At 40.4% G+C, this 135410-nt stretch overlaps 3 protein-coding genes and 1 long non-coding RNA gene across 14 annotated transcripts; 3 read left to right on the forward strand and 1 right to left on the reverse strand.

Moving 5' to 3' along the window:
* Window positions 1-6371: 6371 nt before the first annotated feature.
* On the forward strand, window positions 6372-11795 carry LOC148098384 (uncharacterized). The gene is made up of 3 exons (XR_015720685.1): window positions 6372-6724; window positions 8928-9115; window positions 11250-11795. It is a non-coding gene; the product is annotated as an uncharacterized LOC148098384 (long non-coding RNA).
* On the reverse strand, window positions 11607-62367 carry epb41l2 (erythrocyte membrane protein band 4.1-like 2). Of its 10 annotated transcripts, XM_087851973.1 has the most exons (26): window positions 62165-62363; window positions 44191-44429; window positions 43833-44018; window positions 42035-42286; window positions 39416-39520; window positions 39215-39257; window positions 35920-35995; window positions 34669-34765; window positions 34365-34489; window positions 33427-33514; window positions 31488-31640; window positions 31282-31379; window positions 30735-30907; window positions 29818-29903; window positions 25932-25982; window positions 25732-25767; window positions 24930-24989; window positions 22095-22259; window positions 20770-20985; window positions 19397-19465; window positions 18329-18997; window positions 17125-17253; window positions 16766-16864; window positions 16535-16615; window positions 15198-15309; window positions 11607-14907 (listed from the first exon to the last, which is right to left on the reverse strand). In XM_087851973.1, exons 2-25 carry the CDS (start codon window positions 44413-44415, stop codon window positions 15208-15210), a joined length of 3384 nt encoding a protein of 1127 aa, XP_087708099.1. In that variant the 5' UTR covers window positions 44416-44429; window positions 62165-62363; the 3' UTR covers window positions 11607-14907; window positions 15198-15207. The 10 variants fall into 10 exon arrangements, with proteins under 10 accessions (XP_087708099.1, XP_087708089.1, XP_087708091.1 ...); XM_087851963.1 differs by lacking the exon at window positions 24930-24989; XM_087851965.1 differs by lacking the exons at window positions 24930-24989; window positions 62165-62363 and adding an exon at window positions 61538-61986.
* Window positions 62368-73107: 10740 nt separating this feature from the next.
* On the forward strand, window positions 73108-101086 carry itpkb (inositol-trisphosphate 3-kinase B). Its single transcript, XM_006793077.2, has 12 exons — window positions 73108-73558; window positions 77445-77617; window positions 77964-78114; window positions 78466-78750; window positions 79791-80714; window positions 93329-93428; window positions 94703-94740; window positions 94887-95062; window positions 95769-95973; window positions 97836-97937; window positions 98505-98576; window positions 99138-101086. The coding sequence occupies exons 2-12, from the start codon at window positions 77577-77579 to the stop codon at window positions 99339-99341; spliced, it is 2298 nt and encodes a 765-aa protein (XP_006793140.1). The 5' UTR covers window positions 73108-73558; window positions 77445-77576; the 3' UTR covers window positions 99342-101086.
* A 2129-nt stretch (window positions 101087-103215) lies between these two features.
* On the forward strand, window positions 103216-123683 carry coq8aa (coenzyme Q8A, genome duplicate a). Of its 2 annotated transcripts, none has more exons than XM_087851975.1 (17): window positions 103216-103608; window positions 106532-106631; window positions 108648-108727; window positions 108813-109060; window positions 109143-109335; window positions 109452-109518; window positions 113389-113463; window positions 115140-115268; window positions 117428-117513; window positions 117672-117812; window positions 118062-118143; window positions 118349-118442; window positions 120129-120270; window positions 120441-120548; window positions 120662-120727; window positions 121625-121711; window positions 121901-123683. In XM_087851975.1, exons 2-17 carry the CDS (start codon window positions 106538-106540, stop codon window positions 122195-122197), a joined length of 1989 nt encoding a protein of 662 aa, XP_087708101.1. In that variant the 5' UTR covers window positions 103216-103608; window positions 106532-106537; the 3' UTR covers window positions 122198-123683. The 2 variants fall into 2 exon arrangements, with proteins under 2 accessions (XP_087708101.1, XP_087708100.1); XM_087851974.1 differs by lacking the exon at window positions 103216-103608 and adding an exon at window positions 106288-106413.
* Window positions 123684-135410: the final 11727 nt, after the last annotated feature.

Below are 135410 nucleotides of genomic sequence, written 5' to 3' on the forward strand. Positions count from 1 at the left end.
ACTCAGAAGTCAGAGGCTCAGTAATCTGTTCCTGAAATTTAAATATTGTGGTAATATGACAGTCGCCAAGTTAAATCCTGTGCCGGAGGGGTTCACATAAAGAGAGCGCCGTAACACCTTGATGCAGAAGCCTAAATCCATCTCAAGCCCATGAGGCTTTTCCTGGCAGCCGTACTACTGTTGATATTTGAAATCAGTGAGGTTGGTGTTATTTCCTCCCTTCTTTGTGTGCGTCAATACACATCGATATATTAGTGAATACACACTGCAGCGGAGTGATCCGAGGTAAATGTCACACATCTTACATAATGCCCGAAGCTTTGAATCTCATTAACAAAGCCCCAGTAACTATGGCGATGAGCATCATCGGAGACCCCCGATGTAACTTATGCTAAAAAGGCCAAGAGGTTGCCATGACAACTAGAACAAAAACAAGGGTGAGAAAGTTGGAGCTGGTTTATTGAAGCCGTGATACGTACACAAACACACACACGGACACTCAAAGGCCTTTATGCTCAAATGGGCACTAATGTCAATAGTGTACAGAAAAAAACATGTTTAAGATGTTAGTCTTTTCCTTCCAGTTCCTTTTTATCATCATCATCACTCTCTGCTCCAGGCTCATCCCTCAGCATGTGAACACCCTCGCTCTCTCACACACACACACACAGTGGGTCTGTAATGACAACCAGACTGGAGCTTGTTAGCACAAATTCACATGAATGTTAAACAGCACGAATATCACTACCAACGTGAGATCATATAAATACAGGATTATCTAAATATGACATGTTATGTCCTGTCATCTCAGTCAATTTATAACAACAACATTATGGCTCATGAAGGTTTTCACTACACTTAAATGCAGATCAACTTTAGACTGTATATAAAAGATGAACACTGTGAAGCCAATCATTAGTTTGCTCTCTTTCCCGCTTTGTCATTTACTTTTTTTCCAAGGCGGCTCCTTCGTGGTTTCCCTGCCACTCAGTCAGTCGCTCACCTGTCGGCATTCAGCTAGTCAACTCACCTGCAACTCATCAGTAGCTCTGGAAGCAGAGTATTTAAGAGTGAAGCACAGACTCAGTTATCAAAAAATCCTTGCATCAGCCAGGTAACATCCTTGCCCGCAGTCTGTTCCGTCCGTCCGTCCTAACCTGTTTCTCATTCCCTAAGCTGAAGATAAACCCATAAAAACTTTTCAGTGCTCAGCATGTGGGTCCATCCTTCTATCCTTTTATGACAGATATGGCATACTAAACCTCCCCATATGGGCAGATCAACTGGGCCACCTACAAAAGCTGTTCAGCCATGGAAACCCATGCCACAAAGCTCCCGGCTCACAGTTTTGGTGTTGATGTTAATGCCAGAAGAGGTTTGTAACTCTGCAGAGAGTTGATGACTTTCATGCAGTCTAAGACCTCGCTCGGTAACTTTAAGTGGTCTGAGATGAGATAAAGAAGGGAGAGAACTGTGTCCTTTCATACTAAACGGTAAACTGTGACGCTGCTACGCTGGTCATTTTAAACCACTTCAAGGTCACTTTAAATCATTCAACTGTAAATTGTAAATTTAGATTGTTATTGATCCTTTTACCTTTAATTTAAAGTGTATATTTATTTCTTACTCTTCTTATATTTATTGTTGTCTTTTGCACTGAATGGAACTGGAGCCTCCTCGTCTCTTTATATACTCTACTTTATGAAGCAGAGATGACAATAAAGTTTACTTTGATTTTAATAATGGAATGTAATCAAGCAAGCCATTATCTGCTAGAAACAGATTGTGCAGTATGTGCACATACTCCAGACAGAGTTGAATTTTACTCTAATGAAAATACATTATATTTAGTGATGTAAACTAATTGGTGGGGGGAATGAATGTAGAAAATCGATGGCATTAAATTACTGTAATGGATTTATAGACAGAAGAGGTCATTTAAAGTAATCATTACAATGTTGGGCATTAAATATTTACCACCTTTCTCTTTATTTTAATGCATTTATTTAACTGAGTGAATACTTGAGTGGAAGATTGATGAATAATGACCAGCAACTTACCATTAGTGATTATTATAGTCAGGCCCAGTAGATCTGCCCATATAGTCAGTGTCCTTGGGCAAGAGGACACAACGCTTTGTGTCCTTGGTTGTGTCCTTGGGCAAGAGACTTCACCCATTGCCTACTGGTAGTGGTCAGAGGGCCCGGTGGCGCCAGTGTCCGGCAGCCTCGCCTCTGTCAGTGCGCCCCAGGGTGACTGTGGTGCTACAATGTAGCTTGCCATCACCAGTGTGTGAATGTGTGGATGACAGGTTGTGTAAAGCACTTTGGGGTCCTTAGGGACTAGAAAAGCGCTATACAAATACAGGCCATTTACCATTCTTGGTCATGGACGAGGGAGGTTGTCAGGAAGCAGAGAATGAAAGGTAGGGAATGAAAAACACCCATTCTGTTTTCTCTTGCGTCTGGACCTCCTGTGACCTAAATTTGAATCCTCATTTTGATAAAAGCATGAAAAGATATGCTTTTAAGCAAAGACGATGATATGCATGTGCAAGCAACCAAAGAAAGAACAGAAAAGCTACTGGCCTTTCAGCGTGACCAGCTCTAGCCTTCATTAATAAGACACTGACATGAAAACGAGAGAAACTATATATCCCCCCCTGATGTCTGCTTTTAGATTTCAAAGGGCAAGCACTGATTTCCTTGCTTTCCCACACTAAATGCAACTACATTGATCATTTGGCTGATCTCCTGGAACTGCAACAGAAAAGAGACACTGATGATAAGGTACAATGATTAATCATACTTTTTTTAAAATTTCCAAACATCATTGCCAAAAGCAGCAATAATATCTGTTTTTGTGCTCAATTCAGCCTCAAGGTTTATTTCTTACTTTTGTTTTAATGCCAAGGGGAAAAAACTGTGGGAGTTATTGTTCTCCTGGCATTGATTATGATAATATGCTGTATACGCCTGACATCTTTATTCAGTTTGTCATGCATCTCTATGTTTTGTTACAGCAACAAAATCTCTGACTCATGTCTCCTCTCTTTACCTCCTGATGGGCGTTTGTTTTGTTTTGGATTTTTTAATCTATAAAACAATACTGGATTAACTTACAGTTTTTCTCAGTAACTTTCTCTGTATCAGCTTGAACAGTTACCAGCAACGCTCCTCCAAATGGTGGTTTTTAATGTGCCCGGGGTGTTGACAGATTTTTTTATTATGCACCTTGGACATAAAACACTGCAAAAAGATCAGAGGTTTTTTGTTTTGGATATATGCATATTGCATGTCATGTTGTATGCTCTGCATTTTAAGTTGTTTGCATTTTTATTATGTTTGGGGTTTGTGTTTCTGCTGCCTTGGCTAGGTCTCCCTTGAGAAGGTGACCTCTGTGGGACCTAAATCAAGGTAAACCAATGGCCATGTAGTAAGCTGCGCGTCCACAAAAAGATCTTTCCACACAAGCATGTTACATAACACTCAGAAAAACTTAGGAAAAGATATTGCAGATTTCAAATTGTAATGTTTTACACCTCACGGTGAACTCAAACGATGTTTATGTGTGTTGTTCTTTTTGCTGTTTCCCTCCACTTGGCCTTAGCACAATGTGGCAGACGGGGAGAGATGACTTGGATTCATCTCACTGTACAATCAATGAAATACAGGATCCGTTCCCACAGTGCTGACGACACAAACATGATCTTCCGCCCACACAAACAGATGCACACATCCAACTCCACTCATCAAAGTGGATGCTGCCTCATACCTACAGCAGCAATCAGACAAAGAGGTGAGGCAGGATTTCTCTTTTTTTCTGTGAATGTTGGTAACAAAAACACACTTTGCTGAAGGCTGACTTCAAAGTAGGCAGAAATAAAATCGCCAATCAGTGCTGTCCCAAAATCCCGACCCATTGCAGAAGCCACATTTCTGGCAGCTCCCAGCCAGTTTCTGCTGATTACATTCGTTTAATCGAGTTTGGTCTTGTTTCTTGCTTGTGCGCGTTTTCTTTCATTTCAGAATTTTATCTACGCTCACTTTGTCAGCAGCAGCACACAAGAGAAAATAAGAGACAATGAGAAAGAAACAAGACTGACTGAAGGGCTGGTTAGTTTGGCAGGAACAGTGGTGTTGAAAAAAAAAACCAACCCTTCTTTTTCTTCTTTTCTGTTGCTTGTCTCAGTCCAGAGGAAATGGCAAAATGGCCCAAAATTCCTCCTGCGTGTCGAGGGAGGAAATGTTTAGCCAGGGTTATGGCTGCTTTCAGGAGATTTTTCAACAGATTATAAAACATAGTTTCAATTCCTCTTCTCACAAGAGCCACGTTAATGTTTTATCAGCCATATCTAAATAATGAATGTAACTTTTGCGTTCTTTTTATTTGTTTCTCCATTTGATTTTTTTCATTTGCCTAATTTAATTAAACATGCATGTATACATCCATTTATGATACATGCATCAAACTACTAGAAAAAAACAGAACGCTATACAAACATCAAAGACGCCACAGCCTCCGCCCTTCTTTCACAAGCCAGCTCCAAAAAGAAATAAATCTTTACACTGATTAGTCAGAGGGTGGAAAACAAACTTAACAAGTTATATTGATGTTGATGGCAGGATCACACAGTTAACCAGAGTTCTTACTGGTTGTAGCCAGATTGTGTCTGTGATTTCACCCAAAAGCCTGAAAGCAATGTTCTGTTTAAATGTTGAATGGGGACACTGGAAGCAGAATGTCAAACTACAAAAAGGACAAAGATACTTAAACTTTGTCGCATACAAGCAAGGATACATCACTCAGCATAACATTATGACCACCTGCCTAATATTGTGTTGGTGCCCAAACAGCAACAAACAGTGATGCACTGTGTATTTTCTTGCCTTTCTATCAGATCCAGCATTACCTTCTTAGGCGATTTGAGTTACAGTAGCTCACCTGTTGGATTGGACCACAGGGGCCAACTTCGCTCCATGACCCTGTCACTGGTTCACCACTCTTCCTTTCTTCAACCACTATGGATACCAACTACCTAGACCATGAACACCCTACAAGAGCTCCCTCCATTCCACCACATCCCAAAGGTGCTCTATTGGATTGAGATCATGTTCAAGAAACTTAAAAGAAACCCGAGCTAAGTAACACGGAGAATCTTAAATTATCCAATTTTGTTGAGACTGGATGAGTTATAGCCTCAGTTTCCTGTTCTTTGCTGAGAAGTTGAGTGTAGCCAGTGTGGTCGTCTGCTGCAAGGTTTAATGTTTTGTACTATCACACATGCTCTTCTGCAGACCTTGGTTGTAATGAGTGGTTATTTGAGTTACTGTTCCCTTCCTATCAGCACCAACCATGTGGCAGAACCGTGTCAGACTAAACAAAATCGCCTTTCTTCCCCCAATTTGTTGCTCAGTTTGAACTTCAGTGTTTTTTTGACCATGTCTACATGCCTAAATACATTGGGTTGCTGCCATGTCACTGGCTGATTATATATTTGTGTGATCGAGCACCTGAATAGGTGTACCCAATAAAGTTTGTGGTGAGTGTGGTGTGACCTGTGAGCCAAGAAAAAAAACAAACTTGTGCCTGTGACTGATTACGGAGATATATTGTATATGTCTAAGTAGCTAGATAAAATAAAAGATGAAACATCGTCACGAAATTTAAAGAAGTCCAGCTAGTTTCTTTCCAAGATCCTTAGACTACCATGACCTGGATGACCGAGAACCTACACAGATTGCATATGCATGCCATGTATCTCTGCATTTTAATGCAAACTGTCTGATTCAGTACTGCATTCTTTGTGATTTAGTGGCATGGTCAGCAGGCCAAAGTCTCTGAGCAACCATCAGAGACAGACTCCATGAGGGTGGCCTGAGGACCCAACATCCTCTAGTGGGCCCCGTGCTCACTGCCCAGCACTCTAGAGCCTGTTTGAGACGCTCCACCACCACAATCTTTATAAGGATAAGCTAAAGAGAATGGGTGGATGGATATGTTGTAGTGATATAGTCCAGATTACGGTTATCAGTTGTGTTTGAAACTAATCAGTGATGCCATCAACCAAAACGACATCAGTGTTTGTTGGTGCAGAGAGTGTTTGAAAGCAGAGAAAGTCAAAAGAGTTGAGAGAACAGCTGAAAAACTGCACGTGTTGTGAGTTTTTTTTATGACGCAGTAAGCACAAAGGTCCAAGGTTCAATGATCAAAACACTGCAGAAAGCCACAGTGCAGACAAACAAGCACAGAAGTATAACATGTAAATTATTTCCCAGATTCAAACGGTTTAAGGACACCAGAGCATATAGTAACATGCACCAATCCTCTTACTAAACACACACACACACACACACGGTCCAGTAAAACTAATCTTACTAATCACACGGTTCGACTGTTGAAACAGAACAAAGTTCACATTGTCAACAGCAGTGCTGTTTCTCCCAATCAAAGTGAGTCGGGAACAGAGGAACACAGGAAGCAAACACACTAAAAAGAAGAAACAAAGAACTGGACTTCTTTTAGCTCATTTTCTCACTGTGGAAATAAAAACACGAGATTTATTTTTCCTGCATAATCTCAGCGGCGTCGGTAGCAACTGACTGATTTCTTTAAAAGACAGCTTAACGTCAGGAAGGACAAACCTCATTAATCTCTGGAGAACATCTGTTGGTCATTTCCACCTAAAGGCCTTCAAAACTGCATTTCTGGGGGCCTAAAAACCGTAAGTAGATTTGGTTGTAGTGTTAATGATAACTGTGAGTGTGATTCATGTTTTGTATAGGTGATCCTGCTTTATCTGTACTGACTGTACACGTTCATATGGACAAAATGACCACATGGTTTCATGGCCAAAGTGTGAAACAGTCACAAAAATGTGCAAGCTATTTGTCCGTGGACGTGAACTGTATGAACTGTACTTTAAGTGGAAGTACATTTCGTGCTTGCATCTTGCATGTTTTCAATACTCCTCTGAGGGGACATGTAACCCAGGCAACCAAGAAAATGGAGCTTTTGGGAAAAAAAAAAAAGTGGTGAAACTGCCGTGAACTTTTGTATTTTAGTCTAAACCATGACCGAGATCAAACAGTCTTGTTCCTAATACAAAACTTTTGGGAACATGCCACTCAGAGCGCATCTGGAAAGTACTCACAGCACCTCACATGACCACATGTTGTCATGTTACAGCCTTCTTCCAAAACAGATTTATTTTTTTATTTCAGCCCATAATGAGAAAGTGGGAAAAAATAGCTTTAAACTGCAATTTCGTTAAAAATCAAACACAACTTTATAACGTGTACATGAGCTGTCGCAGCCTTCCCTCGATACTTTGTTTTTAAAAAAGTAACAACTCTGCAGTGTGAATATTTTCCAAATGCACTGTGTGTACATGGACACAAGTGAATCCATAAAAGCACGTGTTCATGTGAATGAGGGAAAACACGTGCGAAGGAACTCGAACAATAGATTACATGTTACAATTATCATTTCATAACCTGCACTGAGACCGACAAGGCCGCTTGAAAGGGATGAAAACTATGATTCAAGTCTCAGCAAGGTTTCATTCTTATTCAGCTGAACCTGCAGGGAATTATTATTTTAAATAAATATCATTCTAAACTTTGTATCAAAACCAGTGTTTGAAACACAAAATATATAAATGTCATGACTGCAAAGGATTATCCATAATTTAGACTATAGAGGCTTTAACACCAAGCATGGAAGCAACATTGCTACAAGTCTGGAGTTTTGCATTGTCACAGTTTACACTTCTAATCATATAGAAATACACATTTAAGCAATCACCCATCTGTGTAGTGTCCAGATGCCCATTCCTGGATGAGTACAGCCTGCAGCTGTGCAATGGTCATTGATTGTGGCTGCCTCTGATGAGCACACAGCATGTCCTAGGCAAGTTCAAAAGAAAACATATCAGGATTAAATGCTGATCAAAGACGTTTCCCGATATGTCTCTTTTTGTTGTGTTGTAGTTTTTAACCATACGGTGCAATGACAATACAGTTTATTCTGAATCTGAAGGGACAGCTACTCTGGTTGTGTATGTTCTAAGATCATTGGTTTGAGAATGTATGCAAGTTTATTTACTTTCAATAAAGAGATGATCAGTTCCACCCTTAACTAAAACCAATCAACCAGAAGCGAAAACTACACACAGAATGGTTGTACTGAGAAATCGATTTAAAAGAAACTTGGAAAACATGTTTCTTATTTGATGTCTGGTGTTTATTCCAACCTTTGATTGGCATACACACGCTTGGCTACTAAAAATAATCTGCTTTTATTAACCCTTTAAAGCCCGAACCATGAAATAATTGCCAGGCAATTGTAATTCTGAAAATAAAGTTCTATTTTCAATTCAATTTTATTTGAATTTTATTTTCTTTATATTGCAAGGTAGACCCTACAATAATAAAACAAAGAAACCCCCAACAATCACATGATCCCCTATGAGCACTTTGGCGACAGTGGGAAGGAAAAACTCCCAGGCTCAGGGAGAGGTGGCCAATTCACATATTTGAGTTTTAATTTATATCATATTTGTTGACGGGTTTTGTTTTGGCAAGATATTTATTACTAAATTTATTTATTTTTATTTTTTTCAGAGGGGGTAGTCTCAAAAACTCATGTATCAAATATGATACACTAGGTGTGGGGGGTTAAGTTGGTACTTGCTAGTGTGCGTTTCTTGTACAGTAAATGCTTCATACTAGAAACGCAGCTGCAGACCAAAGAGATTTTGGGCTTTAACTGAAAGAAAAGAAGTTGGCACTACTGTTACTTATTTGTTATTTAACCTAAAACTTAGCTGTTGTCGGTCCGACACATTAAAGTACTCACGTTGATGTGTTCTGTGATCATATCGCCACAGCAGACCTGATGTTCTCCCCGTTTCTGTTGCTTCGCAGGACTAACATGGCTGTGCTGACTTCCCCCTGGGCTGATCTGGCTCTGTTCCTGCAGGGAAGCATCACGATGTCAAACAGTGATGCAGGCAGCTTTTTACCAGTGTGGCTGTTTGGACTGATGCTCTTCCTGTCTGTCTCTCTGCTGCTGCTAGCACTGATCATCCTCCTCAGTTGGAAACTCAGACAGGGTGGGCATTTCTCATACTCACTCATAGAATTATTTGAACAGTATATTACAACTCACGTGACCCACAGGTAAATGACAAAGAACCCAAACTAAACTACACTCTGACAATTAGTTACACTGGCCTGGTTTTTGTGGATGCGTAGTGAGAGAGGACTGCCACAGGCTTTAGATTACTCAACACATGAAAAACCTGGAAACATGCCTTTTCCTTCATCTGTATGTGTGCGCAGGTGTTGCTTTTGCCGGCTAAATCTGACCCCTTTGTTCTTTGTGCGGCCGTAAAACATAGACATGTGCACACATTCTGTTACGATCATGGCTGTGCTTTCACCATCTGCTCTGGTCCAAAGTGGATATATTAATAAAAAGATTATTCATGTGTAGAAAAATCAATCATGGGGAACTCCAGCTGCTTTTTGAGAAAATTGGACTCTTTTGTGACCCGTTTTTAAAAGACAACCATGTGGGAATGACTGCTGGGCGTGATTGGGCATCAAAGCAAGAAAGTGTGCAATTTTTAGTGATTTTATATTGTCTGCTGTTTATTCGGATGCTAATTATAATCATTTACAGGTAATCAAACGCATACTGTTTGTCAGTGGTGCTCAAATTACACAAAGCTTCTATTTATGTTGGTGAGAAACAAATCTGGGTCTGTGTTCTAGATGGTAAATCACAACAGTAGAAAGAGTTTTACAGACATTTTACTATTTGATGAAAAATATTAGCTCATTTTGAATTTAATGGCAGTAATGTGTGTCAAAGTTGGGGAAAAGTAAAAGAAACAGTCAGAAGAACATTTAGCAACTAATTAGGTTAATTGCCATCACTGTGTTAAAAACAGACATGATTCGGGCACGGAAACTACTTCATGGGCTCAGGAACACTTCCTGTAATCACTGTCTGTGAATACTTTATCGTGCAAAGACGAAGCCATACGTGAACATGAACGCTGGACTGAGACAGAGTGGAAAACTGTTCTGCGGTCAATCAAAGTTTGAAATTATTTTTGGAAAACATGGACACTGCATAAAGAGGTGAATTGTTGAGTGCCAAATTGTTATACGCACTCAGTTCAAAAGCCTGCATCTGAAATGGTATGGGGGTGAATTAGTGCCAACGGAACTGGCAAGTCACACAAGGTACCGGCATTGCTAAAAGATAAAAACAAAAAAAGGAAAGTGGCAGTGAGCGTCAGTTTCCTTGGTGAAAATGCCTTGTTGATGTTACAGAAGACTGGTCAGACTTCTTCAAGCAATATAAACTCAAATAGCCACTGGTTACAACCAAGGTATGCAGAAGAGCATCTCTGAACACACAGCACATCAGACTGTATCTGCAGTCTGGGCAACCACACAGTGGCAGCACCGAGCACAGCAGGCAGTTCCTAAAACAAAAGAACTCGTAATAGAGGCGCAGAGAGCTCCACTCCCATCTCATTATCAATGGAGAACAAGTGGAATATGTCTCCACCTTCAGGTTTCTGGGCACCCACATCTCCACTGATCTCACCTGGACCCACAACACCAATGTTGTAGGGAAGGGCCAACAGTGGCTGCACTTCCTCTATGTCCTCAGGAAGAACCACCTGGACCACAAGCTGGGTCCAGGTGGGTGTTTGGTACTCAGTTGATAACTGAGGGGAAAAAGGCTGTGCACAGTGTAAATTAACACTGCCCAGAAAAATCATCTACTACCCTCTGCCACCCCTGGAGGCTATCCTTAAATCCTCCTGTCTCAGGACAACTAGGGTCATCACAGGTGACCATTTGCACCCCACCCACCACCCGTTTGCCCCACTGCCCTCTGGTCGGTGCCTCGGGTCAATCAGGTCCCACACCTCCAGACTCACTAACAGCTTCGTCCCCTGGGCCATTCTGTTAACCAACACCATCGCCCCACGCAGAACTGAAATGACAAGCCTGTGGCACCAAGATTTCAACTGATGAAAATAATGTCTAAATTAATTCAAAGTGGAATATATAAAACTTATATAATATATTGTATAAATAACAAAATTAAACTTCATTCTAGTTACAATAGTAAATGTTAAAAAGACTAAAATATTACACAGAGCTCATAATATTCCAGTTTTCTTCTGTTTTTAGTCTTCATCTCTAATCTTTCATCCACAGCTGACGCTGATCTGTTGAAGCTTGCGCAGGACAGAAGCTCCATCAGCGCCACCCACAGGCATGCGCACAGAGGACGGCACAGAAGAAATGCTGGATCTCATTTCTGCGACTGACAGTCATGAACGGACACATTTTTACACAAATGAAGGAACACGCTCTGTATATGATACTATGTGCTCTCTCCTGAGGGGCCATATCATGCTGGACATTGAAGACACCCACGTCGTCTGCCTCACCCGACTGACATGAATTAAAAAGCATAATTTACACACGGATTTAAGTTTTAGGTATTATGTCTAATAAATATGCTGCACACATTTTCAATCACACTTCCAAGGAAATGAATGAGGAAATGAAGCGAGTATAACAATCCTTTATTTAAACAGTGTTACACAGGGGGGGAGGAGTGGCTGTGTGGGGGGAGATACAAGACATTTAAGCTGCTAGACAGAAAAAAACCCTACTGGTGATCACTGGTTAGCTAACAGAGAGCAATGAGGCAGCTGGTAGGTTTTCCAAAATGAGTTTCTGTAAAGTTTCCTTTGTTTGTGTGAGTTTTATTTTATTAATAAAATATAAAAACTGTGCTGGTTTCCCGTTTCTCCAGAGTGTGAAACAAAGCCTGAGATTTAAGTGTTCAGAGGATCCTCCAATTATAACCTGCTATGACACCGTGTGGATTTAACGTTCTCTGATGTGGCTTCACAGGCGTAGAGGTTGGTAAAACTTTTCTTGGTGTAACCTAACGTAACGTGACACATTTGGGAAAATCCGATTCCGCAGCCTCAAAGCTCATGTGATTGGTTAAGAGAGCCCAGAAGAACCCGGAAAAGCGGTTAAAGCTTGGGGCTAAACGTACAAAAAGGAAAACAGTGGCAGAAATTTCCATTTGTAGTGGTTTTCAAAAAAAAACAACGACACTGCAACAATTTTACAAATATGCAAGATGGAGGGGGAACAAGAAATCCCACCTTTAAACAACTAGATCACAGAGAAAAGATGAGAAATTATGAAAAAGAAAAATCTACAAATGTGGTCACTGTGATATTACCAAAGGCTTTTTTTCTGTTTGTTTGTTTTTTGGAACATCAAAAGCTTCCAAAGCTGCCTAGTGTTGCACGGTTTACATTTTTATAAAGAAAAAAAAAATGCTTTTCTGCTGCTTTGTCTCTTTACAAGAGGGTTCGAGGTTAAAGCTTCCCCCTCGTGGAATGTCATTTAACTGCATAGTAGAGCTCAGACCTGCGTTTCCTGATTTTAAAAAAGCTTCAGCTCTCAGTTTGATGAGCACGCTTAACTACAAAAGTTTTAAAATGGGTCAAATTGGGCAGTGATTACTCATCAGGTTAAAAAGCTGATTAGCAGTTTTTTCTTCCTTTTTTATTTCTAAAAATGAAATAAAATATCCTTTTGTCTCCCGTTTAAAACACGTCCAGTCAAAGAGGGAGACGTAGATTAATCCAGACCAGTCTAAGGTGGAATGTTTATTATACTAAATCAGTGGCACTTCTTCACTTACAATCAGCTAAATTTCAGGAGAACATGACTTTGCCTTTTTTGCTGCTTATGCTAAAAATGCGCGTCAAAGTGAATGCACGAGACCAAGCGCCTAGCACATTTAATGCCCCCAATATTTACACAAAGCTACAATTTAGTTCACTTTCTTTTTTTTGTTTTTTGCAGAGTAAAAGGACAGAAAATGAATAAAACATAATGAGTTTCCATTTAGGGGGTGTCAAGAGCACTTCAAACCCTCTGATACACTTCCCTTTAAGCTGCATTTTGGCTGGTGCGTTGTAACTTTTGCTTTTTTTGTCTCAGTTTGAAGTGCGGTGACAGATTCAGAGCGTTGCGTTTTTTTGTGGCGAACAACGTGGAAATCGGCTGAATGAAATGTAACCAAAATAAAAACAAAAAAGACATGCAGAGAAACGTTTAGCTGCAGTGAAACAGTTACAAAGCAGCTCGACGCGCTGTACGAGCAGAGATAGTCCACACGCTCTCAAACCAATTGACGTGGTAGCGTCCTACCTAGACTCACTCGAGACTCCTGGAAGATTAAACTGCGTGAAGACATGCTGAATTTAATCCCATACTCTATCATATCAAGCAGGTATGAAAAGAAGCTGGCGATGAACTGAGCTAAACTACGGCAGCAAACGGGCTCCTTGGCAGAGTTAGCAGGCTGCATTAATTTGAGTCTGAGCTGCTTTCAAGTCGTCCTCATTTTGGTACCTGTGCTAGTTGGAGCGCAAAACTCATTCTGAATAATTTAAATAGCAGTATTAATTTTGCATTATGCATTAAGCCTTCAGAATATTAAAATACTTCACTGTGGGATGCAAGAAAACATGCATTATTATTCAAATTCTCTTTTATTCCCTGGTACTTATCAGGCAATCTCCCAATTATCCTTTACTTTACAGCTCCAGTTTCCCAATCCAAAGTCAGTTTATGTCTCCCTCGCTCCCCCTCAGGCCCAGCGGGAATGGTTAGTATCGTACAGTGGACGAGCCTGGGGAGTGAAAAGCTGCTCCCATTGATAACCTTCATTTTTACTGTGCAGAAGTTGTCATTTTCAGTTCAAATCCACCTTCAGTTTAGCTTAAAAAAAATTTAAAACTGTAAAATTGATGGAATTTATTCCACCTACATTTTCGAACTGCTGCTGAAGCTCGCCGACCCTATTTAAAATGTTCAAAACCCGTCTCTTCTTCCAGTTTAGCAAAAAAAAGTGAATTGAACTGAAAATGCACTCACTCGGCTGCTAGTCACACACAAGGAATGTGGATGAATAATAACTATACAGGGAAAAAAAAGAAATAACAGAACCAAAAGACCTGGATGGCTCTCCTGCAGATGTTGAAGTTACAGCTCCCGCTCTTCTCTAATGATCAAGAAGTAGAAGTGATAATGTGAGGTGCAACGTTTCTACCATTCACCTGTGAATATGTGGGAGTGAGTGTGTTATACTAATTTTAAAAAACAAAAGAGCAGACCAAGTTGTGACACCCTTCCTTCATGTTCCTTATAAACTATTATATTACTCTCCATTTACATCACCATGAAGCAAGAGGGGGAGCTGTAATTTAACAAGTTACCTTTCTATGCCAACGCACCGGAACCCAAGTACAGGTGCATAACCTCACTGTTATGATAAAAAGCTTTCTCTACTTGAGCATCTCAGCGTGCTGTTTTTGTAAGAAACTTTAGCTGAAGGTCATCAGTACTGGTACAAAATAATCAATGCAAGGATACAGTTTCATCCAGATTGGTTATCAGTGCATCCCTAGTTTCATCTTTGTGATAGAAGACAAACATGCTATCATCTGTTTATAAAACAGTTACAGAAAAAGCACAACTAAAAAAATAATAAAAAGCTACAATTGTTATGCTAACAAAGTGGTTCTTTTTGTTCCCTCAGAAACAATGAGAGATTTTTTTTTTCTTTTTCTTGGTTTTGCAGTGAGGGATTTAGATCGCACCACAGACAATAAGAAAGGAAGAGAGTGGCAACTTCGGTCCATTTGTCAAACCCTTCTCTCCCTGTTCTTTAAGCTACTCTTCTTCTCCTCCTCTCCCGTCAGTCAAGGCCGATCGTCGTGGGTGATGAAGGTCGTTCGACAGAGAAAAAACAGTCACGACGGGCCCTTCAGCTCTGGGGAAAAAGAGAGGGGGAGGGGGTGGGGGAGTAATCAGCCTGGGGCACTGCGATGATGAAACGACACTGGTTTCCTAATCAAAATGTTCTCCTTGTACTCCTTCCAAAATCGAATGCCTCTTTTCCCTTTTTCTCTTTTCAACTGTTGCAGCATGTGTGATGGCAGCTGGTTTCTTTAGCAGCTTCTCCACATGCACCGGTAAATAAACCTTTCCCCATCAAATATAAAAAGATTAATAATAATAATAATAATGATGATGATGATAAGCTACTATTTTTATCATTACCTGAGTTCAGTCAATCCTCCTCAGCCAGCTCAGTTTCTTTATGAACCACCACTCTGGTAACAGACATGTCAGGATGTTGCTCTTTGGCCTCCTTAATGGCCTGGGCCAGTGCCTGCAGTACCGATGGGCAACCACATGGTGGAAGCACCGAGCACAGCAGGCAGTGGAGGGGGAAGGGGGGGGAAATGGTGGAGTTAAATGAAAAATAAAAGAAGAAGCAAACAGAAAAAGACATATGTGCTGGATTTACAGTCAGTGTGCCATTTTACTTCTTCAGATCAAGTAAAATGCATTTAGAAGAAGAATTCACTCAAATAAAACCCATCTCAGTGATATCCAAATCTGTTGCTTTTGTGTAAATCCAGCGAATTAAACCAGACAGGCAACTTAAACAAAAAGACGAGCATGCAAAGAGATGAAAGAGACATTTACTGTCCCAAACATTTCAGGGCTACATGCAGTTTGACATGAATTCCCATGAAGTTATTCACACAGGTGAAAAGATCTCACATGGAGTTTTCCATATTATCTACTGGAGATGGCAACCTGCTAGCAACCACTCTCAACAAATGTTGCGCTGCCTAAGTACCTGTATCGCTACACCCCAATATGGACAATGAGACTTTTGGTATTGCTTTTTAAGTATCTGAATTTGGCAAACAGTGTACAAAAAATTGCCAACCTCAGGGCCATGCATAATTAAGAGATGGCTCAAATTAAGGCTGGCAGAATGGATCAATTACTTTTGCTGGGGTCTTTAGGAAGCTAGTTTAAAGTATTTAAAAAAGATCAATTTTCATACATCTGGACTGGACTAAGTGAGATGTGATCTCCTCTGTGCAGTGTGTATTTTACTGTTCTCTGATTGTCACTGAGGAAATGTGACAATCACAGAAAAACATAGTATGTGAAATTAGTCGCTGCATGAGGAAAAAAAAGCAGTATACATGAAAAGATGTGGTGAAGAAGTCACAGCAGCAGATTCCAACAATGAGTGGAATATGGGTGGATCTGATGGCGTGTGTCAAATAAGTGATTCAAAAATAAAACGTAGCATTAAGACTGCAAGTAACATGATTGACATGTCCCAGAAACCCATCTATTCCCTTAAATCTTCTAAATGAGAGAAAATTATTTCCTTATGAGTCAATCTGCAGAACAAGGATCTTAAATTTAAAGCTGCCAAGTTTGGACTTGGATGTGGTTTATTCATCTAAGATGACTCTTTTAGAGACTTTCACACCATCCACGTTTGGTGGGAAGAAAAGACCCCATTAGCCAAGTTGTTGGAACACGAGGCGAAGCAGAGGGGAAAGGCTGCGTCACTGAAAACTGACCTGGTCGTGGTCGATGTCACAGTCTCCAGTAATGACGATGCGTTTTTCAATCCTCGTCTCTGACAGACCGCCCTTTAGCGTCTGCAACAAAAGATCATCACGTTTCAAATTGGGCAGTTTGCAAATGGCTGCAGTACAGCATTTAAATTAAGATAGGGGTTATGTCACAAAGACACAGGCTGAACAGAAATGAACGTGTGTGTGTTTTGGGGTGTGTGTGTCTGTTCGTACCTTGGTAATATGTGTGGTTGTTGTAGTACACAAAGATTCAGAGGTGATTGTCTGAGCAGTCATCAACACTCCAGGCTCACCATCACCATTACCATCCAACTGAGAGAGACAAAAAGAGATCATTAGCTGATGTTTAAAATAAATAAATAAATAAATAAAACTCGTTTCCTGTAGGAGCAGAATGAAAAGATGGCGTCATGCACTGTAGCTAGAAAGGAAGCACTTTGGAACATGGAGTATGCTGACGTAGCAACGATCGGTCTAAATATTTCACACAAACAATATGAACCACGGATGGTGACACACATGGGGAAAAACTAAACAAGCTTCTCCGTTTTCTCTCTCTCTCGTGTTTGCACCTGCGCAGCCTCGTATGTGATGGTCTTGGTTTCCGTATGTACGATGGGCACTTCTTTAGTGGCTATCTCGGTTTTCTGGGCTGCAAACGTGTCTGATATAGTCACCATTTCTGTCTTTACCACAGGCGGCTGGGGAGGGAGCAGAGAGAGGAGTGAGGAGGAGGGGGAGGGAAGAGAGTTAATATATTAAACCTGAGGCAGACATGGGGGAAAAAGAAATTTTTATCTATGCAGTTGACAAATCTGTCTTCAAAATCATCTTCTATCATCATCATTTTGAGAATATTTTTGTGCAGGAAACACCAGAACATGTAGATGTAAACAGCACATGTGAGCCACTGCAGCAAAACTCATGCACAGAAGCAAGAGCTCCAAAAGCCATGCAGACAAAACCATGAGCAACACAAGTAAGACAACATCTGTAATGCAATGTAATAAAAAGAGCTACGGCAGAAGGACAACTATGGAGATATCTTTGGCGTTCACATGCAGCCTAACACTGTACCAACGTGCATAAAAAAAATGAGCCAATATGACAAGCGGGACTCAAAGAGCTACTATAATGTAAACAAGATGCAAAGATGAGTGGTTGGCAATGATGATTTCCACAACACTGTCACTGTGATGACCACAACATGCCAATTAAACAGAAAGAGGAGCATCACTGCCAAACACGTGGAGGGTACGCACATATCAAAATGCAGCATGCAAAGCAAAAAGAAAACAAAACAAAAACACACCTAACAGCATCATGCATTTCCCACTTAGGCCCCATTTACTTCACAACACTAACAAAAAAAAGTAGCAACACACCACACTGCGTGGGACATGATAATGGTATGAATGGTATCTGACAACAGCAGATATGAAAGAAAGTCAAATGTATGTTTATGTAAATTAAAATAAAGACTGAAAATATTCATGTAGGTGAATCAATATGAACACCAAAGCAATGGTGGTGAATTGTAACTTTAAAGCACTGCTCCTTGGTTTCGGCAGTTTTGAGCATACTAATATAAAGCTTTTATTTTCATAGGATGAAGACGAGTGTGAGGATGTACATGGGGCTTAAATATTCACACAAGCAGGAAGGAAACCGGCGCTCTCAAAAGCAGGGAAGGAAAAAAAGTGGGTGTTTCTATAGTTGGCAGGAGAGGGATCAAAGCCCGGGGAAGCTCCGCAGTCGGCCCAGTGAAGACTTTACCTCAGAGCAACAAATAACCTGTGGCAGCGGCTCTGCTTCAGTGAGCGAGGGCTCTCCATTCATTTTAGGCTCCTCCTCTTCTTCTGCACGAGCATCCATTACAGTCACACCCTCCTCAGGCAGGGTGAGGCCGTTAGGAGCTTCATCGGGCGTCACCATCGGATCATCTGTGCTCTCCTCAGTCTCACGCTCAACTTCTTTCTCTTCCTCGGCATTCGTTGTCTTCTCTGTCTCTGTGTCGTCCTCCTTCCTGGACTCCACTTCTTCCCGACGGGTTTCTTCTGCAGGCTTGATGACTTCAGCTGGAAGAGAAGAAGCATCAGAAGCCAACACCTGCAGCTCTGGCGTCTTATCTTCCTCTTGCTTCTCCTGCTCTTCTTCCTCTTCCTTCTCCTCAGGTATTTGTGTGTGAGAGATGGACACAGGGAGATATGGATGGTACTCTGCTTCTTCTTCACTCTCGCTCTCCGATGAAATGCTCTCTTCCTTCCTCGGCTTTGCTTCCTCAACTACCACCGCTTCCTCTTGAACTTTCACTTCCTGTTCCCTCATTTCCTGCTCCGCAGAAGGAGCAGCGGGGGTACTGGCTGCAACCGTGACAAGTCCAGGTTTGGGAGCTCTGGAAATCTCTTGGACGACAACAGTTTCCTCGATTTCAACCTCGGTTGTCTACACACAGACACACACACACACACACACACACACACAAGCACGCATGTACACCCGATTCACAGACACAAACACAATGAAGTGCGCAAACACACATGCGCACACACACACACCACAACAACAAACGCATGGAGACAAGAAAACAAAAGAATAAAATGATCATTGAACATAAATGGGAAAAAAATAAGCTAAGTTAAAAGATAATAAAGTAACACCAAAACAGAAGATGAAGAACTGTTGACAAAGAGACAAGAAAGGGAGGACAGATAATGAAGGGTGTAGCAGGAACAGAAAATTTAAGCTGCAAGTGGAAAATGAATGAAGGCATGAAGAAAGTAATGGATAAAAATTGTCATGAATGTAGGGTTGGAGGAATTAATAGAAGAAGGTCAGGACCACCTTTGCGGGTTCTTTGGTATCAGAGATCGTGTTATCAGCTGTTGCTGCTTCTGTTTGGGGCACACTGACCTGCGTGACAGAGAAGTTAGCATGACATTATTAATCACACACCATCAATGTTAGCAGTATTACGATGTCTGTTATCATAGCATGTGGGAATGGGCTGCCTTTGTTATTTGTGCCCAATCCCCCTCACTTTTATTGGCTCTTATTCTGTGCCTGGTGGACTGTTTTTTCATGCAACCCCCATAAAGCGTAAGGTTCCCTGAAGCAGGGAAAAGAGACGGGATAAAAGGACCAAAAAGAAAAGGTAAAACAAAAAGATAAAAGATGGATTAAAGAGAATACCACATCCATAAATAAAAAAAGGTTATCTTCACATACATAAAAAGGCAAAAGAAGCGTGGTATTGAAGTCAGCAGTGTCTTTGAGACAACCACGAAAATACATCATAATGGATTCAGTCCTCACTTGAAAACCTTTTTGTGTAGTTTTAAAAGCTCCTTTAAAAAAAAGCCACTAATCAAGCACATTATTTGGCTGCCATTTCAGCTTTTCTTTTTACATTACGAAAGCTGCTGCTTCAATACCTGCTGCTTTTAATATATTTATTTTTTAAGCACAGATCATAAAACGGAGCAGATTAGTACATTAGCATTAAATTCACACATATTTACAAACACCAGCAAAACAAAATAGGAAAAATAAATGTTAAAAAAACAAAGCCATGCACCCATTCATAGATGAGTTGGTTTAGATTAAATGCATTATGGTCATTGTGTGCCCGTTCTTTTGGGATGAATGGAGCCGTCACAAACTAATTATCGCTACCATTCATCCGGCATCTACAGCAGGCATTATGGGCATCTTAAACCCCTTTAGTTTGTAAACACATCTGGCAGGCATCCTTAGATACCTGAAGAATTACAAAGCGTCAGTTTACTCTCAAGTTAAACAGAAAGACGATTGGTTAAAGGTACAAGTGACCCTAAAATCAAAAATACATGTATTTCTTCTAGATTGTAGTTTATCTAGCCATATCACTGTGCAGAAGGAAGCATCTACCTTGCTTTGGTTGGTAGGTGTAGTTTGGTACAAAGAAAATGGCTCATAGAGTTCACATCCAGGTGAGTAAATGTGTCATTATTACAATTTTGGTGTGTTGAGCAGCTCAAGCCAAGTGCAGTTGATCTATTATATTCAAGAGGGCAGAAATCTTCACAGCCAAGACAAAGTAAACAGCACTACAGCCTAGAAAAAACATGTATATTTGATTGTGGTATTAACTTCCCCTTTAACCAACAATCCTGAGTAGTTTATGTTTTTGAATTAAAGTAAAGCGACTCCTAAATGCTTGGTAGTAGCAGAAGCACCTCAGTGGCAGAGAGGGCAGTAGATAGGGTTGCAAGAGGCCTTTGTGGTGCAGACAAACTGCAGACAGCAGCGGAAGAAGAAGAAGCAGCTGAACTTGTAGTTTTAACAGCATCTAGTGGTGGTTCAGGAAAAATGCAGGCAGCCTTAGCAGTTGAATCAAGTCCAATGTCAGTGTGTCTACTGAAAAGAACTGATGCTATCTCCTCTGCAAGACTCTATAGCAACACACAATAAAAAGGACAGAGAGAAGACACACAGAAGCATGAACAAATGAGACAGACGATAAGATCTTATATAGGAGAAAAGAAGAAGAGAAATCATCCTCAAAAGCATACAGATGTACAAAGAAATGCTTTATGATTACATAGTAGAGGTGTAACCGTTCTAGAAGTCACTTCTTATGATAGCCACAGGAGTAGCTAAGCTAGTAGCTGCTTCCTGTGTGTATATTAGCCAAACTTCACAGCAAAGGACTTTTTAAATAACTGTTATGGCATGTGTAACAGCAGTTTTGGCATTGCTGTTATAAGGATGTGTAAATATAGGATGGGAAACAGCTGTTAAGCAACACTCTTAGTAAAGTGTGTGAAACTGTGGATGCTAAGACCTATTCAAAGTGTATATTAGAAGATAAGATCTTAAATAGGATAACCTGAGAAAAGCCAAAAGAAGAGAAAGAAGTTACTACTCTTTCATGACGTCAGCTAATGGGGATCCAAAAGTGCAAAGTAGGCACAAATCTGTGGATTTCAAGAATTGTTACACCACTATTACAGAGTAAACTAGAAACAGACAGAAATCAGAAAATTGGTTTTGAGTAGAACTGAAATGAAGTAGAAACCCATGTGCTGTCAAAACTCCAACGTAACATCAGTCCTGCTGGGAGGGAATGAACAGTTATTCATGTTTGGTCAGTTTTCTTCAAAGGAACACCCAGAAATTATTGTTAAGTGATGGATGAGCTATAATGAACATGCTGTGGAAACACCACCACGGCACCAAGCAAAAGAGTGCAGATTAAAAATCTGCTGCCATAAAGTTGGCGCACTCCAAAAAGCCCATTCAAATATAAGCGATAAAAAGAAAGCAGTGGGTGTAGTGATACAGACTGTGCTCCAAAACAAAAAGAAGAAAACTTTGAATTAGAAAAAAAGGTCAAAACATTTTTTTTTTTTTACTACAGGGACTGCAATGTTGTGTTTCTACAGCAAAACACACAACTGAAATCCTCTGCATAACGCTCCATCGCCTGCACTATTGTTGTAGACTAAACTATCTGCAGTTCATGTGTCTTGCAGTGACAAAAACATCCAGACAGACGTACCACTTGTTGCTGTTGCAAACGTATCGTAGCAGGAGAGGAGGTGAGCCGTTTCTCCCACTGGTTGGGCTGAGGAGGAGAGGGAGGTGGAGCTTCCATAAAGGAGCGTTTTAGCTGGCTAATGCTAGCTTGGTGTTTCAGAACCTCTTCTTGGGTCTTATCATGGTCCTAATGGGAGGGGGGAGGAAAGGATAGGTATAAGGGGAAGGGGAGGTAGGAGGCAGGCAGAGAGTGAATGACATGAATGTGAGTGATGAAAGATCAGAAAGGTGGGAAACATGGGATGTAAGAGATGTGAGAAGTAAAGAGAAAAAGAGGAAGTAAAAGCAAGAGTAGAAAGAGAGTCAAAAAAAGGGAGAGCAAGATCAAGAGACAGAAAAATGATGGGAAAAGGAAGGAAGGAAAAGAAGGAGGGGATAGTGAAGGAGAAATGGGGACGGATAAAAGGAGAAAGGGACGGGGAGGGAAAAATTGTGGTCACAGGAACATTAGTCTGTCAATATGAAGGGAAACAAGATGGACGCCGTGCTTCACTGCAGCGTTGTTTAAAAAGCCTTGAAATCATATACATGACTTATCACTAGTGATGCATCCACATATCAGCCAATATCGGTGATTTTGATCATCTGACTGTATCAGACTATCAGCAAATTCTGTCACATCAAATCTGCGACAGGTTGAAATATAGTGTAAAAAAAGACCTATAAGACATTTAAACAGCTAAGTTGTCTTTTGATAATCACTGAATAACTAACAACCAAACTGATTTACTGGAGTTGTTTCACAATTGGTGCATGACGGCTGATTACTTATGAATGACAGCAAGCTGCAGTGAAACAAGGCCCACCATCTTGTAAGGACTTTTCCCTTAAAACAGACCAGGAATGGCATCTGCAGAGCATGGAGCTGGTAGTGCTAGTCTGCCTCTCTCTTACCCTTTATTCCTATCTGACTGCTTACTTATTATTAGTTTATTTGTTTAGTTTAGTATTAGTTTTCACTTTTCCATTTGACTTTAATGTCATTACTAATAGTCGTTTTGTTACACATCAGGTATCTTTTCCACCAGGTCTGCCTCCATCTGTTCCTCATCTCATTCACACAAGCATGGAGACATTTCATGAAATTGAGATAAATTAGACAAATTTTCTTAATGTACTGAGAAGGCTGCAGGATTTAATCCAACACAGAGACACTGGCACAACATACTGAGGAGAAAAATACTTGTTCAGTCTGCTCTAACCACGTTTAACGTTTCAGCTAACACTGATTAGTGTGTAGACTACTCTAGTGCAACGGATCACTATCAGCCCCATGCTTCACACACAGGTTTTGGTGTTTTAGTATGTTATCACACCACAGATCACTTGACTTTTTGGCAGCCAATCACCAGAAAACAGGAAGAAAGCTCCTCGTGTGTTAGGGAGGCTGGATTAGTCAGGTTAGACACAGCTGCCTGGCAATAATCAAACTTCTGACCAATCGAGAATCCAGAATACAACAAGATAAAATTTAAAAAAAAAAAAAACTGCAATCAACATGCACAGAGCATGCATTTAAGTCACCATCAGTCCCATTCACAGAGCAGCCATTGTGAACACTCAGTCAGGGAAATTTTCTGCAAGGGCCCATTTCTGCTGTACTGTTGTGCAGATACAAAACTGAGGTTTCTGACACAACTTCAACTAATTCCAAGGAGCAAGGAGAAGAATAAAGGTCTAAAGAGGCTGATGTTGCTGTTGTGCACATACGCAAATCTTTTCAGTGTTTAGTTGGGGATTATATCTGTCAGGAACACCCTTAATCTCATCTCTATCCCTCAGACAACATTGGCTACAAACATAACCATCACATAATACTTGGTTAGATTAATTCAAACTGTTGAGGACTACTGAGAATCAAATAACGGCTAAATGTTGTAAACAATCTCAGTAGTGCATTTAAAGCTCATTTTCTCATTGTGTTGTCCCAGTGACCAGACAAAAAATTAAATATTTGGCCATTACAACACTAACATTACATTACAACAGCTAAGTGAGTGAAATAAAACAAAAAAAAATATTATGTAATACAAATGTTAAAAATATGTATTTATTTAAAGTCTCCAAGTTTCCAACTCAAACATCATAAGGACCAAATTCTTGTATTAGACTGAGTTAACTACCAACACAAAGTGTTGTTTCTAATGCAATATAATTTTTAACATTCCGACTAATATTACAGAAATTTAAAAGACCAAATCTGAAACGAACAACGAGAAAATGAAAGGACAAAAACTGCACAAAACTACAACTATTGTATGAAATGTGTGATCAGTCTTGCGGTTTCTTGTAGCTTGTTTTAGCATCCACTGCTGACAGATAAAGAAAGCAAGCTCGTTTTTTGTAAAACAGAGACCCCACAAACTCAAGAGCTGTGGAAACTACATTATCGAGCTGAAAGATGCCAAATATCTGAGTTGAATTGGGAAAAATTAGGTGATGACTTGTGAGTTTTTCACATGTAGAAATTGATTGGATTCTTGTTTAGGTGACATTTGTGTTTTATCACAAAAACAGTGAAATTTCCAAGTTGAGCTGTTCAAAGGAGCTGCCATGTGAATGAGGACAACTAGCACTGAAATGTTTTCAACTTTCCAAGATCATAACTGTTGATGTTACAGAGTACAGAGTTGATTAACAAACATACACACACACAAACACATGCGGGCATGCACGCAGAGCCTGAGAGTGCGAGAGGGCAGCAGTCTTGTACAGTATAGTTGTAGATCTGATGGCGTCAGAATACACAGAAACATGTAGGTCTCATTTTCAGCCATCGGACAATACCAGTACCAACCTCCAACATTAAATTACTGTGCCTCACATAAATATTGTCCCCATGCACTCTCAACGAACTCTGGAAGGCAGACATACAGCACACAATGAAAAAAATAATAATTAATTCAAAAGAAATTAATAAATGTATGGTGAAAATTCAGTGCACAAATAAAATGAAACAAAACTAACAGAATGAAAACAACAACAAAAAAATTACATATAACCAAAAAAAAAAAAAAAAAAAGTGAGATGTTGACACCAAAAATGTCCCAAATGTCTCAGGTGAACGTTGGATGATGGGTACAAGCACAAATGTTTTCATTTTGGTATTCCTCATGAATGTGACCGTTGTTGATACTCGTACCCATAATAAACATGCAAAATCCAAAGCATTCAAAACACCAACAGATGTTCACACAAACCATCAAAACCACACTGCGCTTTCAGGAAAACTCAAAAAATAACGAAAAGAACCTCAGGTGCAAACCAGAAACCAGACTGAAACTGTAAGCCACAGCAGAGCATCTGAAAGTGAAAACAGTTGGGTGAAAGTGCCCAGGTCTATTTTTAAGAGTCAAACCCAATCTGGAATTCAAATGTAGAACGTATCATTTTAAATTAATGCAACATGAGTCAATAACTTTTTTTAAGGTTATAAAATTCCAGATTTGGTTCTTGTTTAAAAAAAGAAACCCCAAACTACCTCCATAGATTCAAGTCAGGGCAACTTCACCCTGGGAAAAGAATAAACCCAACCAGTAAACCAACCCACACGGGCCACAGGCCAATGCACAACCAAATAACCAATAAGATGAATGAACCTGAGGGGGGCCAAGTTCACTGGATCCAGGTGAGTGCTGGTGAGGTAAAGTCGAGGAGACAATAAGGACAGGTTTGCTCCATTGCAACATAAAACCAATGTTGTAAACACTTCACACTAGTTCTTAGCTGCATAATGTCAATTTATTCTGATCTCTTTAATATTTGCAAAGCATGCTGGGTAAAGACAGGCCTTACAGACCTGGGAGGGCATGGCCTCTGCATCGCCAGGGCTTACGTCCACCACCGTAACCTTCAGTGTCGTAGTCATGGTGATGATAGTCAGGACAAAATGAAGGAGGCAAGGGCACGGAGAAAGGAAAGAGTGAAATGGATGATGGGAAAAGCTATTTTCTTCCACAGCAACCTTTAGTGTTAGGGAGTACTGCTGGTCATGTGACCTTAGCACCAAACCCATTGGAACAGTAACAGGAAAGGATGCTGAGGTGGTCAAGAACTGGAGACAGAAGGTGCTACTAACTGCTTACAGTGTGTGTATACTTCTATCATATGACTGAAAGGCAGCCTTATATTTACAGCTTTACGTTTATACTTAGCTGCATAATGAGTTCAAAGTCCAAAATAGTGAAACTGTTAAAGGTTTACAAGATGGCTACTACAGAAACACTAGAAGAGTTTTGTCTAAAATGACTTGATCAGTGCAGAGAGGTAGAGGACAGAGTGCTGAACGTCAGGGATCAGGGCAGGTGTAACACTGTTTAGTCTTAATGTTTATTACGTATTATACACAAACGCAATAAGCTGCAGGTGCTATAGGCATCTGGAGGCAACTGTATGTACAAGTCTAACATGTGATCAACTATTACTTACTCAGCATCACCCTTTCTATGCAAAACTACGCAACTGAAAATAACTTTTCAAAATAATCGATACTGCCTTAAAAGTGCACTTATGTCATTTCTATAATTACGTCACCACATCTGATTAGAGGGACATTAAACAGTTTTATATTACACAGAGCAACCACAACAGAGCTCTACAATTAATAACCTCTAATCGCAGCTACTCTGACAATGATCTGAACATCACTAATCATTACCGTTGCCTTTTTTTAGTCTCTCTGCTTTCCTCTCAATTTCTGTACATTATTTTAAACTCTTAATAAAGTGACCTTCTCTCTATATTGGCAATGTACATATTTGTCTCTGTGCTATACATTTTTAATGTCTTCTCACTGTTCTAACTCTTAATTTAATCTTATTCTACTCTGTTTCTTCCAACAATACACTGGGGTTTGCAGGGTAAGGAATTAAGAGGTAGAAAAAAATATATATCAGCTAGAGGAAGTGCTGGTGGGGGAAATGAACAAAAGGAGGTGACAGACATTGTATGCATTCAAAAAGAGGTCAAACACAAAGTGAGGGAGTGGAATATGGGCCAGGAGGTGTATACATGTTGCTTTTATGCAGCTGGATCACACATCTCTTGCATCCAGGTGGCCTCTGTATTAGTGCGGTGCCTGATGCGAGGAGGCGTGTGTGTTGGTGTGAGAGGAGAAGCCTGCCTGTTGAAAACAGAGCTCAACTGATTCTCAGACTGATCATCGGGCCCGTCATCGAGAAACACTGGCAAAGCGGTTTTTCTTTGACTGGAGACAACTTTCTCCAAGTAGCACAGGGTCAGACCGAGGGGTGTGGCTAAAATCAGGGCTAAGACTACAGACTGGCTTGCTGTCAGCATCACTGCCAGGAGGAAGACGACTAACAGGCAAGGCAGAAACAGAGGGGAGGGATTCAGGAGGTAGCGATGTACAGATGCAATGAGGTTAGAGCAAGAGAAGGCAGGGAGAGAGCCGCAAGATGGAAAAGAAAAGGGGCGAGCAGGGAGAGAGGAGAGGGAAGCAATGGTGGAGAGTATTGATGGATGGAGAGAAGATATGTTGGGTAAACTCAATTGAGCTGGACGAGAACATAAAGCAGCAACTGTATTACTGATCTTTGGAGGAAGATGCTGGGTAAGAAATGCTACCAAATGAGTCCATCTAAATGTCAAAATGTTAAGGATTTGATCTAATTTGGACATAATCATATTGGAGACTCTATAATTCCAGGCAGTGATGGTGCAAATATTTAATTTTGGAACCCACTTAGACATCATCATGAACAAAGCAGGAGAAAAAAGGTGCAGTTTCTTCATTAATCTTGAAAATGCACCTGTGGCCAGACACATGTTTCCATTTCCTGAAACGGAGAGAAAGCCAAACACAAAAGAAACGTATTTAACCACACCCTTCAGAGAGAACCAGCTTCGCCAGTTTAGCAGTCCAGCTGTTGCTCTGGTTTGAGCCTGGCAGCTCTCCACAGATTTCAAAATCTCTGAGGAGCATGTTTGGGAGGATGATGGGTTTTGTGCGAACTGCTCAAGATCTGCTAACTGCTGATCAGTGAAGAGGGACAGGGTGTTTGAGGGGAGGGTCCACAGCGTGTGTGCCGAGTCCACGTCGTCGATACGATCTTCATCTTCGGAGATATCTGAAAGGACGTGGTCAAGCTCGGAGATGGAGTCGAGGGAGGGTGGGATGGATGAGAGTGAGGATGATGAGGAGAAGGAGAGGGGGAACATGAAGATTGACTGATGGAGAGGGAAGAATTAAAGGAAGACACAAGAGGAGAGGAAGAAAAAGCAGGAAATGAGGGAGGGCACAATATGACAAGAGAGCCAGAGAGTGGACAGATGGGTGAGATCAAACAACGGCGAATACACACACCCGCAAAGTGAAGGAGCAAGCCATGAAGAAATGAAAATTAAATGACAAATCAAAATAATCGAGTGCAAAAATTAAAATTATTCAGATTTCATAAAATGGCAGCAACAAGTGGCAACATGCGAGAGAGGTGTGAGAACGGCAAAATAAAGAAATAAAAATTTTAAAAAGGGAGTGTGTGAAAGAAAAAAAAGAGAGAGGGAAAGAGACAAAACATTAGTCAGTGAACAACACGCCACAATCGCTTACAAGTGAACATAGCAGGGTAGAGCATAGGTGCAGAAAACAGTAGGCACAGGTGCTGGCAGAAAAGGTATCAACAGGGTGTGTCACCACTGAAAGGGCTAAGACAGGTGCCAAGTCCAGAGTGCTGGGATGTGAGCGAGGGTAAGGAGGAGACGGGGGGGAGTGAGGAAAGGGAGCTGGAACAGGAGGCATGCACAGCAGCACACAGCAGTAATCTGTGTATACTCATATATTGTTCAGAGACGGCTCGGGTTAGTAGTGAGCACTATGAGCACCTCAGTAGAGGACAGCAGTTAGGCCAATAGAGCAAAATGCTGGACTACTTGAAAAGCTGCTCTGTTAAGACTTGTAGTTGATAAGAAAACTATTAAAAATATGAGATGAAAACATGAGGCTTTCTTCGTTTTGTTGGTTTATGTGCCTCTACCACTCCTGTATACATTCACACTTTGTGGAGGCAAATAAATAGCTGTCCTCTGGCCTTAGATAAGGTTGATATCGCAGTGCCTCAGTAGTCACTTATTCCTGATCACTAAATGGACAAAGAAAAATCTGTTTGAATTTGTAGCTGTAGATTCCGGTGAAAACCGTTGAAAAAGGCACAACTCTCGACTTTAATTGATCGAACCCACATATGAAATGAGTACCGGGGGACATGTAGAGTAGAAATAACAGACTTTGTTCACCTGCCACGGTTAAGAAGTCGTCGTCATCAGACACACATACAGAGTGGATGAGACTCGCCACAAATTATCAACAGTGATGCGTAAATGGTTATGTTTACACATGATTAACTTCTAGTGTCACAGTTTTGCAAACCCGGAAAAGAAAATACACATATTCATCGTTTCACAAAAACATAAAGCAAGCAAACATTCCTATCTTACAACAGTAACAAGAAACAGCAGAAACTGTCTCTGGATTTATAGCTCTCAGTACATACTGTATTTCTATTTGATATAACACAGACCGTTTCCATGGGACAACATAGACTCATTGGTATAAATTAAAAAAACAACCAAAAAAAATTAGAACTGAGCTACACACATTCTATTTTTATCACGTATTACTGTTCTTGTACCTGCAAATGCTACATCTGATTTATGAACATACACACCTTTGAGTCAGAGTGGAGCTCCAGGTGAGGCTCGCGTCCGTTCTCAGCTGATTCCCTGCCAGCCTCAGTTATGCTGATCATTGGTGCTACGCAATCAGAAACAAAAGAAACGGCAATCACAGTTATGCAAGTTTTCAATAAGTAAATAACTATAACAAGTAAATAATTGCTAAAAAAAAAAAAAAGCTTTATTAAAAAGCTTTATTTTTTTTAAAAAAATAAAACAAAATCAAAAACGTGTAGTAGAGTAAATGCACCAAAATAAACTCAAGTAAAAAACATCAAGTTGCGGTAGAATAATGTACCCAGCAGGGGGCGATATCAGCTAACAGTATAACCACATGTTATACAGGGGTGCACAGTTGCATGAATTGGAATCTGGGATCTGGGAATCTTGAACCCCTCCATAACAAAGCAGAGCTAAACAAATGTGTAGGCAAAGAAGGTAAAGCCAAAACCACATCACAGTTCTATAGACATAGAGAACATGCTGGTTTTATTACAGTTCTACATGAGATTACTACAGTTATTTTTAAATCTGATGTTAATGACGACTTTTGTGCTGACAAAATGTGAAGAATCTGCGTTTTCCTCTTCAGTCCGCTGTTCTGTTGTAAGTTTTCATACTTTTGGATCCACAGAACGTTTATTCTTTTCAGCTCTTTCTTTCTCCCTCTCTGTCTCTCACTGTGTGACAGGAAACATATGCTCCAGCTATTTCCTGTATCTGGTCAGGCATCGAGCATTTACCATCAGTACAAACACAGACACGCACACGACCCTGCGCAATGCCTAAATCCATGACCCTACTTCCATCTGCCCCTCATTCCTTCCATCTGTCCATTCATTCGACGTAGTTCAGAATGAAGCTGAAATATCAAATAAGCCTCACTTTCAGTTGCATTCATGTGCGTTACCTCCATCCAAACTGCGGCTGATGCGTTTTGATGATGTGCGTTCAAAGCTGGGCGCCGGTCGGTCTATGAGGGAACTGGCCATGCGGGTTTGGGCCTGAGTTCGCCCGCTGTAACGAAACTTTGAGCCCAGAGTCAAAAAGCGGGCCTTGGTAGGAGGCTCTGGTGCATTTAACCTAGTGACAAAAAGAGGAGAGAGACATGACTTTTAAAGCTTATTCAGATAAATTTATTTTCGAATGAAACACTGATCATCACATTTATAAGTCTATGGGTAAGGAAAGCAAAATGCTTCCAGGCAACTCCTCCTTGAACAGGATATGAAAGAAATACTCGGGCATCTCTACAAACACAAACATACAAATGTGCAAACACGCAAAGCAAACACGGGCATCAGGCTTATCTATATGGGTGTTTCTGCTGTGTCTAAAGCAACAAAGACGCACTTTGAGATACGCTTTCTTTACACACTTCCTGGGAAGATGCACAGCTTTTTTTCAAGCAAAATAACACAAGTGACTCCACAGGCAATATGGATGCATCAGTCTACCTGAAGAAACTGTGATTCTCCACACAGACTTTCCACAGCCTTTTGGCAGCTCGGTGATTCTCGAGTTTGAATCCCACTGTACTCTCAAACTGCTCCGTCTATCAAGCACAATATCAGTGAGAAAAGAAATGTTTTCTTAACAGTAAAAAGGGCACATTAATAAAATAAATAGCTTAGGTAAACCTAATTCGTGTGTGCATACATACCTCTCCTGGTCTGATTTTAATGTAGAAGTTGTTCCTCTTGTATGAAATCTTGAGTATTTTGGGCCAAGCAAAGCGATTTATCCGAAGCCTGTCTTTATAGACTAAAAGTCCGTTGGCACACACACCAAGCATGATGTCCACACCCTCGGAATCCTGTGAGGATACAAATGTGCATAACATATATTAATTTGATTAATTATTTGTTGTAAACACCATCTATTTATCCAAGCCAGATCATACTGTGCATGGATTGATTTTTAAAGTAGACTGTTTAAGGTCACCATTACCCCACACACAAACAGTGACACTCATTACAACTGTAACGCATTTGGCTGGCAAACTAACACACTGACAAAGCTTTTAAGGCTCCCAGACCATCTGCTAATGGTATTGATTACAGTAGTGAAGTAACACAGGAAAAATCTGTTGTACTAATGGAGAATGCAATATGCGGATAATGGACAGTTTTATCAGGACACATGCACACAAACATCACATGGCCTTGCCATGCTATTAGCTGCTCATCGATCTTTGACCTTGCGCTGCAGCTACATTCAAATATTTTGGCTGGTTACACTGACAGAGGGAATGTTAAAGCAAACTAGAAAAAGTTGCATTTCCTGCGAAAATGCAGTGTGAATGCCTTGTAGTGGAATCTGCTGAAAACAGCAGAAGTAAAACTGTGTGCTGAAAGGAGGTGAAGAAACTGAAAATCATGCTGAGAATAGTTGAAGAAGCAGAATTTTTTGCTGAAAAGAGGTGAAAAGCCATAAATTCTGCTGAAAAGGGGTGAAGAAGCTAAAATTTGTGCTGAAAAGAGGTGAAAAAATTGAACTGTCTGCTGAAAGGAAACATTGCCAGGAGCTGGGTGAACCCGGGCCTCCTGGTCTCAAGGCTGCTACTCATCTCACTGAGTCAAACTGGTTGCCAGGTAACTGAAAAGAGGCGAAAAAGCTGAAAATTGTGCTGAAAACAGGTGAAAAAGCTGAACTTTCTGCTGAAAAGAGGTGAACTTTCTGCAAAAAGGAGATGAAAAAACTGAAAATTCCGCTGAAAACAGGCCAAGAAGCTGAAAATTCTGTTAAAAAGAATAATTCGTAATGAAAAAAAAAAAGTTGAACAAGGTGGAATTGAATCAAATGCATCTCTCTTTAGTGTCCATCTTTTACTTTTCACAGCTAAAGTAATGAATTCCCTGAAATACTATTACTCAGTGTGTGTTACATTTGAGCTTTTAAAATGTTTTGACATCCAGTATTTGAAACAGTTCCTTTGTGGGCCCTGGGGATTCTGAGACTTGTGCAACAAATTAATGACACAGGACAGAAATAGATCAACTCCCTGAATTCCCACATCTTTGGTATGCCATAAAAAAATAAATAAAAAAAGGAAAAAAGATTTTTCGCATTTTAAAGGCTCTCTCTGCTTTTCTATCTTTCCCTTGGTTCTCTGTGTTGCAAAAAGTGGAGCATGCCCCTTTCAAGTATTTGTCCCCATCTCACTCTGGCCTTATTTCTGTTCTCCATTTATTTCCCCTTCTCAATCTCTCATCCTTCCTTTCTATCTATAAGACTCTCATTTTTCTGCCTATACTGCATAAAGACACAAACATACTGAGACAAACATGAAAACATGCACGCAGTACACTGATGACCTGCTATCCCAGTGAGAAACACTGGCTGTTCCCATGGTAATGGCTCTCCGAGTGTTTGCACAGCTGACACACACACACACACACACACACACACACACACACACACACACACACACACACACACACACACACACACACACACACACACACACACACACACACACACACACACACACACACACACACACACCGGCCCACCAGCACCCTCTTCCTACATCAAAGAAACTGCTCAGCCACAGATGTTGACAACAATGGAGAGGACAGGGTTCATTCATTTATTCATACCTTAGCGTGGTGCAGGTCCACGCCGTACATGGACAGCTTCTTGGCATTTTCAAGAAACTGGGTGTCGGCCTGTGCTGGTGTTATTCCCCTGAATAGCAAAGAAAAGGCTCCGTTAATTCAAAATGCTCATATTTCTATATAGTGATAATTTTCTGCTTAAATGGGATTATAACAAGTATTTTTTATTCTAATTTTAACTTAAATGTACCGTCGTACCGTTTAAATGTACCGTTAAGGCTCAAATCGAACTTACAAACGTAGAAGTCTTTGTTCATGAAAATAGTCTCTTAATGCCTTCCAATAGCTACACTACAGAGTTCTTTATTGCATATGTGAAATGTTTGAATATGAAAATCGGTTCTTATCCTTACCAGCCTTCCACTGTAGCAGTTCAGACACACTGAGCATAAATTTTACTCTAACATTGTAAAAAAGGAAAAAAAAAACACTACTTCAAACCAGAAGATAATTTAATTTCAGCTGGAAATCTTTTCTGGAAAAAGATGAAGTAACACAGTCAATCGTCTACAGGCTGCCAAAAAGTCAGCGTGTTGTGTTGGAATGGTAAAGTGCTTTGCGCATCTCTTTCTACTCTATTAAAAATGTTGTGATGTAATGAGGACAGATAACATGAGCCTACAATCTGACTATGTTATCAAACTTCTACTGCTGTTACTTACTCTTGTTAGGTTTAGATAACCCCTGTTCCTAATCAGCTGGTATAAGGTCTTATTTCGATTACCCTCAAGTGGATTATTATCACTTTTACATGACAGATACTGTAAAACTGCTCTACGCTACGCAACGGAAGCTCCCTTGTACAAATCTGTGTGATGTCCAGTTGTGCAAATATAAACAGGAAATATAATTCTTTTAAAGCACAGCTGGAGACACATAAAACTCATATACAATACACTCAAAAGAACTTCCTAACTGACCTGTGGGACTTGTAGAGCTCAAGAATCTTCTCCTCCATTTCTTTGTTCTGATTTGGTGCGAAGGTCAACTGACTAATGAAGTCCAGAGGGCGAGGCTGGTCAGGTTCATAATCGCCAATTTCTGCCTGTTAAAAAAAAAAAAAAAAAAAAAAAAAGAACAAAAAAATAAAAAGAACTTATGTACGAATTGGCTTTTTCCAAAAAAGACAGTTATGTATCCACCGGCTGCACATCACACACATGTGCATGTAAACGCAGATAAATAAATACACAGCATCCAAGTACATAATTACACCTGCTGTACCTGCAACGTGTATGAGCCCAGCAGAGCGTGAGTTACAAATGAGCAAGGCAGCCGTCCAGAAGCCACATCTTCACGGAGCTGCAGACACAAAAGGTACCTACAAAAGAGGAAAGGGGGCAAACAAGGACGGATTACAAGTTGAAACCAAGTCAAGTATAAACAAGAACAAAACTTGTTCAAAGCTTTTTCTTTGGTTTCCTTTGAAGTGGAAGCACTTCTATTGTTCACAATAAATATTAAAGACATCCATGCTTCTTTTAAGCTTGAGAATAAGATCCTCTGGTATGGATTAAATTTCTTTGATGTTTGCACAACTGCTGTTATACTTATCATAATGTTTATATTTGCAGTTACTGACTTGTCTAGCAGCCGTGTGGACTTAAACAGTGTAAGCTGTCCCCTCGATTAACCCTCTGGTCATGAATCCATTATCTAATGAAACGTCACTTCAAACAACTCAAAGACCCAAAGGTGTTATTCTGCCTATTGAAAATGTCTTTCAAAGTCACTTTAAGCAGGATGGACACTTGCTGACAGGGAGGCTTAAAGCTCAGTCATCGAGTTACACAGCTCCCTGTTAACTAGGTCAATATAATGTCCCAGGACAATACTGCATTTTTCCATTCTAATATGGCTAATTAGATAATTAATGAATAGAAAATAGGTATTGGATACAGTCTGTGGAAAATCCTGTGGAATACAACTAGTGGACTGCACTGATTAGCAATCTGACTGTTAAAACTTAACAGGAGCTCCTTATAAATTTGCAGACTTACAGAGCCGAAGAACATTTAGGACTTTTTGCAGCAGGTCAACAGCAGTGTGAGTGTGTCCTTGTTTAGCCTTTAAGTGCAACCATCAGAGAAGCTGTCCGCTCCATTAGACACAAACCTCAGTCTAAATGCTGTGTGCTTGAAGCATGCCTCTGTGCGTGTGTGCCTATGTATAAATGCAAAAAGAAATAACGTGCACAAAGCCAACTTTTTTTGGCCTTGATAGTAGGGCCTAATTTTTTTGTATTTTGGTTCAATTTTCTACTTTGCTTATATATATATATATGGCCAGATAAGTGCTTTGATACCAGAACTGACTGACTGACTGACTGACTGACTGACTGACTGCCTGACTGCCTGCCCGCCTGCCCGCCCCCCCCCCGGCCCTACTTTTTTTAATTTATGTTCAACACAAATAAAAAGTAATAAATTTAAAGGAAACACTGGGTGTTAGACCTTGATGTGTGAGTGTGCGTACCTTGTAATGTCTTCAGTGAGGAGGGATGGGTCAGGAGGGTAGAACTTGACGTTGAATGCAAACTGCCAGTTGTTACCTGTAGACAGACAGGCAGTGAGATCATTATGTAGTAAAGCTAGAAAGTGAGAATTTTTTATATAACCTATTTTCTTAGCTTCATCAGATATCAAACTGAAATGCTGATTCACTGATCATAAACAAAGACCTAATCACAACCACTAACACATCCATCACCTTGTCATACTGTGGTTTTCTGTTGAAGCACACAAATTTCATTTCAGTTCTAATTTGTCTCCAGTCATCTCTTTATTTTTACAGATTAGAAAAGATCGCGCCATCTGGAAAAGTCGCACATCAGTGTAAAAACATTTCCTCCTCAAAGGTCATACATCGACATAAGAGAAATGTCCAGGAGTGACTGACTCTGTATGTTCTTTTGGCAGCACTGAGCGCTTTAAAGGTGTTCTCTGACCATTTCATCCTCCAGCAGTCAACTTGTGCTTAGTTTTTCTTATGCAAACCATTTGTTTAAAATTATTATTTAATAAAAGGGAAAACAAATTTTTCCTTTGCTTAAATTCCAGTGACGCTTATGTGGGAGTAACAAGAGAACCACAACATTGATTTTAACTTTCTTATCTACCTGAGGCCCCCTGCTTATCATCTACACTCACTAGCCAATTTATTTGTGTAAGCTAATGCAATTCTCATTGCATTAACTGAACTGGCTCCAAACGTACTAAGAATGCAAACAATATCACCAGACTGAGGCATCCAAAACTGTATATTTGATTTTGGACAAAATCTGAAAGCTGCCAAGTATCAACAGCCACACAAATGGGACGAGTTTACTGACTGGATTTTATCCAGAGTAGTGCTCTCTGCTTGATATTTTGCAACACTGATGTCAAAACTGAAAAGAAAAAAAAAATCTTCTCATTATTTCTCACAGTGAAACCGTTTAATTCTCAAAAGTCCTAATCCGAAACTTAAGGACTGAAAATTTTACTGCTGGTTTTCTATTTGTGGTATCTGTTGCGATGGAAATCTTTTTACTTTAGACATCTGATTCTAGCCAGCTTCATATTTATGGGGGGACGAAGCTGTGTTTTTATTGGCTGAGACACATTAATGCACACGATGCCTCAGCCACTTGGAGTAAAATGAATTTCCCTGTTTTTCCTTTTTCTTTTTTCTCCTTTGTAACTCTATCTGCACTTTCTGTAGCATTTTCTATTACATGCACTGTATCATGTTTTACTTTACTCTAGTAACCTTATAATATCTCATTTTCTCTCTCTACAGTGTCAGCCCTGAAAACCATGCACACCCACATAACACCCATACTGTTAAAATAACCTGTACCGTAGGAAACACCCTCTTCATATGTTGAGTGTAACGTCAAGCTTCCTATTTAAGGTTACTGACAAGCATTAAGAGCTGACCATTTAATTCTTCAGAAATCTGTAAGAATGTAGTTTAACTTTTTGTCACAAGGACTGCAGAGACAGCAACATTTGAAAATATTTCAAGAACACGTTTAAAAAACAAAACAAAACAGAAAAAGGTTGAGTTACAATGTTTAGATCCCACCCCAGCATGCAGTGAAACAGTCACAGCTGAGTGTAAACTCCAGGCAGTTTAGAGCAGAGTTGTGCCAACCCTGTCATTTGCGTGGTGTTGTGTACGCACACAGGCAATATGAGTAACTCAAATGAACATCAGCCCACATGTACGGTCTCTCTCTCTGGCCATAAACATCCGTAGACAGCGGGAGAAACTCTGAGCACACAGCCAGATGCACAGCGCTCATCCACGAGCGACAGCCACACACACTTTGAACACACCCAGACATAACTACCTAACACGCACTAATTAAAAACATTTTATGTGCCTAAATGATATGTTCTCACTCTTAAAAGTGCAAATTCAAGTTTACGACAGTGTGTTAAAGCCTGTTTTGGTTATGGTGTAAAAAGGAGAAGTAAGAAATGGACAGCAAACAAAAAGAAGTGAAGATTTTCAAACATTTGTGACTTTCAGAATTACAGAGTTGCACTCTGAATCAGTCCATGTGACTGTGTCGACTGATCCAACCGGCATGACAATATGAAACAGCAGTGTCTAGGTCAGGGGTGGACAATTCCAGGCCCAGAAGGCCGGTGTCCTGCAGGTTTTAGATCTCACCTTTGGTCAACACACCTGAATCACATGATTAGTTTGTTACCAGGCCTCTGGAGAACTTCAGGACATGTTGAGGAGCTAATTTAGCCATTTAAATCAGCTGTGTTGGTTCAATGACACATCTAAAACCTGCAGGGACACTGGCCCTCGAGGCCTGGAGTCGCCCACGCCTGGTCTAGGTCCATTAAAATGCTGCAGGAGGACTGAGTATTACTCAATCTGCAATACTTAGTAATACTCAATTATGGCAAGCAATGTGCCACAATAAATATATTTTATATGCCCTTTACTTGGTTGCTTTCATCACCCCCAAGGCATTAGTACTGAATGACCAAGAAAAATGTTGACCTGGCATTACTTCGTTGTCCACCACCCCAGTAAAACCAATTACAAATCAATGTCAACTTTAAATGTTAGATTTAGGTGGATATGATAGAGAAATGCTAGTACAAAACTGTATCTAAAAAATTAACTAACAAGGAAATAACACCAAATGAAAGTTATTTTAGCTGAAAAACAAATGCAATGACAAACTACAGAAGCTGTGACTTGATGAACTGATCTCTAGTTTGTCGTTAAGCTTCTCATTAAACTATAGACGCTGTCACAAATAGGGCATATTGTCCACTATCACAGACATACTGCATGCATGCAGTTATAAAACAAAGCGTTATACCCTTCGCTGCTCCGTACCACACCCTTAATGGCTGTCAGTCAACAAAAGATGAGATCCAACACCTCAGCCCCCTTTGATAAACGAACAACAGTCAATAAAGAGGTCAATAAATAATAAAGTAGAGCGATCACACCCTGGTAACCTCTGCCAGGGTGCCAGACTGCTGCTGTTTGGTCTCAAATATCTATGGTGCCTTTGTTTGACTTAATTGTGATGCAGTTTGTTTTTCTTTTGATATGTGGACACTTGTCCCATTTCACTAGCTCAATATTTTATTCATTGCCTTTTGGCTGACATGATAACAAAGATGCTTTTTTTTTTCTAACAACCAAAGCCATCTTGTGTCATTAAGGCAGAGCGAAAGAGATGCACGGACGGACGGACGGACTTGCGTGTCTTTATGTCAGCGTCCTGAAAAAAAAAAGTTTTACTTACTGCGTATCTGTCTTTTAATTTCTTTAGTGGGGTCCAACCAACACTAGAATGAGAAGGGAACAAGGGGAAAGAGAAAAGAAGACTGTTACCTTCTGCCATATATACTACAAAATATCAAAGCATCCATGTCTGCGGTTTCTTCATGAGGACATTATTAACTTATTTGTTACACCCTGAGTATGTGTGTCTATGGATACAAACCTTCTGGTCATGGTTATCCTTGTATGTCAGGCCAAAGTAGTCTTTTTCCAGTAGATTAAGGTGCTCACACACCTTAAAGAATAAGTACTGACCCTTGGCACGTTTCTGCAAAGAAACAAAACATTATATTTATTTTATTATTATAACTGCTGCTATTAAAACAATATTATAAACCACTCTAATATTTCCAGCTTCTTCCCCAAAATGTTCCAAACATCAAGCTTTAAGCTTATGAAATATTCCTGGAACCACACGGGACCCCTGATTAAGTTCATAACCTTTTCACTATGGCAAAATGAGACACTTGTAAAATTCCTGTCCACAGCTCTCTCACTCTCAGAGTCTCTTTTCCTTGTGTTTCATTTTCTTCTGTTTCATTATTGGTTTACACGCTCTCTCTCAGTCTCGCCATCTGGACCACACATTCCTTTAAAAGTCCAAAAAAACTGTTAGCGATAAAATCCTCCAGACTCAGCTATGACAATGACATTTAGCACACATCCATGCTTGCATGCGCAAGCGTGCGTGCACGCACGCACACACACACACACACACACACAACCTTTAAGCAGACAAAAGGTCAGACAGAAAGAGGGTGGACAGCTGGGGAAAAATGATGGGAAAGAATGAAATAATCAAATAACGCTTGTTTCTTTTCAGTTAGTCAGCCTCAGTGTAACACTGGTGCACAGACTGAGTGCTATTCGGCAGAGAGACGTATAGACTGGGCAGGGAGCGTGGTGAGAGTGAAAGGAAGGGGATGAAAGAGTGCATTTTTCTTCTTGTTCTGGGACGGCTGAAAACATCTGCGGTATTTTCCTAGACTCCGTCAAACACATGCGCAACGCACACGCAAATCTGAGAACGTGGCCTTTTAGAGTTCCTGAGTCTACACCAGAGTGCCTTCGAGCAAGGCACTGGCTGAGGTCAACTGGAATATCAACAGGCAGTCGTATAGATTATGTATTTAGTTTATGTAAATGGGATTAGAGCCACAGTCATTTAAAAGAAGATGAATTACCTGTTTGTTTCTTGCTGCTCAATCATATTTCTAACTCAGTGATAAAAACTGAAACATCTGTACCTAATGAAATGCTATGAAACACTACAAACCACGTGATGCTAAAATCCTGCTGAAACCAACATTAAGTAAAATTCTTAGAATCGGCATTAAGGCCATGTGACACTAAGACTCCCCCTTTGAAACCCTCAACAAAGTCAGAAAATGTCTGGCTAGAGTTTTTATTCAGTGGTCTACAACTAATAAAATATGCATTAAGTTATTACTCAGGGATAAATTTGATGCCAGGTTAATAAATAGGACAGATGGATGATGGAAGAATGGACAGGGACTGTGTGTGTGTGTGTCTGTGTGTGTATGTGTGTGTTGGAGGCCTGCTGGGCAAAACAGAAAATTTAATCTCTGGAATGCATTGTGCATCGCTCCCTCTCACGATCCAGCATGTAGAGGGAGGCATGGATGGATATTTGTGTGAGTGCGTATGCGCGTGCATTATAGGACAATAGCAGTTAGTTGCCATATCAGCGTTATCTCTTGTGAAACAAAGCAGCTTCTATTCAAACAAGCGCACTCTCTCACTGGCACGCTGCTGGGCGTTGCCATACTGTAGATTAGGATGCAGGTTTGCCACACGGAGGCTACCGACAAAAGCCCTCAAGCCAAATGGGAAAATGTTGGCAAGGGAAATGGTCAGCGCTCTGTTCAGGGGTCGTTGAACCAAAGATTTAAGCGTTAACAGCTCCAGTGGTTCTGCACAGTGGCTATTCTGAGCAGCTTCCCGCTGAATGTGAGAGAGTGTGTGAATGTGAGGAGAGGAACGGCTAAAAAAATGTGCATGCCTTTGGGTGAACATGTTATTAACAGTCATTTTTAGTATTAAAAACTAGCAAAATACAAAAAACTCCTCTCTTACCCAACAGAAACACAATAAGGCTGATGCACGTGTGATGTATCTGTAATGAATATGTCCAACTGTGCGTGTAGGGGGTCTAAGACACGTGCTTGTTAGGGAGGAACAGATGCTGAAAACTAATCTGCGAGACCCCATAATCTTGTGGGAGTGTGTGCGTACGTGCATGTGTTTTAGTCCCCAGGCAAGCCCCTGCAGCTCGCTCTGCTTTGTGATGCATTTATCCCTCTGAACTACACCCTGAACAATATGAGCTGGTGCTTCTGCCATTACTGCACACTGAGTAAGGAAGTTAAATACTCAAATGCCCAGGCACACACAGACGTGCACACACACTAGATCTTACATCCTATTAGCGATTACATCATTGACAAACTGGCACTCACGTGACGCGCATAAGAACATGAGATGGACAATGTGTCGACCTGCTCTGTCAACAACTGGAGGAACCTCCTTACATCACAGAAACAAACTACATTTCGAAAGACAGTATTCAAAGGAAGCAAGAAACTGCTGATAGATATAGAAATGTGGGAGAAATCTTGTACCATGACAGGCAAACCTTTAGAATATTAAAGTGGAAACACTATATTTGGAGCCATAACATACTATCTTGATCTCACATGGTTACACTAGCCACGTTTTACACTGTGGTTGTATTGGTCTATGAATTTTATCACAGTCTTACCTCCACCTCGCAGGTGAAGTCAGTCCCATCCAGCAGGGTCACGTGACACACCACCAACTTCATCTTGTTCTTTCTCACCAGACGAAGAGGAGACTGGAAAATGGAGGTCTGGCCTTCTCCTGCCTCCCCTTCAGCCTCCACTGCTCCCTCCTTCTCCTTCGTCTCCTCCTCGGCTCCTTCTCCCTCTGTTGTCTCCTTGGTCTCTTCTGGACTTTTCTCTGCACTCTCTTCCACCTTCTCTTCTTTGGCAGGCTAACGGGGTTTGCAAGAAATAAATAAATAAACTTGCAATCTTCTTAAAAACATAAAAATATCTTCATTAGTTGTTGAGACCAAACTGTTTTCTTTCCGTGTGTAATTCCCCCTCTAGTCTGAATTTGCTCATAGAAAAGGCAGGCGTTTCTTTTGGCTTGATCGCTGAAATGTTGATGTCACTGGGTGGGCCTGGGTGGCTTAATGTGATCAGTGGATGCAAGAGTCCGCGTGTGTGCATGTGCACAAGGGAGAAAGGAGTTTCTGTGTGTGTGTGCGCTCAAGTGTTTCTTTGTTGCTCTGGTAATTTAACAGCATTTTTATGCAGTTTGCCATAAACTGTCAATACACATAAACACTGTCTGAACATTGTAGAAAATATCACATCTCGTTGTTGGGTTTCTTACCATCTGTGTTTACCACAATATGTGGCTGGTTAACAAAAGCAGAATGCTGTTGGGGAACTTTAATCACTCTGACCACTGAAGAATATGTTACAGGGTACAATAATACTGACACTGACCTTGTAGTCTGTCTAGTTTTTCCATGAGAGTTTGTAAATGACTATACTGATTTTTAATTTATTTACCACAGGCATAAGGAGACTAAAATGCAAAGCCATCCACTCAGCCCATCAGGTAAAGTACACACAATTCCCTGGTACAGACATGTATTCTGTTATTAGCGATGCAACTGCTGCATGATACTTTTACTCCCATTTCATAGGTCTCCTTCTCTGACATAAAACAAGGTTGATACTAAAAGTCTGAATATAATATGTTACCTAAACTTTGTTTCCACTGACACTGTGCCAATGAGCTGATGTAGAGCTGTAAAGAACGTAGAGCTCAGATTTTTAGCACCACTGTTTTTTAGTGGAAAAAATCCATACAGAATACTGATACAGGAATAACAAATATCAATATTTTGTTAAATAAACTAAAAAACTCTGGGAATACTCATCTCAGCTCATGCATCACCATCCTGAGATAACATTAGTCGAGCAAACTGACATTAAATCGGTCCAACTGAAAAACCATCCGACACTGGGGAAACTTGGCCTGACAAAGCTACCTCTCTATCAACCATATATCAAAATGTTAAAAATCACAATAATGTCATATCACGAGTGAAGTGCTGTGATAATATTGTATCATGGCCGGTCTGGTGATTTCCACCTCTGGGGAACTGTGTTGAAACCATTACTGACTTGGCAGAAAACACGTATTAGTCAGATGTAGAAGTGGTGACAGACAGATTATGTTCCTTTGGACATAATCAAGGATTTTTTTTTTATCTTTTCTTCAGTTTGCATGCTACATAGATATCTGAGTGTTATTGAGATATTCATCTGACAGAAAGAGATTTTGGATGAAGCAGGCATAGTTAAAAAAAAAATAAAAATAAGCTTAACCATTTTTTAAGGGATGTTTATATTTCTTTTTCTGAAATCACCATTATAACCTGACAGTACTAGACATCTTGTTTTCTGACTCTACTTTAAAGCATATGCTACGGAGTGGTGTAGTGAACCCGTGAGCAGTACCTCAGTGTCTGCACTGGCGTTGGAATGAGTTTCTGCTTCTTTTTCCTTCACTTGCTCAGACTTGACTTCCTCCTTCTCCTCTACTTCCTCAGCGTGACCGTTCACTTCTGGGGCAGGCCCTTCCTCTTCCTGTGTCACCTCGCTAACAGGTTCCTCTGTAGGGGAGTCCTCCTTCGTTGGGGAGGTCTTAGCAAAAAACCCAAATAAATCCAAATAAAATTAAAATCTAACATAAAAGTTCATTAATGCACCAGCAGTTAAAATGGGCCTGAAAAACGATTGTTGCTAAATAATTTAAGTAAAATTCCCTACAGAGTTGTGACAATATAACATAACAACAGTGTGAACACAGTTTCACCTGGCTTTGAGACTTCTGCTTCTTAAGCCATGTTGGCAGGTATCGAGATATTCCTTTGCCTTCCTTCCCCTCTTTTTCCTTCACCTTTGCTCTTTCCTTCTCCTCTACTTCAGCGTTTGCTACTTCCTGGGAATCTTCCGTGGCCTTCTCCGATTGGTCGGGCTCAGCGGCTGACTCCTCAGCTTTCTCCTTCACCTCCGTCTCAGAGCCTGCTTCTGTTGTCATGGTGACAAATCAACCTGCAGCAAAAGTGACAGCGATGAAAGAGCGTCGAGTTAAAGTTTTAAAAGCAACACATTAAACAGATACTTACACAATAAATAGATCTTTAGTTTTAGCTTATTGGTTACGCCTTGCATTATACAAATTTTGTACATTACTGAAAAATTCTGAATAACCTGACCTAATTCAACCACTTATTTGGGGAGGAATATAAATTTTTCATGGCATGCAACATTTTCGTCATTTATAAATGAGCCACATGGTTCTGTGTTTCTTTTTCCTTTGAGAGGGATCAGTGCTTCTTCTACACTGGAGGTAAAACAGACTATAAAACAAAATAGAAAGCTCTTATGTCTGTAAACATGTCATAGGAAATAAAAAGGCTCGTATAAGTTAGCCGATTTTGGGTCACAGCTGCTAATAATGACATCAACTGTGTTTTTACACAAGTAAAGAAAAACACGAAAGTTTGGGGAGTCATTATGCAACACAATAAGTTTCATCTGGGTCAACAGCTGGTTACAAACAATCACACAAACACACGCACACACACAGAAAGAGAAAGAGGACGAATTTCTCAATCCCTTGTAATGTGAATCACTGGTTTTACCCTGCAGCTGTGGTCAGCACACACACTCGTCAACCCAAATATCTTTGGCAGACTGTCCACACACACCCTATCACAAAACAGACACTTTCATTTGTGGTGACGCAAATTTTGTTAATAACACTATGTGGCGATGACACAAACAGTGAGGACATGTTAAGGTCAGGAATGTGGAAATCCATCCACACAGGGTGCCTACCTGGCTGCACACACCGCCTCCTTTAATCTAGGAGCTTCAGGCTAAAAGCTAACCATAAATCAAGCACTACGAAGTCATCATCGTTCACTGTGCTTTCAGTTGTTTGAATCTTTCCCAGCCTATTTTCTCCATCACCCAGACTAGGCTTTCCTGGCCTCATTCCTATGATTCTATTATTCATTCGTCTGCATTTTATTTTGTGACCATCTTACCCACTCTCCGTCTTTCTTTTTTCTGCCCTGCCACCTTCAATAAGAGAGGACGTGCACACGCGCACACCCACCCACCCACCCAGCACCAGTGGTGTGTAGGGAGGGGGCGGGAGTAAAAATAGAACAGGTCTCCTTACGCATGATCGGCTAATGAGGTAGGGAAGGGAGAAGGAGGTGTATGTGTAGCATGCAAACGTCAGAAAGGATATAGACTCTATGTTCCTGTGCAGACAGGTGAACAAAAGATTTTAAAAAAATGTTCTTTTAAAATGCTGACATTACACAACAAAGTGATTTTTTTTATATTATCATTTGTTGATAATCTCCACATCCATGTGTTTGACTTCTCCAGTGGTGAAGTACATTTATAAGATGGATTTTACACAAAAATAATACACTGATGAAGTTATGCTCTGATGTTTTCTTCCAATCTTCTCACAAAGCTGTTTTATTTTTTAGACAGATAACTTACTAAATTTTGACTATTTGTTTTATTTTTAAAGAAAAACAACTCAAACTTTAAGAAGTATACAATAAGATAAGTCAGTTTAAGTGCTGATAAACACAAATTTCTAATCAGCTACTCACATGGCAGTAAATTTAGGCATACAGACACAATCTGCTGAAGTTCAAGGTGAGCATCAGGAGCATCAGAATGGGTAAGAACATTGATTGAAGTGGTTTAAATATTTCACAAACTGCTAATCTACTGGGACTTTCTCACACAACTATTTCTATGGTTTACAGAGAATGGTCATAGATTTAAAAAAAGAAGGGGGGGGCGGTTGGCATTGTAGGTGAAAAGGTCAAGTTGATATCAGAGGTCAGAGGAGAATGTTACATCTGCTTCAAGCTGATAGGAAGGCAACGGTAACTCAAATTACCACTTAAATTACCACCGGGGTATGCAGACGAGCATGTCTGAATACACAACACATCGAACTTCGAAGCAGATGGGATACAGCAGCAGAAGAGCACACCAGGTGCGACTCCTGTCAAGGAATAACAGGAAATTTGCACTACAATTCACATGGGCTCACCAAAATTGGACAACACATAAGATTGGAATAATGTTGCCTGTCTGTTGAGTCTCCATCTCTACTGCACTATTTGAGTTGTAGGGTCAGAAACTGGTGTAAACAACATGAAAGCATGGATCCATTCCATGTTTGCGTCGGTTCAGGCTGGCAGTGATGATATAGTGTTGTGGGGAATATTTTACAAGCACCTACGTGGTTTGACTTGACTTTTAGATTTTCCATTAGGTGGAAGTTCCTGGTACCAGGTGCTTTTTAGTACCTACTCCACCGGAGCACCATGTGATCTGAGCCACCAACTGGCCCATCAGTGGGATTACTTGATGAGTCACGAAAGACGCTCCTACACAAAAAAAACCCTCAACCACCATTTTTAAACCTAGCAACCAGGATAATAGCTCCACACAAACCAACAATCTCACTAATAATAATAATTGCTATCATCACCAATTTCACACTGGTTTCATGAACATGACATCGAGTTCTCTGTACTCACATGGCCTCCACAGTCACCAGATATTATTCCAGCAGAGCAATTTTGGGATATGAGGGAGCCGGAGATTCAGCAAATTGTCAATCTAAAATAACTGCCTGGGCTTTTTCCTAAGACGACTAAAGTGACAAGACTTGGATTCTAAGACTCGCATTGAGTTATAACATTAAGTATTACTTATAACATTTATTTGGATGTAGTTTCAGATGCAACGAGTAGCATCTACTGGAAAAGTCTATTTTAAAGTCGGTCGTCATTTAAAATAACACGGTCAGTCTCACTAGACTAAACTATGACGGCAGAAAAGAAAAAAAAAAATACGACCAGCGTACAATGCAAACCAAACAATCAAATAACTCTGTACCACACAGACACGAAGAGACTTTAAACCAATTTTGAGAGGCAACAGATCTATTTTTTCCACTATGTCAGTCATCACAACAGCTCTGTTACTACAGACCAACTGCAGTCCATACTCCTTTGAAACATTGTTTCTCAATGGGCCAGCTCTAAGTGTGCGTTTGTGTGAGCTGGCATTAGAGTGGAGCTTCGTCACGGCCACTTAGGCCTGCTTTAAACTTGCCCTCCTTATCCGCAACTGTTTAACACCAGCAACCTTGTTCTACCTCTCTCACAACTATCTAACTCACCCTCTTCACAACTCTCTCTTCTGCTCTCCAGTCCAGGGTGCCTCTTTCTCTTTTTCACTAAATCTCTGCACTCATCTCTCTCCTCTCTTCCTGGGGCCCCTTTCAATCCCCCCCCCAATCACCCACTCGTATTATCTCCCTCTATACTCCTCCTGTTTCTCTCCTCTTCCCACAGTCCATATAAAAACACCAGTGACATTATAATCTCGCTTCACATACACAGACATATATACGCACTTGACAGTTTATGGCAGGAAACTGTGACCAAGTTTCTTATAAATGGGGTCAAATATGGGTTAAACACTCTGAGTCATAAACTCCTGTATAAGCAATCATCAGAAGATGTGTTTTGTTGCTTCATCAAGGACATTTTCATGCAGAATATGTCTAGCGGCATGTACTGAAATGCTTGGGTGCTGTGGTACATTTCATCCTATTTCACAGCCAATTAGTAGCGTTCAAATAACCCAGATGTCTAAAAAGGCACAAATAGCCTGCAGATTCATTGTAAACACAAACTCAGACACAGCACTGCCAGCTGCACACTTGAGAGAAATATGCTTTTCTGATTTTATTCAGCCTCATCTCTTTAATGTGACCTTCCTTCAACTAATTGATCTTCACAAGACCATCAAAGCAGTCTGCCAATAATAAAAATCCTCACTCAGCTTGTTACAGCTATTTTACAGATGAACGGTTGACTGAATGGCTGAATTAACTGACGAACTAATGACCTTACCTACTGTTGTTTCTGTTGCCTTCTTTCCCCCCTGCAACTCTCTTCCTTCTTCTGACGTCCTGTTTACCCTCTGTTTGCACTTTCTTTTACTTTTTCTGCCTCTGTTCTTCTATTCGTTTTCCTTTCCCTTCCCACCTCTTAGCAAATGCCTGCCCTACAAAATGTCATTGCCATTTTCTCTCCTACATCCTCTCCTCTCTTTCCCTCAGAGCTCTGCTTCCCCCGGGACGATTGCTCAGAGAAATGAGGGCAGAAAATGAGAGAGCATGGGAAGGTAGGGGGTGGAGATAGTCAAGAAAAGTGTGTGAGAAAAGAGCAGCAATGGAGATAGGCTGAAGAAGGATCCAAAAAGGAAAGAGAGAGGGAAAGAGGAGAGCGAACAATCTCACAGACGTGCCTACTATGCTGGATTACTAATGGACATTAGCATGAAAACTGCATTTTCACAACACTGTTGTTCACATCTTTTGGCATGAAAAGCATGCCTAAAAGCTCATACGAAGTTGTACTTTCAATCAATTCACAATCTTTCACTTCCTTCCTTCACAGTGTTTATCACTAAAAGGAAATTAAGCATCTTCCTTTCCAACAATGACATTTTAAAAACCATGAAAAAAAAATGTGTTTCTCTTGCTTTCATATTGAAAATCTTTTGTTGAAACACTAAAACACTAAGCCTTTACTTTGTGTGCTTAGAATGCCAAACCTTCCAGCTTCATTTTATATACAATACAAAGAAAGAGGAAAAAAAAAAAGTAGTTAATGATGGCGACATCTCCAAGGAAAATGCTCCTACGTTACCTGCTTCTACCAAATTACCCATGTGCACATGTAGGTAGTTGGTGTTGTCACTAGACTGCTGTCACATGAGTCTCACACACACACACACACACATTCTTCTCCACTTACAACTTTATTGCTGTCTGACTGGGTTTTAGGGTTGTCATCATAGTAACGACAACTTCCTGGCCTGGATTGTGGCCAAGAGATAAAAATTTACAACAGGCGTGGGTGCTAAACTGTACAACAAGAGAGAAAAGAGAGCGTCGACCTAGTGCCTACACATTTCTGTTAACTTTCATCTGCTAAAGTAGATATGACAAGCCTCAATCTAATATAAAAACATACCCCGCTTCCTGATTCTATGGGCCATAATTGAAAGAATAAAGGGGACGAACCGGTTTCCATGGAAACCGCATTCATGCTCTACAACAATAAATCCCCATGGAGACAAGAGATTACCACAGCAAAAATACAGATTAGTGGACGGAGCTTACGTGACAATAGAGATTATGACCGTGTCTAAACCCGTTTCATAGCACATCAGACTAGCAGCTGATATTTCATGCTGGACCTACAACAACCGCAACAGCTACTTTTCTCCCCCTACTCCCACCATCACTGAACCAACAGCAACCCTCCAATGACACTACCACTGAAAAACACAAAGCATGCATATATGAAGCAGAGTTACTCAGATTCAGCAGATTCTGAAAGATGATGAAGACTGCAACTTGCAACAGATACACCGACACTGACTTAAGACTTTTCCACCTCTTCATGTGATTACTGTACTTGGCTTATATGGTCAGGCAATATTACTGAATTACAGCCTTTAAAAATTTTGATCGTATAATTTTTAATACCACCATGAAACTGAGGTATATATTGTCGTGCATGGTACAAAAATGAACATTCAAGCGAGCTCGGTGACCTATGAAAGATTGCAAGCAGTACACAAAAATGTAGTAAGTAAAATGGTTGCGAGTGTTTCGGGTTTAGTCAGCCAATGCAAACGAAGCTCTGTGCACGACGCTTCTAAAAAGCTATGAGTAAAGAGAGTAAGCCTTCACTTTAGATCAATTTGCTGATATGCACATCTCTCCAGTGGTAGCAAATGTCACTGGGTCATCCAGCAAGCATCTAACATAGGGAACATAGAACATCGGGATGTCTTTGCTCACAATTTCGCTATCAGTCTAACTAACTTAAATAAAAAAAAAGGTAAAAAAAAAAAGTAAAAGTAAAACTTAAAAGGGTAGAACTCAGCTAATGCTAGCAAAGGGAGTACCAGCAGCCAACTTCTACCCGTGCAGGTTAAAATCCATACACGGCACTAATAATAATAATGATAATAATAAATACTGTTTTTCCACAAACTCATTTCTAGGCCCTGATAGCATCCTTAGCATTATTTTCATTCATTTCAGTGAATGTCAGGAAGTTACAAAGTTCTGTATTTTTTTTTAAAAAAGCAAAGACAAAAAAACAAAAAAACACTCATACCTATTAATCCTTTTTTGGATTACTGGAACACTCCTGGCAGGATCTTCAACATGCTGACTGAATATTCTGGATAACTGCCCTGAGACCTACTGTTTCATCAAGGTATCAATCTAAACTTAATTTAAAATGAAAATAATAATCACAGATGTTTAGTTTTAAGGTCCTGAGAACCATAAACTTTCTGTCCCTATGATGACAAAAAGTTTTAGTTTTATTCCTATTGAACAGAATTAAACAAACCCTAAAAGCTGAAATCAGAAAAAGCTGCCAGAGTGGTGATCCTTCACCCATAAGAGCACAAATCCCTGAAGTGTTTGAAAACGTATTTTCTGCAGCACAGACAGTACTTTCAAAGCTTTGGTCTTTAGAGGTGGAAGCAGGGGTGCAGCACTATAAGGCAGCGGACCCAAATACGCACATATAGTGGAAGGTCAGTGAGAACCAGATTCCTCATTTAGCCAAAACTAGCTAGCTAAATACTACCTTGAAGTCTGCAGCATCTGTTGACCGTCAAAGGTTTTTTTTCTACTGCAGAGGACTTTGTCACAGCACAGAGGACAAACCTCCAGCTTTCCCCTTATCAGCTGCTGTAGTGCTGGATGAACAAAGGGCCCGTTTCTTGATTTGTTCTCACACTGAATTCTTGAATACTACAATGTCCATTTCATGTGTACCAGCTGAATGATAGTCACAGCTGCCAGGCGAAAGGGGCAAAAACATTCTTCTTATGTCTATTTGAACTCAGAAACACTGCAAATTATACCAAAGAGGAGCTTTTATGAGAGCAACAACGTATATTAAAATATGGTGAGTGCACCATATATTCTAGCTGCTTCATAAGATAATTAAGTAGAGATAATTCATTGAATCATTTTTTAATTTGGCCTGTTAGTAGGTGGGATACATCACACTGGCACCATGAATGTCAATAAAAAATATCAGAACAATCATTCAAACGCTGAGCTGGGTTTTTCTAGACACAATGCTGCTCCAAAACCTACAAACTCTTCAGAGGTGTTATCTACATGTAAAACCTACTGTTTACATAGATGCAAAATGACTACCTTCATGTCAAAGCTGCATTGTTTCATTGTTTGAATCAATGAGTGGTTCACTCCGTTGTCTTGCTGTGCACTGAGAAATGTTTTCAAGCATTTCACTGAGCAGCGAAGCTTGTTTCTGACAGAGTCAAATGGAGTCCAAAACACACAGTGCTGGAAATCAACGGACCTGCGTGCAGCTGTGCCTATTGAATTAAAAAGTTGCAGATCGCTCTGGGTCATCCAAACAAGCTAAAAGCTTGCCAAACTATTCCGCCACAGCCGAACAGCTGATAGTTACAGAGCCCTGTTTTGAAATAACCAAACAGATACACAATCCTAATCTCTGCCATCTCTTGTATGATTTGTCAATCTGCCATCCAGTGACACATGCATACACAAAAACACAAAGCAGATTCTTACACATATGTAAAAACATACTCTCAGCATCTCTAATAGACACACGAGCTTTGAGTGTGCGATGACTACTGCGCTCTGACACACCCTCACACAGATGTACACACATACAGCTGGTGTGAAAATTCAGAACATGCCTGTTTCTGTACACTGCACTCTGACCCTCAAACTGGGGATTACACAGAGGATAATCCCTGTTTATGTTTGTGTGTCTGTCAGTCTCCCTGCCGGTCTGTCAGTCTATCCATTCATCCCTTCATCCAACTCTCTTTCTCTTCAACTGCACCTGATGTCAACCTCACTGGCTTGAAATAAACACAGGCATTGACACAATTGTTCCTTGATGCCTTTTTGCATTTGGTTTGAGCTTAACAAATGAAAATTCACCTCCTGGGTGATTCTTAAGTGACCAATACTATGTCATTACTTTAGTCACTATATCATTACTGTCAAGTCTCATGTACTAAACTCTACTCTTCAACAGGTGCTAGTTCTCAGTCCATTACCTCTGTCTATGGATGTTATATGCCCCTGCAAATAATACTTACTTTAGGGTTTCATTTACATACGTATAAATTATATTTTTCTTTATACAATGCTTAGAAACACCAGGAATATGCTTTTACTATACGGGGGTTGAAGCAGCATTGCCTAAGCAATTTAGAAACTGCAACCTGTGAATATCAGGCTTTTGTGCTGTCATTTTTGGCATTATTTAACTACTAACTAATGAAAATATTGTCTCATTTATTGCTTTATTATCATGACATATCAACAATTATGCAATAATGCCATAACACAGACTAACGATGCAATAAATTAATCATATTATATGGTATTTTTCATGCATCTACTCTTCCGGGGTTGAGCCTCTCTTTCTGTGTGGGGGTGAGAATAATGGGTCAGCTCATAACTGCTATTGTGAAATGCTAAACTCCCCTATTCAGCGATTAAAGCAGTCAGGCGCAAGTGCCCAGTCTGTGTGAATGAGAGACAAAGGGAGAAAGTATGGGTGGGTCACACAAGTGCACATGAGAGGAGATACAATTTACTGTGTGTGTAAGAGAGGGGGAGAGGTGGGTGAAAAAGACAGAAAGGGAGAGAGGAAAAAGGTAGGCATTAGCTGGAAGGTGATAAAGAATGAGTGAAAGATGAAGAGAGCGAAACCCACGGTGAAACTGCGCGGCTCAACAAGCTGTGGGTGTGGTGTTGCTATGGCAATGTATATCCCATAGAGGGTGGTGACAACAGGTGCTCTGGCAAAACAAATGACTTCATGGTCATCAAGGCTCTTTGTTACGGTCGCCTTGTGTGACAAGCTGATTTAGATGGAGCGAAACACATCCTAGTCCTCTGCCAGAGCCTAAAGAGGATGCACGGCTCATCAAGTATTGATTAGAAAGACTCTAAAAGCCTTGCAGTCTGTCAGAAAACTATCAAAACATACCATGCCTCAACTATTTAGTCTGTTTGGCACACATACTGGTTACATATGTTTGCCGATTTTTATTCTTCACACACTAATAAGAGCATAGTTTCACTGAGTTGCTCAGATAAAATAAGCAGTTTTTGGACTGTGATGAGAGGATTTTTTGGTATTTTATGATCACCTATAGACTAAAAAGACTATTGTGTGCATTAGGAAAGACAATTATCCACAGAATGACCGACAAGTAAAGTAATCAGCAGCCCTCGTCAGGAGTAATCAGCATGTTCTCCATTCATGCTACAGTGAGCATTCAGACCACTGCAACATGAGCACACACCACCATCACAGCTCCCTGCCATTCATTTCGTAACTACTAACCTTAACCCTGAAATCTAAAATTAGCCATCCCTTTTGTGAACACTGTACGATGTCCTCAATTTCAGAACATTGTGCCATTTTCTCAATTACTGCAAGGCCGTGTTTCCTTTAAAGTGAAGACACATAGTCACCCATCTTTATGTGACCATCTCTTATTTTGCAAGCAAATGACATAACCCCGCAGATTATTTAGTCATCTTATATGAGCTAAATCTCAGATCAGTGACCTCTGACCTCCAACCAGGAAACAGGAAGTAACTCTCTTCCCAATTCCCCCTCCAACTGATCTCCCATACCTCTATCTTTTAATTTGCATTTTTGGTTACACATCTCCCTGAGTACCTGTTTAGCGTATCCTACTTTCATCAGAAATCTACCACAAATCTAAAAAAAAATTACAAATAACAAAAAAACAAAACAGGAAATTACTCAGAGCAAAACATCCGTACATTCATGTGTGTCTGTGTTATGTCATACAGATGTTTTGTTTCCCTTGCAGGAATATTTTGGCAGTCACTGCTAGTACAGTATGACACAAAAGCTACATGTCAAAAAGGACCTCTGTTTCTTTCTTTATGAGAGGGTCATATTATGGGCTTTAAAAAAAACACTTATTCCCAAGACTATGAAAAGGGGGTAATATGTCATTTTAAAGAAGATTTAAAGATTAAAACTCCATTAGGATTTACATGGGTCAGATTGGAGGACTATAGTAGTAAGCTGTCTTCCAGAATTTATGAATGGTGTCTTGTATAAAGAAACTTCACTTCAGGCAGGTAGCTAGCAGAAAAGCAAGTGCAACAAAGTTTGAAACAACATGCATTTATGAATTTCTGATGCCACTTTCAGACATCTTTTCCATTAAGCCTCCTTTGTGGACCATCATCTGTATGTTGTAGTAGTGTACTGTCACCAGGGGGATGGTGTCGAAATCGTGTAAAACATCCAGTACAGTGGGATATTCTAAACACTCTAAACATGTGTTTGCACTGTTATTGGTCCTTTAACTTAGCCCCACTGACTGTATAGATGATTGACAACCAGGCTCCACTTCTTTTCCTGTACAACAGTGAAACCACACAATTGCAGGACCTGCTAGCTAACACGTAGGAGTCGGGGGTCATGACCGATACTATCCGATCGTTCAGTCTGACGTCACTAGTCGTGTCTGGGCCTAAACTCTGCTGCAGGTCCATATATCAAATGATCACTGTGGCATTACTGAGAGTTAAAACACTGTCTAAAGTCTTTCATCTTTAATAAAATTATCAGCGTTCTGCTCTACCAGGTGTAACAACTGAGTTTAACTTCCAGGCATCCATGAAAACGGAATTTATGACATTTAACGGAGTTAGAAGTTAGCAGGAAGTTAGCTCGCTAGCTTCCATCTAAATACAATATAGCATGTCCTGACTGCGGCGGTTTGGAAACAAATTAAAACGTACAGCTTTGCTATCACTTCCAACATAAATGAAGACAGAAAACTAAACAGCAGTGACGTTTGTAGGGTTACTGAAGTTTGGCTAGCTGGTATATAATGATGTGCTACGTGACCGCTAGCGACACAGCTATGTTAGCATAATATAAACAAGCTAACTTTTTCCCCACTCGATAAAAGTTAACGTGAGTGTTCTCAGTGGTCAGAAACAAATGTAATCGCATGGCAGGATGCTGTAAACGGACCAAACTTCAGCCAGGAGAACAACTGAGATAATCCATCCACAATACGAGGTTAGTCATTCATATACTGCTGCATGGGCTGTGCTGTAGTTACATCGTAAGGTTTTAAAAACTGAGCTTAAATAAATGATTAGCGGTAATAAAAGCCGAGGGAGGTCAACGGTGATCACTGACTTTTTTAGGAGCTTTTTGAGATTAAATAGAAGAAAATACAAAGCATTAAACATGTTAACAACACAAAGACCATATTAAATGCAGACTACTTTAGGCCCAGAAGTAGGATTCGTCACGTCATCACTTAATAATCGGATAGCCAAACAACCAGAGGCAGTAGACATGTTTTGGCTTCACTTTTGGTAACCTATGAGGTCATCCATATTTTCTACAGTCATGGTGAAGCCCCTGCCAAACAGAACAAAGAAGTCATAAAAGTCAATGAACTTCTTTGTCGTGATGCAAAATCAAATGGTAAAAACAACAGTCTGTGCTTCTAATGCTGTCTCCGCCCCCTTCTATGTGGTGAACTCCACCATCATTCTTTCCTGTTCAAACAAACTTTTCAACCAATCAGCATTCTCACCACACATGGCTGGATACCCATAGTCCTTCAGTTTGCATAGCCAAAGACCTACACAAATGTACACCAGCATGGGACCACAGATCCCACATTAACAACATCTGAATGGGTCAGGTTCATGTATAAATATACTGTTCATGTATAAATATACTATGCTGTATTACTAGAGTGGACCCAGTACTATTTCACTTTTAAACATATAGGGTGGGAGCAACTAGAGTCAAGGCTGGCAACTAAAACAAGACTCTTTCGTACATGGCAAATATGGCATCACATCATCACTAATGAGAGCAGAGATACTTGCTAGTGAAGTTAGTCATGCTGAAGTTGAAACAGATTCAGAGATAGCTTCTTTCCCAGAGCTATCACCGTAGTAAATAAGCACAAAACAATTGAACCTGCTTAACTATACCATACTTGCCATTGTCACTATATTATGCTGCTATTCATACTATCATTATATTGTGCTGCTATCCTGTATATATCGTACTTATTATTGTCTGAGTACTTCGGTTGTTTTATTGTACTTTTTATATTTTACATTTATATTTATTATTGCATTTTGCACCAAGGGAGTGGCACTCCAATTTCGTTGTACTTTGTACAATGACAATAAAGGCTATTCTATTCTATTCTAGTGAAGTTGTATAAAGAAACTTGACTGCAGGCACATAGCTAGAAGAAAAAGTAGGTGCTGACATCACAAAGATGCACACAAACAGACATTGTCAACTAGTCCTCACCATGTACATCTGTCAAGATAAGTCTTGATTATTAAGATCCCGAAAGAAAAATGGCAGATGCAATTTAAACAGCAAAGTATCAATAACTTAGATTAAGACTTTAGAAGTCTCATTACCTGAATATTTATGTACAAACTTGGTATTATGTTTGACTTTTGTTCGTTGCCAGTTTCGGAGCTCCTTACTACCACACTCTGTCACAAATACTTCTGGCTAATGAGAAAGACTACTGACCCTACTTTCTGTTATTTTCTCACAAATTCACAGTCAATGGGTTCAAGCCGCTCTTTCCAAAATGTTTTACAAACTCCAGAGCATGTCAGTGGCTGCTAATGAGAACAAGTTAGTGTGGCTGCACTCACAGAAATAAACAAAGGAACATTTGATGATTAATATAACAGTACTCTTTAATCCATGTTCAGATTATTTACACAGCCCTAGGTCATCATGCATTATGCTACTTTGCTTGCCTTTTATACTTTTTCATTGAATAGATTTTTAGAGGACCTAACTACAGATGATGGAAGTGATCCCTGAGAAGATTAACCTGAAAAAAGCTTCAAGTTTCAACTGTCAAGTTTCAGGAAGCAATCCTGAGGATATGCCGCAAAATATGATATCAGTATCAAGAACATAATATTACCAGCCTTTTCTAGCTGATACTCTCAGTGCCAAGACTGTCTTGTGTTGTGACCCAAACTGTGGCTTTCAAAAGATGAAGGCACTGCCTCTGGTCTGTTCAGCCTCTCTCTGAGAATGTGACCCTCTGCTGATTAATCTCTTTTTAACTATGTCTGGCTCTGGGCCAGATCCACAGGCCCACGCTCTCTTTCTGTTTTTATTTTATCATTTCTTTCAGAGCTTGACACTTGCCAGGGAAGGCAGTTTGCCCTTTCTTTTTTCTTCTCTGATGTTGCCCTTCAACACAAGGGCGTCCTATTCTACTACAAGGGACGCTTGCATTTAAGAAAAGAAAATGTGACGTTTTTGACATTTAGGTGGCTGAACCTCAGAAAAACTACTTCGCCTTAACCTTTTGCCCTCTCCTTCAAACACGCCCTTTACTTCTCCATCCCTCATTCCCCTTCCGCACACTGCTCTACTCACCGTCTCCGTGGCGGTAATAAGCTGAACACTGCATTACAGTTTCCATTCATCCGTGCCTCTGTGATCTTCTCTGTGTGAATCGGAGTCCTGTGGTGCCTGTTGGCTGTGAAAGCTACAGAGGATAATACCTGCCTGTGGAGGCTGACTGCCACACTGTACAATATGTTCACCTTAATAACTGTTGTGACTGCCCCAAATGTCATTACACTCATGGAGAAGATGAAAGCCTCAGAGTGTGCTTTGTGGTTATAGTAACTACTTTCATTCACTGGAAAATGGGTAAGAAAATTGCAGTCACCTGGATGTGTGAAGGCCCCCCCCCCAATATATGCTACTTCATAAAAACAACACGGCACAACTCATTCAAACTGATGAAGGACAGCAGGATTATCTGTGTGCGTCTGAGTTGATGTGACGAGTTCTGCTCCCGTTGAACCCACAGGGTCAGGATGAAAACACACATACACACACAAACACACACACATGGATGTTCCCATAGCCTTTCCGAATGGTTAAGCAATATCTTTCACTCTCTCTGGCACTCTCACCCTCTTTCTCCTCGTGTTTGACTCTTACTTCCTCACTACATGTGTCAGTGTTCCTTAATTTCACCTTTCAACTTGCCCTCATACACAGTGGTGGACCATAGTTTATTGTAGTGACTATCTAAAAAGTGCTTACTTCCCCTGAGTCTGGTGTACACCCATCCTAAGTGAAGAGTAAGATTGCTTATTAGAGAGAGGTGCTAGCAAGCAACTGATAACAGCAGGGGATCGATAATGTGTACATTTTATTATATTTGCTACCAGATCTAAAGCAACTGAAGTGGGCTAGTACTAAGTGATGTCAATGTGGGTCAGTTAAATAGGTTTTAGGGGTGTAAACTGACACAGAATGCACAAGACAGATATTCACAGGGTTGCGGAAGCAGCTAAAAAAACACAATCAAAAACAAAAGCCAAAGGAAATGCAAGGTTTCTGCACTCTGCACTCCAGCAAGCTCAGAGTTAAGTTCCAGCTAGATCTAATGAGCAGATTCTCCCACCAGAACAACCAATTAAGGCTTCTCATTAGTGGGTTTGACAGAGCTGCCACTGTTCTGCACATCCTGAGAGTCTGACAATGAACATGGCACCGATGATTATAGATAAAACTATACACGCAGCGAGGAGCCTGACAGGAAAAAACACACCCCAGAAACAGACACGCTTGCCTCTGGGCTTCCCTTTACAGCTTACAAAACATTGTCCTTCCTGTCTGCACCAAAATTTATACTGAATGTGGACTAAAATATGTTCCACTGCACATTCCCATTAAAATGTGGCTTTGTGGCTCCTAATCATGAAAGCTTTAAAAACTCTAAGTGCGCAACATGTGCTCCTACACAACAATAACCTAAACACCTGCAAAGCAAAACAACATGTATCACCAAATACAATAATATTTTATTTCCTCAGTTGCTTTTTTGATGTTGTACTAGGTTGGATTAAATTGTATAGGTGTCCGTTCTTAATTTGAGAACAGAAGCTCAGAAACTGCATTTAAATCTAAGAACACAGCTGTCTCATAAGAAAATCTTCAGCTGATAGGTAGCTCCAAAAACTCTTCTTGTTAACGTACAGTAGCTGTGTGCATGAGGACTGAACAAGCTCTTTGTTTTCAAACGGAAACAACATTACTGGAAAATCTACGTTCTGTTCATGATATTAGAATAAACACGCATGCCAAGTCAAATGAGTTGTTCTGCACGCAACCCACATGGATATGTATCAATATGTTAAAGTATAATCAAGTCCCCTTTTCCAAATTAAAAAAAAATAAATGAATGAAATTAAAAGATCCTCATACTGCCCTGCACAAGGGTTTTTTGGGGGCTGGAAACAGGTACAAAGAATGATTGATCTGCATATCAATAGTTATAGAAATGTCTGACTAGGCAGGCCTGATTCTACTGAGAATCTAAAGTGGTATGTCACCACACTAATATTTATGAAAGGGCAGAATTGGCCTGCTGTGCTCTAAAGTCCTCAAAGTCTTCTCTAGCCTACAAAAAATCTTTGCACTGAATGAAAAAGACTTCACAGCTACATGGAAGAACAACAACTGCTGCAGCCTGGGAAATAAACTGATTTACTTTTAGAAACAACGATAGTTAGGCCTTTGATCCCAGTGTATGCATTAGGGGCACAGCCTGGGACTATCTACTGTCCATGACTTTATCTCTGTCCTGATGTCCTTCATTACTATCTGACCTACCTTCCTTTCACATAGAGAGCAGAACACCACAAGCGGAGTGGTGCTGATTAAGGTCATGGGTACTTGACATCACATACTATGGCGTCTGATTAGATTTAAGAGTGACACTTAGGAACCCAAGTACATGGCTAGATGTCCTAATATTAGTCGGTGTGTATTGCTCAAAGTTGTGGTACTTCGAAACATCAAACACAGATAGCCGTGGATATATTGGATGTGTTTTATGATCACAAGGAGACATTTAAAGAATAACTTCTAGAAAAGCAGCATACTTCATTAATGTTAACAGTGGCACTGAACACACAGACATGAACAGATACGTTTGCTAGTTGCCACCAAGTTTTTACAAGTCAGCACGATCTTGGCTCTTTCTAGTCTGGACTCTGCCTGCATTTGTCTGTAAAGTAGCTATGTCCTTCCCATATGTCAAAGCACAGATTCTACGGTGCTGTCTAGAAAGCAAATAAGAAACACAAGTACTGTTCTGCATGTAGACAGATTTATGTTACTACACCAATAGCACTTCTTCTTTAATATCCTGGTCATGAGAGCAACAATTGTATTTTGTAAAGCCAACATAGCCTAAACTAGAGACGTCAAGCTCATTTTACATCATGTGCAACATACATGTCACTTTGATATTAACTGGGCCATATAAGATTATTGAAAATAAAAGTAATGAAAGTGGAATTTCAACAGTACCTCTCAGTTTTTCTACATGTAGTAAATGAAAGAAGTCTTTCAACACATCTCTTTGAGTTTAAACTGTAAGAAATAAATGTGTAAAACTGCACAAAAAGTTAACTGGTAACTCAATGTCCAGAGTGTCCTGTAATTAATTTAAATAATTTGTATAAAAAAAGAAAATTCCACAGTGGATTGTGAAAAAGCGTGAATTTTTTTTTGTTTATCTTTTACTTAAGTACTTTAGAGTTGTTTAAATGACCACTAGGAGGGTATTTAGCCGGATGAAGTTCAAAATTTATCCCCACCTACACATTTTCCAAAGCTGTCCAAACGACCGGCTTGGAGTCGTTGCCGCGCCGATTCTGGCCCGGGGCCTTATGTTTAAAACCCCTGGTTAAAAACCTATCTTTGAAATGCAGTAAACAAACAACGTGGACTGCGTTTCCCAGACAGCTTTGTGAACCAGTCACGAACATGAAACTATATCAAACAAATACCAGTTATTTGAAAACGGTTTTAAAAGCACATGTCAGCACAGCCAAATGACTGGAGAAAAAAAACAGAAAGAAATTTTAATTGCATACTCACTCTGAACAGCGTGGTGTTTTTAAATCTCCGTATACTACTTGTTAACTTAGCGGCAGGAAGGAGCTACACGTATTGTCCCGCAAAAACGGAGCCGGATGTTTGAATAGTCAACGATCACCATGGCGTGTTTAGACGAACCAACCGTTAATGTAAAGTTACCGTTACCTCAGCGGTAGCATTCACCTAACTAAAACCCAATGCAGCTACCACGAGTAAGGAAACTCGGTCTATTCATTTAGAAAATCACTTTTTAATCAATGTAAGCTAGGCAGGTTTTTACCTGCTTCACAAAATCTTTAATGCTAACTACCTAAACACATCCGCGCGCGAGGAGCAAGGGGCATGAAGGTAGCTTAGGTGATAACAGGGATAATATGGAAGGAGATAGGCGCCATGAAGCGCCTCACAGCGAAGGTATGACCAGAACTCTAAATAACACCTTTCAGTAACAAACGCGGTGTTTGCTCTGCCTAGTTAGAACAACTATGTCTGGTTACAATACGTACTTGCGCAGGTTAAGTACGCTGCCGATATATTACGTACAAAATACCCCCAAAACGCGATGAATCATCTGCAGTAGCTGATGTAGAAATCACGTGATTTAAAGGAGGCCAAATTATTCGTTACCTGTTGTTATTCTCCAACGATGCGTATGACGAGACTTTCCCAAATGTGGACTCGCGCTCTGTTCTCCTCCAAAAAATAGCGAATGTCCCACTACCTCAGCCTCCAAAAATCTCAACTACAGTCCACACCGAAGATTTGGCTAGGGCGCAAAGCAGACGTATCCATCATCCACCAAGGCCCGCCCCATACAGTGAAAAACATCTTTTTGCAAGCTCCCATTGGCTTAGAGCCATTACTGTATTAGATCTTGATATGTGATTGGTCGCACGTATTGTCTTTTAGCGTCAGTGGGACGTTCAGTGCGGATATGGTAGTGCAAATATAGCGGAGTAGCGCCCTCTCGAGGACGCAAATGTTAATGATATTTTTTACTTCTTTTTGGGGACTGGTTTAATTTTATTTAGACTTGACATTGAAGAGTGGACGAATTTTAGCTTAATATGTGAAAATAACACAGATTTAAACATTGAATAAAATGTAAATAAAGATTTAGTCAGCCAATGAGTTTAACAGTTTTTTTTTATTGTGGTTTAATTTATTTGAGTTGAAAATATACTTTGTTTTTTGCCAAATGCCATAAAGTAACAGGAAAATGCACAGACCTCTGTAAAGTCAGGTAATGCATATTTTTTTGACTTAACTACACGTGGAGCACATATGAGTAGTCACACCTCAAGGACACAGGAAAAACCTGCAGATGCAAGTAGTAGTGGTAGTGAAGGCAGATGAGTTTAAAGACCTTGAGTCAACCATGCAAAGCAACAAGACAGTGCACGACAGGGGAGAAAGAGAGTGGAGTGGGTGGAGATCAGTCTCAGGGGTGATTTGTGAAAAAAGGATAGCAGCAAGAGTAAAAGAAAGTTTACAAAGGAATAGTGAGACCTGCTATGATGTATAGTTTCGTGATGGTGGTATATGTTTGACAAAATATATTGATGATGGAGCTGTCGGGCAGGAGAAAAAGAAGAAGACCTCTGAGTAGGTTCATAGAAGTAGTGATAGAGGACATGCAGAGGGTTGGTGTGGCAGAAGAGGATGCTAGAGAGAGGTATGATGGAGGGAGACTATCAACTTTGGCAACCCCTGAAGGAAGCAGCCAAAAGAATAAGATGATGCAATACGGGTTCAATATTGTTTCTAAAATCTTGCATGTGAGTTGGTCAAGACATGTTTTTCTGTGGCAAACTATTTATACAGACTATATTTTTAAGTTATACATTTATTATTAACATGCTTAGCCTTGGGGTTTGTTTAGTTTATTTCTAATTATAGTTCCTCATGATTTCTAACCCATCCTACAGAAGTGACATCAAGCGCATTAGTTTTTAGCCTCCATTTCACTTTCATAAGCAGTTTATTTCCAATTCGGGGGGGGGGGGGTCATTGCATAACATGAAGCACGGCTGCTGCTAAACACACCCGTAAATAAACACCAACGCGCACACCCAGATTAACAAAGCTCAAGTAATTGGCTTATAGAGTGAGGCAGCATGCAGATTTGACATCTACAAAAAGAGGAGTAAACAGCCACACAAAGACAACAGTGATTTATAGCAGATTTTAAACAACTAAAAGATAAAGCTGAATGATTGAAATATTAGTAACTGGTGAAAATAGTGTGACAAAAACTCTCTCAACAGGAAAAGATGACTGGATTTCCCAGTTAGATAACTAAGAGGCGGGTGGAGTGTGTGCTTCAGTGGACTCACCATTGGCAAAGCAGCATTGATCCAGCAGCAAAGCAGTCCAGAGGAGCATGCACGATGAAACACGGAGAAGTTCAGTGCATCAGAAACTGCTTTAAAGCCCATGCATTATTTCACATCACAGCCACATGTTTATTTTATGAGCTACATCCACTACATTTGCACATGGATGCACTTAAAAAAGAAAAGAAAATGAGTTCATGCTTTTATATGCATAGGTAAACTAGGTTTTTACACAACCCTGTTTCATTGAGTCTGCTCATCAGTGAAGGTGACACAGCTGATTCCTTTGCACCTATGAGTCATCCAGACCAGCCATGGGGAAAAAAGACCATACACAGCCCATCCCCTCACAGCATCGACACCGCAACAATTACTCACACTCTGTTAAAGTCACCTTCATTTGTGCCTAAAGCGTTCAACCTTTTTTATCTCATGGCCCTGTAACAGACTACTAAAAGGCTGGTTTTGTCTCTGTGTAGTTTAATGTCAAAGTTTTTCTTGCTTCTAAGACATTTAAATTTGTGTGGCTCACCATTAAGACTAAGATCGCAATAAGAAAAACTACAGTAAACAGCAATTAGGTTTTCTATAGCTCTGAAGGCATATTAAACGCTTGAAAAGTGTACCTGATTGTCAAAGGTCCCATGTTGCAGAAATAGATCCAGCATTGAGATTAAGACAATCTTATGACTTGAATCTGCACCTAATCAGCCTGACTCAATCTATGGTGCCTGTATCTCTCTCTCTCTCTCCTAGCACTCTCTCTTCTGTTGATTATCTCATCCCTTCCTGTTCTGTCCTACAGAAACCTCTCAGTGCATGGTGAGCACCCAGCAAAGCTGTGGACTCTTTGCTTTCTGCTCCTTGGAAAGGCTCACAGTGTGGATAGCTGTGTCCTCCCAGTAAACCTATAACTTGTGCTCTAATTTACACAATACAACGGTATTTACAATGAGAACTTCAGCATTTTCACAGCCAGGGAGCTACAGTAGGCTAGCTGTTTGGTTTCACATACAAACACGAGATCAAGCCAGTGCAGATTCTCTGGAGGATTAGTGGCGAGCCCTTCTAAGGAGAATTACTCTGACACAGCCATCTGGATAGTAAAACATTGCCCACTAGATCAACTATTGCCCTGCAGGTCTGTGCGACGAGCCAGCTATGAGCCTGTCATCCTCAAATCCTAAACTGAGAAACATTTATCTCTGTAACCTTTAGAAACAAATCAGCCCCCTATCTTTATTAGGGGGAAAAAAGCTTGCTAAGTATTATTTAATGATTGGTGCATCCTTTCAGACTAATGATGTTCATGTAATTATCATCAGCAACAACTGTAAAGACAAAAAAAAGCTTGATTTTTCTTTTAATCCACCCCCCATGAAATTCAGTCCAAGATTTTTTTTAAATACAAGATCTTTATGATCTAATATCAGGTTACACTAGCTAAAACATCCTGAGATGTTTTCATCTCATTTAAGATGCCACATCTCATTTCTTTATATTTTACTTGAAATTTTGCTACAATTTATGGAAAAGTGCAAAAATAAATGGAAATGCAGCTTATACAATCCTGAAATGTCTAAAGTCCATATTTTGTATGACCAGCTTTATTCTTCATAACAGTAGGTCTTAGACAAGCTTTTTTCTCATCTCTTTTAGTAGTTTTCTGGAATAGTTTTCAACAGGAAATTCAAAGCTCTTCTTTGGATGTTGACTGCTGTTTGTTCTGTTCACCATGCAGATGATTTCAGACTGCTTCAATAACGCTGATGTCCGAGTGCTGGGGAGGCCAATCCATAACTGATAGTGCTGCAATGTGTGTTTTTCTATCCAGGTATGTTTTTACTCCATTAGCAGTGTGTTTGAGATTCAGCTGTCCTGCTGGAAAATTGATTGATTGATTGAATCTTTATTTTGAACATGTTAAAAAAGTACAACAACATAGAATTAAAAGAGACAAATAAACAAAGCAAAACAAAAAAGAAAACGAGCAACCACAACTACAAATATCTGTCATGTTCAAAAAGGAGCAGGAAGAAGCATGAGCTTATTTAATCCCACCCCTTTTCCACTATCTAGTAATTTATAGACTCCAGAAATACCTCCTTGCAATCACATTATATGTCATGTGGATTTAAAAAAATGAAGCTGTGGACAATCAGACGTTGTACAGATGGTTTTATATGGCACACCAAAATCTAAAAGTACCTCTCTGTGTTTATAATTCCATCAGTTTTGACAAGATCCCCAACACCACTGACTAAAATGCAGTCCAAACTACAATATAGACTCCACCGGATTCTACAGTTGGCTAGGGACACTCATTGCTATAGATCTCTCCTAACCTCCTCTACATATGAAAAACAGTTTGAACTAAAAATGTGAAATTTAGATTCATCACTCTATCAGAACTTTCACACCAGTTCTTGTTTAATTTGGCATACCAGCTTTTTCTCTCTGTTTCTCTCTTGCCTTCCGTAGGAACGGGTTCTTGAAAGCCACCCTTCCACTGGGACCATTTCAGGTTTCAGTGAACAGTCGATGGATCATTTAAGGGGCCAGTTACATCACTCAGGTTCTGTGTCAGGGCTTTGCTGTATTACTTTCCTATTTCCCAAGAAAAGGACTTTCAGATAGTTTTGAGGCCTGCCAATTTCCTCCAATTTTTTAAGGACATGCTGCACACCATGCGTAGATATACCAAGATTTGAGTAATGGCTCTTTGGAAACCACATTGTTGATACAAAAATACTATTTTAAGCCTGTCACACTGAGTTATATTTGACATTTGTTTTTGTTTCAGGCTGCAAGTAACAAAGCACCTAAAGTTACAATTTATAAACGGTTCATTAGTGACTAGTTTGTTATGTTGCAAAACTGTTTGATCCCCTAAGTTAGATGTTTTTTTACGCTTGAATTGAATTTTATGCTTGATTCACAGGACAGAGTTAAGTGGCTTAACAAACAAAAGAAGAAAAAAAAGCCTCTGATAATGGTAAGGTACAAGGGCCAGACAGAAAATTAAAAAATAAAGTAAAGCAACCAATGAAAACCTTTGAAAGACCATCAGAAAGCCTGGAGAACTATTACCGGCTACTTGGAAGCAAAATATAAAGAAATGAGGGGTGGCTCAAGACTATTGCATGGTACTGTTGCTGAATGTGATGCCATATATTTTAATCATTTCAAAAATCCTTCTCAATCATCAGTTGAAGAGTAGGAACAACACTTAGTTTATGATACTATGATATGTAAATATTATAAAAGCTGTCAAATGTGTCTTTTGTTCTGATTTTTCGAATTTTCAAAGGTTTCATTCATGGCAACACAAATGGCAAATAAAACATGCACAAGGGGAATATAATACCTGTATTAGTCCTGAAGATGGCCAAGCATAGAAGGGGAAACACAATCACATTTAACAGAAATACACTAAAACACCCCCTTACAATACCCCTGATTCAGTGCAAACCATTTCTCGTTTTCACAGTCAGTGAAACTTCTCTAAGCTAAATGGTATGCTGTCTATGCACCTCTGTTGCCTGCAGTCTACAAGCTGAAGAGATGTACAGCTTCTATGCTAAACACATGCTAAGACAGGACAGTACACCCACATTAGGCAAAAACACTGAGATGGATTTTACCTGACAAACAGCTGATAGGCGAGGATTGAGTGGACTGCAGACTTCCTTGAATAAGTCTACTTCTCTTGCTCTATCTTCAGCAAATACCTTAACACTGAACGAATACTTCTTTATCCATTCACACCTATTCGCTGTTATGTAAAGTTAGCCTTTAACTCTCTCGCTCCCTCACCCTGCCTCTTATTGTGTTTGTGTGTGGTAACTCTAAACTCCAGGATCAGGTGTCAGTCGAGGAAGGAAGAGAGAGAGAAAAAAAAAACCTTTGAAAAGACAAACAACTTCATCTACAGATCAATAAAGAGCGGGAAGCCATAAACAGAAAGTTATGTTAAAATATGCACATTGATGGGAAGTAGACATGGGAATGCATGAAACATACAGAGAGAGCTTTCTCTGCAGAGTGGCCCATCATTAGCTTATCAGCAGCAATAAAACACTTAGAAACTTGTTCTTCAAGTGTCACCAAGCTACAGTCTATAGTTTCAGCTCTGTGTTTGCACTTGTTTAATCACATAGAGGAAACATACCTCACATCTGGGCACAGGTGTGCCACAGCACAGCAGCGAATTATATATTTTTGCACTTTGTACTCTGCTTTATTTATCTTAAAGCTGTAGCAACTAATCCTTTTGCATAAGTAAATGGTAATATAAAATATGAATCTACCAGTAAATTATGCTTTAGTATTATATATAAAGCTACCCAGAAGAATATCAGCTACTTAAATTATCTACAAATGATCGTTAAAGTGATGTTTAGCTTTTTCGCGTGAGGGCTAACCAGCTTGTTATCAATGGACGTGCTGAATTTTTTAAAAATGCGTGCTGCTATTTTGGTATTTATTTTTAACCCCACTTTTAATTTCCTTGTGGTTTTGCCTTTTCTCAAGTCACTGTTGTAAATAATTTAGTGTTCTTAATGACTTAAAGATACAGTCATTTTCTGAGTTTATTTAATAGAAAATGGCCTGTATTTGTATAGCGCTTCACTTAGTCCACCCATTCACACACACGTGATGGCAAGCTACATTGTAGCCACAGCTGCCCTGGGGCGCACTGACAGAGGCGAGGCTGCCAGACACTGGCGCCACCGGGCCCTCTGACTACCACCAGCAGGCAACGGGTGAAGTGTCTTGCCCAAGGACACAACGACCGAGACTGTAGGAGCCGAGGCTCGAACCAGCAACCTTCTGATTACAAGACGAACTGCCAACTCTTGAGTCACGATCACCTAGAATATTGTACTCATAAATTTGTTTGTTTGTACTCATAAATATACACACAAACAAATATACATCTTGTATTTACATCTCCCAACAAACTCATGCGTTCTTCCTCCTCGCCTCAAGCCTAATTTCCTGAAGTGAAGTCAAGGCTCTAAAACATGAAAACATGATAACTATTCCCCCTATTGTCATCTTTACTTACTGTCAGCAGATCAGACATGCGACCTAAACAACAATACTTGGCTATAAGCTAACATCTTGTCAGCTAATGTTAGGCTCGAGTGTCCTAAAACTCAAACTTTCCCTCACATCGAGTGAGAGGTAATACACCAAGTCCAACAATGTTAGGAAAGTTTAGCTAACGCCGGCTAAAAGCAGCTAGCAACAGCGCTTAATGACAGAAGAGTTCAGGATATCCTTAATTACTCACCTCAGTATCGCTATCACTAGAGAGAAGTGAGCTTCACTGACTCATCAACTCGTGCTGGACTCAATTCACAAAGTTTAAAGCCTCCCAAACAGAATGATATGGACACCCGCTGAGGTTAACAGAATACGGACAGCCTACACTCACTACAAGTATTTTGTCCTACAGCAGTGAGAGGTTAAAAAATAAAAATGAAAAAATTCAGTTTACTGCAAGGCAAGATTTTACACAATTTACATTTAATAAACCTTACACTGTCTCACTGCATCATCTTGTGGTACAAAGTGGTATTACACAAAAGTACAGCCGAGTCCTAGTTATGCTACAGCCGTTATCTCTTCAACATAATATAGACATTTTGAACATAAAGTCATAATTGTTGTTTCACATTTTGCTGACAGCTTTACTTGATTTTTGAAATGTCCTAAACCTTTTCAAAGACAGAAATTTACAAGAGTGAACAATTATACAAAGCAATTGTCAGACTCTTGTGCAGTGCCATGTTTCTCGTGGGTCTATGTTCCATGTCATATCACCTGCATTATCCCAATTTTAAAGTTGTTACAACCCCAATCATTAAAAAGCTGTGGCACTGTGTAAAATGTAAATAAATACAGAATGCATTGATTTGTAAATCTCACAAACCCATATTTTATCCACGAGAGAACACGCAAAACACAATACCTGGACTCTTCGACTCATCCTTGCACAAAAGGAGCAGATATCAGTCCTGCTGATGGGTTAAGGGCGTTCTATGGCCCTGTCCAGCTCTCCTAGAGTAACTGCCTGTCTCCTAGAACCTCCTCCACGCTCTTAAGAATATCCTGGGGGACACAGCAAACCTTCTGGCAGTGGCACGTATTAATGTGGCATCCTGGAGGAGTTAGACTACCTGTGGAAGCTCTGTAGGGTTCAGGTATCACCTTATGCTACCAGTAGTGACACTGACCCTAGCCAAATGCAAAACTAGTGATTAAAAAAACAGTCAGGGAAAAATGTCTCATTTTTGCCACTCTAGTGCAACTGTTGTAAATATCATTTATAACAAAGCGTCAGAAACTGATTAACAATCCCTATCTTACTTAACTGATCAGATCAATATCTCAGAGGTTTAACTGACCTGATGCTATACTCTGATTAAAAAGTGTTCCTTTCATTTTGTATTTTTTACTTTTTGAGCAGTGTATGTACTCTTTACAGCCTAAGTCTGCTCCCATTTTGCAGATTACTTACACACCACAAGAGGGCAGCACCTACTCTTTTATCACCAGTGTCACCTCTGACTTCATGTGGGATGAGAGAAGCTCTTTTAATATTGCTAGCCAAGTGTGAAAGCTTGAAAAACATAGCCATGTTTTGGAAAGCTGACTATAGTCCTTAACTAAATGCATTTATCTAAGATGACACATTGTTTCCTCAAATGGAAACACGTTGGACTTGTTTGGGTTTTTCATTCTTCTGCACTCTACACAAAGTCCCACTTAAGCCTTCCTGGAAAAAATGTGAAATATTTCAAGCATTTCATACCAGGACAAGACTAGGATTAGGATAAGAAACCTGTCTAACCACAGTTTGATACTGTGACCAATTATCTCCATATGACACCCTAATCAACATTAATGTTTTCATACTACGCCCCTGTGATAAGAAAAAATGTTTAAAATTCTGGTACCTGACATCTGATTGTACTGATGGAAATCTATGTGTTGATGAACATCTTAGGAAGCTAATATGGAGCTTTGTTTTCACTTGGTTCAAGCTCAAGGCCAAATTATAGATATATTATATATTAAAACACAGCACAGCATTTTCCACCTCGCCCTGCATATTCCAACTAAGACAAGGTTAAACTGTAACTGGAAAAACTGGCAACAAACTAATGAGCTATTGAAATACTACAGCTACTGAGCCTTTATACTGTTGGCTATCTGCAGTACATAGTTTTGTAGAGGTGTGTCAGTACTGATGGAATTCACAATCAGAGCAGGACTCCCGATGAAACTGCCAAGCTGCTTGTTATCAGGATCTCAACCCCTGATTAAAAACAACGACAACAAAACAATCTGGGAAAAGCAACATCTACTGCTGAAGGCCCATCCACATGCGACTTGTTGTTTAAAGTACAGATACTGCTGATCCTCTGAGCTACACATTCCTTCTAGGGCATGCCAACATTAACTTCGGCATCAAACATAATGAGATATTTCTTAATGAACTGATTTTTCAATGTCTTGGTGAACTAAACTCTCGTGCTACCTCGGTCAATCACGGCGCTGCTGTATTGTCCTCTGTGGTTGGAGAATTCATTTTACTGCTCTTGCATCACCGGCCACATTCAAATCAACAATTTCCAGCACGACTCTTTATCCTGGCATCCAAACAGAGAGTAAACAGATTCACAACAGGCACAAAAACAACCCCGTACATCCAAACATCCAAACAACTTCATCATCCCCTTTTTAACTGTTGCTACATTTCTAATAGTGTCGCACGTGAGCACAACAAGTACAATGTTCATTAGATGAGATGGACTGATGAAGGGTCAGCTTGAGCTGCATAGGTGCTTATTAGGTACACCTGTTAAACTGTTTGGTAATGCAAATATTTAGTCAGCCAATCCCACAGCAGCAACTCAATGCATTTAGGCACATTGACATGGGGCAGACGAGCTGCTGAAGTTCAAACTGAGCATTACAGTGGGGATAACAGATGATTTAAATGGCTTTGATTGATGAGTTAGTCTGAGTATTTCATGATGAAAATTCCTCATTGATACCAGAGAGGTCAGAAGGGAAAGGTCAGTCTGCTTCAAATAACCAGTGGTTACAATCAAGGTATGCAGAAGAGCATCTCTGAACACACAACATTTTGACCCTTGAAACAGATGGGACAACAGCAGCAGAAGACCACACCGGGTGCCTCTCCTGTTCGATGAGTCTTGAAATCTGCAGCAACAATCAGATAGTTGGGTCAGAATTTGGCATAAACAACATTAAAGCATGGATCCATCCTGGGTTGTATCAACACTTCAGTGTGCTGCTGGTGGTGTATTAGTGTGGGAGATATTTTCTTGACACACTTAGTACCAACTGAGCATCATTTAAACACCACAGCCTGCCTGAGTATTGCTGCTTTATGACCACAGTGTAACCAGTTTCTGATGCCTACTGTCACTAAGCTCATATTGTACTTTCACAGTGCTTCCACCTCAGTCCAGTAGACTAGCAGGCACTGTGTGATGCTACCATGTCAATATGGATCAAAATCTCTGAAGAATGTTTTCAGAACACTGTTGCATCTTTGCTATGAAGAAATGAGGCAGTTCTGAAGGCAATCCTAAGGGTTTACAACCTGGTGTACCTAATAAAGTGCCCAGCTTTAATAAAGTATCATTACCATAGTTTCGTAAAAAACGGGTAGTAACACTTAAGGCCATATTATAATAATAGTACACTCTGATCAGGGTAATTCTGTCTGTGAACTGCAGCTAATTTTAGCTAGCCTACACATTTCACTAACAATATTGCCTGCTTTAATAACCACAAAACACTGGATTCCTAAATACTGCAGGCTACCTGCTTTGCTTGCGCAGTCATGCATGTCCTTAATCACTGTCAAGCCAAATAAAGCTCATTTGAATTAGATGGAAGAACCTACAAGATAACGACGACAGCCAGTGTCAGCAGTATCTCACTTTTAACTCGAACCCACCGCTACTGCTACTTTTAATTAACTTTCAGCACGCGCGCTTGTGCGTGTTTATATGAGGGTTTCCCCGCAGGAGTGCACGTGCGTCCACAAAGCGAGAGAACACGGCTCGCGTTCGGCTTTTCAGTTTTTAGCCCTGCAGTGAACCGAGAGAGAGAGAGGGAGAGAGAGAGGGGGGAGAGAGATACTCCGTGGTTGCTTCCGGCTTCAAGCACTCAGACAAACAGCGCTTTACTACGAGCAGCGAGGTGTCGAGCAACACATGACAACAGAAACCTCACCAGAAAGTGCTTATCCTGAGAGCAAAGCCGTGACGGGAATTCAACTGGACCGACTCTGAAATGCTTTAAAGTCTTCTTCACCAACAACCAGATGCTCACAGAAGGAAGGGACATTTAAAGTTTTTTTTCCTTCTGTTGAAGAGGGTTTTTTTAATTGTTTTTTTTTTTTTTTTTTTTTTTTTGGTGAAAAGGCGTTTGCGTCGAAGTTGGTTCATGGAAAAAAAGTCAAACCGCACGAGACAGGAGTAGAGACTGGTGCTGCCTTTGTGCGTTTGCTGTCGCGAGTGTCACACTCAGAGACAGCGAAGACTCATCATCGAGATATTGCTGCTGGTGATGACCGTAATATCACAGACTGATTAAAGCGTCCCGCCGCAGCTTTGGAGAGGACGGGGCTGAGGTAAGATAACACCGGCACGACCTCCATCACAACAACTGGATGTAGCTTTATTACAGTTTAATACCAGCACCTCGGTATGGAGAGGTAGCATCCTCTTTGGTGGGCTGAGAGGCCAAGCCAACGTGGGGAAGCTTTCTTCTTTCTTTGCCCTTATTTTGTGTTTTATGCAGCGTCGTGCAGGCTAAAGTTGAGTTTTCAAACCTGGAGTTTTAGAACATTTTGTGGGAGCTGGATCCAGAAATGGACCCAATTATCAAAGCTGAATCATTGCAAATACCTTATCTAATCGCTTTGGACTAGCCTCCAATGACTGCAAGAGGTAACCATTCATGGAAAACTGAAATACAGCCACTGACTTTAAAAGTGGTTAAGGTCATTTTTTAAATAGACAAAATTCTAAAGTCTTTATATACACATTTCTGTGCCTTACATAGGCCAACCTTTAAATTTCATTAACTGTTGCTTCTAAAATAAATCTAGAGCAGACAGATTTAAAAAAAAAATTATAAATAATTTTATCAACTTGTACGAGATCCATAATTTGAGCGGCTATATAACCCAATAGCTTGTATAATAGTAGATATTACGAGATAAATAATAGCATTAGATTATACAGTTTATTTCATTGCTGATTAATCTGTCTGCCTTCCCTTGAATATTTGCTTGGTGTAAATAAATGATTGTTTTGTCCCACCCAAGAGTCCAAAATCCCACATATTCACTTATCTTTGATGTGTAACAGTAAAATAACAAATCAGCATACTGGAGAAGCTGGTAGCAAAAGTTAAATTTTAAGAAATACCTCATTTTTAGAACAATTGCTGATCACTAGAGCTCAGTTTATTTATAATTTTTCCGACTCAAGCCCTTTGAAAATGAGATACTGAGCTCTGCGTGTTCCATCTGCTAGGAGTGTGTGATATGGACACTCTCATCTATCGTTATATGTGCAGTTTTATTTAGAAAACCCATCTATCTGTTGATGTATTGTAAAGAGAAGCTGCTTATGTACTGCTTAATCCTTTTAAGCCAGTCACATAAACATTCAAAGTCACTATAAACTGTAGAAGTGTAACATTGCCCAGAATATCCTAATACACAAAGAGAGGTTTTAAAAGGGTAAACACTGCAAAGCTCACAAAGAAACAGATGTCACTGTAATATATCATCTTTTTACCTTTGTTAACCCCATCCTTATAATATCTGCTTGTAAATTCCAAGGAGCGTTCATCGTCATCATCATCATCATGTTCCACACTTTTTTTTCCCCTTCAGCTGCCTTTTTATTAGTGTATTGCATGTAGGTTTATTGCCCACTTGTGTAGGCAAGCGGACAGTTTGAATGCTTGCGCAGTCCCACTCAGTGTGTGTGTGTGTGTGAGACATTAGGCTGTGCTAAAGCACTGACAACACTCTGAAGTGGTTTAAGTGTGGTAATGCGAGTGTATTGTATTGAGTTTGTTTAAAGAAATAAAGTATGTTGTAGTGTAGCTGTCAAATTCATTTCTCTTCTGTTGAATGTTGTCTTTCAGGAAATGCCCTGCCCCTTTATTTAGGCCATTGTGGCACAATAGATGCATTTTGCTTTACATATGATCTGACTGATCTCATTTGAAGCACCTTCATCCACTTTATGAAGCGGTCAGTCAGTTGTTTAAGGCTTTTTAATTTCTCTCTTAGTAACAGTCTAAATTTAAATGGTCCAAGCAGGGCAACAAACCCCACAAAGCTAAATATTCAAAACATTTTGAGTTGTCCTGAGATGGAGATAGATTTTTGGGTTTCAGCTACACATCTGCAAGTGTGAAAATGGTTTCTGGTGTCCAGTGCCTTTTCATTACTCACTCCGAGCTGTTTCATGGAAAGTAAATCCCCTACTTCTGCATGAGAGGTTCAGAAAAGACAACCAAAATAGCCCGTGAGCACCTCTCTTTCCCCCCTTTCTCTTCCTTCTTTTATCCATCCTGCACTGTCTCCGTGTCTCCCTCTCAGACTTCCCTCATCCCCTGTGGGCCTTTGTGTTGCTTCCACTAACACTAATGCACAGACAAGTGATTAAACAGTGTGAAAAAAGTAGGAGTGGTGGTTTTGTGAAGTACTCGAGAGGCGAGACATTGAGATTCTTTTCTGCTTCTATCTAACTGCGTCACAACCCAACGAGGAAATCCCATCTTTACCCCCTGGTTCATAAACTGCTGTCTAACTTACCAGGACTCAAAAAGTTTTTGGCAAGGTGGCGAGAACAAGAATCCTGTTATGCTTGGGAGAAGCCAACTTGACTGAAAAGATTGGAAAAGCTCTAGATTGTTAGAGATACAGGCTTCAGCTGGGTGTTCTTACCTGCAAACTAGTTGTTTGGTGTGAAAAATATACAGTGTGTTTCTGTCTCTTTTAAGCTATGTTACCTGGGCTGACCACATTCCATTTCACTGTTGCTGAAATATCTTGCTCAGCTGCAGAAGGAAACACACTTAATATCTACACTTATTTATCAGTCTCGCTTGAAGCTGAGCATTTGAAATTTAAAGTATGATGTTGAATCAAATAGAAACAAAGTAGGAGCCACTGAGAAATTAGACGTTTTTGAAAGCGCTGCGCAGTTGACCACTCCAAATCAAACACTTCTGTTGCACAGTATTTGCATGGCTTTTTTTCCACTGCGGGACATGGAACTACAAGCTGTTATGCAGCTTAACTGCATGCATTGAGGTGTATGTGAATGAAACAATAGATTATATAATAGAAAGCTTATTCTGTTCTTGAGTTCAAGGTTAACTGTGAGTTAATATATGCTAAGTCAGTATACTTAGTTGGCTTTGTCAGGTGATTTTTACATTAGAAATAAAATAAAGAATTTGTATACAAATCTTCCATTTATTTTTTATGCGAAAAATATATCAAAATAAACCAGAAGATACACAGTTTCTGCAATATTGTAATGTTTTTATTATTTTTCGAATTTGGCCAATCAGAGTGCAAAAAGCAAAACCACTGCAAAAAGGGAAGTACTAATCGGTGACAGCACATTTCTGTGTGTCACATCATGATAATGAGATTTAAATAGGCTGAGCAGAATCAGCAGTAAAATATTGATTTATTTACAATAACATGTTTCTAAGTTAGTTTAAAATAATATGATTCTTTATAAATCATTTTAAAAAGAAGAGGAACTGAACTCTGGAACACCTTTAATTAATTACTGTCAGGCAATAAGGGGACTATGCACAAGTGTTTTGGATTGTAACACTGACACCATCATTTTAACTATAATTTCTCACTCTCCCACGTTGGCTGGTTTATATGTCTCCTCAGTTCAGCAATTTTTCTGCAGGCCTCGCCCCTGAAGGAATGTCATGTCATGTTTACACTGCAGCTCATTTCTCAAATAAGTGTAAGTGCTGCAGCACCGAGAAGAGCAAAACAACAGTGAGAGATTGATTGGGAGAAATTTTGGCAGTTGTGGCGCCGGTCCTTTTATAACAAAGTTGTATACGGTAGCATGAAAACCTGGTGTAAAAAAGATCAGTGCCCTGAAGGATGAGCTGTGAACTCTGGAATAAACTGGCTTTTCAAATTTTGAAATGAGCACCATAAAAATCTCTGCAATTTTGTAACATTGACAGCCAAAACTGCAAATTTTATCCAGGGACTGAAATGTTTTATCTTGCAGCATTTATCCTTCATTTATCTGCTTCACTTTCTCTCTGTTTTATGCTTTTTGTCCATCACACAGTTACTAATGGAAAATCGGAGGCCCAGTGTTTGTCCTTTTTGGAAAGGGACTTTTATGTACAAAGGATTATCTTAAAGACTGTTTGTTATTTTGATTTTTATTCATAACATGGCTTTGACATACTAAAACAAACTTCCCTTGACTTTTTTTTAGCGCTGGGTACAGATTTTTCTGTGACTATATGCAGAGGAACCACTGAAAGCTGATCTCCAGACCTCCCTGCAGCTTCAGGGGAGCTTGTCAGATGTGTACCCAGCACTCAAAGCCCCTGGCTTGGCCGCGGGGATGGCAGCCTCTGCCCTGAACCTAAACGGAGTCATGAACAGGTATGGGATTTCTCAAAAGTCTCATTTGCTTTTAACAGTTGAGAGAATACACAGATTTCCTACAAAGTTTTCGCATGGGAATTGTATACTTTAAACATATTTGGCTGCTGATGTAGCCGTTAAACCAGACCAACAGGATTTCTTTTTTTGTTTGTACTCCTTTAGAGAGCAATTAATAACTTTAAGGGGCACATACTTGTGTGCTGTCAATGAATGCCATCTTTATTTCAAGTCTAGGTTTCACTGATGTGTCTTATTTAGTTACTAATATAATTACAACTTATTGAATCACATTAACCTAAAAATAAACCCTGTCTTATCGTCTCTTCATATCACATCTCCACAGTGGTAATCAGTTTCACACCCAGCCAGGCTCCTCTAGTACCAGCTCTCGAGCCCGAATCACACCAGCCGCCCGACCTGTGCTGCCAGTTCCAGATCGGAGCACCTACTGCCAGTTACTGGGAGGAGGTCTCTACAGCCCAACGAGTCCACAGGTAGCCTGTTCATCACATCCACCAAAATCTGAAGAGACTGTTCATGTATTTTCCAACTTTTTCTAGTAGATTATTGTCTAGACAAAAGCACTAGAGCAATAGTAAAACACCTTGAAAGCTGATGCCAGTAAGATAATAGTGGTATGCAACTGAGATTGATTTAATTATCTCACTGAAACTACACTAGGTTTTACCTTGATGCTACAATTTCCACTTGTTGTAGTTCAGTATGGGAATGCGAAATAGAAACTGCTTAGATTATTTATCTTTTATATATTGTACAGCTCATATTGTTTTACATCTCCTGTTAGTAAATCCCATGTTGTTTTATTTTGTATTTTTTCCTTTTAGACAAGCCCTCGTGGCTTGGGTCAAACCTTTATCTTCCCTTCTTCACCCTTGCGCTCGCCTAGCCCCACACCTCGCGCTCGCTCCCCCTCGCCGCGAAGCCCGGAGCTCCTAGGAGTCAATGTGGGCCAGCGAGTCCGACGCCTGAGCTCGCCTGGCGGTGAAGATAGAGTGGACGAAGACGGCCACGAGGAGAGGGGACGAGAGACGGGAGGAGGAGAGAAGCGAGAGGAGAGGAGACGCCAAGCGCAGCTGCTGCAGATTCACAGAGAGCTGCAGAACGTTGAGGTGATCAGACCTGTGCTTTTCAATTGTGTCCATCCTCATTCTCAGCATGTTTTATCAACTTTTCAAAAATACTTGCTACATCTACCACCATTTCTGTCTGCATCCAAAAAATGCAGTTATGCAACAAAGCAATTAAATCAAAAATAGAAGGATTTCCTGGTTTAATTTGATTTGCTGGGGCAGTCACGTCAATGCCACCATAGCTACTCTTACACAGCTGTAGGTGATGACGATGAAAAGTAAAAGGTAGGCCACATGCATTTTCAGCTGTTTCTTTCTGTGTTTTTATGTGGTTTTATGTGTATAGAAAAGCTGTCTGCATGTCATTCAGTAAAACAGTTACAGGATTATCGTCAGGTCTTCCTGAAAACAGAAGTTGCAAAACTTAGTGGGATTTACTAAAACAAATACAGCTTTTATGTAATATAATCCACTTCCATTTATTGGTTTTCATCATGCATAAACTATTAAAGAAAATAGGCACTCTATAATATGTTGAGACTTGTGAGTTAACTCAACTTGGCTTCTTTAGAGGTTGCTGTGCACTGAATAAACAAAAGAGGGACCAGAATTAGATTTCTTTCAGTTTGATTTCAATACAAATTGAACAAAAGTGCTTTTGTTGGTTTAAATTCATCCTGACATTTATGCTCCCTCACCCTCTTTCTCCTTATTCTTACTGAGGGGAATGCCAACATACTTTAGAACTGACTGTGAAACTGCAGACAGTCACACACTGAAGTTGTAGCGTGCCAGTGGCCCATTTCTCAAGTACTCTGTTTAATGCCAGGCGATGGAAAATTTGAGCGCCGTGGGCCATTCCTGCTGTGTTTTCTTAATATTGGTGTTTTTTGTTATGATATTTTTTTCAGTTGCTTCTTCTCTGTTTATTTTTCTGACATTTTCTAAAACTCTGCTACACCTGTGAAATCCTAAACTATTTAAACCAAATATTGAAAACACAAATATGCATCAAAGCATAATTCTCTGCAGTAAGACCAAGAAAATCAAACCGTAGTTTCAATGTTCTCTCTGTGCAGGTGAGGGGAAAAGTTGGCATTTTTGAGGCCCACATTTCTGGGATCCGTGCCCAGGTACTTAATAGTGAGCTCCAGCGCAGCCCTCGGTCTCCCAGACGAGTGACTCAACAAACTCCTTCTGATCCTGGCAAAGGAAACACAGCTCTGGATCACCTAATGACTCACCCACAAGAAATTAAAGCCCCCTCTGTTGTCCAAAATGGGAGAGAAAGGGATGAAGAAACAAAGGAAGGAGAAAGAAGCGAAGGAGGAAAGAGTGATGGTGAGAGGGACAGCAGCAGCACTAAATCAAATACAGACAACAAGACACTGATTAAACAAAATGACTGCCTTTCAGAAACATTAAAGCAAACTCCCTGTTTAGATGGACTGTTTGATAAAGGTTTTCTTGAGACATTTGATAAAGATCGAATGACAGACACAGAGAAAAAAGAGGGAGAAGTACTGATGGACATGGAAACAGAGAGCAAGCAACTGTTCGGAGATGAAAGAGATCTGATGGATCAGAAAGAGGACCTGTTGTGTACTAAAATGCTGCTCCAGCCAGAACGACACACGTTGGAGGTTAATCCTGAAATGTCCCAGGCACAAAGCAGCGAGAGCACCCCTTGTTTGCTCGACATGACCGAGCACACCTCAAACCACTCTTCCATCCCTGCCGTCATAGTAACTGACCACGGTTTGGAAAACCAGCCTCAAACTTCTGAAGGCTCCTGCTCAGACCAGGGGCGAAGCTGCTCGCCTAGCCCCAGTTCTAGCCCCGTGCCAAACTCCGCTCGTTCTCTCAGGAAGCTGTCATCGTCCTCTGCCTCCTCAGCCGGTTTCTCCTCTTCGTGGGAGGAGTCGGAGGAGGATATTTCCAGTGACACGGAGAAAGGAGAACAGCTTCTCAACCCTGCATTCCTCAGTTCTCAGCAGAAAGCAGTAAGTGGATTCAAAATCTGAGATTTGAGCTTGTTTGTCACTGTATCTACAGCCTGCTGGCTATTCAGTGGACCCAATTTAATTGGAAACTTCTAATAAGATTGTCTCATGAAATGCACACAGGAAATGTCAGGGATGGGTTCTTCTTGAAAGCTAGGGAACAGATAATAATGTTCTTCCTCTCAAAGAACCAACATACTTACAGCCATATCACAATTAATACAAGTGGCGCCATCATTTTAATGACTTTCCAACCATTCAGAGGCTCGCTGGTTTTGGTTATTTGAAGCATGCTTCAAAGAGCTTGAGTTTCCTAGCTAATGCATCATAATGGAACAAACATCTTGAGCGCTAAAATTGAAGTGTGATCTGTGAACTGAAGGTCTGACCACAGAGATTGTCCATTCATGTAGCGCTGCATACAGAAGCTGTGTGCACAAAAGGAAACCAAAAGCCTGGCATGTTGTAAGATGGTGTTGTAAGTTTATGGAAGTTGTGTTGTTGACCTCACAGTGGAGTATGATCTTAACTAGCTCATAACCACAGCATTCTTTCATGTCAGGGTCTCATAACCATTCCCGTTGGATGAGCTAAGCTGGAAAATCTGCACTTTTCTCAACAACTATATATAGCTGTATCAGTAAGTGACGATGACAAAAAATGCAAAACTTACTGATGAGGAGGAAAGGATACTGTAGGATGTAGGATTATGAACTGTTGACTGACAAACAGCAGCTGGTGGTGTAGCTGTAGCATGCCTCTTTGTTGAGAAAATGTAGGAAAAATGTTGTATCACCCCGCCCTCAGTTTCTTACTTTTGTTGAGAGTAAATGGTTTGCAATGGCGCTAACTCTGCACACCTTTCTTTTAACAGATTGTCTTTGAACTTTTGAGCTTTTGAAATGAAGTTGCTGTTAAGCGTCATGTGTGGTCAGCTTCACTCCCATCAGACTTACAGATGTTTGGGGTTGGCGCCGCTTTGGCTTTAGGCTAATTAAAACTTGTTCAGCAACAATTATTGTGGTCGAGTCGACAATTTCTGATTAGCTCCGTTGTTGCTTTCTGCTTGCCCCCTCACACACACATGAAACACACACACTGTAATAGACGAGAAACTATGAAAGAAACTGGCACAGTCATTAAGGATTGCAGAATGAAAACAAAGACTCGTAGTTTGCTGACAAGTTAAAACAAATTAGGTAAATAACTATTAAAAAAAAAACAAAAAACTATTTTGTCCCTTTTTTGGCTTCTTGCAGGGGAGCAGAGATTTTTTTAAAATCAGGTTAAGCACTGAATTTTATGTTGTGTGAATAATATGAACATTTCATTAAAAAAATTGAAAATAATGGAAAAGCTAAAGTTTTTGTAACATTTTTGATAAATGACTGTCACAAATAAAATAATAAGACTGTATCAACAAAGATAATCTCAAAATATTTTTAAGCCATGCCAGGAGTAGCATGGTGGTAATGCTGGGTGTATCTATTGGTCTGCTTTTATTGTTGTTTTTTTGTTTTATTTTGGGGTTTTGTTTTGTTTGGGGTTTTTTTTTCAGATCAAGCATCAAGCTGGTTGTTGTGAAATTTTTCCAGATTTGAGACTTTAGTAAAATAAATACAATCCTTTGTATGAATAGAAACACTGTAAGCACACTACTTTTTTAATATTAGCATGTGAGCATCTGCTCCACCGTGTAGTTTCCTTTTCCTTCTTTTTTAATGGAAGTCCAACAGGTTACGAAACACTAAACCTGCTGATGTGATGTTATAACTTACCTTTTCCTGGAAGGAGTTTGTCTCTGCGAGACTCTCTAATACCAACTGTCCTGAAAAATGATGCTTATCAGTGTGCTTTTTCCCCAAATCTTTTTACAAGCCTGTAGTAAACAATCACTGCGTACACCGATCACCATCGGCTCCCACCGAATGATGCAATCACTACATTCACAATACAGTAACAGAAAAAATGGCACATTGGATCAGCGTTAGTCATCAAAAGAAGAAAACATCATCATTGCTGACTGTGCATTTGGCTTCACACAAAGGCAACTTTATAACTCGGGTGTTGCAGTACAATTAAAATATGCCTATATGAAAGCAAAGGGGCCCGTGAGTGCGACCTTAAACCAGAAGCCTCTCATTGTATGGCTCATTTTGTGCACCTCAATGTGCCTGTGCATGTTGCTCTGTGCTTCTGTATCAATTGGCCTGTGCTCACTGCCTGAGTAATTTTTTGACAAAGCTACCTCTGTGCCCCAACCTGTGTCTGTGTGTGTGGGGGGGGGGATCAAAATGAGGGAAAGCTGGAGAAGTTGCTAGTCACACACACTTAGGCTTTTCCTGCACTTGGATGCAGTTCTGAGAGGAGGCTGAGGCCTGATTGGGTATGTAGTGTGTGTGTAGGTGGGTGGGCGGATGTGTTTTTATTTGTAGCCAGCAAAGGTTCACAAGGCCATCTCACTTCTGCTTTGAAACACGACTTAACGAAGGATTGTATAACTGCTTTTAATGTTTCTTACACAGTGTGCCAGTCCCAGAGCTGGCTCTTGTTTAGCACTTAATAAGTGCTAAAAAATCAGTTTCTGGCTTTCAGAAAGAAGTGCTTATATTAAAAACAGAAACAGCAACAGAAAAACTACTGAAATATTCAGTGTATAGCCATATTACCGCATGAAATCGATGAGATGGTAGATTGACCAAAGATTTTTCACTTGCAAATACGTTCTTTTTTCTTGCATATTTAACGAATGACCCCACCCGAAACCAATATCCTAGCTCTCACCAGCCGACTCGCATTACAAACGATTTGTTTAAGTGATCTTGGCTTGTGGATTTGAATATTGTTTGTATTGCTCTTTGCATATTTCCGGTCATGTTTTTTGGTTTTATCCAGGCAGAGAAAGAGACAGAAGCTCTTCATGGCGCAGATATGTCAAACGTGTGGGTTATTCATGTTTTTGTCACAGTTCCTGATCCGTACAGTTTTAAGGAAACCTGGTGAGTGTGTGCAAGAGGCAAACGTGCAGAAACACATAAAGCATGCTCGCTTGTGTGGGAGGTATGTAGGAGAGAGGAGAGGGAGAGAGAGAAGAGGAGTGATACTGTGAGAATAAGAAAAAATGAAAAACAAAGTGAGCTCGACAGTAAAACTGGCAGAGAGACAGAGCAGAAAAAAAGGGCACGACAGGAAAAGTTGTACAAAGTGTACTGCATATTAGCCATGTTGCTTTCAGCTGGCTTTACAGGGAAAATAGTTTTTAGCCTTCTTCTAATGGCAGCTTGGCGCAGGGATACACATTGTGTGGCATTTTCCAAAGGAAACGACACTGCACGGATATTGTTTGGGGATATTATGAATAAAGGATTTGAAACCCTAATAGGAAATTCATAGATTCAGAGTTAAATGTAGCACCAGCACTGCTAGATCTACAAAAATAGATTTTTTTAAATGATAAAATTTAATGCGTGCTTTTTAAAAATGAAAGTTTGTGTGTGACACAAATGTGCTCCCCTTGAATAGATTAACCCCAGATAAAGTTTATGCTCTGTATTCAAATGTAGCTGCATTTGTTTTCTTTACCACTGATTTCACCTTTGTTTTCATTAATACGTGCTTCTGCTGTTAGCTTTTGGATTATATGAAGTCAGTTCACGCTTAACTGGTAGGGGTTGGAATCTGAACAGAGCCATATATAGACACTGCTTGGCTGATCTTTTCACTGGTGGGCATCTCTCCAAGGTGAGAAGACACACACTGCAGGCGCTGCCAGCGTTGCCATAGCTTTACTTGACTTCTCACAAAAGGACACCTGCCATAGATTGGCATCAGCACCTTTTTTCTTTCTGTAAGATTTCAGTTGAGCTCTGTGGAATAAAAAATTAAGCCAGCAGCACTTCGGGTGACAGTCAGTCGTTTGCTTCTCTTTAAAGTTTAAACCTAAACAGATCTTGATAGACTTGCATGTAAGTGAAAACTAACTAGTTTGGTTAAATAGCATTAAACTGAAATTGTGTGCATCAGTAAGAATAATGGCATCGATTTAGACACCGGTTCAAATGATCCTAATGATCAATTGAATGAAAATATGAACTTGATATTACAACAGCTACAGAAAAGTAAAACCCTGCTATTTTGATCAGGGTAAAAGTTAAATATTTACATTGTTTATTAATCATTAAACATTTTGAATGTTCCTGCTTCTAAAAGATTTTCGGCCATCTTTGATATCACAACAAAATTAAAAACAAAATACTGTTTGGCTGTTTGGAGTGTAATTTCACTCTTTTGTTTTTCTTTTCTTAAATGGAAAGCAGCTTCATTGTTAGTGGCAGGCCTAAAAACTTTTACCAGTCCACAGCTTTAAATTGCCGGTTATTCTGTGAGTAAGATGGCAGCATGTTGCCGTGTTTACTGTTACTGTGAAGTTTTAAAGTTTGGGCGTCTTTTGTTTTTCACAGTTGTATTTAAATTTGCAAAATTACCTTTGACACACACAAATGTTTTCATTTTTTCCCCATTTTTTAATAAAATAGGAGCTTGAGTTTTGTTAAAGCTGTAGAGAACACTCCAGCCTCAGCTTCTGTAAAGCCTGATGTAAGACACTAACGTTAAGTGGAGCAGAAGCTACAGCGGAACGGAAGTGGGGCAGGACTTATGAAAGTCACACTTTAAATGATGCAGACAGTGTGTTGTCACTCATGGTGCATATTTACTCTCTGTAAAGCTCTGACTGCATCATATTTTTTTTTACCACAGTCCTCATTTGCTGAAAAGGTGTAGCAATTAAACAGATCAATTATGCAATCAAACATGTCTTTTTGAATGAAGACTACGCCCATGCTGCTGTATCTGTAAACTGTTAAACACACACACAGATACAGCTACACACACACATGTACATGCACTGATGCTATAATCGACACACCCTCTGTACACACTACACACTGCAAATTCTTCTGGCTGATACTAGCTGTACATACTTTTCATGCAACACTGTGCACTCTTTTTTTCTTCTTCACAAGCCTACCTTAAACTAACTTTAACTTGATGCTTTAAAGTGCTGTCACACTCTGACCCAAACATTAATTTTTCCCATGCCTGGTTAATCCAACCTTGAATCTAAACTCACTCCCAATACCAAAAAACAAAACCCCTAAACTTTTGTTTTTATGTGTTGGACTGCACTGAAAGAAAATACATTTCTGTGTCCACAACTGTAACTCAATTTGATTGGCACGCACACACACACACACACACACACACACACACACACACACACACACAGTGTTTGTACTGCAGTGGAAAATCTTCACAACCACGGCGGCAAGTTTCCTAGCAACCCTGTGACGTCAAACCGAGTTTCCCTCTCACAGCTGTACAGTGTGTGTGTGTTTGGCAGAGACTGTAAGTTTGGTGTGTGCTGCAGAATGCCTGCCTGGTTAAGTCTGAGAGGGGAAACACCGGTCAATTCTTTATTTGGAGCTTTTTGTGAGAGTGAAAGAGCATGCATGTGCAGACTTGATTTGCTCCAGGCAGTGGAGGAGAGGTCAGACTCCTCTTACCGATGCTGACATTTGGGCTCAGAGCGTTATCGTCAGCTTTGGATACCAGCACACTGGGGAACCCCTGCTGGTTGTGACACCTGATTAGAAAAGGGATGTAGAGCACACCTCATAAAGGAGTACTTGTAGATTTGATACTTGCATACAAACCATGTTTTCATAAGCAAACTGAGAACCCCCCCCAAAAAAGAAAAAAAACAACATTTTGAGGTGTTTCACAGTGAAGCCTAGATCTAGAGTCAGATATGCTTTTTAATGTTCCATACTGACCTCAATTTGGAAATAAGTCTCCTTATCTGACTGCAGCATTCAGTTACAACACAGCTGAACAGCATCAAGCCTTTCTTTTTCTTTTAGGTGTCCCTTTTTCTCGCCTTTGTCTCACTGTCAGTTTTGCAAAGCTGTTGTTCCACTGGCCAGCCTCGGTTGCTAAGATATTTATCATGCTCTCTCCAAGCATGTTGTTTTGCCTGCATCACACTCTGAGCAGTTTAATTTTGTGAGTGTGATTGTGGTGTTTGTGTGTGTCTGTGTGTGCCTCTAAAGTTTGCAGACTCAGACAGCTAGAGTGTTTGTATCTGCAGGGGACCTTGTGGTGAGCGATATCAGGCTTGTTATTTCCTCAGTGCCTCTCCGTTGAAAACATCAGCATGCATCAGTGTTTCCCCTGCTTCTTCACATTACACATTTGTAACCCAGAGTCACCCTTTGCCCCCAAGGCTTTTTTTAAAATCACTCTCCACCCTTCTTTCTGTACTCCCTGCATGCAAATGAGTGATATCTGGTTGCCTTATACAACCTTGGGCCTCCTGATCGAGGCAAAAATATCAAATTTCCACGCCATCTATGCGTATGGTTTGCAACAACAATTGTTTTAATACTGCGTGAAATAATTTTCCAGCTGTAGAATCTATAGGAGTCACTCGTCTAATGCGAATTTTGCACAAGAGCATATCTGCACGCATGTGCTGAGGAACGTGATGCACATTTTGTAGGCATGATAATCAAGAGGCCAATAAAACGTCCATGCGTTTACAGAGGGCAAGGCCATTTTTTTCTGTCGCTTTTTGTTTGTAGTCAGCGGCGGATGTGGAAAATACTGTCGCTGAGGCAAGCGGCAACCCCCCCACTTCCTGTCTGCAAGAAGTTCCTTCGCTTACCATTTCCCTTATCTCTCTCTCTCTCTCTGTCTCTCTCTTTCTGTCTCTCTCAATGGAAACTTCACTAGTTCTCCCTCTCTCCCCTTGTCATCCAGCTGGTCTGGGGACAGGAGATAGGAGAGAGAGTGAGAAGAAGATGAGCGTGTTGACTCTCAGGGAGGTTTTTGAGCAGAGAGGGCAGCATTTGGCAAGCAGCACGCATCTTCATTTTCCTTATTTTTTTTTTAAATGCAAACTTAAACAAATTAAGTGCAAGTACTTTTTCAAACAGCCAGAGGCAAGCATGGGAACACTTGGAAACTCGTAGCAAACCCATAGGTTGTGTTTATTAACACGGGTGTAACAATGTGCACAGTTTGTTTTGGTTTATTGCATCTCATGCTTTGGTGTAATACATAGGCCAAATTTAGCATCTATAGCTAAATTCATTATTTAACACAACAAACTGCTTATAAAACATGAGTGGAGATTTTGATGGAAAGTGTTGGGAGATGTTTTCTTTGTACCAGTAATCTTTAATCATTTTAAGAACTCACTTAAGCTGTTATGATGACTCAAGAGATCAGCTCAAGTTTCCCCTTACAGCTCCTGCTTTTATTTAAATTTGGGTAGGAACTTTGCCTTTAAGTTCGTGTATGTCCACAGGATCCATTATTTCCAGCCTTCCCATTGCCAGTTAATTTGCGGAGCCATCCGTGCAACGCATTCTGGTTAAGCGCCAAAGCGTTCAGTCACTGCAGTCCCCATTCCCACAAAGTTAAGATCTCTGGAAATTGCCGAGCAACATTTGAACTGGCTGATGTTCATTTAAAGTAAAGAGAAATTCAGCAGCTGTTTAAAACTTATTTTGCTGAAGTATTTTCATAAAAATAGGCAGACAGCTCATGCAAGGCATTCATCCAATCTGGTTGAAGAAGACAGAGAGTACTTGATAATCATCTTGCCCAACATGCATCCAGTTTCTTAGTAATGGGTGATCCTCCCCACGAAAACACACCCCTGTGAATGCTTATCTTTAGACAGCGAATTCTGACCTGAAATGTAGGAAGGGAGAGCAAAGGGGAGCAACATGTAGTAACATGTTGGACGGGGATGGTCATCAGCACATTTACTGACTGCAGTCATGGTGCTAGAACTTTCAAGACAGCTCAGGATGGAGGTTGGTGGGTTGATGTTTGGCTGTTCCAATCTGCATGCTAAAGTGTCGCTGGGCCGAGTTTCTCCACTTTGCATTCATCGACATGTGAATGTTAGATAGAAAGCACTTAGACGTAGATAAAAGCATGACTGCAAATGAGACATGTTGTATAAGTGCTTTGATTGTTTGAGTAGAAAAGAGCTATATAAGCGCCAGTGCATACTTAAGTAAAGCCATTTTATTAAACAATAGTGATAATTAAACATTATGTCAAACGCGGGTTGCAGTTAGTTAAAAATACTAACTTTGAGAATCGTGCCTTTCCTAGAGGATTTATGCATTTCTTCCAGTACATATCTGGAGACTGGCAATTTGCATATAAGCATGAAACAATGTGCAGAAAACCACACACATACAAAACAGAACAAAAAACCAGAGACACCGACACTACCAGATGAATGCTTCATGTATTAATAGATCACATACAGTCATCAGAGGAGTTTCAAAGCCTGTCGAAAGTGGTCGTCATAGTGTTTAAACAATGAAGCTCTAAAGTAGGTAGGACAGTTTGCAGACTATTTGCTATAAAGGGACGACAGTGTAAATGTGGTGTAGCAATTCGGAAGATACAAATTAATCAACTGTGTAAGTCAGGGATGTCAAACTCACTTTACACTCATTTACAGGCTCACTTTCGTCTTAAGTGGGCCGGACTAGTGAAACTTCCCTTCCTATCAGAAGTTTAACTGCACATTTAATTACATTTAATGTACTTTAACTTACTCATTAATAAATTAAACTGCATGGTTTTACAACATGATAACTGATTCTTTAGGATAAAAGTGTAAACTTACAGAAAAGGTTCAGGTAGCTCGTTGCTCAGACTGTCCTGTAATTATAAAGCAGAAAGTTCTAGTTCATTCACAAAAATCGTTCTGTTTTTGTTTATTTATTTATTTTACAGTGGACACATTTTAAAAAGCAGACATTTCTGTAGTAGATAGTGGATAACAGGAACTTTTTTGCCATTTAATTGTTAATGTATTACTTTGGCGTGATATAAATGGCCTTGGAGGTCTTTATTAGCAGGAAAGCTGTAAAATTCATGAAAATACAGTTGACAGTCTATACCATTCTGGCTCCTGTGCCTTATGTTTGACACCCCTGGTGTAAATAATCTGCCCTGAAAAAATGATGAAGAAAAAGCCAAACATTTTGGAGGTTAATCTGTATCTGTTATGTTTTAATTGGTTGTAAAAAAAAGTATTATTTTACTGTCAGTGAGACAGTTTCACTATTTCAGGAAACAGTTAACTTGTTAATTAAAAATATAATAGTTTTGTAAAGTAACTCTTTCTAAATAGCTTATAAAAAGTGATATTCATCTGTCAGCTGGTAAGTTATTGTTTCAGAAGATAATCACAGACAGAGAATGTCCAGATTTATTTACATGCTCGTGTTTTCTTTTTACTAGCCTTGTAAAATTCAAATGTGACACTCTGCTGCACCCAATAGTGCTGAGTTACAAGATGAAGGTGCATTGCAGTAGCTTCAGCGGCTTGGCGCAGAGTGTGTGGGAGCTGCTGTTTAGGATGCTTCCTTTAGTTTATTTTAGCCCTTGTTGCAGCTTCTGTCACAATCTTTCTTTGTGTCATCCTCAAGACAAGCGTAGAGGTTTACGCAATGACGCGTTCAGACACATGTAACAACTAAAAGCAGATAAACACCAACGCGCAGGTTTATTTTGAATTTCCACGAAACCTCTCCGCATTTCCAGGACTTTGCCCTCGGACTCTCTTCCAATCACGCACACTCCTTTGCAACCTGTGTGGGTATTTGCATGTCCAGATTATGTTTGTCCTCTGTTTTGCCAAACAAATGATCTACAAGTGTTTATCCCCACACACACACACACACTCAGACTCAGATGTGTACATCTTGTGGGGACACGAGTAGAACGAGGAGTATGCAAGCCTGAGGTGCTCGGTTTTTCGGCACAGAGAGCTCAAGTTTGGGCGTGTTGCGGGAGAGCCGGACGGATAATCGTTCTCGAGGGTTTTTCCAGCTGAGTGGCACATGATTGGTCATGATGTGGTCTACATGGCTGTATTCGGTATGGAGTGTTATTTTGTCAGTTGGAGCCATCTGTATTATTGCCATCATCCACCGCCGCCACAAACGGCAGCAGGTACTCTCACCTATGCAGCCTCTTTTTGAGTAAAGGCTTTCTGCAGAATGCTCTCATAGCTGGACTTAGTTCATGTTTTGTGATGCTTGACAGCTCTACTCCACTTTTAAACTTTAATGTGCAATAATATACCTGCACTATCACTGTGATAGCTGCAGGCTTAAGTTTGTTTTTAGTCTTACAGACCTCCCTCTCCTCTTCTGATGAAATTCAAATGTCTGTAGCTTGTAAATCTGCACACAGTAACTATGTCTGTTATTACTCACACTTGAGTTGCTCCAGACTTTCTCCTTGCTCGCTCTCTCTTGCCCTCTACAGCTCGCACACACAAAGCTGTCAGTGGGAAACATGGTAGAAAGATGTCACGGAGAAAAATGCAGATCTTTGCTACTTATGAGCTGGAGCCTGACACCGCAGCTCACTCGCTAACTGGCTAAAAGTGGTGTGGAAAAAGGAGATGGGGACTATCATTCTGTTTGGCGTTTGCTGGTGGTCTACAAAGTGCAGGCCACCAAGTTTGTTCCTGATTATTAATGTTCTTTTACCCATTTTTCTGAAGTTGACAGTCTAATCATACTTGCATATCCTGACACATGCAGAGTTCTGTTCGATGTCACCTTTAGTCTGCTTTGAATCATACTGAGGCTTTTCCATTTTTCTTTAAATTGCACAACACACTGAAATGGCTAAACCTCGCTACTAAACCTTCTACTGCATAAAGTCTCATCGTGCTGATGATGACTCAAGCCTTGCTGCTCTCTTCAGAGTCATTTCGGCTGACCTGCACACATGTGAATGTGTGAGAGTTGTACTTTTAGTGGGAGTGAGGTTATTTCTTTTTCTTGATCCTCCACTGGTGCAGAGCAAAAACCCCTCATGTAACTCGTCGCTGCCTCGGACAGTAAGGCCAGGAGGGAGGGAGAAAGTGCGTGCGCCTGAAGTTGTGTGTGTCCGTGCATCTAACCATAGATAGTCATGCTATCAGCTGATGAATTTTCATCGGGTCGAGATTATGTGACATGGGGTTATATATCTCCTTCTATGGTCTTCTTCTCTCTTATCTTATCCTTCTCCTTACTTCTCCTGCCTTTCTCTTCTTCTCCTCTCCAGTTATTTGTTGACACAAGATTATTTCCTCCCTTCACAGACCAGTTTGAGCTCTCTTGTGTGAGAGAGGACACATCTTTAACAGTGGAACGTTTTCAGTTTTTTTGTGTTATTTCTTAAAACTAAGCGTCGTATCATAGAAGGTTATTTATTTGAGAATAGGCTGTTTGTACTGCGTTTGAAGAGATGCCATAAAAACCTTTGGCTTTTTTTTGCCGCGTCTCTCTGTTACTCTCTCGGTGTGGTACAGCCAAGCGTTGTTCAAACCCACAGAACAAGACGTGGAATTTTTCCATCTGATGTAATGCTGCAAGCATAAAAGATTGTACTCAGCCAGAGTTTGTAATTTCAGTGAGGTGCAACAGGCTGCAAGTTTAGCACATCTACTTGAGTGTAAGAGGACAAGAAATGAAGAGTAGTTTAGTCAAATCTATGCTCAAATGGATTTGAGAGGTTTGGTTAAGAGTGCCGTTTAAAGTGACAATAACCTGTGGTTCATTTACTCGTAAAGTATTTCTTGTAATTTCCCTTGTTTGGCCTTAATACCACTCTTTGACATGTTTCTACATGGCTACTTCTTCTACTGAAATATGGATGTTGCTGTTGAAAGGAAGACTTTTTTTTTATCACAAAGATTAAGAGCTAGAGAAAGGGAACGATGGACATGAATCAGATCAGAGAAAACATATTTATGTTGCGAAAGCTGTGTGTGTGTGTGTGTGTGTGTGTGTGTGTGTGTGTGTGTGTGTGTCAGAGACAGAAGGCCTCATTTTGTGAATGAGTGTCCGTGTGTTTGTGTTTCTATGTGTGGCAGGAGTCCCGCAGTTCAATGTGTCCTTGCCAAGGACAGGGAGAGCCTTTGGAGAAACACTGTGTGTTTGTGTGTGTGTGTGTGTGTGTGTTTGTGTTACTAGGGGAAACCCCGGGCCAATCCTCCAGAGTTTAGATAAAATGTTCTAAAACACTGCAGTAAAAAAAATATAACAGCGAGTGTGGGAGAACCATGCAGCTCTCCCAGGGTCAGGGATACCCGCCTATGTGTGCGTGTGTGTGTGTGCGTGTGGTATGTGTGCACATATGTGTGATTTAAAGTCTTGTTTTTCTCACGGTCATTAAACACTGGATCACCCGAAAGGTTTAGAGGAGAACCTGCAGTACAGTCCCTCTGAGACTGAAGTAGACTGAAGTTGTTTTACAAAAGTTGCATAAGCAGAAGAGCAAATATTAATATTGCACTCACTCATTTTACAAACAGTGGAGTTCGGTTTAAACGGGTTGAGGTCGGACAGCCTTGAGCTAGTGATCATGAATAGCTTAACTAAAATAAAGAACTTAGGCAGGCAGCTTTATGGTACACAAGTCATTTGTGGCAGAGCTTATGGCTGAATTCCTCCTGAATGTGACAGCAACACATCCAAGTAAGTAATAATCAACAATGTACATGTTTGTGTTTGCAGCACAAGTCTTGGAAGAAGATTAAAAACATGGTCCACTGGTCGCCATTTGTCATGTCCTTCAAGAAGAAATATCCATGGATTCAACTGGCAGGGCATGCAGGTAGGACACACACACACACACACACACACACACACACAAGTCTGTTCAGCTATCTTAGTGGGGACCTTCATTGACATAATGGTTTCCCTAGCCCCTTACCCTAACCATTAAAAATGAATGCCTAACCCTAACCCTGACCCTAACCATAACCTAATTGTAACCCTGACACTAAAACCACATTTTGAGCCTCAAAAAGGCCTTCAAACTTGTGACTGTTGGTTCTTACAAGTATAGTAGAATGCAGATTTCGGTCCTCACAAAGATAGCTAGACAGGAACACACACACAGGTTTCTCTGAATAAATACAGAACTAAAACAGCAAACTCATCGGGGGCTTGTCCATTTAAGCGTATGACATCAGCACTTCTAGAATACAACTTTCATCAGGCATACTATTTGTTTCTATTCGGAAACTGCAGTATAGCAAGCAAATCAGAGTACTGTAGAGATGTTTTTTAATAAAATTTGGCTTCATATAGTTTTAATTTTGGGGTTCTCTTTCACACACTGTCATACGTACTTGTTGGTGGTCAGCTGGCTAGGGTTTTTTTGTCTCGGTGGTGGGCTCAGACGCAGTTTTTCTTAGAAAATATGTAGACAGGCAGGTCTGTCTTTGTTGGAGCCGGCTCTTTGTGGTCAGGGCCCTCAGGGGAGTCTGTGGGAATACTTGTGGGAATAGAGATCGTGCACAACGTGTCATTCCTAAAACTAGGCTAGTGGAGGGGAAAACGTGGGCATGCAGTAAACATCTGAAGGCTAAAATGGTAACAAAATACATGTAGCTGGCTATATTTGTGCTGATTAAGTTATAAAAATATGCCAGCCTAAAACTGACATTTGGCAAAATCATTACCACAACAGTAGGAAGCAGCATTCTCATTCTCAGGCTTTCCCATCTCAGTTTTTTTCTCATTAAAGGTTAAAGATTTTTGATTTGGTAATTTATAAAACTTTGGTCTGGGTTTCCTATTGCTCTTGCATCCCTGTACACTGCAGCTTTTAGGGATTGTTCCTTTTTTTTCTTTTTTCTTTGCTATTTGACAGAAGAGGCAACTTCACAAAGCCAATAATTGTTTTCTCCTCCAGTGTGAGTGGGACTTAATTGCACTCTGTCTCTACTGGAAACATCTGTAAACATCTTTTTTGAACTGCTGTCTTGCACATTCACTTGTAAAAAGAGTCACAGCTTCTACTCTCACTTACTCCCGATGACCTACAGCAAGTTACTCAGGACTCTTTCTGCACATTTATAATGAATTTCTGTCTTTTCACAGGGAGTTTCAAGGCGGGAGCAAATGGACGCATATTAAAAGTAAGCAACCGTTTAGCTGCCCCTTAAGCAGCTCTGTGTCACTGCGCAAAAATCTGCTTAAAATCCACTCTGACTTTAAAAATCTTCATACTGAATGATCTGCAGCGCAGAGCATAAAACGCTGATTCCTTAATGGTATCTTTTAGAAACACTGTGAATGTGAGCAGCGCTGCTTGTCCCTCCTGATGAAGGACGTGCTTCGCCCCTACGTCCCTGGTTACCATGGAGACGTAGAGAAAGACGGCCAGAAATACAACCAGATGGAGGATCTGCTGGCTGAGTTTGACTACCCATGTGTGATGGACTGTAAGATGGGAGTAAGGTGAGAGAACACATTAATGCATGGTGACACAGTCATCCTTACACAACACGGCGACTGAGAGGATAAAGCGATTAATTATATTTCACGTACATAAGTAACTGTGATGGCTTTAACGCTGTGGCCTGTTTGTGAGGGTTATTTGAACCTTACATATATATCCATCCGAAACAGTTTAGAGATACAGTTATAAATGGTTAATGTTGTAGCAGGTTATTATAACCTTTATACTTACAAAATAACAACTGTATTAGGTTGTAACACCATCAGAAATATCTGTAATGCTCCCTTTTTGTACACAAAGTCTGATTAGTTGGTTTAATTTTACCATTTCTCTTCCTTTTTTATTTTTCAATAGGTTTGGCTAACCATGGTTGTTTTTTATATAAATGAGATCATTTGAATTAAAGAGCTCCTGTTTCTTCACAAAAAGGGCTAACGTGTCAATGATTCTTGCAGATGTCAAGTGTTTATAACCCTTGGAAAGTAAAATGACAGATAAGGCTGATGAAAAATAAGATATCAGCTGTAAATTTTGCTGCAAATATCTGTGAGGAAAATTTCTTCCAAACAGCTGTGTCATGTTATTTGGAAACAGACCATCATCCTCCTCTCTTTTTTGCCGCCTACCTCTCATCTCTCGCCTACTTATCTCCTCCTCTTCCTTTCACCACTCATCACCTGTGCGGTGTTTTTTTTTGTGCTTCAGGACCTACCTTGAGGAAGAGCTGACCAAGGCTCGCAAGAAACCCTCTCCAAGACCTGACATGTATCAGAAAATGATTGAAGTGGATCCTGCTGCACCTACAATTGAGGAAAATGACAAGAAGGCAGTGACCAAACCCAGATACATGCAGTGGAGAGAGACTATTAGCTCAACAGCAACCCTGGGATTTAGGATAGAGGGGGTCAAGGTAAGACTGTGTGTGGGTGTGCGTGGGTGTGCGTGTGAGACTGGGGGGGGCTTCCTTCCCTCTTTTCTTCCAGTTCTCTGTGTGTTTCTATTTTAGGATCTTGTGTGCGTCTATCTCCCAGGGTCATGATCTAACTTCCTGTTTGACCAGAAACTTCCTCTCAAGTATATGTTTGTGCATGAATGCCTTTGTTGCACATACGGCCTGTCTGTGACAGCTGTATAGGCCTTGGCATCTGGAAGTGACATTGTATGAGCTCAAACACACACACACGCGCACACAAACACACACACACACTCACACAAATCTTTGTCTCCTTGAGGGATGTGGCTATATAAGGACATTCACAGCCTCCCGGTGGTCTGTTGCCATGACTCTAAGGGCTATCCCCCAGAAACAGAAATGTGTGTGTGTGTGTGTGTGTGTGTGTGTGTGTGTGTGTGTGTGTGTGTGTGTGTGTGTGTGTGTGCTAGAAGTACTGCATGTGACTGTGCTTCACAGCCTCTCTTTGCAAATGGGAATCTGTCCGTGTCAACTTGTCTCTATTAACTATGTGAAAATGGGATAATTAGGTATAATGTGTGTGTGTGTGTGTGTGTGTGTGTGTGTGTGTGTGTGTGTGTGTTCTGTACTCAGACTTGAACAGTAAAGGGAAAAGAAGTTTTGTCTCTAAATAGTATCTTGTTGCCTGGCAGCAAGCAAAATAAGAAAAAGCTAATTTATTCCTAACTTAACAAACTGGTTGATCTTCTTCTACAGACTTTACAACTACAAAAACTGAACAAAAATGTTTGATGTGTGCATTTCTCCTTTGCGGCTCTCAGTTCATGTGCAGAATTCTTAAACTGGCAGTCAGAACTGCAGCTTGTATGTGACTACGTAAAGGTAAAGGTTGTAATAGCTGACACAATTATTTAATCGGTCGACCAACAGAAAATTAGTGCGTGGCAGTTTTTTAGATGTCTTTTTTTTTTTTTTTTAGCTTGCAACAAACCACATTGCCACCTTCCACTCCCCCCAACGCTGCTGCCCCCAGAAAAGACTATTTTTAAATAGAAGCTTGTGTTTTAGCCTATGACTTTCAAAACTTTCAAAAACCCACAAATGGCAGTTAAAAAGCAACTTAAATGGAAAGAGCACAAATTATCTAAGTAGTTGGTTTACCCATCAGGTTTCATATGCAGTGACATAAAAGTACATACTGAAAGTGACGCTTACCCTCAAGAAATATTCACACACAAAATGCTGACTTTAAGTAACTGGATTACATTTAATTTTCCATCGGTACAGTGTAAAATGTTATGTTTAATGTAATCAAATTAATTTTACTTAATTGGTATACATTGAATCTACACTTTGATTTTATATATTTTTGTTACTTTTATTCAAAATTGTTGCTTCAGTTTTATGAGAGCAAACTGGATGACTATTACAGGTCATTTGTCACATGTTCATGAGAGTGTGTGGATTTAGAAGAATTGTTAAATTAACTGAAACATTATTTGTTGCTGTATTGTTTGTCAAACAGCTCCAGAAATTACGCTAAGAGGGTTTTTCTCCAAAGACTCAAAGACCTTTTGCTACTTTAAGGTTAAGCCTCTATAAATGTCCCACTGCTTCCTTTCCTCCGCAGATTGTTTGCTCTGCTTTTCTTGTCCATCCTTTCCTCCGTCCCCTCCTTTCATCTCCTGTGCGCCTTTCTTCCCTTCAGTACGTCTAGAAGTTCAGTATTGGATAGAAAAGTCAGCTTAAACAGTTTATCTTGTATTTTCCCCAAAGGTTTTTTGTCATGTGTTATTAATGCTAACTAATGTCGAACTTTCTCATTAAGCCAGTTTTCATGCTAACCCTCTCCTCTGCAGAAGGAGGACGGGACGGTGAACAGAGATTTTAAGAAAACAAAGACGAGAGAACAAGTTACCGCGGCCTTCCACGACTTTGTAAAAGGAAACAAGGATATACTGGTGAGTGTGTTTGTCTGGTTTACTGAATGTGCGTCAGTGGCCTTGAATACTGTTTAATTACCACATGGGTAATACTCACACACTCACGCATCACTGCAGAGGGCATAACATTGACTTACATTCATTTCCTGGAATCTTACCAAAACCATAACCACAATGTAAACCTAACCTTAAACCAAGCAGTAAAACACATAACCAGCCCGAGCATTTTTTAATTCAAGACTAGAGGTTACATAGAAATGTGCGCACAATACCCACAACAGCTTACTAAACAATTAAAAGCAGGTATTAGACTGTACATCGCTCCATATTCTGCACTTCTTCCCACTTTGTTTCGATATGTAACTGAATCAGAATAGCCGAAGCGATATTGAAGGTTGTATTTTGCTTTATTTTGTATTGCACTTTTTTTCGTTTCTGTCCTAAATGTACTTCTGTATATTGTTTACATCATTGAAATAAACTGAACACATACAAACACAGCTCAGATCTGCCAGATAAAAAATACTAACGGTTTGTTGGAACGTGCCATTAAAGCTTGTTTTTTTTTTTTCTTCTGTTTTTCAGAATATTTATCTGTCCCGGCTGCAGGAAATAAGAGGCACTCTGGAGATGTCCCCATTCTTCAAAACTCATGAGGTAAGGGCACACTAGTTAGTTTATTTGTATACATTTTTTCATATACAAATATGTGAGTTCTGAGTGCATATACATTTATTTATGGTGTTTTCTATTGCCTGCACTATGTATTTGTTTATTCTGTAAGGAATTTTATGATCAAAAAGCAAGAAATTCTGAACAAAATGTACTAACATGTACTAACTAACATAATAAAGCTGTAAACAGGTTGGGTTTGTCACACTCAATTTGTGTAAATGTCCAAGTTCAGACATGTTCAGATGTCACGTAGCTCATACTTTCAGATTGGCTACTCCAGTCCTGTATTTGATTTTACGTTCAATCTTAGCTTGAATTATTAAGGAAACATGACTGCTCACTCTCTCACACACATACACACCCAAATTCAAATATAAATACTAGCTGACATGAAGGACACTGATGTCACAAAACAGGAAGTGAGATTTCTAAAAGATGTAAACAAACACGTAGGGTGTTAAGAAAAGAAGGAACTTGTTTACATTTATTTATTTCCTGTATTCTCATCTCATTCATCTCTGTGCCTTTCTGTGTGTTTGCCAGGTCATCGGCAGTTCCTTGTTGTTCGTTCACGACCGTAACGGACGAGCCAAAGTCTGGATGATTGACTTTGGGAAAACCACACCTCTCCCCGAGGGGAAGGAACTGACCCACCGAGCTTCCTGGGTGGAGGGGAACAGAGAAGACGGCTACCTTTTTGGACTCGATAGTTTGCTGGATATCATTTCATCCATGGTGAACTCATAAAGCTTGGGAGATTTCCTTTAATCAAGACGGGACACACAACCACTTCAACTCATTCGTCAGTCCTCGGGGGAACACTTCTGGGGACCTCCTCAAGAACTCTTTCACAGAAACTTGTTCTCATGTTGGAAACACAATTATTAAAAAACCAAAACATGGCCGGATCCATACATAACCTTCAGAACGTCAAAAGTTTAGTCTTCTATTTTGTTGTCCTCGCCTTCTTAAGAGGTCTTAATAGTGCATTTGACAGAAAAAGCACAAGTGGAACTCATGACATTAACAACGTCTCAGTTCCTCATAAACCAGAAAACACGGTATCATTAACGTTTTCTGTTACACCTGAGGTTTTCTGCTGAACGTTACTATGTAAAAGATTGAATTTTATATTTACAAAGGCCCCTAAAACATTTTTTAACTAAATGAATTCTCAGTTTTTAAAGAATTATGGATCTATCTATCAATTAAATTTCTTTAGAGGTGATTTTCCATATCTCTGTGCTCTGAACGAATTCCCCTTAAAGGCCGGCATTAGTTACGTGCTACTTTCTCTTCCAGTACTTCCAGACTGGACAAGAGCACAGAGAAAATTCTTATGCCCTAAATCTTTCTGGCTTTGTTCCTTTAAATTGTGGTTATTGCTACAAGAATTTATATAAATATATGATAAAGAGGGTTATCCTTTTGTGTGAGGAATGTGAGGAATTTAAAAATGTCTGACATTGACGCCCCCTGGTGAAGGTTTTAATTTTTTTTCCCAGTTGTTTGAGAGATGCTGTAATCACATAATAACTGTAGTGGCTTTAAAAATGTCCACATTTCACCTTTAAAGCCTTGATTTGGCTGTAGTTTAAGATAAATTGCTTTTCGTCTTAACACAGTTAAGGTCACTTTCACAGGATTTTCTTTTTACACGTTTGACCACAACTTCATCACATTGCCATTCCTTTGAAAATATTCCCTTCATTACACTTTCAAGTAGTAGGAATTACATAGTTAAGAGTGTTTTTACTCATCAGATCACAGTTTTAAGATGTGTGGAAAGAATAAAAGTAGTACTTTTAGCTGCTTCACTCTTCAGAATAACCCGTTACACACGAAGCCTTAGAGAGGATTTAGATCATGTAGGCTGCTCGCATAAGTTTCAGTGGCAGCCTTGCCAGTTATTGCCGGATTATCCACAATAATCCGGCAATAACAGGCAATCAGGTGGAGCTAAACAATTCATCTCACAGCAGAAAGTAATGCGACAGAGGATATTGTTTCATATGTAACATAACATTAGTTCATTTGACTTCAGTGGCCAAACACTTATCAGCCTTCTCACTCTGTACAGTAAGATTTATTTTGTTTGATGTAGTTTGAACTTTTTTCCATTTTTTTTTAATTGTAACATTATTTTAGTTGACTCCTGTTGAACACTTAACAGCCATGAACAATCTTATTTAAGCTATATAGTGCCTTAATATTACAAATCCAAGTCAGACGAGTGAAAACCTGTTCTTTTTAAGCGTTGTTTTGCTCTTAGTCTTAAATGTGGGCTTCTGTGCTTTAGCCTCTCACGGGTGCATGTTTATTATCCCTTTGAAAGGTTTGTTCTTAAGTTGTAGCTTGTTCTGTTTCTATTTAAATCTTTGTTTTAAATCACTGGATACCATGAAATTTTGAAATTTATGACTGTTTTTGAGTTTTGTCCTCAAGCTTGTGTTGCATTATGAGTCAATTAAATCAAACTGTAGGGCAGACTGCTGACAACCTATATTTAAACTTGAAAAGGGTTTATAGTATCTGACTAAGTGAACCATGTCCTCCTGAGGGGGAATACCGTCATACCAGATGAGCACGAAAGAGAAAAAATGTCTTATAATGTAACACATTCATGATGAAAAGTAATACTTAAACAGTTCGTGGGTTTTTACTGTACCATGAATTTAAAATGCCATGGTTTTCAGTTAAGGTTTGCAGTGAAAGTAGATGAGGAAAGAGACTACAATCCTAATGCAGTGCCTTCTTAAAGAAATAGTTGGGCATGTGGGGAAATGTTGTTATGTAGTTGAGGAAGAGATGGACACCACTCTCTGTTTGTGTGCTAAATGTGAAAATGTCTACCAGCAGTTGGCTAGTGTAGCTTAGCAAAAAAACTGGAAATAGGGGAAAATGTTCCTTGGTTAAACAATCAAGATTAAGATAAAACTTGTGTGTTTGTCAGTTTTAGATGTTGCCGTTTTTGCACAGGGATGAGACGAGCTGTTCTTTTTCCTTTTGCTAAGCTAAGCTAACTAGCTGCCAAAAAGGGCCAGCAACTATTCCTTTAAGACCATCTAAACTATTGCTTTTGCTCCCCTTTGTGCACCTACAGTCATTTGTAAGTAGGCATCCTATTGTTCTGGCTTTGGCGGCTTCTGTATTTATTTGGGTTGTTCCTTTGAAAAATGAATTTTTTGGTGAAAGAACAATGTGTCCATGTGTGATTTCTATTAATCTTTGTAAGCCTATCTATCTATCTATCTATCTATCTATATATCATCTATATATATATATATCTGCGACTGATTGGGGTGAGGGGAGGGAGACAGGTCAAAAGACACTCTCTCTATCTGCCTATCTATGGCAAGTATGCTATGGGTTGGTATGTAAGCTGACAGCACAAGGATACAAGGATAGTTTTTCCTGTGGCCCAGACCTGAGGAAGCCAACAGCAACCTCAAGCTGCTGGTTCTCTTTGACCACATTAATTGTTGTGTTTGCATGAGGGTAATTTGCCATTCAAATCACACCTGTCCACAACAGCAGCCACGTCTGGAGCTGGTGGGAAAGAAAGGCAATGATTCATGGGACCTTCTGAACAGAGAGAGGTTGATGTGGGGGTTTCCTCCCTTCCACTTTTATTAAGGTTAGGGGTGAAAAAGATAAGCCTCTGTGAGTCTTCTTTTTTCAATTCTTTCAAAACTTCTGGGACATCAAATTCTTTCCTTGCATTTGTTGTGTATCTGTCATAAAATCTGGCTTGCGTTTCACAGCAAGCTTATTTCCCATATTCCGCACTGGAATGCAAGATGGAAAATTTAATTTGTCTACATCCTGGTCTCATATATCATATGTTCACTATAGAGGACAAGTGAATTTATTGAGTCTAGGAAAGTGGTTACAACTTATAAAACCTTTACAGTCACACGAGCTGTGTAGCTCTGCGGTGCCCTCTGCTGTCCCAATATCGAAACTGCAGGGGAAACAATAACATCCCTGTAACTGAAAAAGAAACGTGCGTGTACATGTTTTTGTTTGGGTTTGTGTCGTTATTGTTGTTTTGAGTAAAGACTGCTTCGAAGTTATTTTCTTCTGCTAGACATTTCAATGTAATGGTCCAATCAGAACATTTTTAATTTAATTAAACATGGCCGCTCCAGTAAGGTACCGTCCTCTTACCAACAGTAGAGGGAAGCACAGGCCCATTTCACCATCGAGGGCTGTATTTTTGTTTATATAGCTGACACCTTTGTGGAATTTGTCTTTTATCCACGCCGCCACCCCGCCTTGTAAAAGTTAAACTTGTTATCAGTAAACTCAGCTACAAATCAGGCGGTGGTCACATCTAACCATGACTTTGTTTTTCTCCGCGATAAACCAATCAACACGCGCCTTTAAACTCCGCCTCCCGTCAAACAACCGTTGCTTGTGTTGTCAACAGACGACGGAGGACCAATAGGAGCAGAGAGCGGGACGGAGCGAGGGAGGAGAAAAACCAGAGTCTTGTAAAGCTAAAGTTATGTCAATTTAGCTTTAGTACATAGCTTATGATAATAAAGCAGGAAGACCCCCGAAAAATAAACATGGTGGTTGTACATGTCCCGCCCCTCCAGCCCCCCAAAGTCTAGAAGGACTCTGGTGCGTCCTTCTTGTATGTGGTAAATTTCGACTTAGTGTGTGCGTTCCTCATTATCGCTGCACGACACACGAGCCGGTTACGTCATCGCGCCGTTCTTGGTGTTGAGAAGTTGGTAAATATGGTTTGACCTCATGGTGGAGAGAGAGGGGGAGTGGAGACAAACTGGATTAAACGCTACCAGCAGTAGCAGCAGGAGGAGGAGGGCGGCTAGTAAATAACCTTTAGCTCCTGCTGTTAGCACACCGTTTCCCCAGATAAAGAGTATCCTCGGGAAAGTGCTGCTGCAGCTCAAATACACATCGGCTGCTTTGACTCTCCTCAGGCGGGCCACCTTATCTGATAAGACTTGGGGAAACCAGCAAAGAGCCCACACGACAGCTGCTGGTGAGTACCTATCGTGCATTAGCTGCTAATTATTATGTACGCAGTCAAGTATATTTTTGTTGGCCTCGTCCGCTTCTCGTCGCTTCAGCCTCAAACCAGCTGAACGTGAAAAATCCTGCGCAGCGGCGTGCTGACGTGCCTGCCATGACCATGGCTGCCCCGTACTTGTACAAACTTTGTCAAGCTGCAGACCGAGCGCTAATTTATTCGGGACATTTGGAAATCCGCTCAGGCTATTCGCAGCAGCCGTAATGCTAGTTTTAACTCCTTAACGTGGCACGAGTTTGCTGTTATGAAGTCTCGTGCACGCTCGCCTACGAGGAAGTGAGTTAGGATGAGTTTTAAAAGGACAACTGTCGTTTGTTGTGCCCTTGCATGAAAGAAGAGAGGCTGTAGTGTCTCGTTACGCTGTTAAAACGTGTGTTAAAGCTTAATTCCAAATTTATACGTTTTTGGAAGAGCGTGCACCTAGTGACTAGCATATGTTTATTTCAGGTACTGCGGGAAAAATAAAATTTCGCTTATTTGGCATAAACGGAAGTCAATTGTTGACACTCGTGTACGTGTTTTCGTTTCGGTTAACCTTTAACTGAAACTATTGTTAATAGTTTCCTGTAGTAGTTGTGCAACTTTCATATCTGCACAACATTTTAGAGCAATCGTTTCAAGAATCAAACACTCTAAAAACATATAACACATCTATTACTATAGATGATTATAATTTTTGAGAAGTTTTTTTTTTTTTTAATGTCAGTCCCAGTACCCATCATCACCTCGATGTTATATTATTGTTTAAAGTTTTAGCTGTTATATATTATAATGTGTGTCATAGTCTCTTGTGATATAACTAATAGCATTAATCTGGCCAAAAATCTAATAAAATAGAGAAGCATGCTTTCCCATTTTACCATGTCAGATTATGTACACATAAAAGTGAGGTAGGTCAATCTAAGCCTCTATGAAGTGCTAACAGATAAAAGTGTAACAACTGGCTGTGATTGCATTATTTTTTAATACAGGAACTGCCTTTGATTGTGCAGTTTATTAAAATGGGAGAGGCTCTTCTTTTCCAGGAGTCTCGCAGGGCGACGTGAGTTTATTCACGTTTCCTGCATAAACAGTGGTGACGCCACTGCAAAGATAACGGGAAACATTTCCCACTCTTGGCTCAGGAACGCTTGTCAAGGGCAAGTGATGGTAGACTGTCAGGAAGCCATGAGGTGGACTGAGCAGGATTCAGACGCTGACTAACACTGTTTGGGCTATTTCCATAACGGTGAGACAACAGCTTGAGCAGCAGACAACAGCTGCGGCTTAGGTGTGCATATTTGCCACACAGTCAGTGTGCTGTTACCAAAATCATACCTTTCAGTTTCCCTCCTCTGGAGATGAGGGCTCGGGGCCCACACACACAGGCCACACACCGACTCTGGCAAATGGGAAGTTGCTCAGCCGATTAGATTTGGCAATAAAATTACATCTTAGTCACAGCCAAAGAAAAATCAACGGCACTATAATGAATGTGGACCAGGGCACATTCTAAGCCAGAAAAACCCCCTGAAGTGTTTCTGAATCTTGATTTTATAACCGTGGAATCTAAGTACAGTAGGAGATTTTCTTTTACAGATTTAGGTCTAAATAAACAAGTAAGAGATCTTGGAAGAGGCACATTGTGGGAAGTTAAGTTTAAGATGGCACAGCTTTGTAATTGAAAAGAGAGCGTTGTATTTCTATAAAATCAAAGACTGAAATGACCTTAAAAACGAGATGAAATAGTTGTACCCTTTATAGCTATTTTAACTTTCAAACGTAATCTTTAAACTTAATCTTAAGCACTGTGAAGGAAAATGAGCATTCAGATTTCTCAAGCATGATTATTCCAGTGCAAATATTACTAATCTAAAAAAAACGAATAAATCCTATCACGTCTTTCCACAAACTCTTCATTTCTTCCCCTTCCTCTTGGTGCCTTGTGTCACAAAGTATCCACCATCTGAAAACAGAGCAGCCCTGAAGGAGGATGGATGACCCACTTCTGACTCAGGCGATGTATGTGCACTGCTTCACATACACGCTTATTGATATATTGCGTAGATTCCTTCAGCCACAGCCCCAGCAGCTTTCTCCACAGGCCCAAATCCTCGCCGAGCTGTTTTGCAGCCTGTTGTCACACCCACAAAGCAGCACCTGTAATATTGTAACAAAAACAGGCAGCAAGCTGTAAGAGGCAGGAATGCAGCGGTGGCTTTGTTGTTTAGATAAGCCTGAAACAAACCCAAGTTTTATTCGTGTCTTAACTCAAACTTGAGATTTGCTTTCAAGCGTTGTCATCGCATTTTAATAGCAACAGCTGTAACGGCCTGTAAAGATAACCAGGTTGTTTCCTGAAAGGAAGGTGCGACATTTTTAGATTCATAGAAAACCAGCCTCGTCGTGCCGTCGCTCGGCATAAAATATGACGGTGAGCCTCGAGCATGAACTCAACACGTGCACAGAAATAGCTGAAAGATTTATCCCTTGCTCTCCTCCCGTTTTGTTTCCAGTGACATTTTCAGATGCAGCCCTGGACCACATGCACGCATATTCACAGCTTACGAGCATTCGCCTTCCCTTTCTTGTGCCTCCGTGTGCCCAAACAGGGATCGGAGGTCATGGGTATTTTTAGACAGAGTATTAAAGTCCTCTCAAGATGTGACAGCTGTGTATGTTTGTGAGTGTTTCTGTTGGCAGTGACTCGACAACGGGTTTTATTTCTTTCCATTTGCCTTCTTTGTTTCTATGGTCTTTTTTATCTTCCCTGAAGAGGTGAACTGACACGTTAAAATCTCCGACTGCTTTGTATCGGAGCTTCCAGGGGAATCGAAGGATGACATTCACCCCACATTTTTTTCTGTTTTGTTGTCTTTCTGTCTTCTGTTTGTAGTCCATCATGGCAGGTGATATGATGTTGCTAATGCGAGGCCTGGCTAAGCTGAGCCAGGCAGTCGTAGAGGCTCAGACCAACACCCTCCGCAGTGGGACAGGTATGTTTCTGAACAATATTCCCTGTGCTTTTATCTTTCTGTTTCTCTGGTAGTCATGTTCCCACTTTACTAAACCAGACATTTTAGTGTGGGACTTGCAGCGACCCCAAAACTGACTTTCATTCAAATGATATGAGGCAGAGTCCAGTTAAATCCCCTCCCCTCCGGGAGGAAAACCAATTCATTTGCTTTGTATTAAATGTATTTTGTGTGAAGGTGACTCCTTCTCGAGTCTGCTGATAGGATAAGGAGCCCAGAGCTCAGCGTTTATCAGGAGCTAAAGGAAGAGAAGAAAATGGTTTGAGGAGGCAAAAGTAGACACAGATGTTGGACACCAGCAGGGTTCAGAATGAGAACACAGAGATCCTGACATCCCTGTAGCAAGCATTTTGTCACTGATAAATGAAATATTCAAATTGTGTCAGTTTTATAGCCAAAACATGTTGACAGGAAGTTCATTTGTACTGTAGTGTAATGCTCACAAAGTTATAAGTAAATGTTTGTAAGTGCTTGAACTGACTTCTATCTACAACTTGATAACAAATGGCGAGTGTTCTTTAACGTGGCATGTCTAATTTTCAGGCAGCTAAAGAATTTTTGTTAGTGTTTCAGTACTTGTTTGGTTTGGAGCCCAACTTGTAATGTAATGTAATGTTAATACTTTCATTGGGAGTGACCAGGATGGACATAATTAGAAATGAGTACATCAGAGGGGCAGCTCAAAATGAGAGGTTTAGACACAAAGTTAAAAAGGCAAGGCTTGGACATGTGCAGATGATGTTCAAGGGTGTTTAGTATGGAGCTGCCAGGCAGGAGGAAAAGAGGGAGACCTCACAAGAGATTCATGGATGTAGTGAAGGAGGACACGCAGAGGGTTGGTGTGGCAGAGGAGGATGCTAGGGATCAGGTGAGATGGGTGAAGATAATCCTACGGTGGCCCTGAGAGACCAAACGCACTGCAACTTAAGAAAACAAGAAAAAGCGTTTTTGGGGAAGCAATAACATGACAGAAGAGCTGTGGAAGGGATAAGTGATAAGCTAATAGCAAACATGTGTCTACAGTATTATATATATGAGTCATGCAATGAAAACACACATTACCTGCATCTTTTTCTTGATCACAGCACTGACGAACCCTATGTTCTTTTAAGTGTGTCCATTTCTGTCGCTTCCTCAGCTGTTCTGTCACATTATTATGTCCCCAAACACTTCTGTTGTGTTTTGTGTGCTTGTTTTTGTTTTTCTATTTGCTGTTGCTTTTTTTTTTTTTTTTTTTAAATTGCAGCGTATTTGACCCTGTCAGGGTCATCGCATGATCCGTATGAAAACAGCACATGAAACATTAACAGATTTCCCTAACATGTGTAGTTATTTACTACGTTTATGCTCCGCCCATCTCTGCTTAGATTAGTTGGTTGTTATTTGGCTGTTGAAGGACATTGCAGAGAGCCCCCTGGTGGGCAAACTGTGTAATGTCAACACTCATTACATGGTTGAAGGCTGTTTCTCCATTTCTTCTTTACTTTTATTTCAGTTTAGTAATATAAATGCCGCCACTGATAAATCAGCAAATAGCCAGTATCATACAATAAAATCAACCCACCGATAAATCGATTGGGCTGTAGTCTTCCTACCAGTGGATCTCAGATTGTGACACAGTGGGGTGTGTCTGCATTAAGCTGTCTACTGAGGGCAAACAGAATCGTTTTTATGATTGATGACTTTGGAATCATTTTCTAAATAACAGCACAGTAGCCTTGCGTAAAAGAACATCCTAAAGCTGTTTTGTAACTGTTGCTCAAGTTTTAAAAGAAATGAAAGTTTTACAGTTAATGAAGAAAAAGGAGGAATTGGTCCAGGAAACTGGATGGCCACAGGAACGTAGGGCCTTCTGCAATATTCAGTTGACTATTTTTAACCAGAACACTAAGATGCATTGTTGATAAAATATTAACACAATAGTTGCTTTATTATTAGCAGAAAACAACTTGAAGTTTCCTGTATTTGTATAACCAGCCCCAGGAATAGGCGCTGCTGTCCAAAGTGTCCAATCAGCTGCGGAACAAGGCATCTCAGCAGCCATGGTAAAAATCCAGGTTTGTGCAGATAATACTGTGTATTTTAATAAATGTCATAACGGTACTTTGACTTTGTTTTAAATGTATGCATTTGTCTCTAAAGGAAATGTCCGGCCAGCAGCAAAGCTATTCCTCAGAGTCCGACTTCGACTTTCCTCCCGATGACAGCGCATTCAACGCTTCAGAGTTCAGGGATGAAGGTGCAGACTTCACAGTGGATCACTCAGGAAGCAGCAATGACGCAGCAACAGGGGCGAAGCATGCCAGTGGGGAACACTCAGTATTTGAAGGATACAAAGACCCCAGCAAACAGTTCAGTGGGCACACCAGATCCTACCACCAAGATGTGAGGTAAGAATGGTTGTGCCATAAACGAGTCACTGCTGCCAGTTATGGGGGATTAAGGTAATTCTCTTTGCTTTCTCTGTGGCAGACTTCTTAGTGGACGTCAGCTCTACAACCACAGAATGAACAAACATGTGTGGAGGCAGCTTTACTTTCAGCATCCTGTCAGTCAGTTCAGGAGCTACCATCAGGACCCATCCACGATGGGGGGATTGACGGCCGAAGACATCGAGAAAGCTCGAGAGAGCAAGGGGACTGATGGAAAACCACATAAACAGATGGTAATTCCTCTTTCTCATTTCCTGTTCATTGAACACAAAGATACTCGTGTAAACGCTTAATTTCTGTTATTGGTTTCAAATTTTAATGGAAAGTCACAATGCGTTGTCTTCTTCAGCTGAGTGAGAGAGCCAGAGAGAGGAAAGTGCCCGTGACCCGGATCAGCAGATTGGCCAACTTTGGAGGTACAGCATTACACTGCGTCTGAGTCATGGATGATTCAGTGGATGTTAATATCTGGCTGTATCTGTAGTCGTGCAAGTCTGCATATACATCAGCAGCAAAGTAAAGCTTTGTGTGGCTGGACCTCAGCTTTTAATGGTCCAGATGACATTTATTGGATCCTACGTTCAAACTAATATTTGAAAACAGAGTGAATTTTTTTTGTGTTCTTTCTGATTACACAGAAGTCAAAGTGAGTCTCTATTAGTTGAAAGATCTAGTTGTGTTGGTGAAATGTTGTCTAATTGTTGAGCTTCCTTTGTGCTTAATAATATATAAAAACTGAGTTGGTAAAATTCTATTCACCTAATCTTTTAACCTCCCACTTACCTTTTTAGATGAGGTCACTGGTGTTAAGACAGTACTAATAAATTCACGTGGACTACATAAGGCCATATGTAAATGGCAGCGAATACAAAAACAAAGCCCTTAAAGGAACCGAAGTAAACAAGACATTGAGAAATGTGTGTAACATGCTTGTCAGACCTTGGAGCCGCACTCAAAACAAAAACCTCTAGATATGAGGTCAAGCTTCCGCAGCCTTTTCTTTAACTAATCTGCTCCTGTTGAGATAAAAACATGCCCTGTTAGGCAGCTTCAAGCTGGCACAGCGAGACACCGGCAGCCTGAAAGGGAGTTCTGCAATCGTGCAGCCATAAAAGGAATGAAATGTGTTTGACTTTGTAGTGCACACGGCTGTTGTTAATCTACTATTTCACCACGTTCACAGTTTTCCATTTATTGTCTGTGACACATTTAATGAATAAATTAATGCAGTTCAGTTATATACATTAAAGAAAAAATCCAAAATTGATTTTTAAAATTTAACATTCTCTGTCTGGTTTACAATATACTCACTTGCCACTTTTTTTACGCACACCAGTATGAGGTTGGACCTGTTTTTATTTTTTAGAACTGTTTTAATTATTTGCGGCATAGATGCAACAAGGTGATGGAGACATTTATTAGACATTCTGGTTAGAATTAGACGATCGAATCGCACAATTTCTCCAGATTTGCACGTCCATGATGCGAATGATCCCATTCCACCCCATTCCAAAAGTGGGTTGTGGTATTTAATGATGCATGGAAGCACAGATCCAAGAATGGATCCGTGTTTTCATGTTGTTTACGCTAAATTCTGACCCTACCATCAGAGTGCTGCAGCAGAAATCAAGACTCATCAGACCAAACAACGTTTTTCCAGTCTTCTTCTGGTCAATTTTTGGTGAGCCCACGTAAATTGCAACTCAGTTTTCTGTTTGTAGCTGCAAGACTGGCACCTGGTGTGATCTAAGACTGCTGTAGCTTAGCTGCTTTACGATTCAGTGTGGTTTGTCTTCAGAGATGATTTTCTGCATACCTTGGTGGCAGCAAGTGCTTTTTTGAGTTATTGTTGCCTTCCTGTCAGCTCAAAGCGGTCTGGCTCTTCTCTGACCTCTGACATTAACAAGGCATTTTCAGCCAGAGAACTACAGCTCTCTGCATACTTTCTTTTTTTCCCACCATTCTCTGTAAACTCTAGAGATGGTTGTGTGGGCAAAACCCCAGTTTTCCCAGTTTTAACTCACCATTCTTCCCGATTCTGATACTCAGTTTGAGCTTAAGCAGGTCATCTTGATTGCTGTCGTTGACTTTATTGACTGATTAGACATTTGTGTTAGTAATCAATTGAGCGCGTCTAATAAAGTGGCTGGTGAGTTAACCATTAGCCAAAGGTTCAATGTGTATCTTCCAGAAAATGACTGAAGTCATCAGCCTGCTACTTGTTGACTTACCTTACAACACTAGAGGCTAGCTGCCTGACGTTGGATGACTTTCTTGCTAACCTTGTTGCTAGCAACATTTGTGTTTTATTTTGTTTCTTTGTTTTTGTGTTGTTTTTTATTGTGGAGTTTGTGTTGCAGTGTGAGTTTACCCTCTTTGTTGACGTTGGTGATTAGGGGACGCAATTTCTAAGCTAACATTAGCTAACGTTGCTAGTTTTGAACATTGAGAGCAGAGGCAAGGTCCTGAAAAAAGACCTCAGCAGCAAGCATAAACACTTCAGAGGCAACAGAGAGCGCTGTGGGAGATCAGCTTTTACATTCTGTTCACACATTAATAGTACAAGACATTTAATACATAAAAAAACACTTCACATTATTCAGTCAGTAAGTTTAAACATATCAAGTGTCTCTTCTAATCCTCCAAATTGTGCCACGACAGGATGTTTTTTCAGTGCTAATCTTACTCAAGGCTCTAATGTTCACACAAGCACAGCAAAGAGCTCGCAGCTAGCCTCAGAAGTCGTTTAAGAGAACTGATCGGCAGCTTTTGTGTTAGGAACTTCTCCTCAGACAGATGATGGATCTGTCAGCAGGAGGCACAGAGTCAAACCGAAGCCAGAAATGTGAACGCGAATATAAAGTGGACAGAAGTGAAACATGAACAGCCTCACATAAGTCAGCATGGACCATCGACACTGCAGAATTTAGCCACAGCTCATTCCAAACAAGTTGGAATTGCAGGGAGCCGCGGCAGGTAGAGAGCTGAGATGATTCAGCATGTTGACAGCGGTAACATTTAGAAGGTGTTGAAAAGAGGAGGCGATGCATGAGCCTGGCCTTGACCCCGTCCTTCACTCCCCTACAACATTTGGCAACAAAGTCAGACAAGGCAAAAAGCGCTAAACCGATTCATTGCGTGGCATCGGCCTCCTCTCGCCGTCACCTTTCAAGTCACCGTTTTCAAAGGTTTTGCTGACAGTGCAGTTTGGTTCTGACGAGAATATGCACCGCAGTCATTTTTGCAAACACGTACCTTTTCTTGAGATCGAATGATGGACAGACACTTGTGCGTGGTCTGGAAAACAAAATATGTCACTCAGAGATGCTGCTAGAAATGCTGATCTCTCTTTGGCTTGACAGTTGCACATGCTGACATCATACAGTTTTATAGGTACAGTCACGTAACCGACTGCCTCATATTCGGTGTTTAAATCTGTGCATTGCAAATCCTCTCTAAACCAGGAAACAAAACACAGGCACATGACATTACTGTGAAAGGAAAAGTTACACGTTAAGTTACACACACACACACACACGAAGCAATGATGAATAAGTGCTCAGTTGACTTGTATACATGACACTGAAGCACACCGCGTCCCCATTTGTCCGTCCACCGCTGCCTCTCTGCTTCAGAGAGGCCGCTGACTAACTGATTATGTAACGTTGAGTTATGTAAGTTAGAAGCAAGCTCAGAGGAACTTCACAAACAACCGCCCACTTGCGCAAACTCTTTCTTTCTTTCTTTTTTTTAAATCCTCTAATTTCTAACATGATTAAGTTTTCCAAAAGCTTTCAGTTTTTTTGACATTATTTCCACATGCTGTGTTGGATGCAGCTGTTACCACTGCAGCCATTGCCAAATACTGACACGATCAAAGGCTTTATTTGCTTTCTATTTTTGTCATATTTTCTGTTGCATATGTTTTATTTTGATAGGAGTGATAGGAGTTGCAACAGATGGCCTCGATTAGTCAGGTTATTTACACTCATCACAGAGCAGAGGTGAGGGTCCCGTTAAAGCCGCAGCCTGTCCATACTCTGATTTACTAAAAGGATTTTTTTTTATACATACGCTGCATGATTTGTGTTTTACTGTCAGTGTAGATGTGAGCTTTGTTTTGTTCTTTTCATCAATTTAAAAAAAAAAAACAGCATAACATCATCAGATGACGCATTCAGTGCTTTAAAATGTGTTGTATTTGTGTGTTAATGATGAAAACGCATTGGTCTTTGTTGTTGTAATACATTGGTATGTGTTTTGGTTTTTCTGTGTGTTTGCACCAGGTCTGGCTGTAGGTTTGGGTATTGGAGCTCTAGCAGAATTCGCCAAGAAGAGCATCAGACAAAACGGCGCAGAAGGTAACACTCAGAAATGCGCACACGCACACACACGCCTAAGTGGCTCGAGCAGTGAGCGGGATTTACACGTTACAGCTAAGAAATGGATGAAAACCTTACAGTTTGCTTTTAAAACACTGGTATATTTATTCATTTTTTACATGACGCTTGTTCTTAACAGTAGTATACACAGAAAAAAATCTTAGTAATGTTGTGGTGAGGACTCCTCACGGTGCGTTTGTTTTTGGTTTGTGGTAACAACATGCAGAGATTTTGCAGCAGCATTCCTATGAATTGCCCTCAGCACCAATCCCTCTTGCATGTTATTACATGTTGGACACTTCAATTAGGCCATCTCCCTCACAGCCTGCCCCCTAAACAGACGTCCCTGCTCTGCTTCGTCAACCTGCTAATCCTGAAACACAGGCTAAGCTGAAACAGAGCGTACAGGCGTAAATCTGGCATTTATGCATCTGTTTGTTGCTATTTATTTTTGTGTGCGCTTTAATCCCAGGCACACACTGAACACGTGTGTGTGTCTGTGTGTGTGTGTGTGTGTGTAATCTTCATTAAAGCCTCTGAAGGCAGCTTCAGATGTACCAGAGCGTACTACCTGATGACCTACTGACACACGTACACAGTCACACCCCTCACACATTGGTACAGTCAGATCCACAGCGCTGTGTCCCATTTACCACAGATGTCGGATACCGGAGCTGCGAGTAACATCACTCCCAAGATATGCATGTTCTAGCAGTAAAGCTGGAAAAGCAAGAGAGGCATTCATGCTAAGGATGACTATCTTGATAAGGATAGTCACATGCATCACTAGCAGGACGGCTCAACTCTTCTTTTTCTTTTTTGTTTTTACGCACTACCAGTGTTCTGCATATAGCTTATATAGCAAGTCACAAATACACAACAGTAGTCCTGCACATTGCAAATACGGGGTAGGCTTAAATGTAAGGACTCTCTAAAATTGTCCATAATTCCTAAATGTTGCACGAAATATTTCTGTTAAATCCTTGAATTAAAGCGTTTGTCCTTCAGTCAAATCCTTGCTGCCTTATTTTAAATTAATTGTGTTGCTGCATAGAAGAAAAACAGTAAATGTGACACAAGAACTTGTGAACCTGACTGTGCACACAAGCACAGACCAGTCTTGACAAAACTTTGCAGAAACATTGCCTACTTCATATAAATGTGAGTGCCCACATCTGTGTGGCGTATACAAATCCCACGATCGTATATATTTGTAGAATTGGGCACGGCGACCTTACGACTACTATCACGGTGGCCACTTTTGTTGATGTTTAGTTTCTGCACGGCCTACATTTGTTACAAATTTTTTAATCTTTCTGGAGCAGATTATCAATCAAGTTATCAAAATAAAAATAATAAAATAAAAATGTTCAAAGGCTAAAAAAATAGCAGAGGAGAGCAGACAACTATGTGGGGATAAGTTTAAATTCAAAATATGTGTCACATGACCAAACAAGCACTTCAGGTGCAAAATCTGTCTGTATGGAAAAGCAAATGCATACAAATACTTAATGAAATCTGTGAAACATTTTATGTAATCACAATTAAGAAAAGTAAGTATGATTTTACAGTTATTGTTTATTGACCTGCTGATTGGATTAACATGCATCACAAAATGCACTACATGCAAATGTAATACTTTTTTTTGTCTTCAGGTGAAAACAGGAAATCAGTTCTGGACTCGAGCCCTTTCCTGTCCGAGGCCAACGCTGAGCGCATTGTCAGAACTCTGTGCAAAGTCAGAGGAGCTGCATTAAAGTTGGGACAGATGCTCAGCATTCAAGGTGAGGGACGGACATAGTCGCATTGAAATTTAGATTTTTTTGTAAAGTTTTCTGCTTGTGAATAAAAAGCATTCCTTACCCTGGATTCTGTGAAGGGAAACGCTCTATATACAATCACAGTTTTCAGACTGATTATTATGGTGCAGGTTAGCTTGACCGTGTGCTGTAGTAGCTGAGAACTTGTAAACTGACTAAGAGTTGGTACAGAGGACTTTTTGGTGAGTTTTTTTGTTTAGTTTTTTTGCTGCGGCTCTGTGTTGGCTCTAACCTGCATTTAGGTCAGTGCTTGTACACAAACAGATAATCCGAGAGCGAGGCCAGCGGCAGTAAACAAAACGACCAGTGAGTTACTGAAGCCGTGTCAGGTAACAGCAGTAAACCCATCATCACAGCTTTGTTTAGCTCTGTTGCTACCTCTGCCCAACCTTGACTTGGTGACCTTTTCCTTTGGTATTCGTGCCATCTTTGCCTGAACGTGCAGTAAATATAATAAGCCATGAAGACGGTAGCAGGAGAGAGGAAGGCAGCGGCTTCAAAAAAGACCAGGTCAGTCCACTGTGCTGAGACCTGTTGAGCAGTGTTACCATGTCTCTCAAGTGGTGACAAACTGCAGTTTCGAAGTGTGGCTGGGTCAGGGGTTAATGTAATATTCTGTGGGTGGACACACACAATCTCTCTGCTCTTTTCACAGAAAATGTAAAATGCTGAAATGGATATAATAATAATAATAATAATAGTAATAATAGTAATAGTAATAATAAAAACAATAATAGTCTGCAGTTGACTATATCCAGAGGATAGAAATCCCTGCACTCTTTGTCCTCTGCTGACATTTATCTGCCATGGCAGGAATGCAGTGATGGGCAGATGATTGTGTGTTCAGCCATTGTGCTCTTTTAGCACAGCGCTCAAAACGGTGTTAACCTCGAGAAGTCTGAAACTGTTAATAAAGTCTTTAATCCTGGTTACATATATCTTCTACAGCGCCGGCCCAAGTCAACATTAGACACTGGCATCAGTTTACACAGTCGAGTCTGATTTAACTCGCTCATTATGATTATGATTATGTGGTTTATTGTACTCAAGCAGTAAAATCAGGCAATTATTAAGAGTATTAAAGCTTGATTGCTGTATGTGCTCTTTTATGTAGTATCTACCATTTTCAGTCCCATTAAACAAAGTACTAAACTGTACTTTTACTACACATTTTAGTAGGAAACTACACAGCAATTTAATCTACACATTATATCGATGTGTCTGGCTTAATTGTTTATGATAAATTGCTGAGTAATTGCACAATTACATTTGTGCTGTTACTCTATATTCCGACTGCTCTCACACTCACACTGTGAGTTTTGCTTTTGACAGCTCCGCTTGTGTTTATAAGCGGACCCACAGCTTCACAATCCGCTAGCAAACTGTTGCCTTTGATCATTAACTCATGTCTGTAAAGTTAAGTTGACTCAAGCTGCAAGTATAAATAAAGCACGTCTGATAAGAACAGGTGACCCACAAGCCAGTCAGCTGAAAACTGCATTTCTCAGTCTGTATTTGATGCACGTTTCTCTCAGATTTCTCACAACCGGCTGCACTTAAATCAACGAGAGTCCTCTGACTGTAGAGAGGCACATGTTCAGTTCTGCACTACAGTCACTAAGAGCAGGATCTGTGTTTGTGCACTGGCCTGTGAGAGAGAGGGAGAGCTGCCCCTCACACACTGGCTCAGAGAGAGAGAATGTTTTTTTGCATCAGTTTTGCATCACGCAGTGTCTAAATGTTACTTTGATCTTTGATGATTAGGCTCTGGTGCCTGTTTCATACGTGTTTCAGCACTCACTCCTGTGTGTCGTTCACGTTTTTTGGGGTTTTTTTCTAAAGTAATGGTGCCGCTCAGGTTGCGTTATGCAACACAATATGGCAGTGAAAAAATAAGCAAATGGGTTTGCTGATGTTATCACACTGACCTTATTTAACAAGAGTTGAACTTGGATCATTCTTTATGCTCAATGATTGCTCAAAGTTGTGGGTAGAGGAGCATGTTTGGATTTTTTTTTTCCGTTGGTTTGTTTTTTTAGCTTTTATGAGGGGAATAGCAGAATGTTTGAGAACCACTTAATGTAATCTGTAATTAAAGATCTCACGATGTTTTTATGTTTCAGATGACGCTTTCATCAATCCTCATCTTGCCAAGATTTTTGAGCGTGTGAGACAGAGTGCTGACTTCATGCCAATCAAACAAATGACAGTAAGACTGATAGTTATGCCATTTCCTCAGCAACTTATATTTTATTTAATGATTTGAAGTAATGAAGTAGTATTACATTGCGATTCCTGCCCCTGGCTGTTTTGGAAGACTTTTTTTCCAGTGATGCTAAAATCCTACTTGCTCCTGTCTGTCTGCAGAAAGCACTGAATAGCGATTTGGGCCCAAACTGGAGGGACAAGCTGGAAATGTTTGAGGAACGCCCTTTTGCGGCAGCGTCCATCGGGCAGGTTCACCTTGCACGGATGAAGGATGGCAGGGAGGTGGCCATGAAAATACAGGTTAGGATAAAAACATGTGACACTGCGTCCTCGTGTTGTCAACACTCGCTTAAACTTGCATGCATACAGGAAACGCATAATCTGATTATCAGATGGCTGCGTTTCCTTACAGAGGAACATGTGAGCTAGTTATCTCATGCTTTTACTGAATAAAATAGTTTTATTGCTGTGCTGTTTATAGTAAATATGATTGTGTGATCAAATTAAACAAAGTGTTTGAATGTTTTTCTCTCTGTCTGTTTTCTTCAGTATCCTGGTGTGGCTCAGAGTATCAACAGTGATGTCAACAATTTGATGACGGTGCTGAATATGAGCAATGCCCTGCCTGAAGGTGTACACACACACACACACACACACACACACACACACACACACACACACACACACACACACACACACACACACACACACACACACACACACACACACACACACACACACACACACAGCATCCTCTTCATCTCCCCGTGTCTGCTTCTCTCTACTGTTTCCACGACTAGTCTAATGTTTTTGTCCTGTTTTGTTTGTGTCTGTAGGTCTGTTTCCAGAGCACCTGATAGATGTCATGAGAAAAGAGCTAGCCCTGGAGTGTGACTATATTAGAGAAGCCCAGTGTGCAAGGAAGTTCAGGTATTATGCAGCAAATGTTGTTGTAATCTGAAAGCCAAGCTTGAGAAATATTTTTTCCTTTAATTAAATTACTAAAGAAAATAATTTTTAGCTCATATGGCCAAAGGATTCGTGAGCTCATGCTATGGCATTTTACAAGAATTGCTTTTCCTGGGGCATTGCTCAGATTTTAGTGATCACCTAATAGATCTTCCCCCAGATTGTGGTCAAATTTGAGGTTCTGAGTGGATTTGAATTTCTACTAATTTAGCAATACACCCGACCGATGACAAACTTATCACTTTGTTTCCATATTTCATAAACATATCTTAAATCCTGGATTTCTAAAACTCAGTCTGTGTAAACCTGATTTAAGAAATAAAAGGTGTAGGGTAGGGCTGCTCGATTATGGCAAAAATGATAATCACGATTATTTTCACTGAAATTGAGATCTCGATTATTTGACGATATTTATTTAACGATAACAATGTGTTGAATAATGACTTTAAAAAATAACATAAAATAGTGTGCAAATACTGATAACAGTGCAAATGTTTGCAATATAAGAAATAAATGAAAAATGTAAACATCTATGTTTAGTGAACTTTGCAGTGTTGCTCTGTGGTGCAGCTACGACACCGTAGCAAAGTTTACACACTATGTCTACTTGATCCACCTCTGACTCCGCGAACCCATAATGTTTCCACACCACTGAAGTTATTTTTTACCTCTTTTCAACCAACGGCAGTCACTCTCCTCTCCAAATAACTTCTGCTTAGCTTTCCGAGCTTCCCTCGGGTCCTCTTAATTGTTGTGACGCGTGTTCGAAATGCAGAGAGGTGCTCTCGATTTGCCACACGGAGCAGCGCGAGAGTAAAGCACGAGGGAGGTGCTAATAATCGGCTCAGTCATCGTAATTTAGATTAAAATTCGATTAATTGAGCAGCCCTAGTGTAGGGTCTAGCTGTCATGAATTCACGTGCAGGAATCTGAGCCTAATGCTATATTACACTGGAAATGGGAAATCAGAAATCTTGAATTCTGCGTCATGATCAGCCCCTCAAGTGGAACTTGCCCCTTACAAAAGTCTGACAAGTCCCACCAACCCTAACTGCGTGATTCAAGCAGGATAAATGGCAGTAAAGCTGCAGAAGTTGTATTTGTGACTCTTTAATTCAGCGAGGCACAGAGAACCGACCAGGCTGCAGCATTGCATTGTGCTCCAGGTATTGTTAGTGATGGCTCCACCTGGCTTCAGAGCAAAACAGAGCCTGTATTGGTACTCACTGGAACACAGTCACCTCGTGTGTGACAGTCATTCCCAACTCCAAGATCTGACTTCCAAGTTAAAAGGAAGGCTGCATTAATCTATGTGCTGGGATAAAGTGGCCTGTAGGCCTAACTGTCATGCCAGTGACAGCACACTATCGTACTCGACTGATCGAGTATTTGAGCTCACATCACGGCTCGATTCTCCTTTCTGTTCTTTCTCCGCACTGTGCAGTCTGCTCTCCGTCACCCCTGAAACACTCGGGTTACACAGATATAGTTAGCTTATTCCATCCCCCTTTTTAAATGTTCGTTGCTTGGGTTCAAGGTCAGGCTGACTGTGATTGCTAGCCAGTTTTATATATAGACTTAACACTCTATGTGGAGTGTTGTGTTCTTAATTTCATGTGTTTTTGTATCTGCTCATGTCTGGCTCAGGGAGCTGTTAAAGGACCATCCGTTCTTCTACGTACCAGAGGTGATAGACGAGCTGAGCAGCTGCCATGTTCTCACTACTGAACTCGTTCCTGGATTTCCCCTGGACAAAGCCGAGAGCCTCTCTCAGGAGCTGAAGAACGAGGTACGGATGGTTATGATTACACAAGTTAGTTTGTGCAGAGGAGACATTCCTTTCTTAGCTGATCCCAGTTCAGTCAACACACTAAACACCACAAAAAAGCAGAAGCGAGTACAATCTGGCATGTGTTTCTTTTCAGCAGGTTGAATGTATACCTTTGTCTTTTCTTTCAGATCTGCCTCAACATCTTGACTCTGTGTGTCAGAGAGCTGTTCGAGTTCAGGTACATGCAGACTGACCCAAACTGGTCCAACTTCTTCTATGATCCACAGGCGCACAGGGTGAGTTTCAGTACAACCTGTTGTGTGTTGTCATGAAGTTTGATCAGCTGTAAATATAAGTAATATGGAGTTGGCAGTTAATGGGAAGTGGTAACTGCCGTGTGCTCCTCTAGGTGGCGCTGTTGGACTTTGGAGCCACGAGAGGATTTGATCAATGTTTCACTGATGTCTACATAGAGGTGAGACCAGGCAGCTGCTATATAATCATCATGAATGGTGATGATGTATGCTCTTTATGGGGCTTCACTAACTTTTTCTGTGTTGATCTTCTGACTGTGGGACGTTAATCTCAGATTATCAAGCCTTAAATGACTTTAGTAACTCTTAATGCTTCTGCATACCAAGACTTTTTGAACAATTTCTTTCATTCTCTCAACTTTGGGGGATCAGTTTGGGTTTGACTCCTTCTGTTTCAACATGATGCTCACCAGTGCCCAAAGCAAGGTGCATACAGACATGGATGAGCGGTGTGGAAGAACTTGACTGGCCTGCAGAGTCTTGACCTCAACCTGATAAACAACCTTTGGGACAAATTAGAGTGGAGACTGTGAGCCAGGACTTTTCATTCAACATCAGTGTCTGACCTCACAAATCTTAAAAAAAAAAAAAAAAGGTCAGAAATTCCCATAAACACTCTTAAAGCCTTCCCAGAAGAGTTGAAGCTGTTATAACTGCAAAGGAGCCAACATCATATTAAAACGTATGGATTAAGAATGGGCTGTCACTCAAGTTCATATGCATGTGGAGACAGATGAGCGGATCCTTTTGGCAGTACAGTGCAGGTGCAGCTGTAATATTTCTAGCAGTAATCCAGAGACGAGACAACATAAAGCTCCAGTAGCTGTACATCTCCCCTCAGGGTTTACGTCGTAGTTTTTTCGCTGATGTTGACATTTTGTAACTCACACTTGTATTCATTTGCCTCTGATGATTGGTGAACTCGATCTTAATGCCAAATCAGAAGGTGTTAAAAGACTTTAATTGTTCATGGCAACCCAAATCCTCGCAAGAGATTCGAATCTAAACTTCAATGAAGAAAGAGAGTGACATGTGCGACCTGTGTGTGTCCTGTGCAGATAATCCGTTCAGCTGCCATGGGCAACAGGGAGGGAGTACTAAAGAAATCTATCGAGATGAAGTTCCTGACCGGTTACGAGTCCAAGGTAATGATCTCTTTGAGCTTTTTCTGCCTGCTCTGCTTTACAAATGATGGCTCTGTCACTGTGGAGTAGCCATAAACAAATAAATAAGAGTTGTAAAAGTGTGCAAACATAATGTGTTAAGCATGTGTTTTGGTTTATTAATTTTTTTTGTTCTTTTGTTTTGTTTTGTTTTTTACTTGTGTTGTCCAGGCAATGGTGAATGCCCACGTGGATGCAGTGATGATCCTCGGCGAGGCTTTTGCCTCCTCGGAGCCCTTCGACTTCGGTTCCCAGTCGACCACCGAGAGGATCCACAACCTCATCCCCGTGATGCTCAAACACCGGCTCACCCCGCCCCCCGAGGAGACGTACTCGCTCCACCGTAAGATGGGCGGCTCGTTCCTCATCTGCTCCCGGTTGAATGCTCAGCTGCAGTGCAGGGAGATGTTCGAAATGTCGTATCAGAAGTACTGGGAAGGCCGCACGCCACCGTCTGACTCGGCATAAAACCAATCAGTGTTTGGAATTATGATGGACTGGATGGGGGGAAGGGGGCCAACAGAAAAGTGCCCGTAGATACCAAAACGGAGGAAAGAAACTGTCGTCGAGCGCCAGCGTGTTGGGCATGCAATGAAAAGACCCGCATACATATCAACACCCATCATTTTTGGTTCGAAAGAGGGAGCAGCAACATGGTGTGCGTGTTGCGTTTAAGGCCAGAAGAAAAAAAGCTGTAAGAGACAAGAGTGAAGGAGAGAAGCAGCCTTGTTTTAGGTGTAAACTGAGTGTAAAAAGGTTGAATTTGCATCTCTTGATGATTTCACGATGATTCTTGCATCTTATGTTGCTGTGTTTTGTTGAGCTTTGGGATAAACTGTAAAGTTTGCTCTTTACCGTAAATGTCACAACATTGCATTGCGTTAACTAAGCTTTCATTTTAGGCCAGAATAACAATGCAGGTATTTCTGCTTCTTTTTTTAAAAAACACATTTAATAATTAGATATTATGGCTATAAATAATAGGTATTGGTCTAAAAGCAGACTGCAGATAATTACAGTCTTTTTTTTTATAAAATAAAAATAGAGATGATGAGAATTATTCAAGCATTTTGTTTTGTTTTGTTTTTGTTTTTTGTTTTTTTTTTAAAAGGGGTGACAAAGTGATATTTCTCAGCACTTACACACAAGAATGTGTGACTTTAGCATATGTATATGTAGTATACAGAATCTTGTGTATTATTACACTCTTGTGTATTAATGCAGCCAGACAGTACTAAATGATGTTGTTTATAGCTTGTAGCTTCTAAGGGAAATTGTTTTGGGAATGAGATTAAGTCAAGCTGAATTCACAGGAGGATGAAAGTCTCTAAATTTAAATAGGTTCTGTCCTCTTATTGGGTTTTAAACAGTGTTCATATGGACTAACTAGCCAAGTTAGCATTATTGTTGCTCAAAATTTAAATTCTGTCAGACATAATTCAGATTTCCTGAATCTGAATTGGGGTTTTTTTTCCTTATTTTCAGTCAGAAACTAACAAACCACATGGATCCATGTTGCTCTCTGCTTAGAAATTAATGTTTCCCAGAAGAAACAGGTCATAGCTCACACATCAAACACTGGACCTGAATGTTCACAAACTACCTGGATGGGAAGCGCTCGTCCTGATAACGCACAAGATCAGCTCGTGGGCTTTGCTCGCTCCCGCAAGTCGGTAATCTCTCCACGCCTCCTTGGGTGAAAAATCCTCCTAACTGTTGTGTGACTGTGAAAGTTCTCTGTGATCTGCTGTGTGAATACTGTTATGATGATATGGTGTGAAAATGGGGGGGAGAAAAAAAACAAGGTGCCTGATGTTTCTAGCAGATGGTTTGTAGCTAGAAATCTCTACTTTATATTTCATATTAAGCATCGCTGAGCAGAGGGTTTCAATTTTGTAATCGAAATGCATTCTTAACTGAACGTTGTAATAAAATATCGAATGAAAAGAGTAAATGTTTGAGCTACTCTGGTCGGGGTGTCTCTGAGTGGGTTTATGTGTGTGCGTGGTCCCTGCTTTACGTTATCGCTGTTACCCAGGCATATGTGTGTATAACCCAGATTTTGATGTGTGCTGGCCCCTTGGTTAGGTTGTAATCTCAGAAAACGAGTGAAAACACAGTAGAGGGAGAGAGGTCATCTTCCTTATTTAGCTACGTCTTGGCCAGCAGTGGAGGAACTGGCACAGAGCCTGGGAAATGAGAAGGCACGCTGAAATATTCAGACGATGTGAACCCGCACACTTAAAATATCCGACCAAATAAATCATGCTGTTACCCGTGCACAGGGAGGTGAGTGGGCGTCGATAGACACACTCTTCCTGTATGAATTTGCCCTCTTTGTGATACTTTTTGTCTTTGTTTGGAGAAACCCAAACCTATTGCAAGTAATTTCAGTTAACCGGTGCTTTCATCTTTCAGTGTGAAGTGCACGAAGAACCTGATGTAATTCACTAAATATCCAGCACACGGCGCTGCCGTGTTCTCCCACAGCGACTTCACAGATCAGCCGCTGGAGTAGAGACAACATCCTGATGAGAAAACAAAACATAAGCAGCCTGAAGCCAGACGGATAATTATATGGAACTCAGCTGGCTGCAGGTACAATATTGCTTTATTAAAAATATCCGATGTGCAGAGGCGGGAACGATTACACACAGCAGCAGTGATTAAATCAGGTGCATGTACTTGACACTGAATGCTGTGTGTGTGTGTGTGCGTGTGTGCATGAGAGATTCATATAAATGCACACATGAAAGGTCATAAATTATACCTCTGACCCTGAAGCATGTGTTTATTGTGTGTTAGAAAATAGCCAAACAAATTATACAACAATTAAGTATTGGTATGGAAAGCTTGATCAGGGTTTTATTTTGTTAAATCTAGTCAAATACAGTCTGCTTGTATAAACCATTGACTGCTACAGTCAATGGTATAAACAGTACTGTGCAAAAGTCTTGAGCCACCCTTTGTTTCTGCACGTTTTGCTAAGAAAAAGGAAAATGGTTACAGTGATATAATGAAAACTAAAACTAAACTTGACACTGACTTTCAGTCCAGTTCTTGTGTAATCTGGAATACCTCAGCCTTTCTCCCTGTTTCCCTTCTTTGACAGTGGCTTTCTGATGGCCACCTTTCCACTGAGGCCATTTTTGGTCAACAGTAGATGGATCAACTAATGGTCCAGTTCATCACTCGGGCCCTGTACCAGATACCAGCTTCCTCAAGGACACACTGCATGGCATGCCGAGATATATAAGTTTTTAGCTAACAGCTCTCTGAGAACTGCCTTGTTAGTGCAAAAAGGCTATTTTATCCCCATCAAAGGGTGTTATTTTTGATGTTTTTCATGGATTTTTCAGGTACAAGGGCTGGACTGAAAATGAGTAAAAAAGTACCTACTGTCCAGAGGAAAAAATACCTTCAGTAAGCCTAAAAACTATTGCTCGAGATCACTTTAAAAAGGAAAAGAAATGTTAAAAAATTAGGAGTGCCTCAAGGCTTTCACACAATACTGTATAATAATGTTAGAAAATCTATCTGAACATCCTGTCTATCAAACTCAAAATACTTTTTAGAACTACTTTATAAACCCTGGCTGTGTGGCAGTTGGTTAAGACGGGCATTCAGCATCCATGTTTGGATTAAGACGTTTTTCTAGCCCACGTAGGTGCTGTGCTTCATCCCAGTGCCATGAATGTCTGTACTGACACTCCAACTTGCTGAGCTGAAAGAGATTTGTCTCAACTGTGGCTGTGTTTACATTACACAGAGGATGGTGGGCGTGTTAGTAGGATGCCGTGGAAGAGACATCTGGTCAGAAAAAGCAAGGGGTAAGAAATCCTTATTTGGTGACCAAAATCAAGTCTGTGTACAATCAAAAAGCCAAACTGCTCTTACTGCACAGCCTTTACCAGGTTCCTTCAGCGTGTTTTTGCACCAGGTTTGTCCTCGTAAGTGTGGAGAAGGTGAATTACACATTTATTTATTTATTTTTTTAGCAACATGGGAGCTAATTTTTATGAAGTAATCAAGACCTGCACATCTCAGCCTCTAAATCAGATAAACTCTAAATTACCTCATATTTGGTAAACACATTTTAACTCCTGGCCCACATACAGCACATTTGATCTCAAGTGGGCTGGACCAGGAAAAATAATTATAATAACCTGAACAGATGATGACCAACCAAAGATACCTTTAAAAAGTGCAATTTCAACAATAATTAATTATTAAATTTTTAGTAACATTGCTGGAGCACCCCCCCCCCCCCCCCCCCCCCCCCCTTTTTGGTCTGCCAAAATGCTCCCACACTGCCTAAATAATATTGAGGTCCGGTCTCTGGGGAGGCCTATCCACAACCAATAGTCATGTGTCATGATGTTTGTGTTTGAGATCATTGTCATGCTAAAAAGGTTTCCAGATGGTATTGCAGTGGTTCCAGGGGCGTAATTTCCAGTGGGGTTTGGGGGGGTTATGATCCCCCCCCCAATAATCAGACCCAAACAATATAACCCCCCGCCCCCAATAAAATTATGAATTATCTTGCATAAATAGGCTGTTGATTTTCTTTACTCATTTTAGTTATTACCAGCAAAATAGTTGCATGTTTAATCATCTGGGAATTTACCCAGATTAATTTATTTATTGAGACAGAGATCTTGTCCGTCCCCCGTCCCCCCCACCCCACCCCCACCCCCCATTGCACAAGGCGTTGCACTTCTTCTTTTTTCCTCTAATTGTCCAGTTTTTTTTTGTTTTTTGTTTTGAAGGACACACTACACAGCATGGGGAGTTACATCCAGTTTTCAACTGCTCTTTGGGAATCAATTATCTTTGGCATTTTTTGTAGATTCAACAAAAGAAATTGGGTCTAACTGTTTTTGCAGCAGACTTTTGCGAATAAAGTGCCTAAAGGTACATCTTTAAATGAGATCTTTGCAAAATTGTCCGTTGTAAGCAGACACAGCATTGGTTCTTCCCTTGGGTTTGGTGCCTGTTTTATGCTTGAATGATTCATAGTTCAATGGTAAATGGTTTAACAATCAAACATAAAGATGAAAATAGTAAGGTACAAGGCTGGACTGAGAATAAGTGGGAGAGAAAATAAGTCTGGAGAACTATTGCTCAAGACCAGCAGTTTTTGAGCCACTGGTCTTAAAAATGACAAGACAGTCTGGGGGCAAAATATACAGTAATACAGGGTTGCTCAAGACTTTTGCACATTACTGCAGTTTCTGGATGAAACAGACTTTCAACAATCAAGTTTATACTGGAGATAAATGTCAAACATGTGACGGTCTGCAACCAGCAGACGCGTTCAAAAATACGAGTCAAATGAAAGTCCATCCACAAATGATTTATTTGCATAAAAATGTAAAGCATAAATGCTGCTTTATGGTTTCCAGATGAAAAACAGAGACTGCAGCTATTAAACTAGATTGAATGCAGGTGAGACACTCCACAAATATGAAACACCTTTAATTTAGAGGATGAATAACCAAGAAGGTTGGCTAGGTTAGTAGGAAGCAGTTAATAAATGTGCAAGAAGTCATTGTAGTTAATGACTGAGGCATATATTGATTCAACAAAGCACGCACCATACAGTTACAAGTTTCCCATATTTGGACTAAAATGACTTTTAATTGCAAGACTTTTATATCTTTTGCCTCAAACTGCTTAATACCGACGCAGCAAAGCCACAAAAATAAGCCACAATCATAAATTATGCAAGTGGTCATTTGACACCAAAGATTCATGCAGGAAAAAAAATACTGTTCTACAATTTAAAAAAAGCATTACATCTATTTAATGTTCCCCCTTAAACACACTAAAGAAACAAAAACAAAAAACAAAAACAGGATTGTGACAAAATCGTTTCATATTTAGATCTATGAAAAGAAACTCCAGCACCACACATACAGAAACACATGTGAGAGAACATCAGTCCATTGTAAGGCATAAGATATCATCACCATTACAGACACCATTACCATCATCATCATTATCATTACCTCTATGTTCACACACTAACACTGTACGACATGTGCACATTTAAAACATAAAAATATTGGTGTTCGCAACTAAAATACAGAAATCTTCCTAAAAGGCATTTGTCTAAAATAACGAATATCATAAATAAAAAAAAAAACTCAAAGCGATATATCAGCATTACAAAGTATGGGGTAAAAATCACATGAATGACTGAATTTGTATTATTACGAGTCCACTTTTCTATTTCATATGTCATAAGAAATGATTCACGTGTATTTAAAACGCTCTGAGGAGCATTTTTACTGTTTTCAGCTACAAACAAATTCCACTGTTAAAATACGGTAAAGTGCTGTTGGTGAGATTTGCTATTGTTTAAACTCTAGTCAGTTGTCACAACTACTTCATTAGGTACACCTTGCTAGTAATGGGTTGGATCCACGTTTGCCTTCAGAACTGCCTTAATTGTTCGTGGCACAAATACAACAAGTTGCTGGAAACATTTCTCAGAGATTTTGGTCCATGTTGACATGATAGCATCACATAGTTGCTGTGGACTTGTTGGCTGAATCTCCTGTCCCATCACATCCCAAAGGCGTTCTATTGGATTGAGATCCGATGACTGTGGAGGTCATTTGAACTCACTGTCATGTTCAAAAATCGATGACCTCGGCTTTGTGAGTTATTCTGATGGAAGTAGCCATCAGAAGACGGGTACACTGTGGCCACTGTGGAGGCTGTGGTCTTTGAACAATGCTCAGTTGGTACTCAGGGGCTCAGCAGCCTAAATCTTTGAAAAAAGGCAGGACGGATTCATGCTTTCATGTTGCTTATGCCAAATTCTGACCCTACCATCTGCATTTTGCAGCCGAAATTGAGACTCATCAGACAAGGCAACATTTTTCCAATCTCCTAATGTCCAATTTTGATGAGCCAGTGTGAGCTCTAGTTTCAGTTTCTTGTTTATAGCAGACATGAGTGGCACCCAGTGGTCTTCTGCTGCTGTGGCCCATGTGCGTTAAGGTGTAGTGCATTCAGAGAGGGTTATTTGAGTTAGTGTTGCCTTCCTATCAGTTTGGCCATTGAAATCTGGCCATTCTCTGATCTTGATCTTCATCTTGACCATGTCTGCATGCCTAAAGGGACAGAGTTGCTGCCATGTGAGGTAAACCTAATGAAATGGCCAGTGAGTGATTAAGCTTTACAGTGTAACACTGCAGCTGTTTATTTGCTATTGTAAGGTCATTTTATCATTTCTATCGTAATCTCTATAAGCAGTCTATTAATGTAAAACACATCCTGAAGCAACACTGACCTTGCACCACTCAGTTAAGTGATTGTTGTTGCAGTCAGTACCATTAACAGCTACACTGAAGACAAATGTCGGTCTGATTCATCGCTTTAAGAGTCTTTATTGCGGTGGCCCGCTCTCAGCTAAACCCTACCACTGCTCTCAGTCACACATCAACGAGAAACCAAACTTCGCATCCACAAGAATCAGGTCTAAGCATAAAATAGCTGATGGTGATTTAAACGTAAGCAGTTGCAGTCCCTTAAGTTCTGGCTCTTGCCAAGGAAAAAACAGCACTCTAATATAACTTTAAAAAATGTACAATAGCCGGCCATTAATGTTCTTCCCCGAAGGTATCTGCATTTAAAGTCGTAGTGATCAGGGAAAGAAATAGGGTATAAATGAACCTGATTTTATTAATTATTTCCTGCCAACACACTTAATAATTTTGATCTAGTAGACTGTTTTTCATCGTCATTTACTTTATTTTTATTTTTAGTTTTTATAGCCTTTTTGACTTGTTATACTCTTGGGTATTTTTTGAGGGAAATAGGGCAATGATGTGGTGCATGAGAAAGCTAATGGGGTATCATGGGAAAGGCTTTATTTGGCTCAACAATTCCACCGCAACTTACAGAGTGATGCACATTTCTCCCCCTTTTAGCCTCAGGACCACTTACACAGCTAAACCACATTCTTCAGTCTCCCTCTTGAACATTGCACACTATCCATCACACAAACGCGCCACTTACGTTTGGCTGCATGTGACACGAAACAGTGAATTAATCAGCTTTAAATGTTTCTGATCTGATTGTTTCAAAAAGGGAGCTCGGAGTTTCTAATGGGAGGAGCTGGCGGCGTCCACCGACTCTCATCAACAAACAAACAATAGCTGTTGGAACATGGGCCTGTAACTTTATCTTCATCATAATGTGACAGACAGTGTGTCTTCCAGAGTGATTAATAGTGGGAGCTGATATTTTGAGACTGTTAATTAGATACAGTGCAGGAATAATGTGCTATATCCCTTTGGCACACATTTAAGAGGTATGAAAACTCAAATCAAATATTCATCAGGAAGAATGAATCATTTTTAACTCGTTTTTTTTTCAGGTTTTTTTAGGCTCACGCACATCATGTGACCAGCAAAAAAACAGATTAGCTTTATTAGCAAGGATAAGATAATCGCCTGGTTGCAGATTTTCTATCCATTGTCATGAGTTTTTACTCAGAGTTGAGTGAATATCGCGTAGCATGGTGTTGTATTTTAACCATGACATGGTCCACAGGAAGACGTGTGTTTCACAGCCCGGGCTCATGTGCTGTAATGTTGAGTTTTGGGATTGTTTTGTATGAAGATCGATGGACATACAGCGCTGTGGCTGTTACTGTATATCCTGACATTACATGGAGAAGACTGGCGATTTGATATTATAACAAAACTGTAAGGGAAAGGCCACAATACACTAGAAGCTAAGGCTAAAGGTAGTCTCTGATACAACATTTAAAACATGTGATAAAAAGTCCTGGGGCAGCTCAATCAAGCTGCTCACAAATTTTCCTTTATCCATATTTGGCAATTAAATCAAAGAACAATGAAAAAAAAAATCCAACATCACTTTTATAATTACTCAACAAAGTCAACACATGTAGTTTTTATTCATTATTAATATCATTATTATCCCTTATATTTCTTGTGGCTGTAAATGCTAAGTATAATTTTCGGCAAACGTAAATGTGACCAATCAGCAGCCAGCGATTAAAGATTTCCATGAAGGGCAGCCTCTCGCTTCACTGTTCATTAATGAATCCATTCATCACATCTCGGCTTCTACACGGTGTCAGCTCAAGGTCATTACTAATGAAAAAGTCACCTTTGGGGAGGTCAAAGAGGTCAATCTGTCCGTGGGACCCACCAGCTAGCATGAAAGCGGCTTCCCTCACACATCCTGAGGAATGCCCTGGTCTCTGCAGCCTGAGGAGGGAAGCAAAACACAAGGCTCTCTATCATTTGGTGTCCCTGCTATCATTTTTAGAAAGGTTTTTAAATGCCTGCATGCAATTACAAATCATTCATGATTTTACTCTTCATTTCATTCAATTTGGCAAAATTGAAAGCGGGACCCTGGTGGGGACTACCACGAGGCACGAGGGGCAAAACTAGGCTTCTTTGAATCCTGTTGTTGTTGGAGATACTTTTGCACAGCTGTTTCTGCATCTTTTTGCCATCACAGGTGGAGGTGAGCTGAACATGCTGGGCTTGGAGATGATAAAGCGCAAATAAGAGTCACTAGAAACGAGAACAGAGCTTTGGCAACAAGATAATGGCACGTGCCTATACTGCACAAGCAAGTTTAATACAGTTAAAGCAAATGTACTGTGTTTATGCAGCACAATACTTCCAAATAGGCCTATCACAGAGGTTGGCAAGGTGCAAAGTGTAGTTTGCAGTGTTTTAGGTCTGCCGCACATTTAACCCAGAACTATAAACCAAGCATTATCTCTGCAGGGAGGGAGGAAAAGTAATGCTTATTTCCCCCATAGGAAAAAGCTCCAAATCTCCCCCAAAACCTACAGGATGATGCCATGGGGGAAGATGTTGAAACACTGTAAGCAGCAGCACAGTGATGGCAGCAGCTTAAGTCCTGGAAGACTCTATGTATGCCCATACCCCCTGCATTAGAATAAGTACTGGCAGATTAGGTGCAGTACTGTGATTACGCGATGTGTTGGATATATGTTAAAGTGGGAGGAGGGAGTCATGTGAGTAGAGCAGCAGACTTGGGTTTGTCTAACAGAACAAGCATGCAGACTTTGTTTAATGTTGTTATCCATGACAAATAACTCAGAATCCACCAGTTGCCTGGAGTGTGCTTATTCTAAATGTGTCTAACATTGCTTCATCCCACAATCCAAAGACATGCATGTTAGCTTAAATCAGCGGTGTCCAAACCCAGGCCTCGAGGGGCGGTGTCCTGCAGGTTTTAGATGTGTCCTTGATCCATCACAGCTGATTTAAATGGCTAACTGACCTCCTCAGCATGTCTTGTAGTTCTCCAGAGGCCTGGTAATGAACTAATAATTTAATTCAGGTGTGTTTACCCAGGGTGAGATCTAAAACCTGCAGGACACCAGCCCTCGAGGCCTGGAGTTGGACAAGCCTGGCTTAAATGGTGTTTCTAAATGGGTAGGCATGGTTATCCAGGGATTTTCCTGGTCCTTCCAGCCTGAAGATGGACAAGCAGTTAGGAAAATGGATGGTTAACTCTGGGAATGAGAACTGAGCATTCTTATGGAGCTCTTTAATCACACAGACCATGGGTAAACTCAGCTCAGTTAGTAAAGCCGTCACTAAGCTTTTAGTCATATTACATGGTACGATACCATAGTTTTGAATCAGGTATGTCGGATTAAACATGGCTGGATGTGTATGAACATTTACTGAGCTTAGCAGACCAGGCTCCATGACAGCTCAGTCCACTGATGAGCAGGACGTTGTCACACAAATAGAAAGCAGTGAGTTGCCAAACTCTTGCTGCCAAGATCGTGAGAACGTTCCGATTTGTGTTGAAGTCCTTCAAGGGTAACTGTTTGTTTCTGGCTTACAATAACTGTGTTAAATTTAGAAGGAAAAAAAAGCTCGCTGTTCGCTATTTCTTTGACTTGCTTCTACATCCTCCGCAGTTTTATTAACTCAGTGGGGGACTGTTGGTTGTAAAAGAAGGGAAAAAAGAGACACCTACCATCAGAAACTTTCGTGAAGGAGCAGCGTAGAGGGGGAGAAAAGAGACAAGAGACGGTTAGTGAGAACACGTTTCACTGTTTTTAAGGTGATGTGTGAAGCTGACGGCACTGATGTAGTTCAAAGAAAACAGTTCAGTATGAACTATGAAACCCTTTTGAGTTTTGGGGGTAACGTAAACATCCTCACTGTTGAAACAAAATGAGTTTTTATCTTAGTTTAAAAGTTATTGTTTAACAGAATAATCAGTTATTTATCATCTCATATTTATTAAATATTATAATCAGTATTTTTTTGTGTATTGTCAGCAACCATCACTCCTGTGTTCCAGAGGGTCATTGTGTTATCAAAGGGGTGGTGCTGGTGGGGACTTTATAAAGGACTTTTAGTCCTTGTGCAGCAGAAGACCACATCGGCTGTCATTTCTGTCAGGTAAGAACAGAAAACTGAGACTATGGTTCACACTGGTTCGCCAAAATTGGACAACGGAAGATTTGAAAAACGTTGCCCGGTCTGATGAGTTTCAGTTTCAGATGGTCAGGTCAGAATTTGGCATGAAATTTCTCACCTCTCAATACCATAAATCTGCATCAACCGTGTGATGCTATCATTTCAACATGGACCAAACTCTCCGAGGGTTGTTTCCAGCATGTTGTTGAATCTGCCATTATTAAGAATTAAAGCATTTCTGAAGGCAGAGCGAGATGTAGCTGGTCAGCATTTGTTTGCAGTCGTTAGCTTTCATCTGTTGGGATGAGCAACAGTTTTCTGCCGTGCTAGTATCTTACAAGAAAACAAAAAAACTGCTTTTCAGTTTTAACCTCGGTCTTTTAACACGAAAAACTTGTTTTCAAGAGCACTCTGAGCCCGTGAAACACTGGAGCAGTGGTGGCTGACAATGATCATCTGTATGCTTAAGTAGATATTCCAGTAATAACCATAAATCATTTGTCACTTGCAACATTTCAAATTCATTTAAAGTTTGTCTGTTTTTTTTTTTAAACTTATTTTTCTTTAAAAGCAAGGACATTTGGAAGTGACCTCAAACATCTGAGTGGCAGGGTACATTACATGATCAAATGAACACATTTACAGTAACACGACCCTCATCCACTGGATCGATGGGATGAGAGATGGAGACGGGAACCAGTGAAAACCAAAAACTGAAGAAGAAACTGAGGCGGCGAGGAAGACTGGGGAGCGGGCAGCGAGTGGGAGGAATTATGTGAGAGTGAGCAGGAAGGAGAGGAAGAGAGGAAGCAAGGATATGAGAAGATCAAACAGGAACAATCACTGGATGGAGAAAAAAGGCAGATGGAAGGCGATCAGTGGGAGGGAGATAACACCACGATCATTAGATAGATGGGAACAAAAGAAGAGGGCGGCAGCCATGTATGTGGAGCTGGAGTTATGACGAGAGAGAAAACTGATCATATACAGCACAGGCTCATTAGAGGGAGAGAGGGAGGAAGCTCACACAGAGATCACATTTTCAGAGGCATTAAATGCATAGAGGAAGAAAGCTGAATCAACCCATACGAGCATGAACTCTCAAAGCTACTGCGTATTGTGGTAATGAATAACTGAATAACAACTGATCTTCTAAATAAACAGCCGGCATTATTTCAGTCCAACTGGGAAACAGTCATCTTACGCAAACCCGAATATTCAACATGCTACCAGAGAATGATTTTTACAGTAACAGTTGCAGAAGAGGTGTGCCCAGAGGCCTGAAAAACAGCGGGGATCAGTGAACAAAAACACATCGGGAGGGCCGCTCACTCCCACACACACACAATTACTGTACCTCGCGCACAACAAACACGCACGTTCTCGCAGGCGTGTGCGAATCAATACACACTGGTGGCGCAGGCAGGCAGCAATTAGGCTACCTCACATAAGGACACTTACAGGGCTGTGGATAATTCAAAGGCTGCACTGAGACAATGGTGACTCTTGTGCGTGTGTGTGTGTGTGTGTGCACTTGTTCATGCATCAGTGCCTAAGGAGAGGCTGAGTTCCTGACAGAGAGGGTGGTAAAATTACCCAACCTTTTCATGTCTGTTCTCTGCATCTTTCTTTCTTTCATGTTTCTGCACGATTAATGTAAAATCCTTTGAACAACTTTGCAATCCAGAGCCACTGATTGCATCCCTTTGCAACACAGGCCTTGAAGGATAATGCTGCTATTATCCTGCTTTATTTTATTTTATTTTTGGAGGTTCTTTTTACCAATAAAAACCACAGAAAAGACCCAAACCAGCAACAAATCTCACAGAGCGCCCTGGTTTCCAGCTGATCATACAATTCTTTAAAAATGGGTCGTAATTATGTTGTTTAGTTTTTCGGCTCTGCCACGTCTTGAGGATAGAATATTTAGCTTTGATATTTTCTAAGTGAAATAAAATAAGTTCTGCTTTAACAGCAGCAGGTCAGGGAGCGCAGATTTGTGTTAAATAACTGAATTTACGAATTTACTGGAGGGCATTTAGTGCAAACAGAGTAATTTTTGGAGAACATGGGAGGGCTTTGGCTGCCGTCAGTGATGGCTGGTTTGGGCCAGACTGGTGAAACTCCCCTTTCTGTCAGTGTAAATTAATTTAACTACACATTTAACCCATGAAATAACTCAATATAAGGAAAAGAAGTGTAATTTCAAC

This window comes from Neolamprologus brichardi, chromosome 15 (assembly GCF_056152115.1).
Source record: "Neolamprologus brichardi isolate AB-2024 chromosome 15, ASM5615211v1, whole genome shotgun sequence".
NCBI lineage: Eukaryota > Metazoa > Chordata > Actinopteri > Cichliformes > Cichlidae > Neolamprologus > Neolamprologus brichardi.

What these genes read in the sequence shown, in the direction of transcription:
- epb41l2 (XM_087851973.1), bottom strand. Translation starts at nt 44,415, where the DNA reads ATGACAACAGAAGCAGGCTCTGAGACGGAGGTGAAGGAGAAAGCTGAG. An exon ending in AGCTCCACTCTGACTCAAAG is followed by an intron (nt 25,983 to 29,817) that starts GTGTGTATGTTC and finishes ACGACACTGAAG; the next exon opens with GTTACGGTGGTGGACGTAAG. An exon ending in TCACATACGAGGCTGCGCAG is followed by an intron (nt 16,865 to 17,124) that starts GTGCAAACACGA and finishes TGTCTCTCTCAG; the next exon opens with TTGGATGGTAATGGTGATGG.
- itpkb (XM_006793077.2), top strand. Translation starts at nt 77,577, where the DNA reads ATGGCAGCCTCTGCCCTGAACCTAAACGGAGTCATGAACAG. An exon ending in GAGAGCTGCAGAACGTTGAG is followed by an intron (nt 78,751 to 79,790) that starts GTGATCAGACCT and finishes CTCTCTGTGCAG; the next exon opens with GTGAGGGGAAAAGTTGGCAT. An exon ending in AAGGAAACAAGGATATACTG is followed by an intron (nt 97,938 to 98,504) that starts GTGAGTGTGTTT and finishes TCTGTTTTTCAG; the next exon opens with AATATTTATCTGTCCCGGCT.
- coq8aa (XM_087851974.1), top strand. Translation starts at nt 106,387, where the DNA reads ATGGTCTTTTTTATCTTCCCTGAAGAG. An exon ending in AGGTGGCCATGAAAATACAG is followed by an intron (nt 117,813 to 118,061) that starts GTTAGGATAAAA and finishes TGTTTTCTTCAG; the next exon opens with TATCCTGGTGTGGCTCAGAG. An exon ending in ATGATCCACAGGCGCACAGG is followed by an intron (nt 120,549 to 120,661) that starts GTGAGTTTCAGT and finishes GTGCTCCTCTAG; the next exon opens with GTGGCGCTGTTGGACTTTGG.